Source organism: Trichosurus vulpecula, assembly GCF_011100635.1.
Source record: "Trichosurus vulpecula isolate mTriVul1 chromosome X unlocalized genomic scaffold, mTriVul1.pri SUPER_X_unloc_1, whole genome shotgun sequence".
Lineage (NCBI taxonomy): Eukaryota > Metazoa > Chordata > Mammalia > Diprotodontia > Phalangeridae > Trichosurus > Trichosurus vulpecula.
Window position 1 is genome coordinate 7,677,619 of NW_023494377.1, and position 144,179 is coordinate 7,821,797.

The 144,179-nt window shown below is 38.9% G+C and overlaps 1 long non-coding RNA gene across 1 annotated transcript; it reads right to left on the reverse strand.

The window, feature by feature from the left end:
• Nucleotides 1–10,276: 10,276 nt before the first annotated feature.
• LOC118833060 lies at nt 10,277–76,907 on the reverse strand. Its single transcript, XR_005009277.1, has 4 exons — nt 76,374–76,907; nt 68,153–68,296; nt 24,226–24,375; nt 10,277–11,356 (listed from the first exon to the last, which is right to left on the reverse strand). It is a non-coding gene; the product is annotated as an uncharacterized LOC118833060 (long non-coding RNA).
• Nucleotides 76,908–144,179: the final 67,272 nt, after the last annotated feature.

The following is a 144,179-nucleotide window of genomic DNA, read 5'->3' on the forward strand; positions in this document are numbered from 1 at the left end:
AGTATTTTTTAGCTTGCCAAAAAAATAGATATTACTTTCACTAGACTTTTTAAGCTGTAGTTGTGAATGGACGATTTGTTTTGAAGCATTCCTACAGAAGAATGTCAAGTGAATTGCTGGAAAGGATTGAAATGCTAGACAAAATCTCCCTCCTTCTTGTGTATAAAAGATCCCTAGTACTGACCAATATTTTGGCTTACTTAGAATATAGAAATACAGAAAATAAATCTTTGCCATTTGTGACATTTTCCATTCTAAGGCCCCTACCAGAGCAGATTCTGATTCATGTATCGAGGGAGTTTCCTATAGGGTATAGGGTGTCATATAGGGTATTTTCTAGCCTATTGAAATATTTTGTGTGTTCTAAGGTTTTGCTTTGCTCTGATATCCTCACTCCAAACTGAGACATTCAGAGGTGGGACTTATACCTAGCCAGAAAACTTGCTGTGCTAACTCTCAGCCACTTCCATCAATTGCCCATAATCAGAACTGACAGCCCAGGCATTCACTGTGCTAAGGATATTCTAAGACATGACATTTTTGGTCCTAAAGAAACATCATCCAATGATCAGTAAAGTTGATTTTTAAAAGTTTTTAATGGATTTTTATTACCCTGTACCTAATGACTTACATATAGCATGATCTGGAAAGATTAGTTCTATCTCTTATGATAGTTCAGGAATTGACACCTAGGGTTTTTTGTTATTGTTGTTAAAAATAATTTATATAGATTATCAATAATCATATCAATGGCAGTCTTTATGAAAGAAGGATCTTCAGAGAATTGCATTTGTTATGTGGTGCTTGTATATTATATTGTCTAGGGATTTTTAAGCTTGCCAAAAAATTATCAGTTCTTTCACAAAACACTTTTGGCTATGTGGTGGAAGATGTGTTTTTTTTTTCTTTTTGAGCTTCAGAAGGTTTAATATGAAATAAATTATTGATTTCATTCAGAAATTCTAAATTCTCCTACTTTACCTAGAATTGGAAAATATTCATATATTTAGAGTAATCCTTGAAATTTAAGGCATTTTACATTAGAAGGCCCACTCCACAGCAGACTATGTAGGTTCTAAGAGCCCTCAGAGCTATGGCATGTAGTAAATTTGAGGACACTCCAGTCCAGATATTTTGTGTTTTCTCTTGGATCAGATATCCCTTTTTCTGAAGTCCCTCCTCAATCTCTCATTCTCTTCTCCGAGGCTCCTCCTAGGCTGACATTGTCTGTTCTAAAATCCTATTCCTTCAGACAATTTCCCTCATCAGCCTCTGAACATCTCCCACCTTCTCTGTTCTAGTCCTTCCCCAGATTTGCATTCCTGATTCTACAGCCTCATCCAGCTCAGGATTCTAATTTGTGTATTTCTGTCAAGCTCAGATATTCTAGGTTCCAAGTTGAAGGTCTGTTCAAAAATTCTGGCTTCACAATCCATTCCTGATTGTTCCAAGGTCAGTCTTAGTGCCATGCTGGAAAATTCTTTGTTCTATACTCTAGCCTACCACCAACTTGCCTGTTTTATTGGTACCTGGAAACCCAGACATTCAGTTTTTAAGGACCTTCACAGATATGAGATTCTCATATCTCAAGGAACATCTTCCTAAGATGTCTTTGTTTTTTCTTAGGTTTTTTTGTTTTATTGTTTTATTTTAACAGTGCATTTGATTCTTACCCATATACTGATTTCCAAAAGAAGTCTTCTCTCCTTATACGTCTTAATTCTATCACACCATGTTTTAATGGCCCAAAATACTGAATGTTCATTATCATTAATACTAATATCAATAGCTATCTTTATCAATGAAGGAATTACAGAAGATTGAATTGTTTTTTGTTTACAGGTATTCAGAGTTTGTGGCATCTTTTGTGTGGTCACAAAATAGTATTTTCACTGTACCCTTAAGGCTGCATGGTTAAGGAGATCTCATAAGAACAAGCTGCCTTCTTTTTAAAATGACCTCCAACAGGTCAATATCTGGGCCTACTAAGAATATGTATGAGAATACATCCTTGCCACTTATGAAATATTCCATTTTAAGGCATGTTTGAGAGCTAATGAATTACATTCACAGATACCTCCTAGCAATCAAACATGGTGATTTTCAGGACATGCCAAGATCTGCCCTTTGGAGTCTCAGGGTACTCTCTGCTCTGATATCCCTTCTTCGAAATGCTCTCCTTCCTCCTTCCTTCTCTTTACCATGGCTACACCAGACAATGTGCTAAACCCTCCTGTTTCTGACAATGCCCATTCTCAGCCCCAGAACATCTCCCACTCTCCCCCTTCTAGTCCCTCCCAACAATGGCATTATGGATTCTACAGCTGAATCAAGCTTGGGATTCTGGATTCAAAGTTTTATGAAGCCCACACAGTTTTGGTTCCAGGTGCCCTCCAGATCTCATATTCTGGCTTCAATTTCTTCTCCCCATTGGTACATTCAGAGGCAGGACTTAATTCCTAGCTCAGATGTTCTGGATCTATGCTCTCAACTACTTCCATCATTCCCCCATGAAAGGTATCTGGAAGCCTAGACCTTTAGTGTTCTAGGGACCATGTAAGAAATGACATTTTTGATGCTAAAGCTATATCATGCTAAATTGTGTCAAATTATTATTTTTATTTTTTTTATTATTTAGATTCTTATCATAGTGCACATGGGTCTTATCTATAGGATGATTTGGACATAGAAGTCTTCTCTCTAATAAGCTCTTTACTGAACTCCTAGTTGTTCTGTACAAAATTTCTCAATATTCATTTTTATTAATAGTAATAGAAACAGCAGTCTTTACTAAAGAAAGAAATACATGGAATTGCATTTGCTGTGGTGTGTAGGTATTGTGGTTTTGAGGGGTTTATTTAGCCAGCCAAAAAATCACCAGTAACCTCATCAAATCATTTTGGTAGCATGACTGAAAATAGGAGGTTTTTGGTTTTGTTTGTATGTTTCTCTGTTTTTGTTATACATCACAGATAAAAAATGCTCAATATTCATTTTTATTTATAGTAATAGAAACAGCAGTCTTTACTAAGGAAATACATGGAACTGCATTTGTTTTGGTGTGCTTGTGCTGCGGTTTTGAGGTTTTTTTTTGCTAAAAATTGACAATAATCTCACCAAATATTTTTTGTATTGTGGTTGCCAATAGAAGGTTTTTGTTTTTTAGTGTCTTTGTTTGCTTTATACATCAGTGGTAGCTAATAAAAATTATATTGTAATAAACAAATGAATTCCTAAGAAAAATCTACTTTGTTATTTTTTCAATTAGGTAAAAATGGTCAATATTTGGGCCTGCTCAGTATATATGTAAAAATAAATCTTTGCCATTTGTGAGATTTTCTACTCTAAGGCCTCTTCTCCAGTAGATGGATTTTAAGATTTCTATTTTCTATAAGGATCTTTATTTTTATTTTTTTTAGATAATTATTACAATGCACATTGATCTTACCTATATACAGATTTCCAAAATTTACTCTTGTGTCTTCTATTCCTTTTGATGCTACCCCTTGATGTTTTCACCCAATCATACTCTAATTCATTTTCTTTTTTTTAACATTTTATTTATTTTCCAATTACACATAAGAACAATTTTAACATTTATTTTTTAAAGTTTTGATTTCCAAATTCTCTCCATCCTTTCCTCCCCTCCCCCTTCACTGAGAAGCCAAGCTATTTTATATAGGTTATACTTGCGCTATCATGCGAAACATATTTCCATATTAGTCATTTTGTGAAACAGAACACAGACCCAAACAACAACAACAACAATAACAACAACAACAACAATAGCAACAATAAACATACCAAGAAAACAAAGTTTAAAAAAAAGTATGCCTCGATCAGTATTCATACTTCATCAGTTCTTTCTCTGGAGGTGGATAGCATTTTCCATAATAAGTCCTTTGGAACTGTCTTGGATCATTGTATTGTTGAGAATAGCTAAGTCATTCACAGTTGATCACTGTACAATAGTGCTGTTACTGTGTACACTGTTCTCCTGGTTCTGCTCACTTCATTTTGCATCAGTTCATGTAAGTCTTTCCAGGTTTTTCTGAAAATATCCTGCTAATCATTTTTATAGCACAATAGTATTTCATCACAATCATATACCAGGAATTGTTCAGTCATTCCCCAATTGATGGGCATTCCCTTAATTTCCAATTCTTTGCCACCACAAAAGGAGTTGCCATAAATATTTTTGTACATATTTGTCTCTTTCCCTTTTTTATCTTTTTGGAATATGGACCTAGTAGTAGTATTGATGCGTCAAAGGGTTTGCACAGTTTTATAGCCCTTTGGGCATAGTTCCAAAATTCTCCTTACATTGTTTGGAACAGTTCACAACTCCACCAATTATGCATTAGTATACCAATTTCCCACATTCCCTCCAACATTTGTCATTTTCCTTTCCTGAAATGTTAGCCAATCTGACAGGTGTAAGGTGATATTTGTTTTTATTTTATTTTCTCTAGTCAATAATGAGTTAGAGCACTTTTTCATATGCCTATAGATAGCTTTGATTTCATCTGAAAACTGCCTGTTCATACCCTTTGACTATCAACTGGGGAATGACTGGTACTTTTATAAATTTGATTTGGTTCTCTATATATTTGAGAAATGAAGCCTTTATCAAAAAAAAAAACTTGCTGTACAAATGTTTTCACAATGATTTGTATTTCCCTCCATCCTGTTTTCCCTTCTTTATCCTTTCTCTCTCCTCTAAAGTGTTTTGTTTCTGACTACCCCCTCCTGAAATCTGCCCTACCTTCTACCACCCCCTCCCCTTCCCCTCCCTAGAGGGTAATATAGATTTCTAGACCCAAATGAATATGTATGTTATTCCCTCTTTGAGCCAATTCTGATCAGAGTAAAGTTCAAGGATTGTTAGCCACCCCCTCTCCACCTTCCCCTTGATTGCAATAGCTTTTTCCTGTCTCCATTATATGAGTTTCTTTTTGTTGTTGTTCACTCATTGTTCCAGCCCATCTATTGACTTTGCTTTTGGGATAGAAGGGGCACAGTCCCAAGCTTCAGGTTTTTCTGCCATTGTTTTCAGAGCTAGTTCTGGAGGTCTTTAAGTTTCAGTTCTTCCGAGGTGGTATGATCTAAGGAGATGTGTGGTCACTGCTATCCTGGCCTGTTCTCTAGTCTATGATCTATGATCTCTTTTCCTCCCTAGAAATGTGACCAGGATCCCTGCTCCACTGCAGCCAGTTGCTCTATTGTGCTAATGCCCCTCCTTGCCCTCTGACTTCAACCCAAGAACCACTTATGGGCAAGGCAACAGAGTCCTACCCTCAGTGCCAACAAAAGGTCCCCTGGAATCTACTTCTGACCAGTTGTCAAACCACTTTACTGTCTTTGGGCAGAGAACTTCAGCATGAATGTATTCAGTCACCCCAAGGACTGTGCTGACTTGGGTGACATGGCCTATACTGGATTGAGCTGCACTCTCATCCCAGTGAGACAGACTTCTGGATAATCTTCTAAGTCGTTGCTGGCTAGAAAATTGCCCCCCACCCCACATCCTTTTGTTCTTTTGGCTGCTCTAGAATTCATTTTGAGGCATTATTTTAAAGTTGTTTAGAGGGGTATTTGTGAGAGATGAGGTGAGTCCCTGCCCTCTCTGCATTCATTTTCATTAATAGTGATATCAGTAGCAGTCTTGACCAAATGAGGACCTAGAGGGAATTACATTTGTTTTGGTGTCCAAGGGTTTTCAGTCTGGGGGTGTACTTTTGGCCAAAAGTAAACAATACTGTCACCAGACTCTTTCACCTATGTAGATGAGAATGGGCCATTAGTTTCAAAGCAGCCCTACTGTAGAACATAAATTAAATTAAAGAAAGGACTGACTTCCTAGGCAAAATTTCGCTTCTCATTTTTGAAATTCCCTAGACTTGGTCAATATTTTGGCTCACTTAGAATATATATGAAAATAAATTCTTGCCATTTATGATATTTTTCATACTAAGGCCTTTACCAGAGCAGATTCTGATTCATGGTCTCAGAGAGCTTCCATTTGTCACATAGGGTGATCTGTAGCCCATTCAAAGGTCTGATCTTTTCTATTTTAAGGTTTTTATTTTTGCTCCAAAGTGGGACATTCAGAGGTGAGACTTATGCCTAGCTAGGCAATTTGATATGCTAACTCTCAGCCACCTCTAACATCTACCCTTGAATGGGACCTAACAGCCCAGGCATTCAGTGTACTAAGAAAATTCCAAGACATGACATTTTTGGTTCCAAAGAAATACCATTCTGTGATAAACTATGGTCAACTATAAAATTGATTTTTTTTAAGTTTTTATTAATGTATTTTTATTACACTGCACCTAATGACTAACAGATATCACGATCTGGAAACATTAATTTTGTCTCTTGGAAGGCTTAGGAAATTAATACCTTGGGTTTTTGTGTCCAAAAATAGTGTATATTCATTATCATTAATAATCATATCAATAGCTGTCTTTCTCAAAGAAGTATTCTTGGAATTGCATTTATTTCTTGGTGCTAGTATGTTATCTCATCTAGGGATATTTTAGCTAGCCAAAAATTATCAGTACTTTCACCAAACTTTTTTTGGCTTTGTGGTGGAAGATTTGAAAAAAAATTGAGCTTCATGGGGGTTTAATATAAATAAATTGAAATAAATGATTACTCTCATTCAGAAATTCTAAATTCTCCTCATTTCTTTGTTTACCTGTAACTGGAAAAGATTTTTGCCCACCAGAACATATTTAAAGTACTGTTTTAAATTTGTGACATTTTGCATTTGAAGGCAGATGAGGTAGATTCTCAGTGCCCTCGCAATTATGGAATATGGAAAATTTGAGGACACTCCAGTCCTGACCTTTTCTGTTCTCTCTTGGATCAGATATCCTGTCTTCTAAGTCCTTCCTCAATCTCTCATTCTCTTCTCCATGGCTCCTCCGAGGGCTGACATTGTCTGTTCTAAAATCCTATTTCTTCAAACAATTTCCCTCATCAGCCTCTGGACAGTTCCCACTCTCTCTGTTCTAGTCAGTCCCCAAACTGACATTCCTATTTCTACAGCCTCATCCAGTTCAGGATTCTGGATTCTCTACTTGATGGTAATACATCAAGTTCAGATAGTCTAGATTCTATGTTGACTATTTAAGAATTCTTGCTTCATATTCCATTCCAAATTTTTCTGTTCAGAGGTGGGACTTACTGCCATGCTTAGAAATTCTGCATTCTAAGTTCTAGCCCACCACTAGCTTGCCCCCTTAGATGAAATCTGGAAACCCAGACATTCAGTATTCTAAGGATCTTCACAGATAGGACATTCTGTTATCTAAAGGAACATACTCCTAAGATCTATAAGGATTTTTTTACTAAAATTTATTTTATATTTTTAACTACACACTTGAGACTTATATATATATACTGATTTCTAAACATGAGACTTCTTCACTTATAAGTCTTTATTACATAACAACATGTTTTAATGACCAAAAATACTCAATATTCATTATCACTAATACTACTACCAATAGCTATTTTCATCAATGATGGAAATGCATAGAATTGCATTGGTTTTCATGTAGATTGTTGGGCTTTGGGGCACTTTTTTCCAGTGGCCAAAAAATAGATAGTATTTTCACTATACCCTTAAGGCTATGTGGTTAAGGATGTGAGATTTTTTTCTGTCACCAATGCATACTAAAAAAATTTAACATTTTAATTTATTTTTAACATTCTTTTCTTTTTAAATTTTTAGCTCCAAATTATCTCCCTCCCTCCCAGGCCCCCCCACACCCACTACGGAGACAAGCAAAAATGATATCAATTATACATGTGGAATCACACTAAACATATTTCCACATTAGCCATATTTACATAAAAGCAAGAAAAATAAGGAAAATGACAAAATTATACTTCAATCTGTACTCAGAGTTCATCAATTCTCTCTCTGGACATGGATAGCCTTTTTTATCATGAATCCTTTGGAATTGTCTTGGATTGTTGTATTGATCACAATAGACAAGTCTTTCACAGTTGATCACCATTACAACATTGCTGTTATTATGTTACAATGATCTCCCTGTTTTTTTTTTTATGAAACCACCCCTATCTTCATTTCTTACAGCAAAATAGTACTCCAACACAATCATATGCCACAACTCTGTTCAGCCATTCCCCAATTGATGTGCATCCACTTGATTTCCAATACTTTGCCACCACAAAAAAAGAACTATAAATATTTTTGTACATATCAGTCCTTTTCCATTTTCTTTGATCTCTTTGGGATACAGACCTAGTAGTGGTATTATTGGGTCAAAGGGTATGTACAGTTTTATATTCCTTTGGATCTAGTGCCAAATTGTTCTTCAGAATGGTTCATTACTCCACCAATGGTTCATTAGTGTACCTGTTTTTCCCTCATCCCCTTCAGCATTTGTCATTTCTGATAGGTATGAGGTGGTACCTCAGAGTCTTTTTAGTTTGCATTTTTCTTATCAATAGTGATTTAGAGGATTTTTTCATATGACTAGAGATTTCTATAGAAAACTATAGTTTTCTTCTGAAAACTGCCCATTCATATCCTTTGATCAATTATCAATTGAGGAATGGCTCTTATTTTTATGCATTTGACTCAGCTTTACATTCAGTATATATGTGAGAATGAGGCCTTTATCAGAGAAGCATGATATAAAAATGTTATATTACTTCAATGTCTATGGTACCTTTTAAGCAAAATGTAGTTTCTCTGATTATCTTTTTTAATTAGGTCTATTTTTGCTTTTGCTTTGTCTGAGATCTTGATGGCTAGCCCTGATTTTTTACTTCAGCTGAAGCATAATAGATTCTGCTTCAGCCCTTTATTTTGACAGTGGGGTTTCTGTTTCAAGTGTTTCTTGTATTGTTGGATTCTGGTTTTGATCCATACTGTTATCTGCTTCCAGTTTATGGGTAACCTCATCTCATTCACGTTCAGAGTTATGGTTTGCTGTGTGTTTTCCTCAATCCCATTTTCTTCTGTTTCTTCTCTCCCTTTTTATCTTGTTCCTCCTCAAAAGTCTATTTTGCTGCTAAACAGTGCCTCCCTTAATCTACCCTCCCTTTTATCACCCCCCTTTCTAATATCCCCTTCCCTTCCTATTTCCCTATTGGGTAAGTTGCATTTCCATATACAGTTGAGTGTGTATATATATTCTTCTCTCTTTGAAGAAATTCTGATGAGAGTGAGGTTCAAACATTGCCTGCCACTCCCTCATTTCCCCATCCATTGTAAAAGCTCTTCCTTGTGCAACTCTTTTATTTGAGAAAAATTTCCCCATTTTACCTTTCCCTTCCCCCTTCTCTCAGTGCATCCCTCTTTCTCACCCCTTCATTTTTTTCTTTCTGAAGATCATTCCAACATAATTGACTCACACCCATGCCCTCTGTCTATGTAAACTTTTTAAAAACTGTCTTAATAATGATAAAAGTTCATAGAAGTTACATGTATCATCTTCTTGTATAGGAATGTCAACAGGTTAACTTCGAGTCTGTTATGATTACTTCTTCACGTATACTCTTCGGTTGTTAAACCTCCTTGGGTCTTCTCTTTGAAGGTCAAATTTTCTGCTCAGATCTGGTCTTTTAATCAGGAATCCATTGAAGTCTTCTACGTCATTAAAGGACCATTTTTTCCCCTGAATGATTACACTCAGTACAGCTGGGTAGGTTATTCTTGGCTGGAATCCTAGATCCTTTGCCCTCCGGAAAATTATATTCCAAGCCCTACGCTCCTTTAATGTGGAAGTCACTAAATCTTGTGTGATCCTGACTGTGACTCCACGATATTTGAATTGTTTCTTTCTGGCTGCTAAAAGTATTCTCTCTTTGAGCTGGGTGTTCTGGAATTTGGCTATAATATCCCTAGGAGTTTTGATTTTGGGATCTTTTTCAGGTGGTGATCGGTGGATTTTTTCAATTTCTATTTTACCATCTGGATCTAAGACACCTGGACAGTTTTCCCTGATAATTTCTTGCAACATGACTTCTAGGCTCTTTCTTTGATCGTGACTTTCAGGTAGTCCAATAATTCTTAAATTTTCTCTTCTTGATCTGTTTTCCAGGTCAGTTGTTTTTCTGATCAGATATCTCACATTTTGCTCTATCTTGTCGCTCCTTTGTCTTTGTTTCATTGTTTCTTGATGTCTCACGGAGTCATTAGCTTCTACTTGCACAATCCTGATTTTTAAGGACTTATTTTCTTCAGTGAGATGTTGTACCTCTTTTTCCATTTGGCCAATTTTGCTTTTTAAGAAATTCTTTTCATCAGTGAATTTTCGTACATCCTTTTCCATTATGCCAATTTTGATTTTTAAGGAGTTCTTCTCTTCAGCGGATTTTTGTGCCTCTTTTACCATTTGGCCTAATTTGTTTTTTAAGGTGCTATTTTCTTCAGTATTTTTTTGTGCCTCTCTAACCAAGCTGCTAACTTTCTTTTCATAATTTTCTTGCATAACTCTCATTTCTTTTCCCAATTTTTCCTCTACTACTCTTACCTCCTTTTTTAACTCATCTATAAAATCTTGGTCAGGGTGGGACCAGTTAGCATTTTTCTTTGAGCCTTTCTTTGAAGCAGATTTCATGTTGTAGTCTTCTTCTCCCTTTTTGTCGTGGTCTTCTCTTCCAATCTGAGAATTTCTTATGGTGAAGCTCTTTTTCTGTTTGCTCATTCCCTCACTCTATTTCTTGATTTTCAACTTGTGCTACAGTGGGGAAACACTGTGCCAAGCTTTAGGCTTTTTTGTGCTTCTGTTTCTGTGGGTCTGCAAGTTTTTGGTGCTTTCAAAGTGGTATGAACCTGGGAGAAGTGTAGTCACTGCTCTCCAGGTCTATGCTATGATATTTATCTGGGAAACACCCCTGGTCCCCTATAGCCAAAGAGCTAGCACTATTTGCTTTGGAGCAAGGGCCCTTGCTCCCTTGTAACCAACCACCAGGGCTCCTCACCACCCTGGAATTGTGGCCCAGAACAGAAAATATATAACAGAGTTGCCAATCAGTTCCAGCTATACCCAGCACTAGCAAAGGGTCTTCTGTAATCTCTTTCTGATGAATTGTCCAACCCCCTTACTGTCTTTGGGCAAAGAGGTCCTGAAGCTACTGCTGTGGACACTGCTACTGTCAGCACCTGTGGGCTTCCACCCCAGTGTCACAAACTTCTGCTGACCGCTTAGATTTTCTCAGTCCCGAAAAATGTCTCACCCCAACCTTTTGTTGACTCTGCTGCTCCAAAATTTGATTTGAGGAGTTATTTTAAAGTTGATTGCAGGGGAATGTTGGGAGAGTTCAGTTGGGTGGCTGCCCCTAATCCGCCATCTTGGTTCCGTCCATACTAAAAGGTAAATTGAAATATATGATTGAATTCATAAAAAAATACTACCTTCTTCCTGTTTATAAAATGATCTATAACAGGTCTACATTTGGACCAAGCAAGAATATGTATGAGAATACACCCTTGCCATTTATGAAATATTGCATTTTAAGGCATATTCAAGAGTTAATGAATTACATTCTCAAAGAACTCTTAGTAATCAAACATGGTGATTTTCAGGACATTCCAAGACATGACCTTGGGAGTTCTCAGGACATTTTTGCTCTGATCTCCCCTCTTCTAGTGCTCTCCTTTGTTCTTTGTACCATAGCTAAATCATGTAATGTTCTAAAATCTTCCTGTTTCTCACAATTTACATTCTCAGCCCCTGAACATCTTCCACTATCTCTGATCTAGTCCCTTCCAAGACTGACATTATACATTCTATAGCCAAATTCAGCAAGGATTCTAGATTCAAATTTTCTGCCAAGCCCACACAGTCTTGGTTACAAGTGGCTTCTCTGAATGAATATTCTGGCTTCACTTTAACACTACAAACATTTAGCTAGGACATTCTGTGTCTAAACTCTCAGACACTTTCAACATTCCCCTATAAATAGTACCTAGAAGCCTAGGCCATTAGTGCTGTAGGGAGTATCCAAGAAATGACATTCTAAAGCCACATATGTAAAGTTATTATATTTAGTTTTTTTACTAATTTTACTAATTTTACTAATTTTTACTAATTGTTAATTCAAGATATATGAGTTCTACCAATGTGCTGATTTTGAATATAAATCTTCTCCCTTATAAACTCTCTACACTTGACACTTTTTTCTTTTGTTCAAAATTATTCAATGTTAATTTTCATTCATACTAATAGCAAGAGAAGACTTTACTAAAGAATGAAAGGCATGGAATTACATTGGTTTGGAGAACAGGTTTTGTGGTTTTGAGGGTTTAGTGAGGTTTTTTTGGCTAGTCAAAAAATGTACAATAATCTCATTAAACCCTTTTGGCAATATGGTTGAAGACATGAAGTCTTTGTTTATTGTTGTTCGCATTTCTTATGTATCACTGATGCATGAAATAAATCATATTGGAATAAATGAATTATCTCATACAAAGAAAACCTGCCTTCTTACTTTTAAAATAAATTTAAAATGGCCAATATTCGGACCCACTAAGTGTATATATAAAGATAAATCCTTTTCCTTTGTGATATTTTTCCACTTTATGACCCATTACCCAGCAGATGATTTCTGTTCTCTGAGCCTTCCCACCTATAGCATATATTGTTTTCTAGGACTTTGAAAAATCTGAACTTTCTGCCCTAAGGGCTCTCTTTGGTCCGATAAGCCTTTTTCTGTGAGAACTGCTAACTCTCTCATTTTCATCTCCATGATACCTCCTAGGCCTGATACGTTATATGCTCATATCTTCCTGTTTCTGAAAATGTCCATTCCCAGACCCCATACATCTCTCTATTTCTCTTCTCTAGGCCCTCAAAATTCTGACCTTGCATCTTCTACGGTCTCATCTAGCCGATTATCTTAAATTCTAAATTTCCTTCAAGCTTCTATTTTCTATGTTCCATGAGCCATCTCACGTCTCATAGACTCTCTCAGCTTTTCACTCAAAATCTGGACATTCAAAGGTAGAACTAATGCCTTAGCTTAGAAATTCTGTATTCTAAGCTCCAGGACCCTTTCAACATATATCCTTGGGATATATGATATTCAGTGTTCCAATGGGGTGCTTTTGGATTCAAAGGCCATATGCTACTATGAGCAATGAGGATTTTTCTTTTTATTTGTTATGGGATAATTATTACATTGCATATGCACCTTACCTATATAAAAGTTTCTAAAACTAACCTGTGTCTCTTCTAAGTCCTTAGCATGCTACACCTTCATTTTGTTACCCCAACATACTCTGCATTCATCTTCATTAATAGTAACATCAATAACAATCACGACCAAAGGAGACCCTACATATAGGTGTCCAAATGTTTTCAGTTTGGGTGGGGATGTTTGTTTTGGTTTGCCAAAAAAAACAAAAACCAGGCAGCACTTTCACCATACTTTTAAGCTATGTAGTTATGAATGCACAATTTGTTTCAAAGCATTCCTACTACAGAATATAAAGTAAATTGGAAGAAAGGATTGATCTCCTAGGCAAAATCTCCTTCCTTCTTATTTTTGAAATTCCCTAGACCTGGCCAATATTTTGGCTCACTTAGAAAATATATGAAAATAAGTCCTTGCTGTGTATGTTATTTTCCCTTCTGAGTGAGCAGATTCTGATTTATGTTCTCAGAGAGCTTCCAGCTATCACATTGGGTGTTTGGTTGCCCATTCAAAGGGCTGACCTTTTGTGTTCTAAGGTTTTGCTTTGCTCTCATATCACATTTGGAGGTGGGATTTATGCCCAGCTAGGAAGTTCAGTTTGCTAATTCTCAGCCACTTCCAAGAATTGCCCTCAAAGGAGAAGTGACAGCCCAGGAATTCACAGTGCTAAGGGCATTCCAGGACATTTTTGTTTCTAAAGAAAAGCCATCCTATGAACTATAAAGTTGATTTGTGAAATTTTTAAGTCAATTTTCATTACACTGTACCCTAACGACTTTTAGAAACCATGATCTAGAAACATTATGTTTGTCCCTCATGAGGCTTCAGGAATTAAAAGCTAGGGATTTTTTGGTTCAAAAATACTCCATATTCGTTATCAATAATAATCATATCAATGGCAGTCTTTATCAAAGAAGGATCTTCACAGACTTGCAGTTATTAGGAAGGGCTGGTATATGACCTTGTCTGGGGATAATTTAGCTAGCCAAAAAATTATCAGTACTTTTACCAAACTTTTTGGCTATGTGGTAGAAGATGTGAAATTTTTTTGAGCTTCACAAGGGTGCAACATAAAGTAAATTGAAATAAATGATTGATTTCATCCAGAAATTCTAAATTATCCTCCTTTATTTACCCAGAATTGGAAAATATTTTTGCTTACTAAGAATATTTATTTTAAAAAATTCTTGAAATATAGGACATTTTACATTAGAAGGCATATTCCACAGTAGACTACATAGCTTCTCAGAGCCCTCGGAACTAAGGAATACGGAACACTTGGCATATGGAAAATTTGAGGATACTCCAGTCCTGACCTTTCCTGCCTCCTTTGCTCTAAACACAATCTTCAATCTCTCATCGTCTTCTCCAATGCTCCTCCCAGACCTGACATTGTCTCTTCTAAAATCCCATTTCTTCAGATAGTCTCCCTCATCAGCCTCTGAACATCTCCCACTCTCTGTTCTAGTCCTTTCCCAAACAGACATTCTTGTTTCTATAGCCTCATTCAGCTCAGATGCTAGATGGTATATTTCCATCAAGCCCAGATATTCTAGGTTACAAGTTGAGGTCTGTTCAAGACTTTTGGTTTAACAATCCATTTCCAGTTGTTTTATTCAGAGGTAGGACTTACTTCCATACAAGGAAACTTTGTATTCTAAGCTCTAGCCTGCCACCAACTTGTTCCACTTTAATGGTACCTGGAAGCCCAGACATTCAGTTTTCTAAGGACCTTCGCAGATTTTCACTTCTAAAGGAACACTCTCCAAAAATCTAAAAGGTATGTTTGGTCTTCTTTTGCTTAAGTTTCTTTTATTTATTTATTATATTCTTTTGACAATGTACTTGAGTCTTCGCATATATATATAGTTTTCCAAACACAAGGCTTCTCTTCGTCTAAGTCCTTATTATATAACACCATGTTTTAATGCCCCAAATATTGAATATTCATTATCATTAATACAACTATCAAAAGTTATCTTTATCACTGAGGCAATTGCAGAGGATGGCATTGGTTTTCATGTACAGATATTCGGAGTTTTCAGAGGGCATGGGTGGCCATAAAATAGATAGTATCTTTACTGTACTGTTAGGGCTTTGTGGTCAAGGGTGTCAGAATTTTTTTTCTTTTTTGGATCTCCAACGCATCCTAAAAATTAAATTCAAATTCAGGTTTGATCTCATAAGAACAGTCTACCTTCTTATTGTTTTCTAAATGACCTACAACAGGTCAACATTTGGGCCATATACAAATATATTTTCCATTTAAAAGCCCTCCTCCCTCCTTCCTTCTCTTCAACATGGATATACTTTGCAATGGGCTAATATCCTCCTGTTTCTGAGAGTTTCCATTCTCAGATCCTGAACATCTCCCATTCTCCTTCAAATTTCCCCTCCCTCCCTATACTGACATCATAGATTGTACAGCCAAATCAAGCTCAACATTCTGGATTTTCTGGATTCAAAATTTCCATAAAGGCCACAGAGTCTGGGTTCCAGGTGCCCTCTATGCTCACATATCCTGGATTCACTTTCCACTCCCCATGGGTACATTCAGAGGCAGGAATGAACTCCTAGCTCAGACATTCTCTATCTCTGATCTCAGCCACTTCCAACATTCCCACATGAAAGGTACCTGGAAGCTTAAACCTGTAGTGTTCTAGGGAACATTGGAGATATGAAATTTTTGGATCTAAAGCCATATCGTGACAAATTGGGTCACTATTACTTTTTTGTTAATTGGATTTTATTAAAATGTACAGGGGTCTTAGAGATCTGATGATTTTTAAATAGAATTTGTCTTTCTTACAAGCTCTCTATACTTAAAACCTTGGGGTTTTGTCCAAAATTTCTTGATGTTAATTTTTATTAATATCAATAGAAACAGCAGTCTTTATTACAGAAAGAAATATGTGGAACTTCATTTGTTCAGGTGTGCAGGTATTGTGGTTTTGAGGGTTTTTTGGCTAGCCAAAAAATTGGCAGTAATCTCACCAAACCCTTTGAGTAGTGTGGTTGAAGATATGGGGGTTGGTTTATTTTTTGTGTTTGCTTGGTTTTTTTAGTTTCTTTGGTTTTCTTACACGTCACTGATGCCCAATAAAAATTATATTGGAATAAATAAGTAATCTCCCATGTAAAATCTATCTGTCTCTTGTTTTTATATTAGTTAAAACAGCCAATGATTAAGGACATTTGGTATATACATGAAAATAAATCTTTGCTATATGTGAGATTTTCCCCTATGAGGCCCCTTCCCCAGCAGATGATTTCTGTTCTCTGAACCCCCTACCCCACCTATAACATAACCTGTTTTCTATGACGCTTCAAGATCTGGCCTTCTCTGCCCTGAAGGTTGTCTTTGCTCTTGGTCCCCTCTTCTCTGGACACTGCTACCCTCTCATTTTCATTTCCATGGCAACTCCCAGGCTTGACACTGTGTGTGCTCAAATTCTCCCTGTTTCTGAAAATGACCTGGTACATTTCCCCTCTCTCTTCTTTAGGCCCTCATAATTCTGGTCTTGAAGATTCTACAGTCTCAGCCACCTGATGATCCTGAATTTCAAATTTCCTTCAAGCTTGTACTCCTGATGTGCAATTAACCATCCCCAATCTAATACTCTCTCTTATGATTTTCACTCTCAATCTGGACATTTGGAGACTGAACTTGATCCCTCACTGAGAAATTCTGTATTCTACACTCCAGTAACCCTCCAACATATATCCTTGAAAGGTCCTAGGAAGCTCCAATATTTGGTGTTCCAAGGGGCGACAATGACCTGATAATTGTGATTCTACATGCATACCTTTATATGATCTATGAGGATTTTTCTTTTTAATTTTTATTGGATTATTATTGCAATGCACATGGATCTTACTTATATACAGATTTCCAAAGCTCACCCATGTGTCTTCTAACTGTTACCCTTTGGTTTTTTGGTCCAAACACAGACTGCATTCACTTTTCATTAATAGTAAAATCAATAACAGTCTTGACCAAAGAAGGACCTGAAGGGAATTAGATTAGTTTTGGTGTCAAAATGTTTTGTATTTGTGAGGGTTTTTTTACTTGCCAAAGAATAGACACCACTTTTCTCAGACTCTTTTAGCTGTGTCATTGAGAATGGCAGATGTTTTTAAAAGTGCTGCCACTGGTGTATAAAAATTACATTGGAAAGAAAACATTGATCTCATATGCAAAATTTCCCACCTTGTTTTTGAAATTATCTAGAATTGACCAATATTTTGGCTCAACTAGGATATATATGAAAAGAAATTCTTCCCATTTATGATAGTTTCCATTCCCAGAGCTCCCACAGCTAGCTAGATTTGTCTACTTTCAAGGTTGTGAACTTTTGTGTTCTAAGATTTACTTTGCTTTCATCTTCCTATTCCAAAGTGGGACATTCAGAGGTGGCATTTACTGCCTACTTGTACATTCCCTATCCTAAGTCTTGGTCATCTTCAACATTCCCCTTTCAGTGGTACTTGAAAGTGCAGATCTTCATTTTGCTATGGACCTTCCAAGGCATGACAAAAAATAGTCAGTACCTTCTCCAAACCCTTTTGTCCTGCAGTGATGGAGAATATCTGATTTTTTTTTAAATTTTCTTTAACCTTTACAATGGCATAATATAAATTAAATTGGAATAAATGTCTGATCTCAAACAAAAAAATCTAAATTTTCTTTCTTAATTTACTAAAACTGGCCAATATTTTTTTCCACTAAGAATAAATTTGAAATTAATCCTTGAAATTTTTGACATCTTGCATTCAAAGGCCAATTGCAGTGGAGATGATTTATATTTTCCGAGTCCTCATAGCTATCTCATATGCAAAATTTGAGGGTGCTGCAGTCCCGACCCCTTGTGTTCTCTCTCGGACAATATTTATTGTCGTTTTTCAGTTGTGTCTGACTCTTCGTGATCCTATTTGGGGTTTTCTTGGTAAAGATACTGGAGTTGTTTGCCATTACCTTTTCCAGCTCATTTTACAGATAAGGAAAATGATGGCAAATGGGGTTAAGTGACTTGCCCAGAGTCACAAAACTATTAAGTGTCTGAAGCCAGATTTGAACTCATGAAGTTGAATCTTCCAGACTTCAGGCCTGGCACTTTATCTACTACATTACCTAGCTGCCCCTTGCTCTGATATCTAGTATTCGAAATGCTCCCCTAAATCTCTCATTCTTCCTTCATGGCTACATCCAGGCCTGATAGTCTTTAGGCTAAAATTCCACTGCTTCAGACAGTTTCCCTAATCAGTCTCCAAATATCTCCCACTCTCTCCATTCAAGTCCCTCCCAACAGTGACATTCCTCCTTCTACAGCCTCATCGAGCTCAGGATTCTAGATTAGAAATTTCCTTCAAGCTCAGACATTAATTCAGGCTTCAAACTTCCCTGCAAAATGGAACATTGAGAAGTAGGACTTATGGCCCAACTAGGAAATTCTATATTCTAAGATCTAGACCACCTCCAACTTTCGACCTTGAATGATACCTGGAAGCACAGGTATTCCATGTTCTAAGGACCATCCAAGATGTGACATTGTTGGATCTAAAGAACACTTTCCCAGAATCTGTAAGAGTTTTTTTTGCTTAAGGTTTTTTATTTACTTATTATTACAATGCACATAAGTCTTATTAATACAATGATTTCATAGCTTAAGTCCTGTTCCTTATGAGTCTTTAAAACATAGCACCTTGCTGGGGGTTGTGGAGCTGAGAATACTCTATATTCATTATTATTAATAGAAATATTAATAGCAGTCTTTACCAAACAAATAACTGCATGACATTTCATTTGTTTCATTGTGGTGGTGTTTTGGGGTTTTCAGGTTTTTTTAATTGTCAGTACTTTCATCAAACCCTTATGGCTATGTGGTTGAGATGTCAGATAGTTTTTTAAGCTTCACCACTGTGTAATATAAATTAAATTAGAATAAAGGAATGATATCATGTGAAAAATCTAAATTCTTATTTTTTAATTTACTGCTTGGTATTTTGGATCACTAAATATATATATATATATGAAAACAAATCCTTACAATTAATGATATTTTCTCTTCTTGGGCTACTTCATGAATAGAAGATTTATTTCTCAGAACCCTGACATGTGTCCTCAGAGCTATGGTATATTGGAGTTTTGAGGACCCGCCAGCTTCATCTTCTGGGTTCTCTTGTTGATCTGATATCTCTTATTCTAAATGCTCTCCAAAATCTCTCATTCTCTTCTCTTTGACTACTTCCAGGATTGACATTCTGTGTTCTAAAAAACCACGGCTTCTCACAATGTCCTATATCAGCCCTTAAAATTTCCCACTCTCCATTCTACTCTCTCCCAATAGTTACATTCCTGTTTCTACAGCTTCATCCAGCTCAGGATTCTAGACTAGAAATTTCCACCAATCTCACATATTCTAGGTTCTAAGTCATCCATGTGTTCTAGTATTATGGCTTTACATTTCATTCTTAATTGTGTCATTCAGAGGTGGGACTTACTGCCAAGCTGGGAAATTCTGTATTCTAAGCTCTAGCAGGTTTTAATGGTACTGGGAAGTCCAGACATTCAGTTTTCTAAGAACCTTCACAAATGAGACATTTTCAAATCTAAAGTAACACTCTCCTAAGATCTGTAAGAATTTTTTTGCCTAATTATTTTACTGTTTTATTTTAACAATACATGTGAGTCTTGCACAATATATTGATTTCCAAACAGAAGTCTTCTCCCTTTATAAGTTGTTATGCTACATAACACCATGTTTTAAAAAGCCAAAAATATTCAATATTCTGTAGCAGTCTTTACCAAAGAAGGAACTACATAGAATTGCATTGGTTTTTGCATGCAGATTTTTATGGTTTGGGGGGTTTTATCAGCTGGTGAAAAAAAATAGACAATATTTTCACCATATCCTTTTGGTTGTGTGGTTGAGGATATGGGATTTTTCAAAGAATCACCAATGCATAATAAAAATTAAATTGGAATATGTGATTGATCTCATGTAAAGAATCTGCCTTTTTGGAAAACTATCTAGAGTAGGTAAATATTTTAGCCAACTGAGAATATATATGAGAATACGTTCTTGCTGTTTGTGACATTTTCCATTCTAAGGTACACTGCAGAACAGATGATTTATGTTCTCAGAGCCCTCCCAGCAATCAAACATGGTGGTTTTTAGAACATTCCAAGATCTGATCATTTCAGTTCTTTGCTCTGATACACCTTCTTGTACCTGCTCTCTTTTGTCTCATTCTCCTCTCCATGGCTACTCCAAAGGCTCACATTCTATGTGCTAAAATCCTCCTGCTTCTGAAAATTTCCATCCTAAGCCATTGGGACTCTTTTTCTCCCTTTGTTCTCATCTCTTCCAACACTAACATCAGAGCTTCTACAGCCTCATCTAGTGCAGGATTTTGAATTTGAAATTTTCTTCAAACCCAGACAATCTAGGCTCTAAACACCCTGCCTGATCTAAAATTCTGGTTTTGAAATTCCTGATTTAATATTCTGGCATCACTTTCCATTCCCCACTGGTATATACAGGGACAGGGGGCAAGACTTAACTCCTAGTTAAGAAATTCTGTACCTTAAGCTCTCAGTGTCCTCCAACATTTCCATATGAATGCCACCTAGACATACAGACATCCCATCTTGCAAGGCATAAAATTGTAGGTAGGGGCTAATGTTACACCATTCTATGATGTACAAAGTTTATTTTTTTCATTTTTTATTATTTGAATTACTATTACAATGCATGTGTGTTACCAATATACTGATTTCTTAACGTGAAGGTCTTTGGTAAATAACACCTGGCTTTATTTTTGTCCAAAGGTCCTCCCCATTCATTATCATTAATGGTAATATCAATAACAGTCTTTACCAAAGAAGGGCATTGCATGTGTTTGGGTATGTAGCGATTTGTGGTTTAGGGGGATTTTTTGGATAGCCCAACAAACAAAAACCTTCAGTACTTTTTTGTTGTTCAGGTTTTGTTGTTGAGGTTGTTCTTGGGTTTGTGGTTTTTTTAAGCTTTACCACTGTGTAATTTAAATTAATTTGGAAGAAATGACTGATATCAAATCCCAAAATCTACCTTCTTGTTTTACATTTTAACTAGAATTGTGCAATACTTTTTCCCACTAAAATATACATGAAAACAAATGTTTATCATTTATTGTATTTTCCATTCTAAGGCCCTTCCAGAGCTGGTGATTTACATTCCCATGGCACTCCCAGCCATCACATAGAGTAGTTTTAGGACACTCCAAGTTCTGCCCTTTGTTGTTCTAGGGTTCTCTTTGCTCTCATATCCCTGCCTCAAAGGGCTCTTCTCCCAGGCTACTGCCAGGCCTGATATTCTATGTGCTACGATCTCACAGCTTCTGACCTCCGAATCTCTGCCACTTTCTCAGTTCTAAAGGCCCTGCTAATTCTGATTATGAGGTTCTAAGGCCTCCTCCAGTCAAGAAATTTGGATTTAATATTTCCCTCATGCTCAGACATTCTCAGTTCTAAGTTCTATATTCCTTCCCTAATAAAAAAAAATTCTGACCTTACGTTCAATTCCAAATCAGGACATTAAAAAGAAGGATTTAACTCTGAGCTAGGAAATCCTATATTCTAAGCTCTAGGATCTTCATTATTGCCTCTTGAATGGAACAGAAAGGGCAGACATTCATTATTTCAAGGATTGTTCCAAGAGCTGCCGTCTTGGGTTCTAAGGAGACACTCTAAAGCTATTTTAAAATTTTTATTAATTGGGTAATTATTACAATGCACATGGGACTTTCTCATACTCTGATTCTGAAAAGTCCTCTTTAGATCACCAATTTTTTTTCCATTGGTCCTCTTAGAGAAAGAAGGATGAACAACAAGGAAAACAACAGCCACAAACAGCAACAACAACAACTCTACGTTCATTTATCATTAACATCAAGAACAGTCTTAAGGACTTCTAGGGAACTGGATTGGTTTCAAAGTGCAGGGGTTGGGAGCTGTTGATGGTTCTTTTGGCTAGCCAAAAAATAGACACAGTACTCTCCCAACAACCATTTTCTTAGCGTGTTTAAAGATGTGCAATTTTTTAAACATCACCAATGTGTAACATCAATGTGTAATGTAAATCATTGGAATAATTGATTAATCTCAAACGAAAACTCTACCTCCAGGTAATGGCAAACATTATAGCCTATTAAGAAATGGTGATTTAGGCTCTCAGAATTCTCTCAGCTTTCACAGATGGTGATTTTTAAGACATTCTGAGATCTGACCTCTTGTGTTCTAAGTGGTCTCCTCTTTTTGATATCCCTTCTAAGTGCCCTCCAACTGTACCCTTTTGGCTGTTTGGTTGAGGATGGGAATTTTTTTAAAGCATCACCACTATGTAATATAAATTAAATTGTAATAAATGATTAATATCACACAAACAAATCTTGTTTTTTTTAAATTACCTAGGACTGGTAAACATATTGACAATTAAGAATACATTTGAAAATAAATTGCTATTTTCCATTCTTAAGGACACTTCTGGAGAAATGCATGTGGGCACTATGGATATACTGAGTTTGAAACATGTCTTTTTTTAATTCCTCTTTCTGTAACAAGTTTTTGTTTTGTTTTGCCAGAAAGACTCTAAATTATCATTAAAGGTAATATAAAAATAGCAGTCTTTACCAAAGAAGAAATTAATGGAATTATATTTCTTTCAATAAACTGGTGTTTTGGGGCTTTGGGTTTTTTTTTAACCTAGCCAAAAAATAATCAGTACTTCCATAATACCCTTTGACTGTGATGTTGAGGTTGTGAATTTTTTTTATTTAAAAGCATCACCTCTATGTAACTGGAATAAATGACCAATATCATATGAAAATCTATCTTCGTGGGTTTTTTACAAATTTTAACTAGAATTGGCCAATATTTTGACTCACTTACAAATATATATATGCATGTATATATATATATATATGAAAATAAATCATTATTATTTTTGTCAGTTTCCATTCTGAGGGCTCTTCCAGAGATGATGATTTATATTCCCAGAGCACTCCCTGCCATCACAGAAGGTAGTTTTTAGGGCACTCCAAGTTCTGATCTTTTGTCTTCTAAGGTCTTTCTTTCCTCTGAGCTCTCTTATTCTAAGATCTCTCCTCCCTCTCTCATTCTGTTCTCCATGGCTATTTCCATGCCTGACGTTTTGTGTGCTAAAATCCCATCATTTCTGACCATTTCTAAGCTCAGCCTCTGAATTTTTCTTTCTCCATTCTAAAATCTCTCCTAACTCTGATATTGAGGTTCCAAAGCCTCATCTACACCAGGATTTTGGAATCAACGTTTACGTGAAGCTTAGACACTATTACTTCGAAGTGTCTTCTCAGATCTGATATTCTGTTTCTCTGTCCAAACCAGGTTCTAACATTCAGACTGCAACTTCAGTCCTAATAGGGAAAGTCTGTATTCTATGTTCTCTGAGACCTCCAACATTCTTCCCCCCACCAAATCATCTAGAAGCCCAGGCATATGGTTTCTAAGGACACTTCCAGACTTGGAGCTCTAGCTTTTTAGGCTACAACCTCTTCAGATATAGGATGGTCCTTTTGTTGCTTTAACTTTTTCAATTCTATTGATTTCAATACATTTCCCTTCTGCTTTATCATTACAATGACTTCAAAGCACAAATCATGTTCCTTTTAATTCCGAGGATTTAACATCTACTTTTTTTCATGAAATCAGTTTAATTACTTACCTATTTTGCATATTTATTATTCATTTATTTCTAGCATTTAAAAAAATTGAGTTCCAAATTCTCTCCCTCTCTCAGCCCTCCCTCACCCACTGAGAAAGCAAGCAATATAATATCATTTATACATGTGAAATCTCACAGAACATATTTTCATATTATCTATATCACAGTAAAAAAAAGTTTTAGAAAAGAGAGAAAACTATACCTGCAGTCAGAGTTCATCATGAGTCCTTTGGAATTTCCTTTTAGAAGAATACTCCACAATTGTTATCATTAAGAGTAATATTGATTTTTGCCTTACCTGATGAATGGATTGCGGGGTATTACAAGTTTTTCTTCCCCTTCGTTTCTGTCCTTATTGTTTTCAGGGAAATGAAGTACGATCTTTCACCTTGCAAGATTGCGTGAGTGTTTGAAGACCTGGGTTTTCATTCAAACCATCAATGCTGTGCTGATACAAAATATATTGACATGAATGATTAAACTTCCCTAAAATGCAATGGCTCCTTGTTTCTTAAATTATCTGACTCTTCCCCATACTTTGGCCCACTGAGCACATAACCAAGCAACTTCCTTCTCAGCGACAATATTATGTGTTCCAGAACTGATGATTTACCATCTCCTGGCACCCCCAGCTCAGACGTTCTCTGCCTTCAAGGCCCCTCTGACTTCTGACATTCTGTGTTCTAAGGGCTCTCCTAGTTCTAATGGCCCTTGGTCTCCTACTTCTTCTGTCTTTCCCTGCTCTATGGATCCTACCAGTCCTGACCTTCTCTGCCCCAGGGTCCCACTGGCTCTGGAAATTTCTTTTTCTCAGGCCCTGGACATCACTCACTTGCTGTATTCTAAGGACCTTCCCTATGCTGTTAGGACAGCTTCTAGTGCCTTGTCTTGATTTTAGAAATTTCACACAGCTCAGATAATCCCTGTTCTAAGTGACCTCCTAGTTCTGATATTCTGACTTCTGTGTACATTCCAGGTTCTAACATTCAGAACCTACACTGCCCTATCAGCACTACCATGCTACATTCCAACCCCTCTTCGATCTCCAAACTTCTCCTTTAAAGGAATCCTTGAAGCCTGGGCACTCAATATTCTAAGAAACCTCCCAGTCCTGATATTTTATGGCCCAGGGCCTTACCCTGCTATAATCAGACAGGGTTTTTTCCCCCATTTTTGTAATATATACTTAACCAATACAAAGATTTTAAGAAATGGGGTCCTTTTAAACATAACACCTTATTTTGCCAAAATATACATTATATTTATTATTATATTGAGAAAACCCTTTTGGTTGTATGATTATGGATGTGAGATTTATTTTTAAAGCACCAAAAGCCAACTAAACTATATTAAATTGGAATAAGTTATAAATTTCAGAGAATCTATTTTTGTTTTTTAATTTACCTAAAACTAGCCTGTTTTGGCCCACTAAGAATATGTATTAAAATAAATCTTTACCTTTTATGATAATTTTCATTCTAAAGTCCTTACCAGAGCTGATGATTTATATTGTCAGAACCTTTCCAGTTATCACCTGCAAGGGTTTTTAGGACACTTCAAGTTCTGACTTTTCGTGTTCTAAGAGATCTTTTCTTCCTCACTTTTAAATTTAATCTTACCTCTCTCATTCTCTCAATGGCTCCTCCAAATCCTGTCATTCAGTGTGCTAAAATCCCACTGGTTCACCCAACTTCCATTGTCCACCTCTGAACATTTCCCACTCTCTCTGCTCTATCTCCCCCCACCCCAACTTGGACATTTCACCTTCAAAATCCTCATCCAGATCCCAATTCTGGATTTGAAATTTCCTTCAAGTTCTGACATTCTACGTTCTAAATGCCCACCCTCACCTAATATTCCAGCTTCACTTTCTATTCCAAATTGAGACATTAAGGGGCAGGAACTAACCCAAGTAAGAAATTCTGAATTATAAAGTCTGGGCCTCCTCCAACATCCCCCTTGAAAAACAGTAGGAAATACTACAGAACATTCAACATCCTAAAGTCTATCTCAGCCATGACACATTTTGTTCTAATTCTCCACCCTTGAAGGTTTTCTTTTTTAAGTTCATATGGATATTATAACAATGCACATATTGTTGGCCAATATGGTATATATGGGGAGATTATTTTGACTAGCCAAAAAATCAATAATTCTTTCACCTTACACTTTTGGCTGTGTAGTTGACAACATGAAATTTTTTAAAAAGGATCACAATTGTGTAATATAAAATAAATTGGATGAATGATAGCTCTCATACAAAAAAATCCACCTTCTTTAAATGATCTAGGGCAGGTTAATATTTTGGATGCTAAGAATATATAAGAAAATATACTGTTGTTGTTTATGATATTTTCACCCAGCAAAGGCCTATAAAAAAATCTCAGGACATGGAAGTCTGACTTTTGTGTCCTAAGATCTTTCTCTACTTGGAGGTCCCTTCACCTAAACACTCTCCTAAATCTCTCATTCTTTTCTCCATGGCTACTCCAAAAGGTTCCCATCCTATGCACTAAAATTCTCCTGTTTCCAAGAATTTCCATTATCAGCCCATGAACATCTGCCACTCTCTGCTCTTCTAGTCTGTCTGAATGTTGAGGGTTAGGAGAGATACCAGAGATACAGGAACCCGAAGACTAGAATTCCCAGATTAAGGGTCGAGGCTGTCTCGAATGAATTAATGATCTCAAGCATTCTTTAAATCAAGGTGGCAAAAACTTATTGTTATGCTTTTCAGTGGGCAAGAGTTCTCAGGGAACCTGCAACCTTAGAGGCCTACAGGTAAAGTTTATGTAGGTTATTCTATAGTAAAACTTGTGCCAAATATGTTAATTAGGTGACTCAGGGCGGGATTAGGGAATGGTTAAGGAGTGGTCAGTTCTTAAAGGAACATGCACTTTTGTATCTACTACGCAGGTATCTTACCCAGAGTTCACTGGGAAATAGCCCAAGGTGGGGGGCTACATGGAGGTGTGGTTTTAAGGCTAAAACATCACTAAGTCAACTAACATTCAGGGCTGCCTAGGAAATATCCAAGCCACTCCCATCAATGTCTTGTTAGACAAGATAAACAAAGGGAGTATACCTAAGTAGAAGTCTAGCATGCATATAATAGGTCAATGACTAGTAAATATCTCTATGACCCAGTACACAGCCAGTTCAGCCAGTACACAGTTGGTTCAAACTAATAAGTTCTATAGGTGCAGCTGGCTATTGTATCAGGAAGAGAGATAAATGTTTTGCTAGGCCATGCTGTCTGGTTTTGCTAGAGAGAAACTGCTGGGGCAGTGTTTTGAGGCTAGGGAGAGATATGATTTTGGAACTGGATGTGATTTTGGAACTGGGGTCCAAGCACAGGCACCTAAGGGAGAAATGTGATTTGGAATTGGGATCCAAGCACAGGCACCCAAGCACTGCATCATGAACAATGACATTTCTGTTTCTAAGGCCTCATCCAGCTCCAGATTATAAGTAATCCATTTCCATCAAGCTCAGATATTCTAGGTTCTAACTCAACTACCTGTTCAAAAATTCTTACTTCACATTCCACGCCAAAAGGTTTCAATCAGAGGTAGAACTTACAACAAAGTTGGGAACTGGATTCTAAGCTCTAAACAATCACTCACATGTCCCTTTGGATGGTACCTGGAATCTCAGCCATCCAGTATTCCGGGAACATTCATAGATATGACATTTTCAGATTTAAAGAAAACTCTCTTAAGAAATGGGGGGAGATGGGAGAGGGAGTGAGAGAAAATATTTTGACTGATATTTTTATTGGTTTATTTTTAAGAGCACTTTAATCTTTAATCTATTGATATACCGGTTTGCAAATGTAAGGCTATTTCCCTCCTGTGCAGATTTTTAAAGCATCATGTTTTCATGAACAAAAATAATTAATATTCTTTATCACTAATGCTAATATGAGTGGAGGTCTTTAGCACTGACAGAACTGCACAGAATTCCAAGATTTTCCTGTACATATTTTTTTTGTGGGGGGAGGCTTTCTTGGATTTTCTTTTTGGCTGGCCCAAAAATAAAAGTGTTTTGTGATGTTTTCATTTTAATCAGAAGTGGGAGTTAGAGCAAAGCTGGGGAATTCTGGATTTTAAGCTCTTGCCCAGCACTGAGGTGCCTCCTTGAATGGTACTTGGAAGCCCAGACATTATGTTTGAGGAAACTTCACAGATATAACATTTTCAGATCTAAAGGAACACACTCCTAAGATCAATGTTGGTGAGGATTTTTTTTGCTTAAGTTTATTTTATTAATTTTTAAAAGGCACTTCAGTATTGTCATACTATTGTTTTTGTTCGCACTAATATTAATATAAGTAGCAATTTTCCTCAATGATGGATCTGCATAGAGTTGCATTGGTCTTCTGTAAAGATTTTGGGGATTTTAAAGGGATTTTTATTGGCCAACCAAAAAATAAACTATTTTCATGATACCATTTTGGTTCTGTGGTTAAGAGTGTGAGATTTGGGGATGGGGGGTGGCAGGTTTCGCATCGCCAATACAGATTAAAAGTTAAATTGGAATATATGATGCATCTCATATGAAAAATCTACCTTCTTATTTAAATTAGCTAGAAGAGGTCAATACATGAGCCAATATATGAGAATACATCGATGCCAATTATGGGATTTTAAATTCGAAGGCTCATGTCTGAGGCCATGATTTATTAACTATGAGTAATCATACGTGGTGATTTTTAGTACATTTTAAGATCTGACCTTTGGAGGTGTAAATGATCCTTTGTCTCTGATGTCCCTTTTCTAAGTGGTCTCCTACATCTTTTGTTCTTTTCACCATGACTACCACACAGAGCTCATATTCTATGTGTTAAAATTCTCCTGTTTCTAACAATTTACATTCTCAACCCCTGAATATCTCCAATTCTCCCTCTTCTAGTCTCTTCCAACACTGACATTTCTCTTTCTAAAGCTTCATCCACATCACTATCCTAGATTATAAATTTCCATCAAGCTCAGATATTCTTGGATCTAACTGAACTGTCTGTCCACAAATTGTGGGTTCGCTTTCCACACCAAAATATTTTAATCAGAGGTGGTAGTTAGAAAAAGATGGGAAATTTTGGATTCTAAGTTCTTGCCTACCACTGACTTGCCCTAATGAATGGTACCTGGAAGTTCAGACATTCAGTATTCTACAAATCTTAACAGATTTAACATTTTTCGGAGTTCAACGTACACGATCCTAAGTTTTATATATAGTTCTATTGCCTAAGTTTTTTATTGGTTTATTTTGAAAAGACACTTGAATCTTACTGATATAGTGATTTCCAAATGTACAGTTATTCCCCGCATATGTGCTGATTCTATAGAATCATGTTTTCATGGCCCAAAATACTCAATATTCATTATCACTAATACTAATATGAGTAGGGATCTTTATCACTGGTGGAACTGCAAAGAATTGCATTGGTTTTCCTGCACAAATTTTGGAAGTTTTTAGGGGGATTTCTTGGTTGACCCCAAAATAAATAGTGTTTTCATGACACAACTTGTCTGTGTGACAAAAGATATGAGTCACTTTTTTTATCACCAATGCATATTAAAAGTTAAAGTGGAGCATGTGATTAATAGGAAAAATTGATCTTCTATTTGTAACTTCTTGTTATCTAGAAGTCACTATTTGGGCCTATGAAGAAAATATCTGAGAATACATTGATGATATTTCTGAGATTTTCAATTCAAAGGCACATACCCAAGGCCATGATTTATGAACTCAGAGGCATCATACAGGCTGATTTTGAGGACATTCCAAGATGTGACCTTTGGAGGTATAAGGGCTCTTTTGGCTCTTCTAAGTGTTGCCTTCACTAGGGCTACTCTGAAAGGCTCACATTCTATGTACTAATATCTTCCTGTCTCTAAAAATTTCCATTCTTGGTCCCTGAACATCTCCAACTCTTACTCTTCTAGTCTCTATGACTCTGACATTTTTTGTTTCTAAACCCTCATTCAGATCAGGATTCTAGATTATAAATTTCCATTAAGCTCAGATAGTCTTAGTTCTAATTCCACTACCTGTTCAAGAACTCTTACTTCATATTCCACATTAAAAATTTTCAATCAGAGATAGGACTTTCAACAAAACAGGGAAATTCTGGATTTGAAGCTCTCACCCACCACTGACGTGCCCTTGAATGATACCTGGAACATCAGCCATTCAGTGTTCTTTGGACATTCACAAATATGCCATTTTGATATCTAAAAGAACACCTTCTTAAGATCTATATAGTATTTTGCCTAATTTTTACTGGTTTATTTTGAAAAGGCATTTGAATCTCACTGATGCACAGATTCCCAAATATAATGCTATCCCCTTGTGCATGCCAATTTTATAGCACCATGTTTTCATGGCCAAAAATACTCAAGATTCATTATCATTAATACTAATACAAATAAAGGTTTTTATCAAGGATAAAATTGCAAAGAATTACATTGGTTTTCCTGTATAGATTGTGGGAGTTTTCATGGCTGGCCCAAAAAAAAAAACAGTGTTTTCCTGATGCCATTATGGCTCTGTGGTTAAGGATATGATTTTTATTCTTTTCATTGCCACTGCATATTATAAGTTAAGCTGGAATATTTGATTGATCTCATATAAAAAATCAACCTTCTTTCTGTTGAAATTACCAAGAAGAGGTCAATATTTTGGCCAACTAAGAATAAATATGAGAACTGATGTCACTTATATGATTTTCAATTTTAAGGCCTATACCTAAGGCATCATACATGGTCACACCTTCAGTATATTCCAAGATCTGACCTTTGGTGGTGTAAAGGTTTTTTTGGCTCTGAAATCTCTTCTTACCATTTTGCTATTTCTCCTTTTTTCACCTTGGCTTCTCAGAAAGGCTCACATTCTATGTGATAAAATCCTCCTATTTCTAACAATGTCCTTTCTCAGCCCCTAAACATCTTCAACTCCCCTAATCCCTCCCAACACAGACATTTCTATTTCTAAACCCTCATTCAGATCAGAATTCTAAATTATAAATTTCCATCAAGCTCAGACATTGTAGGTTCTAACACAACTATCTCCTTAAGAATTCTGACTTCGAAAAAAATAAATGAAAAAGAAGTCTGACATCACATTCCATGAAAAAATATTTTAATCAGAAATTCAAGTTAGAAAATGGCTGGAAAATCCTGGATTCTAAGTTTTTGCCCACTATCACCTTGTGCCCTTGAATGGTACCAGAAATCTGAGACATTATGTGTTCTAGCAATCTTCATAGATACAACATTTTCAGAGCTAAAGGAATGCAGTCCTAAGATTTACAGGGTCTTTCGGGGCTTAAGTTTATTTTCATGTTTTATTTTTTAAAAATACTTGAATATTGCTCATATAGTGATTTCCAAATATAAGTGTATTTTTGTTATAAAACCCAATTTTGTAAAAAAATAGTTTTACTCGGGAAAAAATGTTCAATGTTCTTTATCACTAATACTAATGTTAGTAGTGATCTTTCTCAATGATGGAACTATGCAGAATAGTACTGACTTTCCTATAAAGATTTTGTGGGTTTGAATAGGGAATTTTTTGGCTTGCCAAAAAATAAACTATTTGTATGATTCCCTTTTGGCTGTGTGCTTAAGAATATGAGTTTGGGGGGGAGTATTTTCATTGATAATAAATATTAAAAGATAAATTGGAATATATGATGGATCTCATATGAAAAATTGACCGTATTACTGAAATTACTTATAAGAGGTCAATTTTTGGGCCAATTAAGAATATATATGAAAATATACTGATGCCATTTCTCAGGACTTCAGTGCTAAGGCCCATGCCTGAGACCATGATTTATGAACTTAGAGGCATCATACAGGCTGATTTTTAGGACATTCCAAGATGTGACCTTTGGAGGTATAAGGGCTCTTTTGGCTCTGATATCCTATCTTCTAAGTGTTCTCCTCCCTCTCTCATTCCTTTCACCATCACTACTCTTAAAGGCTCACATTCTTTGGTCTAAAATCTTCTTGTTTCTAACAATTCCCATTCTCAACCACTGAACATCTTCCACTCACTCGCTTCTAATCTCTTCCAGCACTGACATTTCTATTTCTACACTCTCATTCAGTTCTGGATCCTAAATTTTAAATTTTCATCAAGCTCAGATATTCTAGTTTCTAACTCAATTACCTGCTCAAGAATTATGACTTCACATTTCACTTTAAAATGTTTCAATCAGAGGTAAACCTTACAACAAAGTTGAGAAATTATGGATTCCAAGCTCTTACCCACAATTGACATGCTCCTGTGCATGGTACCTGGTTTGCCAGCCATTCAGTGTTCCTTCTTCACAAATATGTGGCTTTGAGATCTAAAGGAACGCCCTCTTAAGATCTATGTAATATTTTTTTTGCCTAATCTTTTTTATTGGTTTATTTTGAAAAGGCATTCAAATCTTCCCAATAAACTGATTTCCAGATATAACATTATCCCCTCATATGTTCTGATTATATAGCACTATGTTTTCATGGCCAAAAATACTCAGTATTCATTATCATCAATACCAACATGAATATAGACCCCTTATCAATGACCAAACTGCAAAGAATTGCATTGTAATTCATGGGTATTTTTTTGGCTAGCCCCAAAATAAAGTGTCTTCCTGATACCATTATGGCTCTGTGGTTAAAGATGTGAGTTTTATTTTTTTTCATTGCCAATGCATATTATAAGTTAAATTGGAATATTTGGTTGATCTCATACCAAAAATATTGACCTTTCATCTATTCAAATTACCAAGAAGAGGTCAGTATTTTGGCCAGCTAAGAATATATGTGAGCATACATCAATGTCACTTTTGTGATTTTCAATTCTAATGCCTATACCTTTGGCATCATACATGGTCAGTTTTAATACATTCCAAGATGTGACCTTTGGAGGTGTAAGGGCTCTGATATCCTTTCCTCTAAGTGTTCTCCTACCTTTCCCATTCACTTCACCATGGCTATTCTGAAAGGTTGACATCCTATGCAGTAAAATCCTCATTTTTTCCAAACAATTTCCATTCTCAGCCCCTGAACATCTCCAACTCTCCAGAGAAAGAACTACATGTAAAATTCATTTCAAAATATAAGTCTTGTCCTTTATAGGTTGTCTTTACAAAAGACCAAAAGACTCTATATTAATTATCAATTATAGTAATATCAGTTACAGTTCTAATCAAAGAAGGAATTAGATGGAATTGCATTTTTTCTGGTGTACATGTATTCTAGGTTTGTGCCATTTTTTAGGCCAGCCTTTCACTATATCCTTTTGGCCCTGTGGTTGAGAATGTCAGATTTTTTTTTAAATCACCGCTGGGCTGATACATATTAAAATGGAATAAATTATTAATCTCATATGGAAAATTTACTTTCTTCTTTTTTAAACTAGCATTGGCCAAAATTTTAGGACACTGAGAATATATATGGATATAAATTCTTGTAATTTATGAGATTTCCATTCTAAGCCCCTTCCAGATGATTTCTGTTCTCAGAGCCCTCCCAGCAATCAAATATGGTGGTTTTCAGGACACTTCAAGATCTGACCCTTTGTGTTCTAAGGGATCTCCTCTCTGTTGTAATCTCTTCTTCTAAGTGTTTTCCTACCTGTTTCATTCTTGTCTTCATAGCAAGTCCTAAGCCTGACACCCTGTGTGCTGAAATCCTATAACCTTTGATAAATTTCCGTTCTCTGACTCTAAACATTTCCAACTTTCTCTGTTCTATTTATTCACAATTCTATCATTGCGCCTTCTATAGCCATTTCAGCATTCTAGATTAGAAATTTCCTTCAAGCTCAGACATTCTTGGTTCTAAGTGCCTTCCCCAATCTAGTACTCTGGCTTTGCTTTCCATTACAAATTGGGACATTCAGAGGTGGGACTTACTTTTTAGTTCAGAGAAATTCTGTATTCTAAGCTCTCAAACACCTCCTACTTTCCTCTTTGAATGGTATCTGGCAGCCTAGATATTCAGTGTTTTAAGGACCTTCCAAGACATGTAATTTTTGGATCTAAAGAACTAACACTCCTGTGATCTATAAGTTTTTTTTAATTATTGGATTATTATTCTAATGCCTATGTGTCTTACTGATAAAAAGATTTCAAAACATGTTTCCTCCCTTATAAGTCCTCTATATGTAACAACTTGTTTTATGGCCAAAAATACTCTAGATCCATTATAATTAATAGATTTTATTATATTATATGCAATATATTATATATAATGCATATATATTATTAATACCAATAGAAGACTACCAAAGAAGGAGGTGCATGAAATTGTATTTTTCGTTGTGAAGGGTTTATTTTTTGTTTTTCTGGGGGCTTTTGGCTAGACAAAAAAAAAATTTACAGCCCTTTCATCATACACTTTTGGCTGTATGTTTGAGTAGGTGAGGTTTTTTTAAAGCCTCACTACTGGATTAATATATATTAAATTGGAATGAATTATTAAGATCATTTTAAAAATTCAACTTTCTCCTTGTTTTTTCATTTACCTAGAACTAGCCAATACCTTAGCACACTAAGAATATATGTGAAAAGAAATCCTTGCCATTTCTGACATTTTCCATTCTAAGGCCCCTTCCAGAGTAGATGATGTATGTTATCAGAGGCCTCCTAGCTATGGTATATGGAAGTTTTTAGGACACTCTGGATCTGAACTTTTGTGTTCTAATAGCTCTTGTCACTCTGATATCTCTTCTTCTAAGTGCTCTCCTGACTCTCTCACTCCCTTCTCCATGGGTTCTCCCAGACCTCACATTCTTTGTGCTAAAATCCCACCGCTTCTTACAACGTCCATTCTCAGCCTCTGAATGTCTCCCACTGTCTGTGTTCTAGTCTCTTCTAACACTAACATTCCAGCTCATCCAACATCATCCAGCTCAGGATTCTGGATTCAAGATTTTCTTCAAGTTCATACATTCTATGTTCTAATATCTAATGATCTAATACTCTGGGGCTTCACTTTACATTCCAATTTGGGACATTCAGATGTGAAACATACCTCCTAGCTAGGAAGTTCTATAGATAAGTTCTCAGCCATCACCCACTTTCCCCACTGAATGATACATGGAACTTTTGACATTTAGTGTTCTAAGTACCTTTTAAGACATGACATCTTTGAAGATAAAGAAACACCCTAACGATCTCTAAAGTTAATCTTTAAAATTTTTATTCATTGGATTATTAATACAATGCACATTGGTCTTCCTGATAGTATGATTTCAATTCCTAATATCCATTTGAGTCATGTCTATTATAAGCCCTCAGTACATAGCACTTTTTTATTTTTGTCTAAAAATAGTCTACATTCATTATTAGTAATAGTAACATCAATAGCATTCTTATCAAAAAAGAATTGCATGGAATTGCATTTTTTGGTGTGCAGAGTTTGGGGTTTGGGTCTTTTTTTGACTAGCCCAAAAATATACAGTATTTTCACCCTATCCTTTAGGCTGTGTCATTGAAGATGTGATATTTTTCTTTTAAAGTATCCCCAATGCAAAATATAAATTAAATTGGAATAAATGGTTTATTAACATATGAAAAATCTACCACCTTCTTATTTTCCAATTTACATAGAACTGGCCAATTTTTGCCCATTAAGAATATATATATGAAAATAAATCCTTGTCATTTCTATTTTTTTTCAATTCTAAGGCTGCTTCCAGAGCCAATGTTCTAAAAGCCCTCTAAGATATATACATATATAGAAGCTTTTAGGACATTCCAGGTCTGATCTTTTGTGTTCTAAGAGCAAGTCTTGCTTCAAGATCCCTTCTTTAAATGCTCTCTAAACTCTCTCATTCTCTTCTTTTTCTGCAGGGGGAAGGCAGGGCAATTGGGGTTAAGTGACTTGCCCAAGGTCACCCAGCTAGTAAATGTTTCAAGTGTCTGAGGGCGGATTTGAACTCAGGTACTCCTGACACCAGGGCTGGTGCTCTACTCACTGCACCACCTAGCTGCCCCTTCTCATTCTCTTCTCAATGGCTATTCTGAAACCAAATGTTCTGTGTGCTAAAATCCCAATGCTTCTTACAATTTTGATTATCAGCCTCTGAACACTGCCATCTCTCTGTCTCTCTGTCTCTCTGTCTCTCTCTCTCTCTCTCTCTCTCTCTTTCTCTCTCTCTGTCCCTCCTAGTCCTTCACAGTTTTGACTTTGTAGCTTCTACAGCCTAGTACAGCTCAGAATTCTGGATTTGAAATTTCCTTCAAGCTCAGATGTTCTAGGTTCTAAGTACCTTCCCCATCTGATATTCTGGCTTTGCTTCGTGTTCCAAACTGGGACATTTAGAGGTGGGACTTATAGTTAGGAAATTCTGTATTCTAAGCTCTACTTGAAAGGTACCTGGAAGTACTCCATGGCATTTAATGTTCTAAGAACTACCCCAGGCCTGACATATTTTGTTTGAAGGTCACCTTCTTTGGTCTAGAAGGGTTTCTTTAATTATTTATTTATTTGGATATTTTTTACTCTGCACGTGTATCTTCCCAATATAATGATTTCAAAGCATAAGTTCTGTTCCTTTGAAAGGCTCTGTACAGAACATTTTATTTGATAAAAAGATACTACATTTACTATGATTTATATAGTAATATTAGCAGTCTTTGTTAAAGAAGGAGAAACTGCATTTGTTTTGGTGAACAAGTTTTTGGTTTTCTGAGGTTTTTTGGCTAGCCATTAAATAGACCATTCTTTCACCAGACCCTTTTGGTGGTGTGGTTGAGGATATGAGATGTATTTTGGAATGTATGACCACTGGGCTAACATAAATTAAAATGAAAAAAAAATATCTTAACAAAAAAAATCTACTTTCTTCTTATTTTTTAAATTATCTAGAAATGGCCAATATATTGGCCCACTAAAAATATATATACAAAATTAATCCTAATATATAGGAAAATAATCCTTGCCATTATGATTTTTTCCACAGTCCTAAAATCCAATCCAGAGCTGATGATTTATAATCTCAAAACCCTCCCAGGTATCACATATGGTCATTTTAAGGACACTCCAAGAGCTGACCTTTTATGTTCTAAAGGCTCTCTTTGCTCTGACATCCCTTCTGCTAAGTATTCTCTTAAATCTCTCATTTTCATCTCCATGGCTAACCCCAAGCCTGACATTCTGTATGCTAAAGTCCTACCACTTCTGATAATTTCCATTCTCAGTCTCTGAATATTTCCTACTCTCACTCTCTCTCTTCTAGTTCCTCCCAATACTGACATTCCATGTTTTACAGCCTCATCCAGCTTCAGAGTCTGGATTAGAAGTTTCCTTCTAACTCAGAGATTAATCTAATATTCTGGCTTCACTTTCCACTCCCAATCAGGCCATTTGGAGGTGAGACAACTCCCAAGTTAGTAAATCCTGTATTTTTGACTATTGGCCACTTCTAATTTTCTCCCTTGAATGGTACCTGGAAGCCCAGAAATTAAGTAGTCTAAGGGTCTTCCAAGACATAACATCTTTTTTTGGATCTAAGGAAACATGCTCACATCATGTATAAGGTTTTAGGTTTTTTCCAGGTTTATGATTATTGGATTATTATTACAATGCACATGGGTCTTAGTGTTATACTGATTTTGAAATATAAGTCATGTCCTTTATAAATATTTGGTACATGAAAACATGGATTTTGTCTAAAAATAATCTACATTAGTTATCATTCATAGTAATATCAGTAGCAGTCTTTACAAAAGAAGGAAGTACATGGAATTGCATTTGGTTCAGTGTATAGGTTTTGGGGGTTTTGAGGGTGGGAGTTGACTAGCCAAGAATAGGCAAAACTACCACCATACCTTTTATAATTTTGTAGTCAAAGATGTCAGCTTTTCTTTTTAAAGCATCACCTTTGGGTTAGTATATATTAAATTAGAATAAATTATTAATATCATACAAAAAAAATCTGTTTTCTTCTTTTTTTTAACTAGAACTGGTCAATATTTGAGCCCACTAAGAATATATATGAAAATAAATCCTTGCCCTTTTTGGTATTTTCAACTCTAAGGTGCTATCACATAGGGTAGTTTTGATCACAGACCCAGATCTGACATTTTGTGTTCTGAGTGGTTTCTTTGCTCTGATGTTCCTTCGAAGGGCTCTCCTCCCTCTCTCATTCCCTTCTTCGTAGCTGCTCCTGAGCCTGACATTCAGTGTGCTGAAATCTCACTGCTTCTGACCATTTCCATTCTCAGCTGCTAAATGTCTCCATCTCTCTCTTATCTAATCCCTCCCAACACTGACATTCCAGCTTCTCCTGCCTAATCCAGCTCTGGATTCTGGATTGAAAATTTCTCCAAGCTCAGACAACCTAGGTTCTGCATGCCCTCCCTGCTCAAATATTCTGGGGATTCACTTTCCACTCCAAATTGGGACATTTAGAAATAAAACTTGCCTCCTTGCTAGGAAATTCAGCATTCTAAACTCTCAGTCACCTCCAAAATTTCCACTTCAAAGGTCCTTGGAAGTATTGCATAACAGTCAATGGTCTAAGGACCTTCCCAGCTGTGACATATTTTGTTCAAAGGCTCCACCCAATGAAAGTTTAATTTTTAATTTTGTATTGGTTTGAAAATTATTACAATTCAAATATGTGTTGCTGACATAATAATTTCAAAATATATATTGTATCTCTTTGCAATCCACTGTGTGAAAACCCTTATTCATTTGCCTAAAAGACTGTATTGTTTGTCATTAATAATACCAATAGTGGGCTTTACCAGAGAAAGACCTACATGAAATTGCATTTGTATCAGTGTGAAGGTTTTGGGGTTTTGGAGGTTTTATGGCTTGCCGCAAAATCGACAATACTTTTACCATACCCCGGTGGTTGTATAATTGAGGATGTGACATTTTTAAAAGCTTCATCACTATTTAATATAAATTAAATTGGAATAAATAAATTATCTCATACAAAAAATGACCTTATTTGTTCATTTACCTAGAACTGGCTGATATTTTGGCCAACAAAGAATACAAATGAAAATAAAGTAAATGAAATAAAAATAAAGGAAAATAAAACTATCCTTGCCATTTAGATATTTTCCATTCTGAGGCCCATTCCAGAGCAAATGCTTTATATTCTCAGAGCCCTCCCAGCTATGGCATATGGAAATTTTTTTTGGAAAATCCAATTCTGAACTTCTGTGTCCTAACAGCTCTCCTTGCTCTGATATCATGTCTTCTATGTACTCTCATAACTCTCCCATTTAGGCCTGATATTCTGAGGGCTAAAATCCAATGCCTTGTGATAATTTCCATTCTCAGCCTTGGAACATCTTCCATTCTGTCTTATCTAGTCCCTCACAATTCTAACATTCATGCTTCTACAGCCTCATCCAGATCAGGATTCTGGATTTGAAATTTCCTTCAAGCTCAGAAATTCTAGACCAGGGGTGGGGAACCTGCAGCCTCTAGGCTATATGTGGCCTTCTAGGTCCTCAAGTCAAGCCCTTTGACTGAATCCAAACTTCACAGAACAAATCCCGTTAATAAAAGGTTTTGTTCTGTAAAACTTGGACTCAGACAAAAGGCTTCATTCAAGAACCTAGAAGGCCACATGTGGCCTCAAGGCTGCGGGTTCCCCACTCCTGTAATCTAAGGACTTTCCCAGCTTGGACAAATTTGGTTTGAAGGCTGCACCCTTCTCCCTGTCTAGAAGAACTTTTATTTTTTTTAATTTGGATATTATTAAAATATACATGTGTCTTGCCAGTAAAATAATCTCAAATATAAGTTGTATTTCCTTGAAATCCTCTCTATGGAGTACTTTATTTGCCCCAAAACTCTACAGTGATTATTGTTAATAAAAATGACAATAGCATTTGTTACCAAAGAAGGAACTGTGTGGAATTGCATTTGATTTGATGTGAAAGTTTTTTTTCTTTTTCTGAGTTTTTCTGACTGGCCAAAAAATAGACAGTATTTTCAGTATAACCTTTGGGCTGTGTGATTGAGAATGTGAGATTTTTTTGTTAAGTCTCAACGATGTATAAGATTAATTAAAATAGAAAAAATGATTAATGTCATATGAAAAATCTACTTTATTTTCTCATTTACCTACAACTGGTCAATATTTTTGGGGCCACTAAAATATGTAAGAAAATATATCCATTTAGGAGATTTTCCATTCTGAGACTCCTTCCAGAGCAGATGGTTTCTGTTCTCAGAGCCTTCCCAATTATGGCCTATGAAATTGTTTTGGACAGTTCAGGTCTGACCTTTTGTGTTGTAAGGTCTCTCCTTGCTTTGCTATCCCTTCTTCAAAGGGCTCTTCCCCCTTCTCATTCTCTTCTCCCTGGCTTTTCCCATGCCTGACAATCTGTGGGCTAAAGTCCTCCAGCTTCTGACAATTTCCATTCTCAGCTCCTGAAACATCCCTCACTTTCTCTGTCCTTATCCCTCCCAATACTGACATTCTAGCTCCTACAACCTCATCCTGCTGTGGATTCTGGTTTAGAAATTTCATTCAAGCCCAGTCATTTGAGATATTATGAGCTCTCTCGGCTGTAATACTTTGGCTCCACTTTCCACTGAAAATGGCAACATTCAGTGGACAGATTTGCTTTGGCAACATCCAACTTGCCTCTTTGAAAAGTACCTGGAAGTACTCCATAACAATTAATGTTCTAATGACATTCCTAGTTTTGACATTTGGGGATTTAAGGCTGCTTTCTCCTATGATTTATAAGGTTTTTTCACCTTTTATTTACTAACTTATTATTATTACATTTTTAATTATTACATGTTTAATGATATAGTGATTTTGAAACATAAGTCATGTGTTTTTTAAGTCCTCTCTATGTAACACCTAATTTTCATGGCCAAAACGACTTTATTCATTCTCATGAATAGTAATATCAATGAGTCTTTACAAAAGAATGAATTGCATGGAATTGTGTTTGTTTTAGTGTACAGGGTTTTATTTGTTTTTTTTTTTGGTGGTGGGGGGGAGAGTTAAGATGGCCAAAAAATAAGCAGTATTTTCGCCATAATGCAGTTGAATATGTCAGATTTTCTTAAGTATCAGCACCCTGTAATATAAATTAAACTGGAATAAAGAGTTGATCTCATACCAAAAAAATCCATCTTTCTCTTGTTTTCTGAATTACCTAGAAATGGCCAATATTTGGGCCTACTATAAATATATATCAAAATTAATCCATGCCATTTGTGAATTTTGCATTCTAAGGTGCCTTCCAGAGCAGAAGATTTATATATTCAGAGCCTCCTTGGCTATTGCATATGTTGTTTTTAGTACACTCCAATATCTGACCATTTGTGTTTTCGGGGCTTTGATATTCCTCCTTCTAAATGCTCTGTTTCCTCTCTCCTTCTCTTCTCCATGACTATTCCCAAGCCTGACATTCTACATGTTCAAATCCTACTGCTTGTGACCCTTTCCATTCTTGGCCTCTGAACATCTCTCATGCTATTCCAGTCACTAATCATGCAAAACATATTTCCATATTAGCCATGTTGCAAATAAAGCAAAAAGGGCAAGAAAAATAAAGTGGAAAAAATTATTATTTTTAAGATCTCATCTATTCCAGTTTTCCAAATTGAATGGTACCTGGAAGCCCAGACATTCAGTATTATAAGGATCTTCCAAGGCATGACATTTTGGGGTCCAAGGAAACACCCTTCCATGATATGTATTTTAAGTTTTTATTTGTGGGATTATTATTTCCATAATGTACATGTATCTTACTGATATGATTTCAAATCATAAGTGTTATTCCTCATAAAGCCTCTATGGATCAGCTTGGTTTTGTGGCCAAAAACACTCTTTATTTCTTATTATTAATAGCAGTCTTTACCAAAGAAGAAACTTCATGGAATTGTTTTTGAGTTGGTGTGCAGATTTTCAGGGTTCTTTCTTGGGGGAGGGGGCATTGGCTAAACAAAATACAGTCCTTTCTATAATATCTTTTTGGCCATGTTGTTTAAGATGTGAGATTTCTTTATCAAGCATCTCTAGCAGGATAATATATTAAACTGAAATAAATTATCAGTTATACAAAAATCTGCTTCTTTTAAAAAATTTATTATTATGATTGGCCAACATTTAGAACCACTAATAATATATATGGAAGATTATTGGCCAACATTTAGGACCACTAAGAATATATATGGAAGATGGCAGAGTAGCAGAAGCACTGCAGCCAGGTTCTCCCAACATTCTCCTCCAAACAACTACTAAATAATGCCTCAAAATGAATTCCGGGGTGGCAGAGTCAACAAAATGTCGGGGTGAGACAGTGTTTCACCTGAAGACAACTCAGGAGGTCAAAAGGAAATGTCAGTGACACTGACATATGAGTTGGCCCAGAGTGCATGTGGGGCAATACCAATGGTTGGCCTTGGAGATTTTTGTATGACTGATAATTTATTTCAGTTTAAAGGAAAACTGCCCTAATATTATAGAACCAGAAGGTAAAATGGAAATTGAAAGAATCTACCAATCACCCCCTGAAAGGGATCCCCAAATTAAAACTCCCATTATTATAACCAAACTCCAGAGCTTCCAGGTCAAAGAGAAAAGATTGCAAGCAGCAATAGTCAGGATCACACAAGATTTAACATATGCCACATTAAAGCAGAACAGGTTAGAATATGATATTCCAGAAGGCAAAAGAGCTGGGATTGCCACCAAGAATAACGTACCCAGCACAACCGAGTATAAGCCCTCAGAGAGGAAAATGGACATCTAGTGAATAGAGGACTTTTAGCCATTCCTGATGAAAAGACCAGAGATGAATAGAATATCTGACTTTCAAATATAAGACTCAAGAGAAGCATAAAAAGGTAAATGGGAGAGAAATGCTAAGGGACTAAATAAGATTAAATGGTTTACATTCCTATATGGGAAGATAACATATGTAACTCCTAAGAAGTATATCATGGCTAGGGTCATTAGAAGGAATCTACTAAGATAGAGAGCACTGGTGTGAGTCAATTATGTTGTGGTCATCTAAAAATAATGGAGGGGTGAGAAAGAGGGCTGCCCTGGGAGAAGGGGAAAGGGAGAAGAAGAATGGGGAAAAGTGCCTCACACAAAAGAAGTGTGCAAGGAAGAGATTTTACAGTGGAGGGGGAAATAGAGGGTGGAGGGGAAAATAGAGGGTGGAGGGGAGCTGGCAATGCTTGATCTTCACTCTCCTCTGAACTGATTCAAAGAGAGAAGAATCTATAGACACACTCATTTGGATGTAGAAATCTGTCTTACTGAACAGGGAGGAGGATGGTAGGGGAATATCAGAAAGGGGGATGTGTGATAAGAAGGAGGGCAGATGAAGGAGGACAGTGGTCAGACTTTTGAGGAGGGACAGAGTGAAAAGAGAGAAGGATAAACAGAAGAAAATAGGATATGGGGAAACACGCAGTGAATTATCATAACTGTGAATGTGAATGAGATGAACTCCCTCCTAAGACAGAAATAAATAGCAGAATGGAGTAGAAACCAGAGCCCAACAATATGTTGTTTACAAGAAACACACTTGAAACAGAAAGACATGAACAGAGTTTAAATTAGGGGCTGGAGCAGAATCTATTATGCTTCAGCTGAAATTTAAAAAAAAAAAGAGGCATGATCTCATGCAAAGCCAAAGCAAAAATAGACCTAATTAAAAGTGAATCAGGGAAACCACATTTTGCTAAAAGGTGCCTTAGATGATTAAGTAATATCAGTACTAAACATATAGGCACCATAATGGCATAGCATCTTAATTCTAAAGAAAAAATTAAATGAGTTACAGGAGGAAATAGAAATAGTAAAATTATATTACTGGAGGACCTCAACTTTCCCCTCCCAGAGCTAGGTAAATTAAACCATAAAATAAATAAGAAAGAAGTTAAGGAGATGAGTAGAATTTCAGAAAAGTTAGATAGGATACACTTCTGGAGAAAATTGAATGAGATAAGAAAGAATTATACCTTTTTCTTGGCTGTGCATGTCACCTTCACAAGAAGTGACCATGTTTTAGGTCATAAACATCTCATAAACAGATGCAGAAAAAAAGAAATGCTAAATGAACCCTTTTTAGAGCATAATGCAATAAAAATTATGTTCGATGTAGGCATGTGGAAGCATAGATTAAAAATTATTTGGAAACTAAATAATCTAATCTTAAAGAACGAGTGGATCAAAGAACAAATCATAGAAATGATCTATATTTCATTAAAGAGAATGATAATGAGATGGAATCACAAGTGAATTCTACCAAGCATTTAAGGAACAAATACTTCCAGTACTCTATAAATTATTTGAACCAATAGGTAAAGAAGAAGTGCTACCAAATTCCTTTTAAGACACAAATATGGTGCTGATGCCTCAACCAGGGAGAGCAAAAGTGAAGTAAAATAAATAAAAAGCATAGGCCAATTTCCCTAATGAATATTGATTAAAAACTTCCAAACAAAATATAAGCCAGGAGGTTACAACACTGTATCACAAAGGTGATATATACATATGACCTGGTGGGATTTATACCAGGAATGGAAGGCTAGTTCAATCAGCATAATTGACCATGTCAATAATAAAAACAACATAAATGATATGATTATCTCAAAAGATGCAGAAAAAAGCTTTTAAAAACACTGGAAATCTTAGGAATAAATGGAGCCATTCTTAAATTGCTAAGTAGTATCTATCTAAAACCAAGAACAAACATTATCTGTAATAGGAATAAACTAGAAGCCTTCTCAATAACATCAGAGGTGAAACAACGATGTCCATTATGACTACTATTATTCAATATTTTACTAGAAATGCTAGCTATAGCAGTAAGGCAAGAAAAAGAATTTGAAGAAATTAGAATAGGCAATGAGTAAACAAAACTATCATTCTTTGCAGATGATACAATGGTATACTTAGAGAGCCCTAGAAAAGCAACTAAAAAACTAGTCAAAACAATTAACAACTTTAGCAAAGTTGCATTATATAAAATGGAGCCACATAAATCATCAGCATTTCTATATATTACCAAAAAAGTCCAGCAGAAAGAGATAGAGAAACTCCATTTAAAGTAACTACAGATAATATAAAACACTTATGAGTCTATATGCCAAAACTTACTCAGTGACTATATGAGCACAATTACAAAATATTTTTCACACAAATAAAGACAGATCTAAACAACTGGAGAAATATGATTGCTTATGGGTACATGAAGCCAATATAATAAAAATGACAATTCTACTTAAATTATTTACTTATTTGTATCATATCAGACTAGCAAAGAATTATTTTACAGAGCTAAAAACAATAGGAATAAAATTCATCTAGGAGGTCATGACTATCAAGTGAATCAATGAAAAAAACTGCAAAGGAAGGTAGCCTAGTATTATCAGATTCCAAGTTATATTACAAAGTGGTAATCATCAAAATAATGAGGTCCGGGCCTAAGAAACAGAGTGGCAGATCAGTGGAATAGATTCAGTAAACAATACACAGTACTAAATGACTCTAGTAATCTAGTATTTGATATGCTCAAAGATCCAAGCGTTTTTATTCTTGCCCCAAAAGCTTAGTTCCTTGGGTGTATCAAACACTAGATTACTATAGTCATTTATTACTGTTTACTGTTTTAATTTTTTCAACTACTTTTTTTAGTTAATTCTCTAAGGTTCTCCACCATCATATCATCTGCAAAGAATAATTGTTTTGTTTCCTCACTGCCTGTTCTCCTTCCAATGACTTTTTTTTTACCTTATTGCTATAGCTAAAATTCCTAATACTATATTGAATAATAATGGTCATAATGTACATCCTTGCTTCATCCCTGATCTTATTGGGAAGGATTCTAGTTTATTCGTATTACAGATAATGCTTACTCTTGGTTTTAGATAGATACTACTTAGCATTTTAAGAATGGCTCCATTTTTTCCTAAGATTTCAAGTGTTACTAATAGGAATGAGTGTTGTATTTTGTTAAAAGCTTTTTCTGCATCTTTTGAAATAATCATACCATTTATGTTGTTTTTATTATTGACATGGTCAATTATACTGATAGTTTTCCTAATATTGAACTAGCCCTCCATTCCTGGTATAAATACCACCAGGTCATATGTATATATCACCTTTTTGATACAGTGTTATAATCTCCTGGCTTATGTTTTATTTGGAAGTTTTAAATCAACATTAATTAGGGAAATTGGCCTATAGTTTTTATTTATTTTACTTCACTTTTGCTCTCCCTGGTTGAGGCATCAGCACCATATTTGTGTCTTAAAAGGAATTTGGTAGCACTCCTTCTTTACCTATTGGTTCAAATAATTTATAGAGTACTGGAATTTTTTGTTCATTAAATGTTTGGTAGAATTCACTTGTTATTCCATCTCATTATCATTCTCTTTGATGAAATATAGATCATTTCTATGATTTGTTCTTTGATCCACTCATTCTTTAGGATTAGATTATTTAGTTTCCAAATAATTTTTAATCTATGCTCCCACAGGCCTACGTTGAATGTAATTTTTACTGCATTATGCTCTAAAAAGGTTTCATTTAGCATTTTTTTCTGCATTCTGTTTATGAGATGTTTATGACCTAAAACATGGTCACTTCTTGTGAAGGTGCCATGCACAGCCGAGAAAAAGGTATAATTCTTTCTTTTCTCATTCAGTTTTCTCCAGAAGTGTATCCTATCTAACTTTTCTGAAATTCTACTCATCTCCTTAACTTCTTTCTTATTTATTTTATGGTTTAATTTACCTAGCTCTGGGAGGGGAAAGTTGAGGTCCTCCAGTAATATAATTTTACTATTTCTATTTCCTCCTGTAACTCATTTAATTTTTTCTTTAGAATTAAGATGCTATGGCATTATGGTGCCTATATGTTTAGTACTGATATTACTTAATCGTCTAAGGTACCTTTTAGCAAAATGTGGTTTCCCTGATTCACTTTTAATTAGGTCTATTTTTGCTTTGGCTTTGCATGAGATCATGCCTCTTTTTTTTTTTAAATTTCAGCTGAAGCATAATAGATTCTGCTCCAGCCCCTAATTTAAACTCTGTTCATGTCTTTCTGTTTCAAGTGCGTTTCTTGTAAACAACATATTGTTGGGCTCTGGTTTATGATAACTCACTGTGTGTTTCCCCATATCCTATTTTCTTCTGTTTATCCTTCTCTCTTTTCACTCTGTCCCTCCTCAAAAGTCTGACCACTGTCCTCCTTCATCTGCCCTCCTTCTTATCACACGTCCCCCTTTCTGATATTCCCCTACCATCCTCCTCCCTGTTCAGTAAGACAGATTTCTACATCCAAATGAGTGTGTCTATAGATTCTTCTCTCTTTGAACCAGTTCAGAGGAGAGTGAAGATCAAGCATTGCCAGCTCCCCTCCACCCTCTATTTTCCCCTCCACCCTCTATTTCCCCCTCCACTGTAAAATCTCTTCCTTGCACACTTCTTTTGTGTGAGGCACTTTTCCCCATTCTTCTTCTCCCTTTCCCCTTCTCCCAGGGCAGCCCTCTTTCTCACCCCTCCATTATTTTTAGATGACCACAACATAATTGACTCACACCAGTGCTCTCTATCTTAGTAGATTCCTTCTAATGACCCTAGCCATGATATACTTCTTAGGAGTTACATATGTTATCTTCCCATATAGGAATGTAAACCATTTAATCTTATTTAGTCCCTTAGCATTTCTCTCCCATTTACCTTTTTATGCTTCTCTTGAGTCTTATATTTGAAAGTCAGATATTCTATTCATCTCTGGTCTTTTCATCAGGAATGACTGAAAGTCCTCTATTCACCAAATGTCCATTTTCCTCTCTGAAGGCTTATACTCAGTTGTGCTGGGTAGGTTATTCTTGGTGGCAATCCCAGCTCTTTTGCCTTCTGGAATATCATATTCTAACCTGTTCTGCTTTAATGTGGCATATGTTAAATCTTGTGTGATCCTGACTATTGCTGTATGGTATTTCTTTCTGGCTGCTTGCAATCTTTTCTCTTTGACCTGGAAGCTCTGGAGTTTGGTTATAATAATGGGAGTTTTAATTTGGGGATCCCTTTCAGGGGGTGATTGGTAGATTCTTTCAAATTCTCTTTTACCCTCTGGTTCTATAATATCAGGGCAGTTTTCCTTTATAATTTCTTGCAATGTGATGTCTAAGCTCCTTCTTTTGATCATAGTTTCAGGCAGTCCAATAATTGTTAAATTATCTCTCCTTGATCTATTTTCCAGGTTGCTTGTTTATCTGATGATGATCTTTACATGGGATGGGCAATTGATCCCTTGTATCCCCATGCTCTAGTGCTCTGCAGGACTCCTGCTCCCTTGTGATGGACAGTGCTACTCTGCACTTTTTAACTGTGACCAGGTGTGGACAATGGAGTTATCAAATAGCAGTCTATGCAGTACTAGCACAGGGGTATCCTTCAATCTCTTTCTGACCAGTTGCCCAATTCCGTTATCTTTTCTGGGCCAAGAACTCCTAAAGATGCTGTTGCTGCTATTATCAACAACAGAACCCTCAGCTAGTGTGGATGCTTTCTCTGCTCTTGGCCGGTTCCCACCTAAATTGCCTTGACAAGGAAAAATCTCACCTTGGCCTTTTGTTGATTCAACCATTCCGGAATTCAATTTAAAGTGTTATTTTAAAATTGTTTTGAGGGGAATATTGGTAGAGCTCAGCAGTAGTTTTTCCTGTACTCTACCATCTTGGTTCTTCCCCTCAGAATTTGTCAACTCCTTCAAAATTTTGTGTTCTAAGGGCTCTCCTACCTTTTTAATTCTCTTCTCCATCCTCCAAGGCCTTATATTGTGTTGTAAAATCCCACTGCTCCTGACAATTTCCATTTTCTTCCTCTAAATTTCTAACACTCTCTCTGTTCTAGTTACTGCCAACATTGATACTGCAGATTCTAGAGCCTCATCCAGCTCTGGACTCGGAGTTATAAATTTCCTTCTAGCTTAGACATGTGCGGTTCTAAGTGCCTTCCCTAATCTAATACTCTAGCTTCAATTTCTGCTGGGACATTCAGAGAACAAATTTGCCTCCTAGCTGGGAAATTTTGCATTTTAAGCTCTAGGCCACTGTAAGTACTTGATAATAATCAATGTTCTAAGGACTTTCCCAGCTCTGACATTTTTAGTTCTAGGGCTGCACTCTTTTATAATGTGTAAGTTTGGATTGTTTTTTTTTTTTCTTTTTATCGGCTGGATTATTATTACCATGCAAATGGATCTAACCAATATTCTGATTTCAAAAAATGTCATGTGTATTATAAGTCTTCTTTATATAACATCTTTTTGTGGCCAAAAGTACTCTATATTTATTATCATTGACAAGAATATTAATAAAAGTCTTTGCCAAAGAAGGAAATGCATTTGTATTCATGTGCAAGTTCTTGGGGTTTTGAGGGGATTTTTCATCTGGTGAAAAAAATATAGGACTTTCACAAAACCCTTTTGTCTATTTGGTTTAAGATTTGACTTTTTTAAAGCCTTAGTATTATATGATACAAACTTAAACTGGAATAAATGATTCATCTCAAATTAAAAATCTACATTCTACTTGTTTTTCAAATTATGTAAAACTGGTCAATATAATACATTCCAGGTCTGATTTTTTGTGTTCTAAGAGCTCTCCTTACTCTAATATCCCTTCATCAAAAGGCTATTATTCTAACTTTCATTCTCTTCTCCGTGGCTACCCTTAGGCCTGGCATTCTTTGTGTAAAATCTCACTGCTTCTCACAGTTTCCATTCTCAGCCTCTGAACATGTCCTAGCCTCTCTGATGTAGTCCCCCCCCCCAATGCTGAAACCCCAGCTTCTACAGCCTTACCCAGTTCAGGATTCTGGATTCGAAATTTCCTTCAAGCTCAGACATTCTAGGTTCAAAATGCCCTTCCTGATCTGATATTCTGGATTCACTTTCCATCCTAAACTGAGACATTCAGAGGAGGACCTTAAATCCTAGTAAGGATATTCTGTTTTTTAAGCCCTCTGCCACCTCCAAAATTCCGTTTTTAAAGGTACCTGGAGGTGCCACATAACATTCAATGTTCTAAAGACCTTCCCAGACCTGATATACTTTATTCGAAGGATACACAGTACTGTGGTCTAGAAGGGTTTTTCCCAATTTTTAATTTATTCTGATATTATTAGATTATGTATATTTGATAGTATTACAACACCTAACCGATAAAATTATTTTGAAGTATATGTGGTGTCGCATTGGAATCCTTTATACTGAACACCTGGTTCATTAGCCAAAACACTCTATATTGTTTATCAAAAGTGTAATAAAAATAGTCTCTATGAAAGAAGGACTTGCATGGATTGGCATTTCTTTTGGTATAGAGATCTTTTGTTTTTCTGGAGGGTTTTCATTAGCCATTAAATAGACAGTATGTTCACCAGACTTTTTTGGTGATGTGGTTCTGAATGTTAGATATTTTTAAAAATATCACCACTGGACTAATATAAATTAAACTGGAAAAAGTTGCTCTTATACAAAAAAGGTACTTTCTTCTTGTTTGTAAATTTAATTAGAACTGGCTTATATCTTAGCTCACAAAGAATATATACTAAAATAAAACCTTCCAATGTATGATATTTTTGATTCTGAGATCCCTCCAGAGCTGATGATTTATCTTTTCTGAGACCTCTCAGCAATCATATTTGATGGTTATTGAGGACACTCCTATTTCTATTATGTTGGGTTCTAACAGCTCTCCTCACTCTGATATTCTTTCTTCTATGGGTTCTCTGACCTCTCTTATTCTCTTCTCCATGGCTCCTCCCAAGACTGCCATTCAATTTGCAAAAATTCTATTTTTTCTGATAATTTCCATTCCTAGCCTCTGAACATCTCCAACTCCCTCTGTTCTAATTCCTCCCAAAACTGACATTGCAGCTTCTACCACCTCATCCAGCTCAGGATTCTGGATTCAAAATTTTCTTCAAGTGTAGACATTTTAGGTTCTACATTCCTGCCCCGATATGGTATTCTGGCTTCACTTTCCATTCCAAATTAGGACATTCATAGGCAGGATTTACCCTCAAGCTAGGAAATTCTGTATTCTAAGCTCTGGGTCTCCTCCAAAATTATCCCTTGAAAAGTACCAGGAAGTACTCCATAGTAGTCAATGTTCTAAGGACCTTCCAACACCTAACATATTTTGTTCAAAAGTTACTTCCTGATTTGGTTTGCTTTTTTCCCCAAATTTTCATTTCTTGGGTCAGCTAGGTGGTGCAGTAAGTAGAGCACTGGCTCTGGAATCAGGAGGACCTGAGTTCAAATCTGGCCTCAGACACCTGACACATTTACTAGCTGTGTGACCTTGGGCAAGTCACTTAATTCCAATTGCCCTGCCTTCTCTCCTCCAAAAAGTAAAAAAAAAAGTTATTAAATTTTCATTTCTTTAGATAGTATTACTCCGCACACTGTGTCTTCCCAATATAATTATTTAGAATTCTAAGTCATATCCCTTTGAAATCTTCTGCATGGAACACCTTGTTTATATGTCAAAAAGACTCAATATTAATTATCATTAAGACGAATATCAATAGTAGTCTTTACCAAAGAAGGAATTGCAAAGAATTGCATTTGTTCGGGTGAGCAGGTTTTTGTTTTCTTGGGGTTTTTTTTTTGATGTGGCCAAAAAATAAACAGTACTCTCACATATCCTTTTGGCTGTGTGGTTTAGGAGGTGAGATATTTTTCTAAAGTCTTGTGACCATGTAATATAATTTAAATTGGAATAAATTATTTATCTCATACAAAAAAATCATCCTTATTGTTTTTTAATTTACCTAGAACTGGCTGATGATTTAGACCCACTAAGAATATATGTATATATGAAAAGAAATCTTTGCCATTTATGATATTTTCCATTCTAAGGCCACTTCTAGACCCAATGATTTATGTTATCAGAACTCTCTCAGCTATGGCATATGGAAGTTTTTGTGCCATCGCAGGTCTGAGCTTTTGGGTTCTGAGGGTTCTCTTTGCTCTGACACCCTTTCTTCTAAGGGTTTTCCTACTTCTCATTCTTTTCTCCATGGCTACTCCCAGGACCAATATTCTGCTTCTGACAATTTCCATTCTCAGCCTCTGAACATCTCCTTCTCAGTTCTACTCCCTCCTAAAATTGACACTGTAGATTCTACAGGCTCATCCAGGTCCAGATTCGGGATTAGAAATTTTTTTTTTCAATTTCAGAGAATATAGGTCCTATGTTCCCTGCCCAATCTAGCATTCTTGGCTTCACTTTCCACTCCAAATTGGGACATCCCGAAGTGAGACTTCTCCTAAAGTAGGAAATTCTGTCTTCTCAGGTCTCAGACACCTGCAACTTTCCCTCTTGAATGGTATCTGAAAGGCCAGATATTCAGTGTCATAAGGACCTTTCCAGCTCTGACATTTTTAGGTCTAAGTCTGTACACTCCTCTGATCTGTAAGGATTTTTTTCAGTTTTTAATTTGTTATATTATTATTACAATACACATGTTTCTGATATAATGATTTCCAAATATAAGTATTCTCTATTATCAGTTCTTTCTATGTAAATCCTTGTTTTTTGACCAAAAGTACTCTATATTCATTACCATCAGTAGTACTAGCAATAGTAGTCTTTAGGAAGGAAAGAATTCCATGGAATTGCATTTACCTTGATGTACAGTTTTTTGGAATTGTTTCAGGTTTCTTTGGATAGCCAAAAATAGATGGCATTTGCACTATAACCTTTTGGCTCTGTGGGGAAAGCTGTGAGGGACTTGGGGATTTTTTTTAAGTATCGCCACTGGGATAATATATATTAAATTGGAGCAAATGACTAATGTCATATGAAAAATCTACTTTCTAATTTTTTTAAAAAATTAACTAGAATCGGCTGATATTTTGGCCCGTTGAGAGTATGTGTATATGTATGTATGCATGTATGTATGTCCTAGCCATTTATAAGATTTTCCATTCTAAGGCCCCTTTTGGAGTAGATTATTCATGTTCTCAAACTCCTCCCAGCTATTATAGAGGGTGGTTTTTAGGATCCTTCAAGATCTGACCTTTTGTGTGCTAAGGACTTTCCTCACTCTGATAGCCCTTTTTCTTTCTTTTTTAATTTTATATTTATTTTCCCCCAATTACTTGTAAAAACAATTTTAGCATTCATTTTTGAAAAATTTTGAGGTTCCAAATTTTCTCCCTCCCCCTTCATTGAGAAGGCAAGCAATTTGGTATAAGTTATATATGTGCAGTTATGCAAAACATATTTCCATGTTAGTCATGTTGTGAAAGAAAACACAAACAAAAAAAGAAAAATAAAGAAAGTAAAGAAAAAGTACATTTCAATATGCGTTTAAACTCCACCAGTTCATGCTCTGGAGGTGGATAGCATTTTTTCATTATAAGTCCTTCAGAATTGCCTTGGATCACTGAATCGCTGAGAATAGCTAAGTCACTCATAGTTGATCACCACACAATATTGCTGTTACTGTGTACAATTTTCTATTTCACTATGCATCAGTTCATGTAAGTCTTTCCTGGTTTTTCTGAGAGCATCCTGCTCATCATCAATTCTTGTAGCCCAATAATATTCCATCATAATCATATACAGCAACTTGTTCAGCCATTCCCCAATTGATAGACATCCCCTCAATTTCCAGTTCTTTGCCACCATTAAAAGAGATACTATAAATATTTTTGTACAAATAAATTCTTTTCCTTTTTGTTTTTCTTAATCTCTTTGGGATACAGATCTAGTAGTGGTATTGTTTGGTTAAAGGGCAGGCATGGTATGCCCTTTGGGCATAATTCCAAATTGGATAGCCCTTTTTCTAATGGCTTTCCTAACTCATTGTCTTCTCCAGGGCTACTCCAAAGCCTGACATTCTTTATCTTAAATTCCCACTGTTTCTGACAATTTCCATTCTCTGCCCATGAACTTCTCCAATTCTCTCTATTCTAGTCCCTCCCAACAATGACATTTCTGCTTCTACAACCTCATCCAGTTCAGGATTCTGGATTAGAAATGCATTTCCAGCTAAGATATTCTACGTTTTCCCTTCCATCCCCAACCTAACATTTGGACTTCTTTGGACTTTCTATTCCAAATTAGGACACTCAGTAGAGAGACTTACCTCCTAGCTAGTAAATTTAGTATTCTAGTATTCCCAGTATTCCCCCCTGAAAGGTAACACAAAATACTCCATAGCATTCAAGATTCCAAGGACCTTCCTAGCTCTAACATATTTTGTTCTAGGGCTCCACCTGCTAAAGAGTTTTTTTAATATTTAATTTATTTGATATTATTACAATGCATATGTGTCTTGCCAAGATAATGATTTCGAATTATAAATGGCGCTCCTTTGAAATTTTCAGTATGGAACACCTTGTTCTTTTGTCAAAAAGACCAGTTTTTCAAAAATAAAATAATAACAATCTTTATCAAAGAAGAAACTGCATGGAATTACATTTGTTTTGCTAAGCATGGCTTTTTTTGTTTGGTTGGTTGGTTTTTTACCTCAGGTTTTTAATGCTAGCCAGTGAGCAAACAGAATTTTCACCATAACCTTTTGGTGGTGTGGTTCAGTAGGTCGGATTTTTTAAAAATTATCACCATGTGACTAATATAAATTAAATTAGAACAAATGATTAATCTCATGCCAAAACATTTTAATTAATTAGAACTGGCCAATATTTTGTCCAACAAAGAATATATGATAAAATAAAACCTTCTAATTTGTGTTCTTTTTCATTCTAGAGACCCTGCAGAGCTGACAATTTCTCTTCTCAGAGCCCTCCCAGGACACATATAACATGGTACTGAGGACACTCCTATTTATGATACGCTAAGTTCTCAGGGCTCTCCTTGCTCTGCCAACCCTTCTTCTGAGTGTTCTCTGACCTTTCTCATTCTCTTCCCCATAACTCCTCCCGGTCCTGATATTCTGAGTCCTAAAATCCCACTATTCTCACAATTTCCATTCTAGGCCTCAGAACATCTTGCAGTCTCTCTGATCTAGTCCCTCCCAACACTGACATCCCAGCTTCTACAGCCTCAATCAGCTCTGGATTCTGCATTTGAAATTTCCTTCAAGTTCAGACATTCTAAATTCTATGTACCCTTCCCAATCTAATACTTTGGCTTCACTTTCCACTTAAAAGGGGTACATTCAGAGAAGGGACTTGCCTCTTAGCAAGGAAATTCTGTATGGTAAACATTCTAGGCCACTTTGAACATACCTCCTTGAAAGGTACCTGGAAGCACAGAAATTCAGTGTTCTAAGGACACTACAAGACCTGATACTTTTGCTTCCAAGGCTACACCCTCCTTCTATAAGGTGTTTCATTTTTTGTTGTTAATTGGATTATTATTACAATGCACATGGATCTAACAGATATACCAATTTCAAACCATAAGTCAGGTCCCTTCTAAGTATTTGGAATATTACACATTTTTTGTTCCAAAAGTACTCTAGGTCCGTTATCATTAATAGGAATATCAACAGCATTCTTTACCAAAGAAAAGATAGCAAGGAATTGCATTTGTTTCAAGGCAGGTTTTAGTGGGGGGTTTTGGTTTTTTTATTGGCTAGCCAAAAACTAGACAGTATACTGTCGTATATAATGCCGTACCCTTTTGGCATTGTGGCTGAGGATGTGAGATGTGTTTTGTTTTTTTAAAGAATCATTAACACATCCTACGAATTAAAATGGAATAAGTGATTGATCTCATATGAAAAATCTACATTTTTTTATATTTTATTACCTAGAACTGACCAAAATTTGGAGTAAGAATATATGTGAAAATAAATCCGCCATTTGTGAGATTTTTCATTTAAAGGCCCCTTCCAGAACACAGGATTAATGTGTTCTCAGGGCTCTCCAAGCCATCAAATATGGTGGGTTTTAGGACATTCCACAATCTAACCTTTTGTGTTCTGTGTATTCTCCTTGTTCTGCTAGACTTTCTTCTAAGGACTCTGCTACATCACATTCTTTCCTCCATGGCTACTCCTAGGCCTACCACTCTACGTGGTAAAATCCTCCTGCTTCTGACAATTTCTCTTCTCAGCCCTTGAAAATCTCCCCTTTTCTCTGTTCTAATCTCTCCCAACACTGACATTCCAGCTTCTACAGCCTCATCCAACTCAGGATTCTAGATCAGAAATTTCCTTAAAGCTTATACATCCTAGGTTCTGAGTGGCCTCTGTGATCTTATATTTTGGCTTCACTTTCCAGTCCAGATAGGTACATGCAGAGGCAGGATTTAACTTCTAGCTTGATTAGGGGTAGGGTACCTGTGGCCTTGAGGTTGCAAGTTCTCCACTCTTGAGCTAGGAGATTCTACATCCTAAACTCTCAATGACTTCCAACATTCCACCTCGAATGGTACTTGGAAGCCCAGATATTCAGTGTTCTAAAAGCCTTCCAAGATATGACAGTTTTGGTTCTAAAGCCACATCATCTTATTATCTAGAAAGCTTATTTTTTATTAATTAGATTATTACAAGGCACATAGGCCTTACCAATATACTGATTTCAAACCATAAGTCATTGTCTCTTATGATTCCTTAGGAGGTAACAGCTTGGTTTTTTGTCCAAAAATACTTTACATTCATTATCAATAGCAACTTTTACAAAAGAAAGACCTACAGGGAACCCCATTTGTTTCTGTAGGCAGATTTTTATGGTTCCTTGGGGTTTTTTGGGCTAGACAAAAAATAGACAGTACTCTCACCAAACCCTTTTGGCAGTGTGGATGAAGATGTAAGGGGTTGTTTTTTTTTAAGCATCACAGATGGATAATATAAATTATATTAGAATAAATAAATGACCTCATATGAAAAATCTACCTTCTTGTTTTTCAAATTACCAAGAACAGGCCAATATTTTTGGCAAATAAGAGTATATATTTAAATAAATAGTTGCCATTTATGGTATTTTCCATTATAAGCTCTCTCTAGGGCTTATTTCTGTTCTCAGAGCCCTGCCAGCTATCACATATATGACACTCCAAGTTCTGACCTTTTGTGTTCTAAGAGCTCTTTTTGTTCTGATATCTCTTCTAAATGCTCTACTAATTCTCTCATTCCCTCCTCCTCAGCTGCTCCCTGGCCTGAGATTCTATGGGCCAAAATCCCACTGTTCTGACAATTTCCATTCTCAGCCACTCAACATTTCCCACTCTCTCTGTTCTAGTCCCTCCCAACACTGACATCCCAGATTCTACAAGTTCATCCAGCTCTGGATTCTGGATTCAAAATTTCCTTCTTGCTCAGACATCCTAGGTTCTAAGTACCCTCCCTGTTCTAAAATTCTGACTTTACTTCCCACTTCAAATTGGGACATTTAGAGGCAGGCCTTCCTGCCTCACTAGGAAGTTCTAGATTCTAAGCTCTGAACCACCTCCAACCTTTCACCTTGAATGATACCTGGAAGGTGAGATTCATTCTTCTAAAGACCTTCCAAAGTATGACATTCTAGGATCCAAAGAAATACCTTATGAACAATAAGATTTTTTTCTTTAAGTTTTTTTTTATTATTATGACCTTTCTAGGTGGAACACTTTTTGTGCTAAGGTAACATCCTCCTATGATTTATAAGGGTTTTTTCCCACTTTTTATTGATTGTATCATTATTACAATGCACCTAGGTCTTACTGATACAGTGATTTCAAAATATAAGCTGTGTTCACTATAAATGCTCTTTATGTAAGACCTTCTTTTGTAGACAAAACGACTCTATATTGATTATCTTCATAGTAAAATCAATGGCAGTCTCTACCAAAAAAGGAAATACATGGAATTACATTTGTTTCAATGTCCTTGTGTTTTGAATTTGTTTTTTTTTTTTTAGCTAGCCAAAAGGTAGTCAATACTTTTATCATACAAAGATGTTTTTTTTTTAATCTTCACAACTGTTTGATATAAATTAAACCGGAATAAATGACTGATTTCATTAAAAAAATCTACCTTCTCGTTTTTTTTTTTAAATTTACCTAAAAGTAGCCAATATTATGGCTCACTAAGAATATATATGAGCATTTCAATCTTTGCCATTTATGATATTTTCTACCCTAAGGTCTCTTAGAGACTTGATTTATGTTCTCGGTGCTCTCCAAGCAATGACATATGAAAGCTTTTAGGATATTCCAGGACTTACCTTTTGTGTTCTAGGCGCTGTCATCCCTCTGAAATCCATTCTTCCAAGTTCTCTCTTAACTCTCTCATTCCCTTCTCCATGGCTACTGCCAAGCTGGACATCCTGGGTGCTAAAAATCCCACTGCTTCTGACAAATTTCTATTCTCACCCCAAGAACATCTCCCTGACATTCTAGCTCCTACAACTTCATCCAGATCAGGATTCTGGATTCAAAATTTCCTTCAAGCTCAGATATTCTAGGTTCTACGTGGATTCCTTAATCTAATATTTCGGCTTCACTTTCCAATCCAAATTGGGACTTGCAAAGGGGGACTCATCTCTTTACTGGGAAATTGTGTATTCTGAGCTATCAGCCACCTCCAACTTTGAATGGTACCAGGAAGACCAGACATCCAGTGTTTCAAGGATCTTCCCAGCTCTGACACTTTTGGTCCTAAGACCACAACCCTGCTGTGATCTACAGTGAGGGGTTTCTTTCAGGGTTTTTTTTTTGAAATTTTTAGCATTATTATTACAATGCATATGAAATTACTGATATAATGTTTTCAAATTACTGATATCATTATTTCAAAACATAAGTCTTCTCTCTTCTAAGTCCTTAGTACCTAACACCTTATTTTTGTGGCCAAAAATGTCTACATTCAATATCATGAATAATCATATCACTATCAGTCTTTATCAAAGAAGGAAATACATGGAATTGAATTTGTTTTGATGTACATAAATTTGGGGTTTTATGGGGTTTTGGGGTAACCAAGAAATAGTATTTTCACCATACCCTTGTGGCTTTGGGGTTGAGAATATGAGAATTCTTTTTTAAAAAAAACTATCACCACTGGGCTATGAATTCAAACAAATTATTAATGTTATACAAAAAACCTACCTACTACTTGTTTTTTAAATTATCTAGAACTAGCCAATATTTGGGCCCACTAAGAATATATACACATAGAAATCCTCATCATTTGTGAGGTTTTCCACTCAGAAACCTTTTCAAGAGAACATGATTTATATTCTCAGACTGCTCCCAGCTATCACATATGGTGGTTTTCGGGACATTTCAAAATCTGACCTTTTATGTTCTCGAGGCTTTCCTAGCTCTGATATTCATTCTCCTAAGTGCTCTCCTAATTGTCATACTATTTTCTTCTTGGTGACTCCCAGTCCTGACATTCTGGATGCAAAAATCCCACTGTTTCTGACAATTTCCATTCCCCATCTTTTTCAGTCTGTCCCAACCCTACCATTCCAGCTTCTATAACCTTATCCAGTTTAGGATTCTTCATTCAAAATCCTTTTCATCTCAGACATTCTAGGTTCTAAGTGCTCTCTTCTGGGATTTAGTATTCTGGCTTCATGTTCCACTCCAAATTAGGACATTCTGAAGCTAGATTTCTCCTAAGGTAGGAAATTCTGTCTTCTCAGCTATTGACTACCTCCAACTTTCTCCCTTAAATGGTATGTGGAAGGCCAAACAGACAGTGTTTTAAGGACCTTCCAAGACATGACATTTTTGGAGATAAACACCCTGCTAGGATCAATAAAGTTTCAACACTATATAATATAAATTGAATTGGAATAAATGACTGATCTCATATGAAAAATCTATCTTCTTATTGTTTTTTAACTTACTGAGAACTGGCCAATATTTTGGCCTTCTAAAAACATATATGAAAAGAAATCCTTGCCATTTATTTGGCCACTCCTGGTCTGACCTTTTGTTTCCTCTCCCTGATTTGATATTCCTTGTTCTAAATACTTTCCTAAATCTCCCATTCTCTTCTCCATAGCTAATCCAAGGCCTGACATTCTTTATGCTAAAAACCAACTCTTTCTGTCAATCTTCATCCTCAGACTCTGAACATCTCCCCCTCTCTCTGTTCTAGTTCTCCCAACGCTGACATTCCAGCTTCTACAGCCTGATCCAGCTCAAGAGTCTGAATTCGAAATTGCCTTCAAGCTGAGATATTCTAGGTTCTAGGTGCCCTCACTGATCTAATATTCTTGTTTCTCTTTCCACTCCAAATTAGGAGAATCAATGGAAAGATTTTTATTCTCTCTAGGAAATTCTATATTCTAAGATCTCAGTCACTTCCAACTTTGCCCCTTGAATGGTAACTGGAAGCCCAGACATTCAGTGTTCTGAGATCTTTCCAAAGCATAACGTTTTTTATTCTAAAGAAACAGTGTCCTGTAATCTAAAAGGTTTTTATTTTGTATCTTTAAAGCATTATCATTACAATGTACATTATTATTGCAATTATAAATCTTATTAATATAATGATTTTGAAACATAAATTGTATCCCTTATCAATCCTTAGGATATAACACCTAGGATTGGGGCCAAAAACACTTTATATTCATTATCATTATTCAATATACATTATCATTAATAGTAATATAAATAGCAGTATTTACCAAAGAAGGAACTATATGAAATCGTGTTTGTTTTGGTGTGCTGGTGTATTAGGTTTTTGGGGGATTTTTGAGCTAGCCAAAAAATAGTCAGTACTTTCACCAAACCCTTTTGGTTGTGTGGTCAAGCATGTGGGATCATTTTTTTAATGCTTTACCAGCATGTGGTATGAATTAAATTAAATGATTAAGTCTCCTACAGAAAAGCTAAATACTCCTTTTTTAAATTAACCTAGAACTGGCAAATATTTTTGCCCAGTAAGAATATATTTTAAATTAATCCTTGAAATTGATGACATTTTGCATTTGAAGGCCTATTCTGCAGCAAATCAGTTATGTTCTCAGAGCCATCACATCTATGGTATATGGAAGTTTTGAGGACACTCCAGGTCGGACATTTTGTGTTCCCTCCTAATCCATCGTTCTAAATGCTCTCCTACATCTCTCATTCTCTTCCTCATGGCTCCTCCCAGGCCTGGCATTCTCTGTACCAAAATCTTATTGTTCTGACAATTTCCATTGTCAGCCTCTGAACATCTCCCCCTCTCTCTGTTCTAGTCTCCCCCCAACACTGACATTCCAGCTTCTATAGCCTCATCTAGCCCTGGATTCTGGATTAGAAATTTCCTTCAAGCTCTGAAGTTCTGGTTTCACTTACCACTCTATATTGAAACATTTAAAGGTGGGACTTAATTGCCTAGCCAAGTCCCCCCACTTAACGTTAACAGGAAGCCCAGACATTCATTGTTCTAAGGACCTTCCAAGAAGTGACACTTTGGGATCAAAAGAAATGACCTATTGCGATCTATAGGAGGCATATATGTATGTATGTATGTATATATATATATGTATATATATAAGGTTTTTTAAAAATTGGAATATTATGACCTTCCCAACTTAGAACTTTGGGTTCAAAGACTGTACCCTCCTACGATTTATAAGGGTTTTTTTCTGATTTTTATTGATTGGATTTTCATTACAGTATACATAGGGCTTAGGGACATAATGATTTTGAAACATAAGTCAAGTCCCTTTTAATTCTTTTTAATTATTCTTCACCATGTTTTGTGGCCAAAAAGACTCTATATTCATTATCATTAATAGTAATATCAATATCGGTCTTTACCAAAGTAGGAAGTACATGGAATTATATTTCTGTGTGCTGGTGTTTGGGGTTCAGGGCCAGGGTGGGTAGCCAAAAAAAGTCAGTGATGTGAGATTTTTTAAAGCATCACCACTGGGCTAATCTATAATAAATTACAATAAATTATTGATTTCATAGGAAAAGTCAACTTTCTTGTTTTTGTTAAATTAACTCAAACTGGCTGATTTGTTTTGGCCACTACGAGTATATATTTAAATAAGTCATTGCCATTAATGGTATTTTCCATTATAACTTCCTTCCGGGGCTGACTATTTATGTACTTGGAACCCCATCCCCTGCTATCTATCACATGTGGTATTTTTTCAGATACCCTAAGTTCTGATCTTTTTTGGCCCAAGGTTTCTCTTTGCTCTAGTACCCCTTCTGCTAAGGGCTCTCCTCCCTCTCTCATTTTCTCCTCCATGGCTACTCCCAGGCCAGCCTTCAATGTGCTAAAATCCCACTTCTGCTAATTTCCATTCTCAGGTCCTGAACTTCTCCCACTTTCTTCCTTCCAAAGTCCCTCCTAACTATGACATTGCAGCTTCAATGTTCTCCTTCATTTCAGGATTCTGGGTTTGCTATTTCCCTCATGCTCAGACATTCTCAGTTCTAAGTGTCCTCCCAGATTTGATATTGTGGCTTCTCTGTCCAACCCAAGTTCTCACATTCAGAGCCACATCTTCCATCCTTGCTTGGAAAGTTTGTATTCTATATTCCCTAATACCTCCAATATTCTTCCTCGAAAATCATCTGGAAGGCCAGACATGCTAGATTCTAAGGCCATTTCCAAGCTTGGAGTTCTACTTTCTCAGGCCACAACTTTCTAGGACCTAAAAAAGCCCTTTTTATTTCTTTAACTTTTTCAATTCTATTGATTCCAGTAACTTTCCTCTAATCATTACAATGACTCCAAAGCACAAATTGTGTTCTTGTTAATTCTAATCACTTAAGACTTAATTTTTGTCCAAAAATACTCCACAATCACTATCAGTTAGAGTGACATCAATACCTGTCTTACCTGATGAAGGAACTGCAAACTGCTACACCTATTTCCTTTCCTTTTTTTCTTACTGTTTTCAGGTTAATGGCACTTTGCAAGATTGTGTGGGTATTTGAAGACCTCAATTTTTATTCAAAGCATCAATTCTGTATAGAAAATATACTGACTTGAATGATTAAACTCATCCCCAAAATACAATGGCTTCTTGTTTTGTTTTTTTTAATTATCTGGCTCTGCCCCATACTTTGGCCCACTGAGCACCTAACCAAGCAACCTCCTTCTCAGTAACAATATTTTGCATTCCAGAGCTAACGATTTATAAATTATAAGTACTATGAATATAACACCTTATTTTTCTCCAAAAGTGTATTATACTACTTATGATTATTATGAAAATCAAGAGCAGTCTTTATTAATGAAAAATACATGAATTGTATTGTTTTCATGTGCCTTTGGAGTTTTATTGAAACTCAAAAAAATGAAGAGCACTTTCACTGTACTCTTTTGGCTGTATGGTTGAGGATATGAGATTATTTTTAAAGCATTAATGGTGGGCTCAGCTATATTAAATTGGAAAAATATTGATCTTATAAGAAAGATCTACCTTTTCATTTTTAAAAAATTAACTGTAACTGGCCAATGTTTTAGCCCACTAAGAATATATATGAAAATAAATCCTTGCTATATATATTTTCCATTCTAAGGAAAGGAAATCCTCAGCCAGAGCTGAGAATTTATGTTGCCAGACCCTTTTTAGCTATCACCTGATATAGTTTTTAGGACACTCCAATTCTCTATTTCCCTTCTTAGCCCCTGAATATCTCCTTCTCTCTCTGACCCAGTCCCTCCCAGCACTGACATTCCAAGTAATAAAGCCTCATCCAGCTCAGGATTCTGGATTCAATATTTCCTTCAAGTTCACACATTCTAGACTCTACCTTCCCTCCCTGATATAAAATTCTGGATTCATTTTCCAATTGAAATTGAGACATTTAGAGGAGACTTATCACCTAGGTAGGAAATTCTGTACTCTTAAATAAAATTATTTTGAAACAGAAGTCTTATCCCTTATAAGATAATACCTCTTTTGCTATGGTTGAAAATACTTAATATTCATCATTATTAATAGTAATATTGATCACAATCTTTAACCAAAAAGGAACTACATGAAATGCATTTGTCTTGGTATGCAAGTGTTTTTGGTTTGGGGATTTCTTTTTTTGGCAAGCCAAAAAAAAGGCATTACTTACACCATACCTTTCTGGTTAGCCTTTTTTAAGTGTCACTACTGGGCTAACTTATATTAAATTGGACTTATTAATGTCCTACAAAAATATAATTTGCTCTTGTTTTTTACATTAACTAGAATTGGTCTATATTTTGGCCCACTAAGAATATGTGTATGTGTGTATGTGCCTATATAAATTCTTGCCATTTATGAGATTTTCCATTCTAAGACTTCTTCCAGAGTTCATGATTCATGGTCTCAGAGTACTCCCAGATATTACACGGGGAGATATTTTTTAGCACATTCCAAGATTTGACCTTTTGTGTCAATAAGGATTTTCTTCCCTCTAATATCCTTGTTTCTAAATCCTCCTCTTCCTTCTCTCTGTCTCTGTCTCTGTCTCTGTCTCTGTCTCTCTCTCTCTCTCTCTCTCTCTCTCTCTCTCTGTCTCCCCCTCTCTCCATGACAATCCCCAAACATAACATTCTGTGTGCTACAATCCTACTAATTCAGAAAATTGCCATTCTCAGCCCCTGAACATTTCCCACTTTCTCTGCTCTGATCCCTACCAAAAATGAAATTCTAGCTCCTACAACCTCATTCAGATCAAGATCCTGGAGTCTAAATTTCCTTCAAGCTCAAGATATTCTAAGTCCTGAATGCCTTCCCAGATCTGACATTCTAGCTTCACTTTCCAGTCCAAAGTGGGACATTCAGAGGCAAGATTTAATCCCTCATTAGGAAATTCTGTATTTTAAGCTCTAAGTAACTCCCAACTTTCACAGTGAATCATACCTGGAAACCTAGAAATTCAGTGTTCTAAGAACCTTCCAAGATATGACACTTTTGGTTCTAAAACCACATATGATGTACAAAGTTTATATTTTCATTTTTTATTAATTGTGTTATTATTACAATGTACATAGGTCTTACTGATAAGCTGATTTCAAAACATAAGTCTTTTCTTGTCCAAAAATACTCTATATTCATTATCTTTAATAATAATATCAATATCTATTGGCCAAAGAAGGAACTGTAGGGATGGCATTTGTTTTGGTGTGCAGGTTTGGAGGGTTTAGGGGAGTTTTTTGGCCAGCCAAAAAAATAGACAGCCTCTTCTCCATGACTACTCCAACACTTGACATCCTGTGTGCTAAAATCCTCTTGCTTCTGACAATTTCCATTATCAGTGCAATAACATCTCCCTTCTTTTGTTCTAGCCCTCTAAACATTTACATTCCAGCTTCTACAGACTTATTCAGTCAAGGTTCCTGGGTTTGAAATTCCCTTCATTCTCAGACGTTCTAGGTTCTTTTTTTTGTTCTAGGTTCTAACTGCCTTTCCTGATCTAATATTCTGTCTTCTCTTTCCACTCAAAACTGGAACATCTAGAGGAGGGACTTAGTGCCTTGGCAAGAAATTCTGTGTTCTAAGTTCTCAGTCACCTCCAACTTTGCCCTTTGAATGATACCTGGAAAGTCTGACATTCAGTATTATAAGGACCTTACAAGATACTAAGGCCCTCTTGTGATCTATGAGGGTTTTATTATTATTATTACTACTATTAGTACAATGCACATGTGTCTTACTGATATGATGCTTTGGAAACATCAGTATTCTTTTTACAAGCCCTTTGTACATAACACCTTGTTTGGTGGCCAAAATTACTAGATATTCATTATTATTTATAATAATATCAATAGCCATCTTCACCAAAGAAGGAAATACAGGGAGCTGCATCTGTTTTGCTGTGCAGGTGTTTTAGGCTTTTCATGTGTCTTACTGATATGATGCTTTGGAAACATCAGTATTCTTTTTACAAGCCCTTTGTACATAACACCTTGTTTGGTGGCCAAAATTACTAGATATTCATTATTATTTATAATAATATCAATAGCCATCTTCACCAAAGAAGGAAATACAGGGAGCTGCATCTGTTTTGCTGTGCAGGTGTTTTAGGCTTTTCAAGGTCATTTTTGGCAACCTACAAAATGGACAGTACTTTCACCATACACTGTTTAATTGAAGATGTGAGCTTTCCTTTTAAAGTATCACCATGGAGCTAATACATATTAAATTGGAATAAATGAATGATCTCACATGAAAAATTTAATTTCTTCTTGGGTTCTTTTCAATTACTTAGAAATGGTCAATATTTGAACCCACTAAGAATATATATGAAAAGCAATCCTTGCCATTTATGAGATTTTCCATTCTGAGCCCTCTTCCAGAGCTGATGATTTTTGTTCATAGAGTCCTCCTGACTATCACATATGGTGGTTTTAGGACTCCAGGATTTGACATTTTGTGTTCTAAGGGCTCTTGTCTCTCTGATATCTCTTGTTCTAAGCACTCTCCTACCTCTCTCATTTTCTTCTCCCAAGACATCTCCCAAGGCTGAATTCTTCTATGCTAAAATCCTCCTGCTTCTGCCAATTCCCATTCTCAGCCCCTGAACATCTCCCACTCTTATGAATTGCCTGCCAACACTAATATTCTACTACAACCTCATCTAATTTTAGTAATATTCTGACTTCACTTCACACTCTATATTTGAACAGTCAAAGGCAGGATTAACCTCCTAGCTAGGAAATTCTGTATTCTAAGCTCTCAGCCACCTCCAATTTTCTCTTTGAATGGTACATGGAAGCCCAGACATTCTATGTTCTAAGGACCTTCCAAGATAAGACATTTTGGGATCTAAAGGAACACCCTCCTTTCATTTACGAGGGTTTTTAAAAGGTTTTTTTATTGGATTATTATTCATAAGCTCTCAGCTACCTCCAACTTTCCCCCTTGATACCTGGAAGGCCAGACATTCACCATGCTATGGGCCTTCATAGATAAGACATTTTTGGTTCTAAAGCCATTAAGCTTTTCCCCCAATTTTTGTTTCATTGGATTTTTATTACAATTCTCATGTGTCTTACTGATATAATGATTCACCCCCAAAAGTTCTCCCTTATATGTTCTCTTTATGTAGCAACTTTTCATAGCCAAAAATATGCTAGATTCATTATTATTAATAGTAACATCAAAAGCAGTCTTCACCAAAGAAGGAACTACATGGAATTGCTTTTGTTTTGGTGTGCAGATGTTTGAAGTTTTTTTCAGGAATTTTTGGCTAGTCAAAAAATAGAGAGTACTTTCACCATTTCTGAGGTAAATTATATTAAATTGAAATAAGTGATCTTATCCCAAAAATAAGTTTTCTTCTTATTTTAAAATTAACTAGAACTGGCCAATATTTTGGCCCATTAAGAATACATATAAATAAAAATCCTTAACATTTATCATATTTTCCATTTTAAGGCCCTTTCTAGAGTAAATGGCTTAATTTTTCAAAGCTCTCCTTGCTATGGCATATGGAGGCTTTTTGGACATTACAAATCTGATCTTTTGTATCTTAAGGGCTCTTCTCTTCTGATATCTCTTCTTCCAAGTGCCCCCCCAACTCTCTCACTCTCTTCTCCCTGGCTGCTCCCCAATCTAGTTTGTAGGCCATGCGAATCCTGTCCTTTTGTGTTCTAAGGGCTCTGTCTGCTCTTAAATCTTTTTAAGTACTCTCTGACTTTCTCATTGTTTTCTCCATGGCTACTCCCAATTCTGACATTCTGTTTCCTGAAATCCCATTGTTCTGACAATTTCCATTCTCGGCCTCTGAATATCTCCCAGTCTCTCTGATCTAGTCCCTCCCAACACTGACATTCCAGCTTCTACAGCCTCATCCAGCTCTGGATTCTGAATTTGAAATTTCCTTCAAGCTCTGACATTCTCAGTTCCAAGTGTCTTCCCAGATTAAATATTCTGCTTTTCTGTCCAATCCAAGTTCTGACAGTCAGAGCCATGACTTCCATTCTAGCTCGGGAAGTCCATTTTCTATGTTCTCTGATACCTCCAAAATTCTTCCCCCCAAATCATCATTAAGGCCAGATATTCGGGGTTCTAAGGACACTTCCAAATCTGGAGTTCTAGTTTCTCAGGCCACAACTTCCTAAGACCTAAAAGGGCCCTTTTATTCCTTTGACTTTTTCATTTCTGTTGAATTCAGTAAATTTCCCTTCTGCCTTATCATTATAATGACTACAGAGTACACAACCTGTTCCTTTTATTTCCTAGGAGTTAACACCTACCCTTTACCCCAAATACTCCACAATCATTATCATTAAGAGCATAATCAATACCAATGCCAGTCTTACCAGAAGGAGGAACTGTAAGCTATTAAAAGCTTCTGTTTTCTGGGTTTTTTCCTTATGGAATATCAATACCTGTCTTACCTGATGAAGGGACAGCAGTTGCTACAAGATTTTATTTTCTTACTTTTTTTTCTTTTTGTTTTCAGGCAAATGAGATACTGTCCTGGCACCTTCCGCGATGGTCAGGTTGTTTGAAGACCTGGGATTTCACTCAAAGCGTCACCTCTGTGTTGATATAAAATACATTGATATGAATAATTAAACTCTTCCTAAAATACAATGGCTTCTTGTTTTTTTTTTAATTATCTGGTTCCTCCCCATACTTTGGCCCACTGAGCACATAACCAAGCAATCTCCCTCCCAGCGAAAAATGTTCTGTGTTTCAGAACTGAAGATCTACCATCTCATGGCACCCCCAACTCTGACATTCTCTTCTTTTAGGCCACTCTGATCTCTGGCACTGTGTGTTCTAAAGGCTTTCTAATATTCTGGCTTCTATTTCCCCTCAAAAAATGGGAATATTCAGAGGCAAAATTTACCTCTTAACTGGGAAACTCTGTATTCTAAGCTCTCAGCCACCTCCAATTTTCCCCCTTGAATGGTACATAGAAGTCCAGTCATTCAGTATTGTAAGGACCTTCCAAAATACCACATTTTGGGTTCTAAAGAAACATGTTCCTATGTTCCTATGTTTTCCCCAGTTTTAGGTTTACTGGATTATTATTGCAAAACAAATGTGTTTTGCTGATTGAATAGTTTCAAAATGCAAGGCTTTTCCCTTATAAGTTCTTTGTATGTAACATCTTTTTTGAGGCCAAAAATATGGCATATTCATTAACATTAACAGTAATATCAATGACTGTCTTTAAAAAAGAAGGAACTGCATTAGTGGTTTGGTTTGGAGGAGTGGCAATAGAGTAAATTGATTAGACAAAAAATAGACAATACTTTCACCATACCCTTTTCAGCTGGGTGATTAAGAATGTGAGATTTTTTTAATACCACTGGGCTAATATATATTAAATTGGAATAAGTTATTGATCTCATATGAAAAATCTCTTTTCTTCTTGCTTTTTAAATTAATTAGAAGTTGTCAATATCTTAGCCCACTAAAATATATATGAAAACAAATCCTTTCCATTTATGATGATTTCCATTCTAAGGCCCCTTCCAGAGCATATGATTTTTGTTCTCAGAGCCCTCCCAGCTACAGCATATGGAAGTTTTGAGGATGCTCTAGGTCTCACCTTTGGTGTTATCCCTTGTTCATAATGCTTAAATTTAACAAATCCACATAGAAACAAAACATTTTGCAAGTGACCAGGAGAAAGCCCTTCAAATACAAAGGAAAAAAATTCAAATAACACAAGACTATTCACTAGAAAGTACAGGAGGGAACAGAGTGATGTGTTTCAAACAGCAACACAATTTAAGATACTACCCAAGGTAGCATCGCCCTACAAATAAGTGCATAACCATCAAAGAAAGAAGACAAGAATTCAGTAATAAAGAGGTGATTGAAGCATTCTTAGAAAGAAAAGCAGACCTGAAGAGAATGAATGCTTCACAAATATGCCAGATAACAGAAATACAAGAAAGGTACAGTAATACAGCAACAATAAATGACAACAACAACAAAGCAACAGAGAGATCATTAAGACTTCTTTCTTGATGTACCCAACGAGACAGGAATGAAAGCAAAAATCAAATTAAGGTGATGGTAGAGAAACAGGCCTAAAACATCATGGACTGAACCTTACACCTATACCTGTCCACTGACAGGTGGATCAATGGTATTTTGTAGAACTAGGCTACAAAATGAGAGTGCATAGAAAGAACTCTGAAGACAATATGCGATACACCCTAATCAAATCGAGGGTTAAAAATGAAGGGAAAGTCACTCCTATAGTTTCCCAGGAAGAAAATATTCTACAGGAAAATGAGATAGGAGGCAAAGGGTTAGATTGCAAAGAGTGGAAGGAAAGAGGGACAAATGTCATCTCAGTGGTGGAAGGGGGTTTCACTGATGAATGCTGCTATGAGTGAAAAAAATATTCTATAAAAGAGATTGGGACCTTAGAATGGGTGTTATCAGCAGAGATTTGGTGCTTAAAGAGAAAGGGAAACAGAGCTCCTGGGGACAACTGAAAAACCTAGAAGAGGGACAAGGCATGGACCTAGGGAAAAAATTTTGAGAAAAATGGTGGGGAGGAATAACCAAGGGGAAGGCAAAAGTCAATTATAAACTGTATAATTAGGGACATAGGAAGAATCTTATCATGGGGCAATATGTTCCTTATAACTTTGAGGAATTGGTACTTTGCTGTACAGGTGAGGCACAAGAGAAAAAAAGAGGGTTGAGAGCAAGGTTCACAAGGTAATAACAGAAGAAAGAAGAAAACATAAGTAACTCAACATTTCTAGTCCATGAGGAATACAGAGAATAAAAAAGAATGAAATAAGTATAAGGGCCATGAACCAAAGTAGAAAAGTCTAGAATAGACAGAAAGGGAAGATTAAACAAAGAAATGAGTGAGGGAAAGAAATCTGTTCTAGGAAAAAAAACACATAGAAAACCAAATTTAAAAAAGAATGAATGAGATAAACTGAAAGGGAAAAAGGGAGTAAAGAAAGAAACAGCCAGATAAGAAAAAGGAATTAAGAAGCAAAACTCCAAAGAGAAAAGGGTAGATAAAAAGGGGGCGGGGGGATAAGGGGATGGAGCGGGGTCAAGGGTGAGAGGTAGCGAGCCATTGGGAATAGGGCCACCTTAAAAAATTAAGCTAAAATAATTTAAGAGATATAATACTACATTCACAGGGGGATAAAAAATCAGAACTTAAAAAGAAAAGTCAATAGTAGACCCAAATGGAGGGGGAAAAAACCCTAAATCTCAAAACTTTAAATGTGGATTAAACAATCCAATAAAACAAACAAGTGACAGATTGGACAAGAAAACCAAACCCTGCAGTCTCTGCTTACAAGAAACACATTCAAAAGACAAACATATACACAGAATTAAAAACAAGAGGTGGGAAAAATTTTATTATTCATCAAATGAATCCCCAAAAAAGCAGGAATTGCAATCATTCTATCAAAGCTATATACATATATACATACACATATGTATATATGCATACATACAGATATATGTATTCAAAACAAAAAAGACATCAACAAGGAAAATACATTATACTGAAAGGAACCAGAGGAAACAAGCCAATGTTAATATTGAACGTATGTGCTCCAAATGCCTTAGAATCCAAATTCATAAAGAAAACAACTGAGCTACAAGTATAGAGAGGAAAAAACACAATAGTAATAAAAGAATGCAATGTCTTTCTCGGTTTTGGATAAGTCTAACAAAAAGAGAAATAAAAGGGAAAATATAAAAATAAAATGCGGGAGAAATAAAAGCTGAAAGACTTGTGGCATCTTCTAATCTGTATGTATTTCTCAGCACTACGTGGAATTTTTATTAAAATTGACCATGTATTAGGGCACAAAGACACTGCAAACAAATGTTAAAAGGCAGAAATAGTAAATATGTCCTTTACATGGTTGGTTCAGGGACCACAAACAGACCCAAATGGAGATTTGGCATAGAAATACTAAATATTAAGTGCATCAAAAATAAATCATAAAAACAATTAGGTGAAAGAAAATTATAATGATAAACCATATACTCAAATTTATAGGATATAGCCAAAAAAAGGACTCAGGAGAAAAATCACTTCTCTACAAATATCCATTGACAAAACATAAAAAGAGAGGATTAATGAACTGAATACGAATTTTAAAAAATTAGAAAGCCAACAAATAAATAAACCTAAAATATGCACAAAGGAGATATTAAAATTTAGAAGAGAAATAGGTAGACTGGAAAAAATTGATCAGAAATTATAAATAAAACTAAAAACTCATTCTTTGAAAAGACTAAAATAATTGATAAACCTTTAGCTAATGTGATTTTTAAAAGGGCAGAAATTCAAAACAATAAAATTGCAATTGATCAAGGTGAAATCACAACAAAACGAGAAGAAAAGGAATAATCAGAATTTATTATGCATAGTTACGTGCTGACAAAATTGAAAACTGAAAAAGAAATACAATTCTTTCAAAAATATAAAACACTCAACTGACAGAAAGCCAGATAGAGAAAATAAATATCGAATTCCCAAAAAATAAGCACAGCTAGCTATGATGGTACTAACAAAGGAAAAAAAAAAACCTCCTGGTCCAGATGGATTCACAGGAGAATTAAATTAGATTTAAAAAAAAACAATTAGTACTCATACTAATCAAATTATTCTCAAAAATTGAGAAAGTCCTCTACCAGAATCCTTTTATGAGACAAATGTAGACCTAATATCTAACCCAGGAAAGGACAAAGAACAGAATGAAAACTACAGATAAATATCATTAATATCAATTCAAAAGTTTTCGACAAAATTCTGTGGATCAAACGATTTGTCCAAGAAACCATACATTATGACCAAGGTAGATTTCCACCATGGATGCATAAATGCTTCAACATTAGGAATACAACCACATGATTATCTCAGAAAACAGCCTTTAAGAAAGTATAACACTGTTTTAAGCCAAAAACTCGATAAAGTACAGGCATCTTTCTAAACCAAAGGCCAGCATCACATGTAATCATTGCAACTTTTTCCAATAAATACAGGCGTAAAGCAAGAACGCTCACTCTCACCACTGTAGTTTGATATAGTTCTGGAAATGTTCACAAAAGCAATAACACAAGAGGAAGGAATTAAAAGCATAGAGCTAGGTAAATGGGATAAAACTATCCCTATTTGCTGATGATATATTAGGAAAATCCTAGGGAATCAGCAAAGATTCGAATTGACATGGTCGCTTCAGCAAGGCTGCAGGCTTACAAAATAAACCCTCAAAAATCAACTGCATTTCGATAGAATGGTAACAAAATCCAAGTAACAATGGAAAGAGAAATCCCATTCCAAATGACTACAACATGCAGAAAGTATCCCAAAGCACACAAAAGATTTCTATAAATTGAATTACAAAATGATCCTTAAAGAAACAAACAACTTAAAAATCTGGAAGAATACTGAATCATTAAACCCATATGGTATATGGGTTAAAAAAAATAAAGGGCGGGGAACCTGGGGCCTTGAGGCCACATGTGGCCTCTAGGTCCTCAAATGCAGCCCTTTGACTGAATCCAAACTTCACAGAAAAAATCCACTTAATGAAGGCCACGTGTGGCCCTCTAGGCCTTCAAGTGCGGCCCTTTAACTGAATCCGAACTTCACAGAACAAATCCCCTTAATAAAAGGATTTGTTCTGTCAAACTTGGACTCAATCAAAAGGCCGAACCCAAGGGCCTAGAAGGCCACCTGTGGCCTCAAGGCTGCAGGTTCCCCACCCCTGCTAGGCCTCATCTTGCTCGACCTCCGACAGTGGTGGTGATTGTCGTCATCCTGATTGTTTCCCACTTATTTATTTATATTTATCACATTGCATATATGTTACAATGATTTAAAAGCACAAATGGTATCCCTTTTAAATCCTGATTATTTAACCACTTACTTTCTTTCAAAAATTCTCAATATTCATGATCATTAAGAGGAGTAACCACTGCCTTCTAACCCAATGAAGGCACAGAGTGGAATCCCATTTTTTGACTTTCCTTGTGGTTGTTGTGGTTGTTTTGGTTGTTGTCAGCCAAATAAGACACTGTACCTTTCTTTGCCTTTCCCCTTTGGCTGAATGGTTCAGGATCTGAGTTTTATTTCAGAGCATCACCACTGTGCTGATAGAAATCATATTGAAATAAATGTTATATCTCATACCAAAAATACTCTTTGTGATTTTTTTTAATTTATCTGTCCCTCCCCCTACCCGGGACCACTGACTCAGTACATCAACAAAATTCCTTCCATGCTATGATAGTTTGTGTTCTCAGGACCCTCCCTTCTCTGATGATCTATGACATAGATCAATACATGTGGCCCTCTAGTTCCTCAACTGTGGCCCTTTGTGTGAATCCAAACTTCTCAGAAGAAATCCCCTTAATAAAAAGATTTCTGCTGTAAAATTTGGACTCAGTCGAAAGGCTGAGGACCTAGAGGGCCACATGTGGCCTTGAGGCCACAGGTTCCCTGACCCTGAATTCTATGTTCTAGAAGCCCCCTCTACATCTGACATTCTTCTTTCTATTGCTATTTCCAAGCCTGACATTTTATGATCTAAGGTCCCACTGGCTGCATGGGAAGGGAAGAGAAAAGAATAAGCATTTATATAGTACTACTATGTGCCAAGTACTGTGTTGTTTTTTTCCCCACAAATACTATCTCATTGAATCCTCACAGCAACCCTATGAGGTACCTCTGTACTGTTATTTTCCCCATTTTACAGTTGGGGAAACTGAGGCAAATAGTGGTTAAGTGACTTGCCCAGGGTTGCACAGCTAGGAAGTGTCTGAGGCCAGATTGGAAGTCATATCTTATTGACCCCAGAACCAGCAATCCATCTATCTACTTGCCACCTACCTGCGAATATTCTGGGTTCTCAGACTCTGACCATCTCACTCCATCTGTGTTCTGAGACCCCTCCCACCTGTGAAATCTCCTGTTTTGGGCCTTATCCAGCTCAGGAATTCTTGATTCTAAGATGACTCCTAACTCAGATTTTTTGTATTTTAAGGTCCCACTGGTTCTGATCATTTGTGTTCTCAGGCTCTAAATATCTCTCACTTTATGTGTCCTAAGGTTCCTCCCAACTCTATTATTCCTAATTTTAGGGCCCCATCCAATTCAGGCATTCTTGTTTCTAAATTTCCTCCAAGCTCAGACATTCTACATTCTAAGTACTTTCCCAGGTTAAATAGTCTAACTTTTATATCCACTCACAGTTCAGGCACAGAGAGCCTCTGACTGCCCCTTCAAATCTCAAATTCTCCATTTTATGCTTTCTACCAGCTGCAAAATTCTCCCTTGATAGGTACATTCAAGCCCAGACACTGTATGTTCTAAGGTCCTTCACGGCCCTGTAATTCTATATGCTAAGGCCATAGCTTTCTGTGATATTCCAGATTCCCTTTTTTTCCTTTTCATTTTTTTTTAACCTTATTACATTGCAAATGTGACTTACCAATCCAAGAATTTTAAAGCAAAAAAAAAGGCATCCTTTTAAATAGTGTAAATATTTAACACCTCATTTGTTTCTATAAACACTCCCTGTTTGTTATGACAAATTATAAAAACATCGATAGCAGCCATCAATTAGGCAGTGCAAGGAATTACTTTTTCTGTTAGGTTTTTTTGAACCAGATACACAAAGTATTTTCCCTTTTTTATTTTGGCTGTCTGTTTTGGGATCTTAGTTTTAATTCAGAGAATCACCATTATATTGATATAAACCGTATTGAGATATACCTTGCATCTCATACCATATACTTCATTATTGCTTTTTAAATTTACTTTTCCCCATACCTTGGACATCTGATCATATTAAACACACGCATTAAACACACACACACACACACACACACACACACTCCTTCCAAGACATGATATTCAATTGTATGTATTTTCAGACCCTTCCCAGGCCCGACAATTCATCTATGTTCTGAGAGCCTTTTCTCTCAGAGCCACTCCTACTTCAGGCATTGTATGATCTAAGGGCTTTCTGAATTATCAGAATCCTTTGTTCTACATGCCAGTTCTGACATTCTCTTCTCTGTGCTTTCTCCCAGGCCTAATGTTCTGTGTGCTAAGGTCCCAAAGAATCAAACAATCAGACAAGAATCATCCTCAATCCATCTCCCACTTTGGGGGTCCCTCAGGTCCCTCTCACCTCTGATATTCCAAGTCCCTGGGCCCCAGCCAGCCCAGGCACTCTTGGTTCCCATTTTCCTCTAACCTCAGCCATCCTGTGTTCTCTATGCCCTCCCATGTCTGATAATCCGTTTTCTCGAATTCTGACATTCGGTGTCCAGACTGCCATCCTAGCGCAGAAATTCTCCATTCTCAACTCTATCAAGGCTCCACTTGAAAATCATCTCACATACCAGACATCCTATGAATAGACCTGTTCCAGTCCTGATACTCTATTCTTCTAAGGCCCCACCTGCCCTTTTTTCCCAAGGTTTTTTTTTTCCTTTTCATTATTCATTTTTATTTTATTGCACATGTGTCTTAGCATTAGAATGATTTAAAAACAGTTTTTTTTTTCAATCCACCCTCCTTAACACCTTTTTTCCCCCAATCTACACGCCCCATTCAACATCGATAGCATTAACATCAACAAGCCTTACCTGCTCCGGGCTGTACAATATTTCTATGACACTAATGCGCCTTGGACTCCGCCTCCACCTCCGCCTTCGACTCTAACCCTAAATGCCTCTGACTCTATTTTCTCCTTTGCTCTCTGGCTGGGTGGCTCGGGGGCTACCCTTTCATGGAGAGCATCACCTTTGTGCTGATCTAAATATATGGTTGTCTATAAATGCAGGAATATATTTTGTCACTGATCACTAATTAACCTGTCCTTCCCAATACTTTAGCCTACTGAGCACATAGAAAAAAGAAAAAGAAAGAAAAAAAGAAAGAAACCAGCACCCTTTCGGAGGTGTAGCAGAGGCTGACTTCCTAGGCGCAGCTTCTCTCTCCCACCCACCCACAATCAGAGGATGCTCTACCTCAAAGAAGACAAAGCTGACTCTGGTCTCTGATTGGCTCCCGTCTCGTCTCGCCTTCCCAGACACAGCTCCCCCCTCTCCTCCCTTTCTCCCTCCTTTTGCAGGCAGCACTGGCTAGGCTGAGGACAGCGCTGCCTCTGGGACCTGATTGGCCTCGGATTCTCTAATGCACTTATTCCCCCCCACCCATCCAAACCTTCTCAGCCAACATGGGATAGGCTGAGAGCAAAACTACTTCTGGGGTCTGATTGGGTGCAGCCTCCCTGGCTCAGCTTCCACACTCCACCCCTTCCACCAATCTTGGTACCTAGGCCAAAGCTGTCCCTGGCAACTGATTGCCTCCTCCTCCTCCCCCTCCCCCATTCTCTATGCAGGCTCCTGGTTACCTAGGAGCTTGAAAATTCCCAGCCCCCTGGCCTCTTAAGTCCCCTGTGCCAGGAAAGTTATTGTGCCTTGCTGACCAGACCAGACTGGTTTCCATGAGGGTGGAGGAGAGGCGGGGATAGGGGAGGGGGGAAAGAAGGAAGCTAAATGCTCCTGGGGCCTTGTTGCATGTCCCTCCTGCATTCTGTCTGTTCAATATTCACAGAGCAGGCAATTAATAAATGATGATTGATTGATTGATTGGCTTCCGAGGACCTCAATGCCCAACCAGAGCTAACTGTTGCATGTCCAGATCATTGTGTGTACTTGAGTTACAGAGAGCAGAGAGGGAAGAGGAGCACTATGGGTGCAGTATCTGTTCAGTATCAGGCCCTTTCAAGGTCCTGTTCAAAAACAAAGAGTGGACAGCTACCAACTTCTAGGCATGTTACTGTGGGTAAGGCCAAATGGAAACCCTTAGAGTTACATAAGCCATCCCATGTAGTTAACTCCATACAATATCAAGTCACCAGGAGGGTAAAAAATATTTTTTTCTCTGTGTTTTTGTCCTTCGTTCTCGAAGAGGACCATGGCATCAGGGAAATGATGACATGACTTGTAGTTGACTTTGATTTGAGTGAGGGACGCCATGCAAGGTCACCAGCCTTACTTTCTCCTCCAGAGCCATTTGGGTCCAGTGACCAGATATTCACCAGGATGACTGGAGATGACTCAGGATGCAGTGGGAGACCTTGGCCCTTTGAGACTAAGGCCTTTCAGGTTCTAGATTCCTTTCTTATTTTTTCTTTCTTTTTTCATTCAAGTGTGGCCCAGAAGAGACTGTCGCCCTTGAAGATATAAAGCCCGCTGTCCACAAGTCTTCCCCTTGGGCACTTATAACTGGGGAGGTCTCTTTCCATAAAGACCAGACTTAGTGGAGCTTTTGGCAGGCACAAAGATGTGACCAGAATAAGTGACTAGTGGGTATCTGGAGCTCCAATTATCTCAGAGCAGCCACTCACTATATTCCTTTTGAAAAGCACTTGCTTGCCTCTGACACAGAGTCATATAATCAGACTGAGGCCTCCAGTCCAAACCTTGGAAGCCTGCCTCCTCCACTGGTCCAATGTGTCCCTGCCTATAAGGACCTAGCTCTTAAAGAATATCATTTTGTCTGGCTGATCTGGCTCCCTCTACTCTAAGAGAGACATACACAATTGGACTTATTAATTGGACTTATTAATCCAGTAACAAGGGAAACCCTAAGGAATGTGGGTCCTGTCAAGTCTTCCCAGTGGACCGAGCTCCAAGCTGTTATGACTGGCAAAGAGAAGAGCCTTGAGGAATGGGGCAGAGAAGAACTTCATCTAATTCCTAGGAGGTGGCCATGGTCTGGGGCCTTGAGAACACAGGACCAGACACTGAAAGGGTCTTCCCTTTGAGGTCAGCACCAATAGAGAAATTTTGGCAATACTTTCCACCTCATATGATAGTGGGGGCATGTTAGTATCCATCAGAGATACTGTGTGCTAAGTGATCAGGTTAGAGCTGGTACAAGAACAGCAGAAATTGAGGAGTGGAGTGAGTCTAGTGCCAACTGGGACATTGGGGTGGTGATGCCATTCTGTGCTGGGCACATGATCATATGAGTCTCCCTAAGGACAAGACCTTTCAGCCCGTGTTCCTTATACCAGTTGGAGCATCTGGTATTTTGCTTTCTAATTGCATAGAAGAGGTGGAACTGTCACTATCCCTTCCACATTACAAGGGTTAGGGGTACAGTGCCTCCAGATCTGGAAAATCAGTGTAAAATGTTTTGGCCCTCCATACCAGAGAAGAAGTCTGAATTTTTTCCTTTTTCTTTTATGGGGTGTTTATAGTACTTTATTGTAAAATTCGGGTTGATATTATACAATGCTATACATATATTTTATGCATTTCTAAGTTTCTAAACTTTTTCTACATCATCTGTTGGCTTTCACATGTCATCTGCAGCTTCCACAAACCTCCCCAAAAGTTCCCATTTATGCCAATCCACAATACATCAAAACCGCAATGGAGAAAATCCCAATGTGAAAGGGATAACTGTATATACCTATGATGGGCTTGTATTGACATGGAAAAGAGGGATTCTTTAGTTGATGTACTGGTAATTCTGAGTAACTGGATGTCAGTGAGGAAAAGTTCTTATTTGACCCTTGTGGAAGAAGGGGGCAACCCTTCCACAAAGACCTCTAAGGAGGCAAAGATTCTGCATCATTCCAGTGATGTAGATATCGGGTAGAGGAAAGGTTTTGAAAATGAGGCAAGGGAATATTGAATGGGTTACTGTACAAGGAGAGATTCAGTATCAACTTAGATCCCAGGACAGCACTCGAAAAGCTTGTGATCTCTTGGCTACTTTACTCCTGATGGCCCTGATATTTTATGAATTGTTGACTGGGACAAAAATGCCTATTCTGTGGCCCTGGTATTCTGAGAGGTGCCCGATCATCATCACCACGTTGCATTAAGACTCACTATGAATTGTAGAGATTTAGAATCATGGAATTTAGAGGGGGGCAGATCCAAGATGGCGGCTGCAAAGCATGAGCTCCCCGCCAAGTCCCTCCAAAAACCTATAAAAAATGGCTCTGAACAAATCCTAGAACTGCAGAACCCACAAAAGAGCAGAGGGAAGCAGGGCTCCAGCCCAGGACAGCCTGGATGGCCTCTGGGTGAGGTCTATCCCGCACGGAGCTGGGAACAGAGTGGAGCAGAGTGGAGCAGAGCCCAGCATGAGCGGCGCAGACCAACCAGACCAGGAGCCAGGTGGAGTGTGCCCTAGCACCCTGAATCAGTGAGCTACAGCAGTTATGAGTCTTCTCAACCCACAAACACCAAAGACAACAGAGAAGGTTATTGGGAAAAGCTGCGGGAGTGGAAGGAGTTCTCGATTTGGATACCACCCCAGGGGGCAGCGGAGATGGGGCAGCTACAGAAGTACAGCTGCAGTTGCTTCGGGCCCCAGGCCCACCTGGTGGGAGGAATTAAGTGGTGGATCAGATCAGGAGTGCACAGCCTGCTGAAGATCTAAGCCCAGTCCGGGTTGGGGGTTCTTGGGAAAGGAGGAGTGCTGGTGTGGCAGAGCTGGCGCATCCCCCCCAAACGTGGAACATAGAACTCTTTAGTCTACAAGCAGTCATACCCCACTGAAAAACTCAAGGGTCAAGTTAGTTGGTTGGGAATATGGCGAGGCAGCGAAAATGCACCCAGATTCAGTCTCAGACTCTGGAATCCTTCTTTGGTGACAAAGAAGACCAAAACAAACAGCCAGAAGAAGTCAACAAAGTCATAGAGCCTACAACAAAAGCCTCCAAGAAAAACATGAACTGGTCTCAGGCCATGGAAGAGCTCAAAAAGGATTTGGAAAAGCAAGTTAGAGAAGTAGAGGAAAAATTGGGAAGAGAAATGAGAAGGATGCAAGAAAACCATGAAAAACAAGTCAATGACTTGCTAAAGGAGACCCAAAAAAATACTGAAAAATACACTGAAGAAAACAACACCTTAAAAAACAGACTAACTCAAATGGCAAAAGAGCTCCAAAAAGCCAATGAGGAGAAGAATGCCTTGAAAGGCAGAATTAGCCAAATGGAAAAGGAGGTCCAAAATACCACTGAAGAAAATACTACTTTAAAAATTAGATTGGAGCAAGTGGAAGCTAGTGACTTTATGAGAAATCAGGATATTATAAAACAGAAGCAAAGGAATGAAAAAATGGAAGACAATGTGAAATATCTCATTGGAAAAACCACTGACCTAGAAAATAGATCCAGGAGAGATAATTTAAAAATTATTGGACTACCTTAAAGTCATGATCAAAAAAAGAGCCTAGATATCATCTTTCAAGAAATTATCAAGGAGAACTGCCCTGATATTCTAGAGCCACAGGGCAAAATAGAAATTGAAAGAGATTTGGAATCATCCACCACATGGACCACACAAGGAAACTTGAGACTTGGTCCTTCCAAATTGGGGAAAGAAAGGCCTAAGGACTTCTGAATTTTGTCTTATTCCACATTTTTGTTCTGTTTTTTTTGTTTGTTCACTTTCCCACTCTTCCCCTTAGTACTACCTATGCCAGAAAGACTGTCCCATAAAAGCTCTGTAAGAATTTAACCAGGATTTCCTTTAATCAGCTTCTTTCTTCACACCCAAAACATGGTAGATTTTACCCAAAAGAACAAAGAACTGCACCCAGAACCTGATTGGCCACAGGTTCCTTGATGAATCTTCATTCCTTATCCCAAGGGTGGGGAACCTGCGGTCTCAAGGCCACATATGTCCCTTTAGGTCCTCAAGTATGACCCTTTGACTGAAGCCAAATTTCAGAGAACAAATCTCCCTAATCAAAGGATTTGTTCTGTAAAACTTGGACTCAGTCAAAAAGCCATATCCAAGGACCTAGAAGGCCACATGTGGCCTCAAGGCTGAAGGTTCTCCACCCTTGACTTATCTCTATCCCCCAAACCCCAGCCAGCATGGGAAGACCTAGAAGAAAGCCACCTCTGGGATTTGATTGACCCTGGCTTCCTTAAAGCAGCTTCCTGATCATCCAAGGGCATACAATGCCTGAGATACATGGAATCTGGTCCCCTCAGACTTGGTGGATTTCTGAAGCCAACCCTAGTTAGTCAATAAACATAAGTTAAGCACCTACTATATGCTAGATGTTGTGTTAAGCACTGGGGATACAAAAGAAGAATAAAGACAGAGTCTCAGGGAGCTCACAATCTAATGGAGAACAAAACAAACAATCTATATACAGGATAAATAGGAAATGATGACCGGAGGAAAGGCATAAGAATTAGAGCTGAGAAAGGCTTGCAGTGGAAGACAGAATTTTAGTTGTGACTTGAAGGAAGCCAGGAAAGTCAGTGGGCAGAGATGAGGAAGGAGGACATTCTAGACATTGGGGTCAGCCAGAAAAACTGCTCAGAGCCAAGAGATGAAGTGTATTATTCATGGAACAACAAGGAGACCAGTGTCACTGGGTCAAAGAGTACATGGTGGGTGAGTACAAGGTGTACGAAGTACAAAGAGTAAAAGGTGTAAAAAGGAAGGAGGGGGCCAGGTTATAACAGGCTTTGATGCCAGACAGCAGAGGATTTCGTATTAGGTCCCGGAGGCCATCCGGAGTCACTGGAGTTTATCGAGGGGTGCGTGCGTGTGTGTGTGTGTGTGTGTGTGTGTGTGTGTCTGTGACATGATTGGACCTGTGTGGGTTGGATAATTGTGAAGACTTCACAGGGTATGTCTAATGGAGAGGTTTTGGGATTTGGCCTTGTAATTTTGGGAAGGCATGCCCTTCCCCCTCTCTCTCAGATGTTAGAAGAAAATGAACTTCCTGTGAGCTATTTGTTCTCTGATCCAGGAAAGGTCCTCCTAGACTTTCAGACGCCACCCTGGCAGTTGAGTTCTGATAGGGAAAAACCTGAACGAACCGGATCAATCTTGGTCCTCTGTGTAGTTTTCCCACCTAGATTGTAAGCCCACCCCCCCCAAGCCAATGGTGAGAAGGGATAGAGGTGGGTGGGAATCTTTTTCATTAAGACTATAAATTAAGGCAGGTTCCCTTTTACCTCACCTCCTCCCTTATGGAGGTGTGCCCGAGTCTTGCAAGGTTTGTAGAATAAATTTACTTTGTTTCTCTTAAAGATGTCTCTCCTATTATTTAAAAATTCTGTCCCATACAGACCAACATTTTAGGAAAATCACTTTAGTGGCTCAATGGGAGGTGGACTAGAGTGGGGAGACACTTAAGGTAAGCAGACCCATCAACAGCCATTGCAATGGCTCAAGTGTGAGGTGATGAGGGCCTTCACCACAGTGGTGGCAGTGTCAGAGAAAAAGGGGTTGGATTTGAAAGATGCTTCCAAGGTGAAATCAACAAACCTTGCCAACAGTTTGGATATGGAGCATTAGAAGGAATGAGGACTCCAGGATGATTTCCAGGCTGTGAGCCTGAAGACTGGAAGGATGGCGTTGCCATCTATACTAATAGGAAAGGTATAAGGGGAGAAAGATAATGAGTTCCTTTATTGGGGAAGATGGCAGAATGAAATGAGAAGCACCAGGTTCTCTGAAATTCTCCCACAAACATAATAAAATATTGCCTCAAAGAGAACTTCCAGTGTCAGAAATGATTAAAAGTTAGGGTAAAGCATTTGTCCTCCTAAAAGGGGCCTTCAGGGGCAGCAAGCTGGCCTGATTCAAGTGTAAACACCTCCAGGCCAAGTCTTCTGAATCAACAAACCACAAGTCTTGGGGGCAGGCGACCTCCTTGGCAGCAGAAACTTTTATCTTGTTGACAATATTGAGGTTAGAAAGCTGAGAAGGGGAAGATTGAAGGACTCTCTGCTGTCACAGGACACCAGGAACAAGTGTTCTAACCAGGGCTGCAGCTGTGGGTGAGAAGGAGTGAGTACCTACCTGCTGAGCGTGGTAGCCAAGGGATGGAGACCCTGCTGGCTGTGGGCAATCCTAGGAGAGTGGAATCCCTGGTTTTGGTTATGGTTACAGGGCAGAGGGGTGAGCTGAAGTTACTAGCAGGGAGCCAGACTGGTTTCAGTGACTGCATGGCTGGGGTTCCTAGCTGTGGCTCAGGGATAGAGAGGAGTGCCTGAAGTTGGGCTCCCAGACCCAGTGCTATATAAAACCTAAAGCCTGAGGCATCATCCCCCATACCTGGGGACTAGAACTTGACTATAATAATAAGACACTTAAAAAGACAATAACAAGAATAACAATGAGTAAGCAAAGGAGAAAGAACCAGACTATAGATAGCTACTCTGGGGACAGAGAAGATATGGGTTCATACTCCAAAGAAGATAGTGAAGCTAAAAAAAACACTCCTGCTTTAAAGAAAAATGCCAAATATTCACAAGCCCAAAAAGATTTCTTGGAAAAGCTTAAAAGGGACTTTAAACATCAAATGAGAGAGGTTGAGGAAAAATTAGGGAAAAAAAGAAGAGCAGTCCAAGAAAATCAAGAAAATTATGGAAAGAAAGTCAACCATTTAGAAAAAAGAGATACAAAAACTTAAGGAAGAAAAGAATACCTTAAAAATTAGAATTGGGAGGGGGCAGAGCCAAGATGGCAGCTGGAAAGCAGGGACTTGCATGAGCTCCCTGCCAGGTCCCTCCAAAAACCTATAAAAAATGACTCTGAACAAATTCTAGAACTGCAGAACGCACAAAATAGCAGAGGGAAGCAGGGATCCAGCCCAGGACAGCCTGGATGGTCACTGGATGAGGTATATCATGCACGGAGCAGAGGGGAGTGGAACCCAGCATGGGTGGCAGGCAGGACCAACCAGACCAGAAGCCAGGCAGAACAGGCCCTAGCGCCCTGAATCAGTGAGCTGTGGCAGTCACCAGACTTCTCAACCCACAAACACCAAAGACATAGAAGGTTAGTGGGAAAAGCTGCAGGGGACAGAGTGAAAAGAGTTCAAGGTTCAGCCACCACCCCAGGGCAGTGGGGGGTGGTGCAGCTACAGAATTACAGCTGCAGTTGCTTCGGGCCCCAGGCCCACCTGGTGGGAGGAATTAAGTGGCAGATCAGAGCAGGAGTGCAGACCCTGCTTAAGATTTGCATCAGGTCCATGTTGGAGGATCTTGGGGAAGAAGGAGTGCTGGTGTGGCAGAGCTGGCTGTATAGAAATAGCTGTGAAATCAACAGCACGTCTCCTCAAGGTTGGAACAAAGTACTCTTTACTCTACAAGCAGTCATACCCCGCTGAAAAACTCAAGGGTCAAGTAAGCAGGCTGGGAATATGGCCAGGCAGTAAAAATGTACCCAGATTCAGTCTCAGACTTTGGAATCTTTCTTTGATGACAAAGAAGACCAAAACAAACAGCCAGAAGAAGTCAACAGAGTCAAAGAACCTACATCAAAAGTCTCCAGGAAAAACATGAACTGGTCTCAGGCCATGGAAGAGCTCAAAAAGGATTTGGAAAAGCAAGTTAGAGAAGTAGAGGAAAAATTGGGAAGAGAAATGAGAAGGATGGGAGAAAACCATGAAAAACAAGTCAATGACTTGCTAAAGGAGACCCAAAAAAATACTGAAAAATACACTGAAGAAAACAACACCTTAAAAAACAGACTAACTCAAATGGCAAAAGAGCTCCAAAAAGCCAATGAGGAGAAGAATGCCTTGAAAGGCAGAATTAGCCAAATGGAAAACGAGGTCCAAAAGACCACTGAAGAAAATATTACCTTAAAAATGAGATTGGAGCTGAATAGAAAATTTGACTTTCAAACACAAGAATCAAGAGAAGCATGAAAAGGTAATCAAGAAAAAGAACAAGAAAAAGAAATTGCAAGGGACTTACTAAAGTTGAGCTGTTTTGTTTACATTCCTACATGGAAAGATGACGTGTCTGATTAATGAGACCTTAGTATTAGGGTAGCTGAAGGGAATATGCATATATGTATATGTTTATGTATATATATATATATATATATATATATATATATATATGTATATATAAGTGAATGTGTATGTATGTATATATGTATGTGTATATATATATATAAAGAGAGAGAGAGCAGACACAGGGTGAGTTCAAGATGAAGGAAAGATATCTAAAAGAAATAAAATCAAATTAAGGGATGAGAGAGGAATATATTGAGAGAGGGAGATAGGGAGAGATAGAATGGGGTGGATTATCTCCCATAAAGGTGGCAAGAGGAAGCAGTTCTGTGGGAGGAGGGGAGAGGGCAGGTGAGGAGGGAATGAGTGAATCTTGCTCTCATCAAATTTTGCCTGAAGATGGAATACCATACATACTCAATTGGGTATCTTACCCCACAGGAAAGAAGAGGTAAGAAGATAAAAAAGGAGGGGAGGATGATGGAGGGGAGGGCAGATGAGGGTGGAGGTAATCAAAAACAAACACTTTGGAAAGGGGACAGGGTCCAGGGAGAAAATTCAATAAAGGGGGATGGGTTGGGAAGGAACAAAATATAGTTAGTCTTTCACAACATGAGTATTGTGGAATGGTTATACATAATGATACATATGTGGCCTATGTTGAATTACTTGACTTCTTAGGGAGGGTGGGTGGGAAGGGAAGAGGGGAGAGAAGTTGGAACTCAAAGTTTTAAAAACAGATGTTCAAAAACAACAGAAAAAAAGTTTTTGCATGCAACTAGAAAATAAGATACACAGGAAATGGGGGGGTAGAAATTTATCTTGCCCTACAAGAGAAGAAGGGAAAAGGGGATGGGAGGGGAGGGCTGACTGGGGAACGGGGCAGCCAGAATACATGCCATCTTGGACTGGGGGGGAGGGTAGAAATGGGGAGAAAATTCATAATTCAAACTCTTGTGAAAATCAGTGCTGAAAACTAAATATATTAAATAAATTAAATAAAATTTAAAAAAAGAAAAAAAAGAAAAAAAATTAGAATTGGGCAAGGGAAAGTCAATGATGTTATAAGATGCCAAGAAATAATAAAACAAAATCAAAAGAATTAAAAATAAAATAGAATGTGAAACATCTTATCAGTAAAACAACTAATCTGGAGGAGGAGAGAGGAGAGACAATATAAGAATTGTTGGACTACCTAAAAATTATGATTTAAAAAATCTAGATAAAATATTACAAGAAATTATTAAGGAAAATTGCCCTAAAGTACTAGAACAAGAGAGTAAAATTGAATTAGGAAAAATCCATCATCATCATGTGAAAGAGATCCTAAGATGAAAACTTAGAGTAATATTACAGCTAGGTTTCAAAGCTCCCAAGTCAAGGAGAAAATATTACAAGCAACAAGAAAAAAAAGAATTAAAATACTGTGGAGCCACAATCAGAATAACACAAGAGTTTGTAGCTTCTATTTTAAAAGATCAGAGGGTTAACGTGGAACATTATATTTGGAAGAGCAAATAACTTGTGATTTGTTGTGGTTGTGACCAAAAATAACTTATCCAGCAAAGCTGAGTATAATCCTAAACAAACAAACAAAAGGACATTTAACAAACTGAAAGACTTTCATGTATTTGTGACAAAAAGACCAGAACTCAATGGAAAATCTGACATACAAGATCAAGAAGAAACATGAGGTAAACATTAAAGAACAATAAGTGACTCAATAGGTTTAAGTGGTTACTTCTAATATGGGCAAATGTTATCTGTACTCCCAAAATTGTTATCATCACTTGAGTACTTTGAAAGACCCATTGAGGAAAGAAGGGGGATGTCCTGGAGGTTTACAGCTATCAAGATTTTGATTGAATGGTAGCTATGAACCACAGGAACCTCAAAGGAGAAGAGGTTAGTGAGTGATGGAGGTAGAAGGAGAACCTGGAAGTAGCAATGAGGAACAAGGAGTATTCTAATTCTCCTGCTAAAGTGCATAAATGAAGGTGCAGAAAGTACTGGAAAAGGGACGTTTGTTGCCTGTGGAACAGGAATTCCAGAGGGCACAGTGAAGGGGAGAGTGGTGTTTGGTTGGACTTTGGGGTGGGAGGATTGAGGAATATGGCAATGAGGAATCAGAAGGTGGGAAATGGGAAATGGGGTTTGGACGATGACCTACAGGGGTTAAAAATTGCTGAAGTATATAGGATATGACCAGATTTGAAAATGTTCATCATTCAGTGAAAGGTATTACTCCTCTTCCCAGAGGATTCTGGAGATCAGGCTGGAGACAAGTGCAACATGAGATAGAAGGCACGTGGTCAGATGAAAGACCTTATTTTACTACTCCTCCCTCCAAAGATTGGAGAAAAGGCAAGAAAACAAGACAGCAGGAGATAGAAGTCCCTCTCGCTACCAAATTTCCTCTTCTTCCCTCAATGGACATGTACAGCAGGAGATAAAAGGCCTGAGGTCAGGGGGAAGGTTGCTCTTCTTTGAACTGAGGTTCTCCACATCCCATTTGGGAGATTGGGCTGTCAATCGAAGGTGGAAGTTGCCTTGTGTTGGCCCAGATGGAAGTCATCAACAGGCCCCTTGCTGGCTTCCCTCAGGGGACAGACTCAGCAGAGATGGAAAGCACAATAGTCAGAGGAAGATCTTGTGTAGGCAGAAAGAACATCTTAGTCCTCCTATGTTACCCTGCCCTGATGAGCAGATGAATTTCCATATGAAGATGAGGGAGGTCATGTCTAGGGAAGTCAATTGCCACTGTATCTTTGTTGCATTTTCTTGCAGCGTTAGGGTAAAATAAACCACATGTTGAATGTTCAATGCCTTCCAAGTGCCTAATTTCATCACAATATCAAACCTTTAGAGTGAGATGGCATTAGAATGGCTTTTTTTTACATTATACTTCCAAACACTCTGTCCTCCTTAAATAAAAAGATTCTTCCCAGCTGGGATTTCGTGTTCTGAGGGTCTCCCAGCTCTAATATTCTGTTGTTTTAAGACTACTAGTTCTGACATTCTGTGGTCTATGGGCTCTCTCCTATCTCTTACCTTCCTTGTCCTAATTGCCTCCCAGCATGTGCAGTCTCTTCTCTATGGCTACTTCCAGTCCTCTTGTATTCTAAGGTCCCACTAGCTCTAACAATTTATGTCCTCAGATTCTGACCATCTCCCACTTTCTGTGCTATAAGGTCCCTCCCACTTCTGATATTGCAAGTTATAGGGCCCCATCCACCTCAGGCACTCTTGATTCTGAGTTCCATTTGAGCTCACACATTCTGTGTTCTAAGTGCCCTCTCAACACATGCCTGGTGAGTGAGGTAGCAGAGGGGTGGCTGTGGACACTTGCAGGGGAGCAGAGTCCTTGTTTTTGGTTCCAGGGCAGAGAAGACAGCTATAATCTGCAGCCACCAGAGGGATCACAGAGAGCAAGAGTATTTGTGGGACAGTGTGGCTGGGGGCTCTAGATGTGATTTAGGTGTGGAGGAGTGCCTAAAGCTGGGCCCCAGGACAAAGCTCAGAAAATAACAGTAAGAAAGACCTGAGGCCAGGGACATCATTCCCCACACCTTGGGACCAGAATGTGATTATAATAATAGCTGCTAAAAACAAAATAAAAATGAGTAAGCAAAGGAGAAAGAACCCAACCACAGATAGCTACTGTGGGGATAAAGAAAATCTGGGTTCATATTCAGAGGAAGATGGCAGAGCTAAAAAAAAAAAGGCCCACTCTTTTTTCAGTAAAAAATGTCAAATAGTCCCAATCCCAAAAAAAAGGTTCTTGGCAGAAGTTTAAAATGACTTTAAAAATCAAATAGGAAATATAGAGGACAAACTAGAAAAAAAGTAAGAGCAATTCAAGAAAATCAAGAAAATTATGAAAAGAAGATCAACCAACTGGAAATAGAGAATCAAAAACTTAAGGAAGAAAATAATTCCTTAAAAACTGGAATTGGGCAAGGGGAAGCTAATGATGTTATAAAATATTAAGAAATAATAAAACAAAATCAAAAGAAGTAAAAAAATAGAAGAGAATATGAAACATCTCATCAGAAAAAAACAACTGATGTGGAAAACAGATTGAGGCAAGATGATATAAGAATAGTTGGACTACCTGAAAATTACAATCAAAAAAAGAATCTTGATACAATGTTACAAGAAATTATCAAGGAAAATTACCCTGGAGTTCTAGAACAAGAAGACAAAGTAGAAATAGAAAAAAATACACTGATCACCCCCTAAAAGAAATCTCAGGAGGAAAACTTACAGGAATAGCATAGCTAAATTTCAAAGCTCCGAGGTTAAGAAGAAAATATTGCAAGCAACAAGAAAAAAACAATTTAAATATTGTAGAGTTGCAATAAAGATCACATAAGACCTAGCAGATACTACATTGAAGGACCATAGGTCTTTCGTAGAGCAAAAGAGCTAGGGGTACAACCAAGGGGAATTTACCCAACAAATTTAAGTATAATCCTGAATGAAAAAAATGGATCTTTAATGAATTCAAAGACTTTCAGGTATTTGTGATAGAAACAGCAGAACTTAATGGAAAATCTGATATATGAAATCCAGGAGAAATATAAGGTAAACATTAAAGACCAATTATAAAGGACTCAATAAGGTCAAATTGTTTACTTCTTATATGGGAAAATGTTGTCAGTCCTCTTTTGACTGTCATCATTATTTGAGTAGTTTGAAAGAAAGGCTTTGGCTGAGTTGTGTATGATGGGGTGATTCTAAAAAAATAAAACTGTGTAGAGAGAAATAAAAAGGAGTAATTATCTCATACAAATTAGGCATGTAAGAAAGAATTGACACAGAAGAAGCAAGTGGGGCTGGGTAGAGCTAGAACCTGACTCTCATCAGGAATGGGGTAAAGAGGGAACAACCTATATATATATATCTAGAAGGGTATAAAAGTCTTCTAAGTTTAGAAAGAAATAAGAAGGTGAGAGGATAGGGTGGGGGGAGAGGATAAGGAAGGGATCTTTGGAGAGGTGTGTAGGTTAAGGAAGAGGAGGGTAAGGTAGTGTGAGTAGAAGTAAAGCCGAGGAATGAGGAGGCATAGGGTAAATAGGGTGAGAAGGATAGGAAGGAAAAATAGGAAGGAGTAAAATATGCAACAAGTAATCATAGCTTAGAATGTGAATGGGAAGAATTTACCCATAAAATGGAAATGGAGAGCAGATTAAAAATCTGAATTCAACAATGTGTTGCTTTTAGGAAACACTATAAAATGAGAGATGCACACAAAGATAAAAGGATGGAATAAAGTCTATCATGTAAAAAAAATCAGGGATAGTAATCATGATCTCAGACAAAGTTAAAGCTAAAATAGATTCAATTAAAAGAGAGAAATAGGGAAACTACACTATGTGTGACTGATATTACTCAATATTGTTTTAGACCATTTAAAATAACTAGTTCAGGGGTGGGGAGCCTGTGGCCTCAAGGCCATATGTGGCCCTCTAGGTCCTGAAGTGCAGCCCTTTAACTGAATCCAAACTTCACAGGGCTGCACCCAGGTATAAAATACCTGAGAGTATACCTGCCAAAACAGACACAGGAACTACATGGACATAAACATAAAACACTTTTCATACAAATAAAGTCAGATTTAAATAACTGGAATAATATTTATCGTTCATGGGTAGGTAAAGCCAATATAATAAAAATGACAATTTTACCTATTTATTCAATGCCAACCCAATTAAATTATTAAAAAATGATTTTACAGAGTTAGGAAAAATAATCACAAAGTTCATTTGGAAGAACAAAAAGTCAGGAATTTCAAAGAAACTAGGGAAAAGGATGTAAAGGAAGGAGATTCAACAGTATAAGACCTTAAACTATATTATAAGGCAAGAGCATTACTGAAGTATAAAATGGACAATTTCAATTATTTTAAATTTAAAATTTCTTACATAAATAAAACCAATGTAGCCAAGAATAGAAATAATGCAGAAAATTGAGGGGAAAAGTTTCATAGATAATCTCTCAGATAGAATGTGATTGTGTTGGAATAGTGTTGTGGTGTAGGAAATGATGAGATGGTTGATTTAGGAAAACATGGAAAGACTTGGACCTATGAAGGAAGATGCTATGTGCCTCCAGAGAAAGAGATGACGAGTAGAAATATGCAGAGTGCAGTTTTACATATATGTGTATGAGCATATATGTGTATATATGTATATGTTTATAGATATCTATATCTAGACAGATAGATAGATAGATAGATATGTGTGTATCTGCATTTAATTGTTGCTTTCTTTAGGGCAGGAAGAGGGAGGCAGAAAATAAAATAAAATAAAAAGTTCACAGCGGAAAATGAAAGAAAACCTAGACAGAAGCAAAGAACAGCTGGGTAGTTTTGAAAATAATGTGTAGTAACTTATTATACAGGTTTTCTAGAAATGGAAATTTATTGCTTATATTGAATCCTCTCATGTTTTACTGTGTATATGAAAATGTTCTCTTTTTCTTTTCTCATTTTGTATTTAAGTGTAAAATGAATAAAAATTTTACAAAAAAAGAAAAAGAAATCCTATGTACTTAGCACACATGGCTTAAAAAATACTACCCGTTCATTGCCATTAACAGGAATGTCAATAGTAGTCTTACATAATCAAGGCTGTCTGTGGAGTTACCTTTTTTGTCTTTCTTTTTAATCTTTTTGTTTTGTTTTGTTTTTAGCTATATAAGGCACTGTTGTGTTTTTTTTTTTACCTCTTCTCTTTGGCAATGTGGTTCAAGACCTAAGTTTTAATTGAGAACATCACCACTGGGCTGCTAGACATATTGAAATAATATATATCATATTATAAATATATGTTGGTATTTTTAAAAATTTACCTGTCCCTCCCAATACTCTGTGGTCAACTAGGTGTCACAGTGGATAGAGGGCTGGTCTTGGAATCAGGAAGACTCATCTTCCTGAATTCAAATCTGGTCTCAGACACTTCCTATCTGTATGACCCTGGGCAAGTTGCTTTGGCCCTGTTTGCCTCAGTTTCTTTATCTGTAAAATGAGCTGGAAAAGGAAATGGCAAACCAATTCAATATCTTTGCCAAGAAATCCCTAAATGGGGTCACAAAGAGTCTGAAATGACTGAACAACAACAAAATTGACTTATCATCCCACTTATATTAGAGGCTTTTCCAAACTTTTGCATCCCTCCTCAAACCTTCCCTAACTTTCCCTCCCCTTCCTTTTATCTGAAAACCTTACCTCATATTTCATTGAAATCATTTGCCAAATCCACATCCAGAGAAAGAACTATGGAGTCAGGATGCAGAGAGAAGCAGACTATTTTCTTTTTTGTTTTGTTTTGTTTTTCTTTCTCATACACGCTCATACACATATATGTAAAACCGCACTCTGCATATTTCTACTCGTCATCTCTTTCTCTGGAGGTACATAGCATCTTCCTTCATAGGTCCAAGTCTTTCCATGTTTCCCTAAATCAACCATCTCATCATTTCCTACACCACAACACTATTCCAACACAATCACATCCTATCTGAGATTGTCTATGAAAGTTTTCCCCCTCATTCGTTATAATTCTTCTATGCAACATGACTAATGTAAAATGTGTTTAATAGGAACATACATGTAGAGGCAATATCAGATTGCACGCTGTCTTGGGGAGGGAGGGGGAGAAAATCTAGAACTTATGGAAGTGAATGTTGAAAATTAAAATTAATAAATTAATTATTTAAAAAGAAATAATTTGCCAAGAGCTTCCCCATCTCCTCTCCTCAACTCACAAGTCCCACATGCTTTCTGCCACTATCTAGTCCTTGTCTCACGTGATGAGGTGGCCCCTCTCCTAGTGATTCCATTCCATCCTGCATTCTCTGTAATCCCCACTCTCTCACTTATATCCAACCTCTCCCTATCTACTGGCTGCTTCCCTAGTACTGATAAACATGCCCAGATCTCCCCATCCTCAAAAAGCCCTTCACTTGATCCAGCCACACTATGTATGATCTTCTATCTCTTCTCCAGTTTGAGACAAAACTCCTTGAGAAGCCCAACTGTAATCGCTGCCTCAGTTTTCTTTCTTCTCCTTAACTCTCTGCGAACTGGCTCCTGACCTTATCATTCAATCTAAACTGCATTTTCCAAAGCTGCTAAGGATCTCTGAATTGCCAAATCCAATGGCTTTTTCCTAATCCTCACCCTTCTGGACCTCTCTGTAGGCTTTGGTAAAGTCAATCCCTTTCTCCTCCTTCATGTTCTCTTCTATTTTTTTTCTGACACTCCTCTCTCCTGGTTCTCCTCCTACTAATCTGAACACTCCTCAATTGCTTTTGCTGGATCTTCACCCAGGTCATACTCACTAATGTTGGGTGTCCCCCAAAGACTCTGCCCCAGGCTCTCTTCTCCCTCTTTAACTACTGTACTGGATGACTCAGCTCCCATGGATTCAATTACCATCTCTATGCTGATGAGCTCTAACCACTCTGCTGACCTCCAGTCTAGCATCTCCAACTGCCTTTTGGACATCTCAACTGGATGCCCTGTAGACATCTTAAACTCAAAATGGCCAAAACTGAGGTCATAATCTTTCCCCAAAAATCCCTCCCCACCTCCAAACTTCCCTAATGCTGTTGAGAGTACCACCATCCTTTCATTCAACCTAGGCATCATCCTTGACTCCTCACTTTCTCTTGCCCTCCTCCCATAGTTGATATGTAGTCAAAACCTATTGATTTTTACCTTTGTAACATCTCTCCAATATGCTCCCTTCTCTCCTGTGACACCACTCTAGTACAGGCCCTTATCACCTCACACTTGGAGTATTGCAGTAGCTGCCATTGGGTCTGCTTGCCACAAAGCCCTCCCCACCACTGCAATAGCTGCTGGTGGGTCTGCCTGCCACAAGGTTCTCCCGACTCCAGTCCATCTTCCACTCAGCTGCCAAAGGGATCTTCCTAAAAGTGCAGGTCTGACCATATCACCCAACAACCACTGCTACTGTTAAACCTGAAAATTTGGTTGAAGGAAACAACAGAGCTAGGTGATAGAAAAATCCATGTTGTTTATTATTTTCCCTTAAAGCATAGCGGAGCTAGCTTACTTGTACGTACAAGGAGTCAGAGTATAAACTCTGGCTGCCTGAACAAAGCAATGAGAAAACTTATATACGTTATTTTAGCAGAGCTAGCAAGCCTGTATGACCTCATTTTTATGACCCCCATGTATGTTTAACCATGATACAAGAAGAGGATTTTCCTTAATGGAATAGATTGTAAATACAACAAATTAGATAGTTGACAGAGTGTCAATTGGAATTACTACCCCAGGATCTCTGTGTTTAATTGGCCATTAACATTCCACAACATAGTATATGCCCATAAAATATTAAGATAAGGAAAAGTCATATAATTCAAGATAGTGTCTGGGGTCAAGGTTTTCACCCTTAATGGCCATGGACAGAGCAAGAAATGCTCCATCTGGATTTGTTGATACAAGATAGAGATATCTCTGAGCTTACTCAGAGAACAAAGAGACTGTTAGGATCAGGCTTTTCTTCTGGTTAAGTAGTTCAGGCCCTGAGTCTTATTGAAATTACAAAAATGATATAAAATAGTATAATATTTTCCACATTTCCTCCTTTTGGTCAAAGGTAAGCTGAAAGCTTCACCTGAAGACCAATTAAGGTATGGAAAAACCTCTATCTTCCTCAGGGGTAAAGTTGTAAAAAAAATCCTTATCTAGGTGGATTCAGGTTTTTTTTTTCTCTTTCTGTGTTTGGATATCCCCAGAGATGCACAGTAATTATAAACTACTTGTAAACAAGCAGGGGGAGCAAGTTGCAAGGGGTATCAGTAGGGAGCATAATGGGGAAACTGGAACACCTAAGTAAAATAAGCTAAAGACACCAAAGGTACAAGTAAACAGTCTTGGGAATGCAACGGACTCAGAAAGGGAAAGAGCAGTTCTTCGTTCAGGTTCTGGTCCGGGCTCTTGGGAAGGTTGCCTGCGTCTGATGCTGTCCCCTTCAGGCTCCTTGAAACCGGAGGGCAAGGTGTCCTATGGGCTCAGATGTCCACTTGGGATCAGGCAATCATCAGATGTGATAGAAGGATCAAGGAATCCATATCCACAAGTTGGCAGCTATAGAAGTAGTCAGATCTGACAGGAGCTCTCAGAACACATGTAATTTGATAATTGAGAGAAAAACAGCACAACATAGGTCCCAGCCACTCAGGGCTAAGTTCAAACAGTACAAATACAAAGTAGCTTTAAATCCCAGTGACATATTTCCAATGTCCATTTAAAGCAAAAAAAATTTTTTTTCAGATGCCTGATTGTAGTTATCTGGTTCCTAGATAGTAAAAGAGAGTTCTGCTTCTCTGGTTCAGATCTAGAAATCCTCAGACAATTCTAACTTAATATAACTTAATCACTTAAATTTGGCTCTCCTTTTAACTTCAGAGTACTTCAGTTCATATTATCATCTACTGTTTCTAACCTTACCTAAATTTTGTACCTGGTATAAGAGTCCTTTAAAATATAAAGGTCCAACCATAAATTGAATTCATCTTCCTTTTTTTCTTGTACAAAAATCCACATTTAAGATCTTACTACCTAAACACACTTATTAGCTTGAATTTCCATGACTGATAAATTTTAGAGCCGATCATACACATCTGTATATAATTCTTAGAGGAATCAATTTGGTCCTATTGCCTTTTCCTCTCAAAATTTGCTATCCTATTTAATTAGACATTTATCACATTACATCTTTGCCTTATTACTTTGTCTAATCATTTCCTCCTTTTGGAGGATGTTATCTCTATATCCTTCTGATCTTTATTTGGTCATGAACATAGGTTAAAATTGTAAGCTATTCATTCCTGTATCCTATTATAATAACTCAGAGATATTCCAATATCCATCTATTACCTAATAGATTTAACATTGTGCTTACAAAACTTCCTGATAATATAAGTCTGCTATGAAAGAAATGAGGGACTATGTCATATATCTTAACAGAAGGAAAGAACTTCCTTAGCTCTGTTTGATTCCAGGCATGAGTCATATCTGATAGCCAATCTTACAGTCACCAGGTGCTGAAAGCAGGGCTTAGGAGTAACCAGGTGGGGACTTTCCTTTTCAGAAAGGAAATAGCACAATTGGGAAATAGAGTCAGGAAGATCCTACCTAGGTTGTGTCCAAGGTCGTCTTCAAGACTTTCTCCCAGGCATAGATATCCACCTTTAAGAATTCTCAGTCTGTAATGCCTGCCATTCCACTACTGGCTTCATGTGACCTATACCTGTAATCAGAGCTAAAAACAATATTTAATTGTAGTCCCATAAAATCTTAAATAGCAAATAAATATCCTTCAGATAGGACTGTCCCAAATTTCATTGAGCTAATAATTAACCAATCAGGCTACATAACATTTCTGTCTTCTAAAATACTTTCTCACACTCTCAACTTAACTTAAACCATTTGAAACTAGTATTCCTTTGGGACAGGAGAGGCTTAGCTAACTTCCGTTTGTCCCTAAACTTTCTCATCTGCCTTTCGTATCCCCTCAAGCTTTTATTTACCTTTCCAATTTGTTTCAAACCTATTACTCAGTGTCCCTTTACATTTCAACCATAAGACCAAACAACTCATAAGTTAGTACTTTTACTGACATAACTGTGTATACTGGAATCCCATTCCAGTTTGTTTAAACAAACAAAAGAGGTTAATGACTGACCTCACAAGTTGATGGATTTGTCCCTGTTAATTCCTTCTGGAGGAAAAAAGGAACACTTCAGGAATTGAGTCTTATACACATTGTTAAGCTCTAACTCTCGCTTAAAATCACAAAAACATTTTCCAAAATACTTCTAGAATTGTTTACCTAAACTGAAGATGTCTATGATTTAGTCGCAGTAATTAATTACACTATTTGTGTCAATACCCAATTGCTCTTATATCACTTCACAACATCTAAGAACTCTATTTCACATAAATACAGTATAACGTTAAAATCCCAGTCTTAGTCCACGGGATAATGATTCAACCCTACATCATAAAACTTCTCTTCCCTTTCTAATTATTCTCATTAACACTTTAGAAACCATATTATCTTTCATTTGACTATACAAGAGTACCAATATAACCAGTCATTTGATTATAACAACAAGATTTTACATATTTGCATTTATCCAATTTCCCATTTTTTCAAAAAAACAACTTCTTTCACAACGGTAACAGATTCTGGCAGATAACTTCCCTGTTGTCACTACCTGCTTATTTCTGATTAAAGAGATCTGCCACATCATCTCCCCCTGAGGATGGGTTCTTTCCCATCAGATGGCAAGCTTCACTAATAAGAACTGTATCCTTAAGACCCACATCCTCCCCCAATCTTATCCTAAAAACGCATCACTTTTGATGACTTTAAAAAGCCAGGCTGTTTTAGGCTTCTGACCCCTACTGTTCTTTCTTTCAGTAAAAACTCAAATCCCAGTAATTGTTGCCCCTCCCCTTTCCTTCCCTTCTGACAGGTGGGCTAAGGTGAATCTTCTTATCTAAACTAAGGGCGGGGAGGAGTAAGGAATTCAGACTGTCATTTCCAACCTCCTTACTCAAAAAAGAACCTTGAATAAGACATTGAATGGGCGCTTCTATAGATAAGCATTAATTCTAACAATTCTAATTAGGTTCTCACCCAGAAACTCCGAGAACTCACAATAGGTTTGAACTGAAACCAATTGGCTTACAGGTGGAAATTCAGCGGGCCTTCCAAAATTACACAAAAAGATTTTACAGAACATTTTTCAAAAGTATTTTCCTTAAAGCAAATTAACCCTTAAATACTGGAATTCATTAACTAAGTTGGTACCAAATGTCCTCATTCTCAAATATTGCCCAGAATTCCTAGATATTACAAGTTCCTTAGTCAAAAAGTGTTGTAATGTGGAGGACACTTAGTTTCTATAATTACATACCCAATTAATTAGCCTTATCACAATAACAAAGTTTACCAGGACTTTAAAAAGCTTTTTCCATAAGAATTCCTCTACATAGAAAACCACACAAGATTGATAAGAATTCATGAGTAGATGGTTTCAAAAGTTCTTGTTCCAGTTAATAACCTCAATTTCTTAATTAACTACGATTCTTAATCTAACAACATCCAGATTATAAGAGAAATTATTCTCTAACAGCACAGGTAATGCGATGTTAACAAATTTGTATATAATAACTAACTTAGAAATAAGTATACCACAAGCAATTATCATGTATCTAAGACTTGAAACAGATTCCAATTAATTACCAATCTAGTGATCATAACTGAGTTGGATAAGCAAATCAAATCTGATTCCTAACCACTGGTGGTAACATTTTAATTTCTAAGGCCCAACGGTCTTAGCATTGTAAAAGATTACCACATTTTTCAATATTGCTGATACATCTGTTTGTCAAATTACACAATTTAGAAATGTAACAGCGCCCTAAACATAATTATGCATTTTAAAACTTGAAACAACCCATTTATCAGTTAGGTGAACACATTCCTAAATCTCCTTGCACAGAGAATCTTTTATCTCATCATTTGAAACTATAACTTTAAATCACCAGATATATTCTCATAATAGAAAATTTTTCACACAGAAAGTCTGTTCTCATGGTTAAATATCAGTATTATTAATTATTTACTTGTTATAACCACATATAACAGTTCCAAATTTTATCACATCCCTTTGAAAACCCAATTCACATATATCAAAATCAAATTAAAATTGCTATAATATCATTTCTTACCACACAATGGTCTTCTCAAATTCCACAATCTAAGAGAATTTTTGGGAACACAATGCAAGTTTAGAAATACAGAAACAATAATTTTCAGATGGCATCTATTGCATTTCCAGATACAATATATAGAAATTATTCAGCTTATTACTTTTGGTATTTAAAAACCACTTCAAAAGTTAACAATTACATTAAATCAGAGAGAGATAATAATAATGTTGTATCTAACACATACATTTCCAGACTTCAACCAATTTTGTGGGAGTTCTTTTTGGAAGCTGGGAAGAGAGACAACTTACCCCACCTTGTCAAGGCCAAAATTCCAGGAAAAATTAATCCTATAGCGCCCAAAAGCGTTGGCAAGGTTGGGCTGCATTGTCCTGTTTCCATCATTTCCATCTGAAAGTCACGGCACCATAACTGTTAAACCTGAAAATTTGGTTGAAGGAAACAACAGAGCTAGGTGATAGAAAAATCCATGTTGTTTATTATTTTCCCTTAAAGCATAGTGGAGCTAGCTTACTTGTACGTACAAGGAGTCAGAGTATAAACTCTGGCTGCCTGGACAAAGCAATGAGAAAACTTATATATGTTATTTTAGCAGAGCTAGCAAGCCTGTATGACCTCATTTTTATGACCCCCCATGTATGTTTAACCATGATACAAGAAGAGGATTTTCCTTAATGGAATAGATTGTAAATATAACAAATTAGATAGTTGACAAAGTGTCAATTGGAATTACTACCCCAGGATCTCTGTGTTTAATTGGCCATTAACATTCCACAACATAGTATATGCCCATAAAATATTAAGATAAGGAAAAGTCACATAATTCAAGATAGTGTCTGGGGTCAAGGTTTTCACCCTTAATGGCCATGGACAGAGCAAGGAATGCTCCATCTGGATTTGTTGATACAAGACAGAGATATCTCTGAGCTTACTCAGAGAACAAAGAGACTGTTAGGATCAGGCTTTTCTTCTGGTTAAGTAGTTCAGGCCCTGAGTCTTATTGAAATTACAAAAATGATATAAAATAGTATAATATTTTCCACACTACCACCAGCACTCAATAAACTCTAGTGGGTCCCCTCCAAGATTACATGTAAAATCCATGTTCAGTATTCAAATCCTTTCATACCTTTCATCCTCTTTCCAGTTTTCTTATATCTTATGCTTCCCCACATGCTCTGCAAAAAACAGCACTGTTCCTTGAACAAGACACTCCATGTCCCAACACCAGGCATTTTCCCTGACCATCCACCATGCCTAGATTTTTCTCCCTCTTCATCTCTGCCTCCCTCTTGACTTCCCTGGCTTCCTTCAAGTTCCAGATTGAATCCTACCTTCTATAGAAAGCCCTTTCTAATTCCTCTTAACTCTAGAAGCAAACAAACATAGTAGTAGATTTTTTGACAAACCCCAGTAACCAAAGAAAGGATCCACAATCTGACAAAATACTGCTGAGACATGGGACAGTAGTCAGGGAGAGATTAGATTTAAACCAACATCTCACACCATCTACCAAGATGAGCTCCAAATGGATATATGATTTAATAAAAAAAATCATAAATGAATTAGTAGAGCAAAGAAGAAATTATCTTTCCCCTGTGAATATGGGAAACATGGCTAAACAAGCAATAAAGAATATGACATAAGATAGAGTGGATAATTTTAGTTAAATTTTTTTAAATTTTTGCAGAAACAATTTATTGTAGTTAAAATTAGAAGGGAAAGAAGTAACTTGGGGGAGGGGGAAATCTTTGCATCAAGTTTCTCTTAGAAAAGTCTCATATCCAAGATACATAAGGAACTGACTGAAATTTATAAGATTAAGAACCATTCCCCAATAGATAGATGGTCAAAGGACATTAAGCACAAAGTTTTCAAAGGAAGAAATCCAAGTTATCAATAACTACATGAAAAATTGCTCTAAATCATTAATAATTAGAGAAATACATGTTAAAGTTTTCATTTCATACCTGTGGATTGGTAAAGATGACAGAGGAAAGTGATTAAATGTTAGAGGAACTGTAGGAAAACAAGCACACTAATGCACTATGAATGGAGCTGTCCAGTCATTTTGGAGAGTAATTTGGAACTATGGCCAGAAAACTATCAAACTTAAGACATACCCTTTGCTCCAGCTATACTACTACTTAGCCTATGCTCCCAAAGAAATCACCAAAAGAAGAAGAGAATCTCTATGTATAAAAATAGTTATAGACGTTCTTTTTGTGGTAGATAAAAATTAGAAACTCAGTTTCATCCTATTGAGAAATGGCTGAACAGATTGTGGTATATGAACGTAGTGGAATATTATGATGCCATAAAAATTAGGAAATGGAAAGAAATGAGCAAAACTAGGAGAACATTCTGCACAATGATAATGTTATTAGAAATTAAAAACAACTTTGAAAGACTTTAGAACTCTGTTTAACACAATGACAAACCAACCACAAATCTAAAAGATTGACTAGGAAACACAACACTAATCTCCTGCCACAGAGGTGATGAACTTAGAAAGCAGAAAGATATATCCATTTTTGAACAAGCCCAATGTGGGAATTTGTTTTGTGGGCTATATCTTTATTTTTTTTAATTTGCAGGGGTGAGGAACCTACAGCCACATATGACCTTCTAGATCCTTGGGTGTGGCTTTTTGAATGAGTCCAAGTTTTACAGAAAAAAATCCTTTTTATCAAAAGGATTTGTTCTTTGAAGTTTGGATTCAGTCAAAGGGCCACCCTTGATCTCCTAGGGCTGATTTGTTTTGTGAAGTTTGGTCAAAGGGATTTGCTCAAAGGGTTGTGCTTGAGGACCTAGAGGGCCACATGTGGCCTTGAGGCCACAGGTTCCCCACCCCTGGAGTGGTTGTGGGCAGGGGGAGACAAATTAATAAAAGTAAAAACACTAAGTAGCCAAAAAATAATTATGAGTAGTAGTGTCATCAAAGACATCGCAAGTTGAGAAGTTTTGAACCTAAAAACAAATTTTCCCAAAACATTAATATTATTGTGGTTATTTTTATAAAGAGTTGGCACAGTATATAGAGTGCAGGATTTGGAGTCAGAAGGATATATATTCAAATCCTGCCTCAAACAGTCTCTACATGTGTAATCCTGGGCAAGTCACTTAACCTCCCCCTGCCTCAGTTTCTTCGTCTCTAAATAAAGATAATAACAGCACCTACTTCCTGGGGTTGGTGTAAAAGTCAAATGAATTAACATGCAAAGTGCTTTGCAAACCGTAACAATTGCAATACAAATATCTATGCAGAGAGCAATTTGGAACTATGGCCAAAGGGCTATAAAAATGTGCATACCCTTTGACCCAGCAATACCACTTCTAGGGCTGTATCCCAAAGAGATCACACAAGTGGGAAAAGGATCCATATGTACAAATATATTTATAGCAGCTCTTTTGTAGTATCAAAGAATTGGAAATCAAGGGGATGCCCATCAATTGGGGAATGGCTGAACAATTTGTGGTATATGAAGGTAATGGAATACTATTGTGCGATAAAAATGGGGATGATACGGACTTCATAATAACATGGAAAAACCTGTATGATATAATGCTGAGTGAGTGGAGCAGAGCCAGGAGAACATTATACACAATCACAGATGTATGGATTCTGTGATGACTAACCCTGATAGACTTTGCGCTTCTCAGCAATACAAGGTGCAAAGACAACTCCAAAGGACTCATGATGGAGAGAGCTATCTATATCCAGAGAAAGAACTATGAAGTATGAATGCAAATTGAGGCACACTTTATGCTCTCCTTTTTTTCTCTTTTATTTTCATTTTGTTTCTTCTTTCTTCTGATTCATTCCATTGGTCATAATTCTTCTTTACAACTTGACTATTGTGTAAATAAGTTCAATGTGAAGTTATATGTAGAAGATATATCAGATTCCATGCTGTCTTGGCGAGGGAGAGGGGCATGGGGGGGGGAAGAAGATCTGGAACTCAAAATTATGTGGAACTGAGTGTTGTAAACTAAAAATAAAAAATCTTAATTATAAAAAAAAATCTTTGCATGTTACATTTTTATTTTATGTTTAAGACTTGTTTGTATGTAAATAAAATTGTATAGTAATAACTTTTAAAATTCTAATGAAAAATTTTAAAATAAGAGGGTTGGACTTCTGAGCTTCCAAAGTCCCTTTCGGTTCTGGATGTAAAATTCTATGGGTGACCTTGGACAAGTCACTTTACCTCCTTAGGCCTATTTCCTCCCTTGTAATATGAAGGTGTTGAACTAGATGGCCTCATGGCAAATCTGGATAGCATACTAAAAAGCTTTATCTTGCTAATAACCTGATAATGTTGAAAAAGATATCACTTTGTAGACAAAGGTCCATATAGTCAAAACTATGGTTTTTCCAGTGGCCATAGGAGTTAGGACTGCAAGGAAAGCTGAGCACTGCAGAATCCACACTCTGAAATCATGGTGCTGGAGAAGCCTTTTGAGAGTCCCTTATACAGCAAGGAGATAAAATGAGTCAATACTTAAAGAAATTAATTCAGGCTCTCCTCTCGGCGGTCGAACATTGTAGCAGAAGTTTAAATACTTCGGCCACATAATGAGAAGATGGGAGTCATTGGAAAAGACCCTGATGTTTGGAAAGATTGAAGGCAAAAGGAAAAAGGGGACGGCAGAGGAGGAGATGGATAGATCACGGTGTCATGGAAACAATGAACATGAACTTGGAGAGACTTCAGGAGATAGTGGAGGCTAGAAGGGTCTGGTGTGCTATGGTTTATGGTGTCATGAAGAGTTGGACAGGACTACACAACTGAACAACAACAACAACAAAAACTCTGGGTAAACACCTAGTCTGTGTCCTGGGCTCTGTTTTCTCTCTCCATACTCTTCTTTGGTGACCTCATCAACTCCCACGGGTTCAATTATCATCTCTATGAAGATGACTGCCAGATCTAGATGGGCCGCCCAGACAGATTCTCTCTCTCTCTCTCTCTCTCTCTCTCTCTCTCTCTCTCTCTCTCTCTCTCTCTCTCTCTCTCTCTCTCTCCTGAGTTCCTGACCCATATTATCAACTACCTGTTGGAAATTTCCAAATTCAAAACGTCCAACACAAAACTCATTATTCCCTCCTGGCCCTCCAAACCTACTCCTGTTCCAAACTTGCCTATTTCTGTAGAGGGCACATCTTTTTAGGCTCTAGAATTTGCAGCCTCAGTGTCATCCTCTCCTCTTCATTCTCACTTCCCCCACATATTGACTCAGTTGCCAGATCCTGTTGATTCTATCTCAGCCTCTCCCGCACCCCTCCCCTGCTCTCTACATAAAACATGGCCACCCCCCTAGTTTAGTCCCTCCTCCTCATCTCTCACCTGTACTACATAAGAACTCCTTAATTGGTTTCCCTGCCTCCTTCCCCAACTGCAATCCAACTTCCATCAGCTAAGGAATAGATTCTGGCTGTCACCACCCCCCCCAAAAATAAAACCACACACACTCAATAAACTCCATGGGCTATGTTTGATCACTAATAAAAACTTCCTATTGCTGCAGGGATGTAGATGTGTGTTGGGGCTGGGGGGGAGGGGTTGTAGTTCTTCCTGTTTCCAACCTGCACTATTGATTCCCAGTTTTGGCTAAGCAGTGACCCTTGGAATAGTTGCAGAGCCCCTGAGGATAGTGATTATGGCTCATTTGGTTATGGAAATCAAAAGGTAGCCTCCTCTGCTACTACTGAGGATAATTAGGCATCCAGATGACTGGCTGCAAGTACCTATTTTCTTTGCCTGAGTCCCATTTAGCTATAGCTCATTTCCCAGTTCAGACTAGGAGATGGCCCCAAGGCTCCTCCCAATGGGGATGCTAATTAAAAAGGCAAAGGCCAATGGGAGCTTGGATTTTCATAATTACAGCTGACTTGTCCACAGGCCCATACTGTCACAAATCTCTACTAAGCCACAGATTCCTAAGCCAGCCTTCTGTCCACTACCTCAGTATGCCTCCCCCAACCCCAACACCCCCCAATAGAAGGCCCAGAAAGAGAAGAGTCTTTTTCAAAAGCATGGAGCTAGAAAGCTTCCTGGGACCCTCCTTTTCTGACTCCCCACCCGCTGTTCCTAGCACCACACCCTGAAGCCTGTCTTGCATGTGGGCTTGTGGGTGGGGGAGGGAAGAAAGGGAGAGGAGCAGGAAGGGGACCCTTTTTTGAGTTGGGAGGGAGCTCTCCCTCTGTGAATGCTCATGCAGTTTCCTAAGAGCTGGGAACAGCCCAGAGCTACCACAGTGGCAGGTACTGGGCCTGCCATATCCTCTCCTGCCTCCCCCCATGGCCTGACTCTGCCACCCTTGAGGGTCCTGTGGCCACTGCCCCCTGACACACACAACTAGCCCTGGGGACCCACTCCCCTCCTGGGATCAGTGGCAAGAGGGACAAAGGAGATGTGTGCCGGCCACACTGGCAGCTGCCACCTCTCTGGCCCTTAGCATGACATGCCTATGGTAAACTCAGCTACAGCCCTCCCCAGGCCCTAGCCTTGTCTGCCTCCATTCCCACTGTGCCTTCTGGACCTTTCCTCTATTGGGGTATAGCAGAAACATCACAGGCTGTCAGAGTTAGAGACGCAGAAGCTAGAATCCCAGCTCTGCCATGTACCAGTTGTGGGGCCTTTGGGCCATCACCTCTGCTCCAGCTTAGCTTTCTCTCTGTAAAAGAAATGATAGTAATTGCTAGCAGGCATTTAGATGGTGCTATGAGGTTTGCAAAGTGCCTCATAAGCATTATCTCTGATCCTGACAACCACTTTCGTAGGTAAGTGCCATCATCATTCTCATTTGTCTTGCCCATGGTCACACAGCTGTTAAGTGTTGGAGCCTGGATTTGAACTCAGGTCTTCCTGATTCCAGGTCCAGCAGTCTATCTACTATGGCACCTAGCTACTCCTGCCCAGATTTACAGAGCTACCTGTTTCAGGGGGCCCACACATGTGTATGTATGATCCACCACATCTCTAGGGCCCAGGCCTGAGAATACTTCCCACCTACCCCAAACCACCTAGAAATGGCCAGTGAGAGGGAGCAGAGGAGGGCTGGGGGCAGCAAAGAGCTGAGCCCTCATAGTGAAGGAGAAAGAAACCCACTCACCCCCGCAATGCTATTGCTGTGGCAGGGCAATTGGTAGGAAGAAAAGAAAGAGTATATGTTTTTATCATTGTTGTGATTATCACTTGGCACTCAGTCTGGCGCTAGTGCCAGATTTTGTTGTGTGGCCAGGTTTTGGCTTCAGCGTATACTCACTTTGGGGTTCATTCAGTCCAGGGCTGGATTCAGGCATGAGTCTGGAATGGATTTGGGCTCAGTCTGGGGCTTAGTCAGGGCCAACTGGGGCACAGATTAGGTTTTACTTTGTGGTCAGTATTCAATGGCAATTTGTAGCCAGAATTAGGCATAATCAGGAGCTGCGTTTACCATTCTGTCTGCTTAGGGTTGAGCTCAGTCCATGGTTAGAATTAAGGTTCATTGCTCTGCTCTTTCTTGATTCCAGTTAGGACTCAGTCTGGGTCCAGGTTTGTGGCTCAGTTTGGCTGGGCTTGGGGTCAGGACTCACTTGGGGCAGTGACTTGGCCTGAGGCTGGGGCCTGGATCTAGGCTCAGCCCGGAGTTCAGATTGCATTGTGGTTTATGTTCTGGGCTTGGGCGTTGGACTACATTCAAAATCAGAGCTCTATTGAGGCTGTAGTAGATTAGGGTTAGCATTTTAAAAATCAAGTAAAAATAGCAGAGGAAAGGTTAGGAAAAGAAATATAAGTAATACAAGAAAATTATGAAAAGAGAATTAACAGCTTAGTAAAAGAGGCACCAAAAATACTGAAGAAAATAACTTCTAAAAAATCAGAATTCATACAGAAGTCTTCTAAATTCAGAGAGAAACAAAACACTAAGGGTATAGAGAGGGGGGAGAGGATAAGGGAGAGATCTCTAGAGGGGAGGGTGATGGAATAGGTTATCAGGGGGGTATAGAATGGTGTTTAGATCAATAGGAATGGGAGGCTAAGGGAGGGATCATTGGAGAGGGGCTAGGTTAAGTAATAGGATGGCAAGGTAGCAGGTGGAAGTAAAGTAGAGGAGTCAGGAGGGATAGGAAGTAAGAGATACACACAAACATAAAATCAAAGATCAGAGGTAGAATTTGTTAGGGAAAATATATGTCTATATATGTATGTATGTATATATGTATATATGTAGGTATGTGTGTATAGGTATCTGTGTATCTATTTCTATATATAAATATATCTTCACTTAATTATAGCCTTCTTGTCAGGGGAGGGGGGAAGGAAGGGAAAAGAACAAGGTAAAAAGTACATAGCAGAGAACAAAAGAAAACTAACAAGGAAACAAAAGATGGACAACTCTCAACACAATGTGTCGTACTTATTGTATAAGCTTCCTTGAAATGGAAATTTATTGCTTTATATTTTGAATCTTTTGAATTCTGATATGCACATGACATGCTTTTTTCTTTTCTTATTATGTATTTAAATTTCAATATTTAAGTTTACAATGTTTATTTTTCTTTTCTTATTGTATATTTAAGTTTCAGTAATAAAAAAATCAGAATTGACCAAATAGTAAAAGAGGTACAAGCCCACCCCTACTCCCCAATCAGTGCCTTGCTATGGTGGAGGAACTTGTATAACTCAATGAAACAACGAGCTATGCCATGAAGGTTAGCCAAGACAGATGTGTCAGAGTGCAGCCTTCTAACAAAAGGTGATCCACTAGAGAAGCAAATGGCAAACCACTCCAGGATTTTTGCCAAGGAATCCCCATGGACAGTGCTAAAATGATAAAAGAGATGACAGAAGATGAGCCCCTCGGGTTGGAAGGTGGCCAATACGACAGAAGAATAGAGGACAACCACAAGTAGTCCAAGTACTAATGAAGCACCTAAGCCAAAGCCAAAAGGAAATTTAGCTGCAGATGTGTCTAGTAGCAAAAAGAAAGTCCAATGTTATAAATATCAGTATTGCATAGGAACCTGGCATATAAGATCAATGAACCAAGGTAAACTGAATGTGGTCAAACAAAAGATAGGAAGATTGAACATTGACATCTTGGGTGTCAGTCAGAATTACCAGGAGAGCAGGCTGGCTTCTGAAGAGGCAGAAGAACTAGAGACCGAATTGCTAACATTTGCTGGATTATGGAAAAAGCAAGGGAGTTCCAGAAAAATATCTTCTTCTGCTTCATTGACTGCACTAAAGTCTTCCACTGTGTGGACCACAACAAAATGTGGCAAGTCCCCAAAGAGATGAGAGGACCAGATCAGTAATGATGGGATTAATTATGATCTAGAAACAAATATTTTTCAAATCAAAATATCTAGCACTGATCACTCTCTTGAACTGCATTACCATATCACACCTGCCTGTTCACATCATCTCCTGGACAGCCCATAAGTATATGAAATTCATCATGGTGCAAAAGGAGTTCATCATCTTTCCTCCTAAACTTCCATCTTCCTCCAGACTCTCCTATTTTTCTCAAGGTACTATCATTCTCTAAATCAGAAGTTTCAAACATATGGTCCATTGGTTGAAGGTGACCCACATTTCTGAGAAGTCAGAACCAGATTAAAAAGTAATTGGGAAATATCTTGATAAATAAATAAAATATGATTGAACATAATATCACATTTAAAAACAAAGGTCATCTGCAACCCACAGGGGTCCTTAAGTATGGTTTAGCGGCCCTGGTTTTTACTTGAGTTTGACACCATTGCTCCCAGTCATCAAGTTTCATAACTTAAGAATAATACTCAACTCTTTCCTCTCTCATGTGCCCCACATTTAATCATTTACTAAATCTTATCACTTCTATCTTCAAGTCAAGTCAAGCAGTGCATATTAAATGTCCAGTATGTGCCAAATACTGGGCTAAGCATTGCGGGTATCAAGAAAGGCAAAATTGCTCTCAAGGAGTTCACCGTTAAATGAGGGAGAAAATCGGCAAATAATTTTGTATAAATGAGGTATTGCCAGGATGAGTCGGGAAGCAGGGTGGAAGGGGACTCTAAGAGGGAAGGCACTTAGATTTAAGAGGACTGGGAAGGTGGGACTTGACTGAGAATTGAAAGAATCCAGGTAAGCTAGGAAGTGGAGATGAGAAGAGACTTCCAGGTATGGGGCAGCAGCCAATGAAGATGCTTAGATTCAGGAGGTGGATTGTCTTCTTCAAGGAAAAGCAAATAGGACAGTATAACTGTCTTGTAGAGTATATTGAGGCCCAATGGGATTGGGATAAGGAAGGAGTAAAGTGAATAAAATAATAGAAACATACAAAGGAGTCAGGTTATGAAGGACTTTAAAAAGCAGACAAAGGATTTTCTATTTGATCCTGGAGGTAAGTGGGAGCCATTAGAGTTGGTTGAATAGGTAAGTGATATTGTCAGACTTGTACTTTAGGAAGATCCCTTTGGCAGCTGAGTGGAGTATGGATTATAGTGGAGAAGGGCTTGTGGTAGGGAAACCAACAAGCAGGCTATTGCAACAGTGTAGATGTCAGGTGATGAGGACCCACACTGGTGATGGCACTGGCAGATGAGATTGGCTGGGGGAAGAGAGTGAAGAGTTGAGGATGATACCTAAATTTGTAATCTGGGTAACTGGGAGAGGAGGGCTGTACCCTTGACATTAATAGGGAAGTTAGGAAGGGGGAAGGTTTGGAGAGAAAGATAATGACTTCACTTTTGGACACGTTGTTTTTAAGATGTCTTTGAGACATCCAGTTTGAAATGTGCTCATATCAGTAGACATGAAATATAAATGAAATAAATACAAGGATATTTTTTGTAGGGAGCGGCACTAACTAGCAGCTGGGGGTGTCAAGAAAGGCTTTTTGTAAGAGGTGGTGCTTGAGCTGACCCTTAAAAGAAGCTCAGGACCCAACAAGGTAGAAGTAAAGAGGGGGTACCTTTCAAACATAGAGGAAAGCCAAGGCAGAGGCATGCTGATGGGGAATTGAATATTCTATTGTCTTGAGTGAGGAATAGTAACTAGGCCAATTTGGATGTACCAAAGAGGATACAAATGTACCTTAAGTCTGGAAAGATGGTCTGGAGCCAGATAGCAAAGAATTGTAAATGCCAAATGAATAGTTCATATTTTATCCTAAAGGGAAGAGGAAACCATTGGAGTTTCTTGGACAGAGAAGTCACATGGTGAAACATATGTTTTAGGAATATAATTTTAACAACTTTGTGGAGGATGGGCTGGAGAGGGGGATGATTTGAGCAGGGAAACCAATTAGAAGACTATAGCAAAAATCCAGGCTAGAATTGTGGATAGCCTGAACTAAGACAGTGGTCATGTGACTGGAGAAAAGAGGATGGATGCGATTTTGTGGAGGCAGAATTGACAAGACTTAGTAAGTAGGGATTCCAGAAGGACTCTGAGATTATGAACCTGGGTGACTAGAAGCTGCCCTTTACAGAAATAGAAGGAGCTTGGAGGAAGGGTGTGTTTCAGAGGCTGAGGAGGGATAATGAGGTCTATTTTGGACATGTTAGATTTGAGATACCTACAGGACATGCCATTAGAAATAACCAATTGGTAGTTAGTTGTGTGGGACCAGAGCCCAGGAGAGAGAATCATGCTAGATATATGGTTCTAGAAATCATCCTCTGGGAGATACTTGAACATATGAGAACTGATGAGGACAACAAAATAGAGATTGTAGAGAGAGGGAAAAGAAGAGGGCCCGGGACACACTCTTGGAGTGACACAGAGATGTTAGCAAAGGAGACTGAGAAGTAACCAGGCAGGTAGGAGGAGAACCAAGAGACAGAAATGTCAGGAAAACTCAGAAAACAAAGTTTCTGGGAGGAAACAGTAGTTAACAATGTCAAATATTGTAGAGAGATCAATAAAGAGGAGTACAGAGAATAGTCCATTAGACGTGGCAATAAGAGAATATTGGCAACTTTGGAAAACGCAGTTCCAGCTGAATAATTAGGTCAGAAGACACTGTAAGCTGAGAAGTGAGAGAGAAGAAGAAGAGAGGAAGCAATAAATAGAGACAAGTTGTTTTCTAAGAGTTTGGCCAGGGAATTGCCAGCAACCAAGCATATTCACAGAGCTTGTCTCAGCTAATTGCAAGTTGCATGCATATAAGACTTGAGACATTCCAGATATTCAGATATTGAGATACTGAGCTCCTGCAAGGATGGAGAGAGTAACCAGGGCAGATTGTTGTGGAACAGATTGTCAAAATTTTTGCGGAATGGCAAGATGGCAGACTAGAGGCAACCCAGATGAATTTTCTCAACATTCCCCTCCAAACAACTTTAAAATAACTCCTCAAATCAAATTTTGGAGTAGCAGAGCTGACAAAAGGTCAAGTGTGACTCTTTCCAGCCTAAGAAAACTTAGGAGATTGGCAGGAGAAGTTTATGGGGGCGGAAGCCTGGTAGAAGGAGAAGTTTGGGCTGGAAGCCTGTTTTGAGCCCACAGCAGTGGGAACAGCAGCCACAGCAGTGGCAGGTTCAGGAGCTCTCAGACCAGGGACAGCAAGGGGGTTGGACAACTGGTCAGAAAGGGATTACAGGAGATCCTTTGCTTGCGCTAGGTGCAGCTGGTGCTAACTGGCAACTCTATTGCCCATAAGCTGTTCTAAGTTGCAGTTCCAGGGCAGAGAGGAGCACTGGTGGTCAGTCACAATAGAACAGGGTCCCTGCTTACAATTCCAGGGCCAAGAGGAGCACTAGCACTTGCAGTTGCAGGAGAACAAGGGACTTGGTCAAAGTTCTAAAGATTTCTAGGGCTTGTGGGTTCAGGGAACTAACTGGGTAAAGACCAAGAGAGCAGTGACTACACCTCTACCAGGATCACACTACCTTGGAAGCACAGAAAACTTATAAATCCACCAGGACTAGCTCTAAAAACAGCAGCACAAAAAAGCCTAAAATTTGGGACAGTGCCTCTCTACCCCAAGGTGGGAAAAGTCCAACTTTAACATAAAGTTCCAAGTCAAGAAATATACTGATTCAGGTATAGAAAAGTGTTTAGATTAATGGGAATGGGAGGATAAGGGAGGGATCCTTGGGAGGATAAGGGAAGGGTCTTTAGAGGGGCAGGTGAGGGAATAGATCAAAGAGGGATTAAGAAGGCTGTTTAGATTAATGGAAATGAGAAGATAAGGAAGGGATCCTTGGTAGGGGCAGGGGGAGGGCAGGTTAAGTAATAGGAGGGCAAGGTAGCTGGTAGAAGCAAAGTAGAAGAGGCTGGAGGAATAGGAAATAAGACATATGCATAAATATAAACAAAGATCAGGAGTAGGATTTTATACGGAAACCATATGTCTATGTATGTATATATGTATGTGTGAGTATATATGTGTATGTTTATGTATAGATCTATATTTATAATATAAATACATCTGCACTTGATTGTAGCCTTCTGGGAAGGGGAGGAAGGAGAGGGGAAGGAACAAATTAAAAAGTGCACAGTAGAGAATAAAAGAAAACTTACAAGAAAGCAAAGAAAATATGGACAGCTCTCAATACAATGTGTAGTATTTATTATATAAACTTTCTTGAGATGGAAATCTATTGCTATACATTTTGAATCCTCTTACATTCTGCTGTGCACATGACATGATTTTTTTCTTATTTTGTATTTAAGTTGCAATATTTAAGTTTATAATATGTTTCTTTTTTCTTATTGTGTATTTAAGGCTTAGTGTCTGTCTAAAACAAAATAAAAAGAAAAGAAATAGGCTGGGAAAATGAGCAAACAACAACAACATAAAAGAATTTGACCATAAAAAGCTACTATGGTGACAGGGAAGACCAAGACATAATGAACTAAGAAGAAGACAGGATTGTGAAGACAGATACAAACAAAGGCTCAAGTAAAAATGCTAATTGGACTCAAGCCCAACAAGAATTCCTGGAAGAGTTAAAGAAAGATATAAGAATGGTAAAGGAAAAATTGGGAAAAGAAATGAGAATGATACAAGAAAATTATAAAAAGAGAATTAACAGTTTGGTAAAAGAGGCACAAAAAATGCTAAAGAAAATAATACCTTAAAAATAGAGTGGCCTAATGGTAAAAAGAGGAACAAAAATTCACTGAACAAAAAAACTCTTTTTTTAAAAAAAATTGGCCAAATGGAAAAAGAAGTACAAAATCTCACAGAAGAAAATAATTAAAATTAGAATTGGTGAAATGGAAGCTAATGACTCCATGGCACATTAAGAAACAATAACAACAAAGTGAAAAATGACAAAGTAGAAGAAAATGTGAAATGACTTGTTGGAAAACCAACTGACCTGGAAAATAGATCACGGAAAGATAATTTAAAAATTACTGGACTACCTGAAAGCCATGATCAAAAGAAAAGCCTAGACATCATATTTCAAGAAATTTTCAAAGAAAACTGCCTTGATATCATAGATCCAGAGGTGAAAATAGAAGTTGTAAGAATCCACCAATCACCTCCTGAAAGAGATGCCAAAATAAAAACTCCCTAGAATATTATAGTCACATTCCAGAGCTCCCAGGTCAAAAAGAAAATATTTCAAGCAGCCAGAAAGAAACAATTTAAATATTTTAGAGCCACAGTCAGAATCACATAAGATTTGGCAATTTCTACCTTAAAGGAGTGGAGAGCTTAGAATATGATATTACAGAAGGAAAAGTATCTAGGATTACAACCAAGAATAACCTACCCAGCAGAAGTGAGTATAATCCTTCAGGGGGAAAAATGGTCATTTGATGAAATAGAGGAATCTTAAGTAGTCCTTATGAAAAGACCAGAGCTGAATAGAAATTCTGACATTCAAACACAAGACTCGAGAAAAGCATAAAAAGGCAAACCATAAAGTTAAACTATTTACATTCCTATATGGGATGACAATATATATAACTCTTAAGAACTTGATCATTATTATGGCAGTTAAAAGGCGGTTACATAGAGAGCACAGATGTGAATTGATTATGTTAGAATGATTTCCAAAATAACTAAAAGGGTGAGAAAGAGGGATGTACTGGAAGGAGGGGGAAAGGAGAGGTAGAAGGGAGAAAAATTTATCACATAAAAGAGGTTCACAAAGGATAGCTTTTACAGTACAGGGGGAAATGAGGGGTGGCGAGCGAGGCTTGAACCTCACTCATTGGAACTGGTTCAAAGAAGGAAAAATGTATGTGTGTGTATATATGTGTGTATGCATGTATGTATACATACATGCATACACACACATACACACACATACACATTTAGTTGTGTATAGAAATGTAACTTACCCAATGGGGAAATAGGAGAAGGGGATAAGAGAAAGGGGTTGGGGGTGGGGGATGATAAAAGGGAGGACAGTTTAAGGAAGCAGAATAAACTTTTGAGGAGGGATAGGATAAAAAGAGCCCAAGAAGAAGAAACAGAAGAAAATGGGATGGAGGGAAAAACATAGTTAGCAATTATAACTATGAAGGTGAATGGGATAAGCTCACCAATAAAATGGAAGCAGATAGCAGAATGGATTAGAAACCAGAATCCAACGATGTCGTTTATAAGAGCCATGCTTGAAACAGAAAGACACACATACGCACACAGCTAAAATAAAGGGCTGGAGTAGAATCTAATATGCTTCAGCTAAAGTAAAAAAAAGTAGGGCTAGCAATCATGATCTCAGACAAAGCAAAAGCAAAACCAGACCTATTTAAATAGGATAATCACAAAAACTACATTTGCTAAAGGGTAGCATAGACAATGAAGTAATATAAAAAATTTTACAGCAAGTTTCTCTGATAAAGGCTTCATTTCCCAAATATATGCTGAGTATAGAACTGAATCAAGTTTATAAAAATAAAATCCATTCCCCCAATTGATAAATGGTTAAAGGATATAAACAGATAGTTTTCAGAAGAAGAAATCAAAGCTATCTAGAGTCATAGGAAAAATGCTCTAAATTACTATTAATTAGAGAAAGGCAAATCAAACAACTCCAAGGAACTACCTCATAGCTATCAGAAATGACAAATGCTGCAGGGGATAAGGGAAAAGTTGGTCCACTAATGAATTGTTGGTGAAGTAGTGAACTGATCTAAACATTCTGGAGAACAATCTGGAACCATACCCGAAGGGCTATATAAATAAAACCTTTGACCCAGCAAAATCACTACTATGTCTGTATATCAAAAAGATCAAAAAAAAAGGAAAAAGACCTATATATACAAAAATATTTATTTATAGTAGCTCTCTTTGTGGAGGCAATGAATTAGAAATTGAGGTGATGCTCATCAATCGGGAAATGGCTGAACAAGATGATTGTGATGGAGCACTATTGTGTTGTGGGAAATGATGAGGGAAGTGGTTTCAGAAAAACATGGCAAGACCTATATAAACTAATGTAAAGTGAAGTGAGAAGAACCAAGAAATCGTTGTGCACAGTAACAGAAATGTAGTGATGATTAACTGTGAAAGACTTGGCTATTCTGATCAATACAATGATCCAAGACAATTCCAAAGGACTCGATGAAAAAATGCTATCCACTTCTAGAGAGAGAATGGAGGAACTCTGAGTGCAAATTGAAGTATAATTTTCTCACTTTCTTTATTTTTGAAGTATGGCTAATATGGAAATATGATTTGCATGATTTCATATGTATAATTGATAACATCTTCTTTGCCTTCTCAGTGGGTGGAGGAAGGGTAAGACGAAAGGAGAGAATATGGAACTCAAAATTTTGAAAGAATGTTAAAATAAATAAATAATGATTTTTTAAAAATATCTATGGGGCATGAACACAAATTATATAAAACCAAATGCCATTCCCTAGTAGATAAGAGGTCAAAGGGTATGAACAAACCATTCTCAAAAAATGAATTGCAACTATAACAGGTGACAAGTACTCTTTGTTATGCAAACTAGTAACAACCATAAGAAAGAATGCTCCAAATCACACACACATATAGTCACACATTACATATCTCCCTGTCTGCCCCTCCTCCCACCACAACTATGTCCCTAGGCAGTCAGCTAAACCTCCCCAAAGACACAAAGCTGAGAGTGATGCTTAGGCCTATAATAGACTCTCCAGGCTTCCACGGTTGGCTAAGGACTAGACAAGTGGTTGATGAGGGGGCCAGTTGCTAAGATACGGATTCCATTGAGAGGATATTGTCCTTTCTGTCTCTAGTCAGATGTGGAAGGAAATTTCTCTTTCTCGGCTGTCCAGTTGATCAAATTTGAATTTTTAAATAATATTTTTCAAAAGAAGCGTAAAAACAATGTGTGAACTCCTTGACCATCTTCCCCACAAATCCCCTGGATTCCTCTACAGACACAACTGGTTAGTTTCTCTTCTTATCCTCCTTGTGTTTTTCTGAGGCTGATTTTTTTTCTATAAATCAGGGGTTTATTTACCATACTTTAAACCAACACCCTCCTCCCCCGAACAAATACACATAGGCATATATATGAGAAGACCCAAGGAAAGCCAGAGGGCAAAGAAAACATTTTCCAACAAAGGCATTCTTGCAGGAGCTCCAAATATTCTCTGTTAGCCCAGAACAGAGGCAATTACTTAAAAGGGTCTGGGGCATCTCACCTGTAACCTAAGCCATCAGTGGTTCATTCAAACCTCAACAGTTTTTAAAAACCTTGCTTGTTGGCCAAATCCATCCTTTCCTTCCCCACTCAGGGCTGGCTTCTGCCTTCTATCTGACTGCTCTAAACCCTAAGGAACACATTCTAACTAGATCTGAGAATGTTCAATATCCTCACCCCCACCCCACTTCAGGAGACTCCTTAGGAGTTGGAGTTGATAGAACTGGCCTATCCTGACTGATCTTTTCCCTCAGGTCCCTCATGGTCAGCATGGTGGGATGGAGTCTACTGACTGCCAGTCGCAGCTAAGAGAGGGAAATCATGACGAAGAAAAGGAACAGGGATGGAGGCAAAATGCACAGCTGGATGGAGGGTTGACCCAGGCAGAGGAGACCAGAAGCTCTGGTCTCTTTCTGTAAGACAGAAGCACATAAAGTTGGTCAACAAACATGTATTAACATTATGCCTATTATATGCCAGACCCTGACCAAAAGAGTAGGCATTGTGCAAAGCCTGGACATACAAAGTGCCTATCCCAAGTCTGGAGAACAGACTAAGACATACAGATGGACAGATTAATGGACTCACATACAAACAGACTCACACACCTGCAGGTGCTCCTACCTTGGAGAAAGGTCTATGGACGGGGGCAGCCTGGGATTCCGGTGTTAGATCCAGGAGGGATGATGGTCAAGGTCAGTCTGAAAAAAAAAGATTCCAATTGGGATCTTGGTTCTGGGGAGAAAAGCCAAGATTAAATCTTTCAGGATCTCTGTATGTAGAGAAGGTGAGGCTGGGGTGGCTTGGCACTCAGAGCCTGAATTCAAGAATTTAGATGGCTTCAAATAAGTCTGGGAGGTGACACCTTTTGGGATCTCAATCCTGGGAAGAATGGCCAATGTCAGTCTAAGATGGGACGCCTTTTGGGATCTCAGTCTAGGGGAAAATGGTCAAAGTGAGTCTAGGAAGGAAATTCTTTCATGATCTCAGTGGAGAAGGCTGGGTGAGGGCAGCCTGTGACTCAGGGCTCACAAAAGCCAACAGCCAACCTCAATCTGGGAAGAGACACTTTGGGAGATCTTGGTCAGGGAAGATGGAGATGGGCTTGGGTGCTGCCTAGGATTCAGGGTCTGGATCTCCTATGTCCAGGAAAGAAGGCAAAGACACAGAGTAACTCACTGACTGTTGGTGCTCAGTGTAGAAAAGAATCTGCAAAGGCAAAGCCTTTCCTTTGTACCACTGGGAAATGGTTAGGCCCAGCTTGGTGCCCTCTGAACTCAGGGTCTTGATTCACCAAGTTGATAACCCAGGTCAGCCTCTGGGAGATATTTTTCAGGATCTTGGTCAAGGAATAATGTTGGGCCAGAGCTTAAACTGGTGATATCTCTGCTGTTGGTGAGAGTAGAGACAAAGTAAGTCTGAGAGGAGAGGTCGTTTGAGAGATAGGTTGGGGGAGGAGGCGCTTTGCCCCCAGTGAACAGTCTAAGAGGAGGTGCCTCAGTCTTAAGGGAATGGCCAGGACAGGTTTGGGAAAAGAGGGCTTTTATAAACTCTATGTAGGGCCTCAGAGTTGCCACTGATCCACCCTGAGGCCATTCTAAGATCATTCTTTTTTTAATTAGATTTTTATTTTAAGTTTACAACATTTAGTTTTACATGTTCTTAAGTTTCAAATTTTCTTCCCTTCCCTCCCCTCCCCCCTCCCCCCCAAGACAGCATGCAGTCCAATATAGATTCTACATAAACCTTCACATTAAACTTATTTACACAATAGTTGAGTTGCAAAGAAGAATTATGACCAATGGAATAAATCATAAGAAAGAAGAAACAAAACCATAAAAAGAGGGGAAAAAAGAGAGCAAATAGTTTGCCTCGGTCTGCATTCAGACTCCAGAGTTCTTTCTCTGGATGTAGCCAGTCTCTCCATTATGAGTCCTTTGGAGCTGTCTTTGAGCCTTGTATTGCTGAGGCAACCCAAGTCCATCAAAGTTAGTCATCTAAGATCATTCTAATATCATTCTAAGAACAGACAGTGTTTTGGAGATGCCTTGGAAACGCCAGGAGATGGAAAGCAGGAGGTGGGGCAGGGCAGGGGCAGGACTGGTATAAGAACCTAGGTCCCAGGCTAGCCTGCCAGGGGCTGCCTCAAGGGAATTAGGGGTGCGGCAAAGACAGAGGGGCACGCCTGGGCAGGGGCCCAAACTAGGCCTTCACTGGAAGGGCCAAAGGCTAAGGTGAGAGGCTTGCTCCTGGGGACGTCTTGTGCTCACTGGCCAGCCAAGGGCCAGCCCTCTGAGGGGGGACAATGAGGTCTCATTTGGAGATCTTTCTTGTTTCCTGTGTCTGTCCCTCTCTGCCAGCCCCATAAGTCATCCTGGGTCTGTGACGTTCCTCTTTCCTTAGTCATGCCAAGGGATTGAGGAGAGCAGGACAGGGAGCAGAGAACAAAGGGCTTATTTTGCCAACAGGGCCACATTTTTGTCTTTGCAACAATGCCTTATATGGTCCTTGGTGGAGCCTCACCCAAGATGCTGAGGGACGATTCTCATCATTCACAAGCGGAGTACAGCAGTGTTCGTTCCAACTATTCCGGTGAGACCTTTGAGTCCTTCACAGAGGAGGATGTAGAAGAAGAATGTCAGCTGACTGAGGGGAAGCCCTCTGGCTCCTTGGTCTCTTCTGAAGAATGCCAGACCGTGTCCAATGCCTCTGGGAGCTATCCTGTGAGCAAGAAGCTGATGCTAAGCTTAAAAGATAGAGGTACAGACTTCCCATTGGGAAGGAGCGGGAAAGGGCTATTTGTCAGTCCATCAACTGGCAAACATTTGTTAAGTACCCCCTAAGCCAGGCATCATACTAAGTAAGTTGTTGGTCATAAGCTCAGGGTTACACTCCCACCCACTCACTACCTTTGCCCATTTTTTCCTAGAGTAATGAGGGCCAGCCCTACTGCCATTGACAGGTTCAGTGTGGGCATCTACAACATGTAGAACTGAATGGAAGCAACCCCTTCACCCAGTCCCCCCAAAGGAAGTGCTAATGATGTCTAGCTCACTGGTTCCTAGGAGGCCACAGGCCAAGCAGAGATTAAAGGTCCACCCCAGGGTACATTGCTGAAGAGGGCCAGGCTATTCCACAGAAAATGCAGTGGTGGGTAATGAAGGCCACTGGAAGTCGCAATGAATTACTTCAGCAGACTCCTCATGGTGTATATTTGTTGGGGGCGGGAACGGGAGATGTTGGGGGCGGGAACACTTAGAGCTAGCTTGCTGCCATATTAGGAGATAAAGTAGGACTCAGCCTGTGATTGGACGATAGAGCTCGCATAGGGAGGGGTAAAGCTATAAGAGCACTCGCTTCGGGGAAGTGCGGCGTTCCGGGATGTAGTCGCGACGGAATAAAGAGCTCCCTGATTACCTCAGGTGTTCTGTCTGGTTCATCCTCCGCCAGGGTCGCGGAGGCCGGTGGCGCCCCGAAGACTCATCATGCTGCGACTTGGTGAGTGAGAGGACGGGCTAGCAGTGGGGGGACAGTAGCGCGAGTGCTGGAGATAGAGCACTCCGCATATATTGAACTTCCTCCTCACCTCCTGCTGCCACACAGCCCAACCTCTCCTGCTGGTCCTTCACACTTCTACTCATTCCCCTTACTATCCCAGTGTCAATCCCTTCCTGACACTGATCCTGTCTGTGAATTGTAAGTGCATTGGGGACCTAGGATTGAAAGTTAAAAGGGACTTCAGAGTTGTTTCCAACCCTGGATTGACCGATGAGTAAGCTGAAGCCCACATAAGTGAAGTGACTTGTGAAAGGTCACATGAGTAATTTTGAGAAGAGCTGGATTTGAACCCAAAAACTTTGGTATGAACTCCGGTCCTCTTTCCCTGACACCACGCTCTCTCCTTCTAGTTGTTGTGTGCTCAGAAACACAGGCTACATTAAATATTTCTGTACAGTGAATGTTATTACAAAACCATCTGCTCCAGGAAAATGATGAAATGCATTCCAAGGCCAGATAGCACTGATTTGGGATAATTTTCTATCTGGGATAATCCATTGCCACAGGCTATGGTTTCCATTAGCCCTGGTCATTGGGATCTGTCTGCCAGGATAATTCTTCAGAATCTCTTGTGACAGTGGGGAGAAAGAAATGATAAGGCATAGCCTGATAATGGACTTCAACTAAATTCGGGGTTACTTGAGCAAAGCAGCTAACTATTTCTCCATATCTTTAGGAAGCAGACAAAGAGGAAATGGGTTCATACGCAATTGGGGAAAGAAAGTGTTTGCCTGCAAGGGCTCTGATCCCTAAAGTAGGCTAATGGCAAGATTCTGGGCCTTTCGTTCATCAGCCTTTTGGGCAGGCAGACTTAGGTGCACTCTCCAGCCTAGAGGCAGAGGTTGGGAGGAGAGAACATTTATTTTAAAATAATGGTGGTTTTTTTCCTTTGCCACCATCCCAGTGACCCCTCCCCATCTTCAATAGTACCTTCCCTGGTAATGGAGAAGTTTGGTTCAGCCAAAGAAACCAACGCATGGGCCATTTCTTTCCATTTCTTTTTTACCCTTTTGTTCTAGAATATCAGGGCAATTTTCCTTGGTAATTTCTTGAAAGATGATGTTTAGGCTCTTTTTTTGATCATGGTTTTCAGGTAGTTCAATAATTTTTAAATTCTCTCTCCTAGATCTATTCTCCAGGTCAGTGGTTTTTTTCCAATAAGATGTTTCACATTGTCTTCTATTTTTTCATTCTTTGGGTTTTGTGATTTCTTGATTTCTCAGAGAGTCATTAGCTTCCGTTTGCTCTATTCTAATTTTTAAGGAATTATTTTCTTCAGCGGTCTTTTGGACCTCCTTTTCCATTTGGCCACGTCTGCTTTTTATGGCATTCTTCTCCTCATTGGCTTTTTGGAGCTCTTTTGCCACTTGGGTTAGTCTATTTTAAAGGCGTTATTTTCTTCAGCATTTTTTGGGTCTCTGTTAGCAAGTTGTTGACTTGTTTTTCATGATTTTCTTGTATCACTTTCACTTCTCTTCCCAATTTTTCCTCCACTTCTCTTACTTGATTTTCCAAAGCCTTTTTGAGCTCTTCCATGGCCTGAGATCATTTCATATTTTTCTTGGAGGCTTTGGATATAGGAGCCTTGACCTTGTTGTATTCCTCTGGTTGCATGTCTTGATCTTCCTCGTCAGTAAGTGTGTAAGAAAAAAATCTTTTCACCAGGACAGTAACCTTCTATAGTCTTATTCTTTTCCCATTTGCTCATTTTCCCAGCCAATTATTTGACTTATGAGCTCTTTGTTAAGGGGAGGGTGTACTGCCCCAAGTTTCAGGGGGTGCAGCTGTTTTCAGAAGTATCTCTAGGGACCTATAAATTTTCAGTTCCTCCAGAGTGGTATGATCAAAATCAAGGGGTTTGGGTTGAGTGGTGCTCAACACCCCAAAGTACCGACAGGCCGGGTCCTGCCGAAAGAATTCTACTCAAGCCTTCTCAGCCAAGGGAAAAGACAAAGTTTATTAGGGATTCACCATAATGGGTTGTCTTAAGAAATCCCACCCTTTGTGATGCCTGTTTTCACAAGTGGGCCATATTCAATCTACTGAACTAGATTGAATCTGAGCACCTTCATGGAGGCAAGATGGAGATTATATACACAAAGATTGTGGGAGGGATTGAGGGGTGGTCTGGGGTGACTAGAGGAGGGGTTTGGGGAGGGACTTGAGGAAGAATCTAAGGAGGAGTTTGATGGGACTGAGATGAGGTCAGATTCCAGGGTGGGAAATAGCTGAAGGCTACATGGAGATGACAGACAATACAGGGCTAGGGTAACAGAGCTAGGGTGTAGATATTTTGATCAGGATTAAGGGTGGGAAGCAGCTGGACAATAGAGGGCTAGGCTAGGCAGAGACTTCGGCCCAATGATAATGCAAGGCCCATGGCCTTAGGGGAAGGCCAGATCCAGTTGGAAGACTCAAGGAGAGTTCAAGGGGGCTCCCAGAGACGGAACTCCAGGTTCAAGGGGGTTCCCAGAGACTGTGCCCTCATCAAAAAGAGAGGTTTTTATTCCTTTTCTGGCCTGTGCTCTGGTCCCTGAGTAACCACAAGCACTCTTTTCTGCCCTGGAACTGCAAGGAGGGCTCCCTCTTTGTAGCAGTCACCAGCTCTGCCATGTCAGTACTCTTCATTACCCCAGGACCGCCACCCATGACTGCAACCAAGATCAGCTGCTCAGCTCTCCCACCATCTGTAGTCCAAGAGCTTCAGAAGCAGCTTGTGCCATGGCAGTGGCTGCCGCTGCCCTGGGGCTGGGGTCGTGGCCAGACCCTGCTCCTCTCTTACCCAGATGAGAGAGCTTTCCCACTGACCTTTGAAGTTGTCTTTGGCGTTTGTGGATTGAGAAGACTGGAAAGCACTGCAGTTACCAATGATTCAGTGCCCTGAGGCCTGCTCCAGTCCCGTCTATGCCAGTGCAGCCCATGCTGGGCCGTGCTCTAGTCTGAGCATAGTGGGATAGACCCTACCTGTTGGCCTTCCAGATTGTCTTGGGCTGGAAATCTGCTTCACTCTGTCATGTTGTGGCTTCTGCTGCTCTGGAATTTGTTTGGAGCCAATTTTATAGGTATTTTGAGAGGTTTGGGGGGACAGCGTAATCAGGTCTCTGCTTCTACTCAACTATCTTGGCTCTGCCCCCACATTGACTATTTCTAACAACATGTTTGTCTTTCCAGGCCCCTGGTTTTTTCTCCCCCCTCCTGAGGGGTGAAAGCCTGCTTCTTTCTCAGTCCAAGTAGTTGACCTCTGTAATAGTAATTAAGGTGGGACATTTTGCTTTTCTTCTCTTAAGTGCCTTTAATGATTCTGACCTTTGTTTGAATGGGGCAGATAAAGTGGGATATTTTTGTCTTGGAGTATTTCTCAGCACTGAGGCAATTGGGAGTCATTGATTTGTATATGATGTGATTCTGGGGATGGAGAACTTTCCCAGACCCAGCCTGGGTGAGGTCAGAGCCCTCAGGACTTCAAACTAGATATAATTGAGGAGAGCTTGGCATTTGATTTTTGGAGCACACTCATGGAAGAAGTCTTGAGACTCTGGGCAAACTGCAAACTGCCGCTCAGCTTTGCAACCCAGATGTTGGTACTAGTAACTATGTATTGTGATTTGAATAGGACAAGGTCTGTTTGTCAATGTTTGTAATTTCTGTTTGTATTTGCCTTGAAGTTCAGGGGGCTGATCTTTTCCCCTTGAACTATGAATGATATTTATATGTTTGATTAAACCAAGATTGTTAACCCCTTAAAGTTACTTTCCTTGGTAAAGCAGATCAAAGAACCTGTGTTGGAAGCTTTCTGGGTGCTGGTTGTTGGTGGATCTTACACCCCCATAGCAGCTGCTAGCAAGAGTGTTGGAACAACCTCCTTTAGCATGTTCCAAGTCAGAGATTCTATTAGGGGTGGAGGGGATGCTCCTCCTCCCATTGTAGCCAAGGAGGAAGCCCTCCTAAATAGTGTTGACTCTGTTCTTTTTTTATTATGCACCAAATAAGGGGTTGAAGTGTTGTTTGGTGCCTGTGATCTAGTGCATTTATTTGGTCTCACCACTGGGTAGGGTGTTCTCAAGATGTCAAGAGTAACCTCAGAGTAGATAGTGTGCTACATGGGGTCACCTTAGGGAGGTAGGGCAGAACCCCAACCCCCCAAATGTCTCTTCTTTAGTCTGTTATACTCTTTCAAATTCGGTTGTTAGAGATTCCTACAAAGGGCCTTGAAGGAAGGCACAAACAAAAAAGCATTTATCAGGTGCTTACCATGGGTATTGCATTGTAGAAAGTGCACGTAGAAAAGCAGACCAGTCTCTGCTCTCCAGGAGCTCCCACTCCAATGGGAGGAGGTGGCCCAGAGCAGACTGGTCAGGTTTTGAGCACATTGAAAGGCACTTTGGTCATTAGGTTGCAGAGGTAGGCTTGTGGTGCTGTAGCCTTCTTCGGTTTCATCAAACTAATGATAATACCTTATGGGTTTCTGATTTTGTACCTTTGGATGGCCTCAAAGATTTTGGGGGCAAGAACTTTCTTTGTGAGGTCGTCGATAGGGAGCTCTATAACAGTCAGCTAGCATTTCACTGCTCTAATTCAGATGAACCATTGAACTGTAATAAATGGGAGGAGGAGTTTTGTTTCCACAGAACTAAAGGTGTGCTTCCCTGCCCTTCCCCACCCCAGCTTTAGCAGAGACCAGGCCTCAAGGTCGGTCAGGTGGGAGGTCAGAGGCTTCTAAGCATGTGCATGCTTTTTGAGAAGGCAGTCTGGGGAATTAGAGAGGCCAAAACCACTTGAACCAGTTCAAGCTTATCTAGGGTCTGGTCTTGGTCAAGAATCCAGGCCTAATTTGCATATGTTAAAGAGGGAAAGTAGGGGAAGTAAAAGATTATAGTTTAATCCTAAACTAAGACAAGGAAAATCTAATTGACTTCACTTTTGCTTCTGTATCCTTATTATCCTATTTATATAAACTATATAACCTAGGAAAACTATGTAAAAAACAAAGATTGTAAACTAACCATGACTCTAGCAGGAGTGGAGGGAATGGTTACCCCTGCTCCTGCAGCTGTATCAGTGTGAGTGTTCCCGTGAGCACTACACCCACTCTCCCGGGGAGCGTAATAAAATGTCTTCCTCTGCCCACTCTGGTCCTGAGTTCTTTGGGTGTGAATGGGCAAATCACATGGGTTTTCCTAAGGTCAAGTGAAGGGAAGCAACAGGCAGCGGAAGCTCACCAGGCTTACTCCTGAATCTTGTCTTGGGGTGTCCTGTGATCCCCACTGTGGTGTTAAGAGGGCTACCACTCTGGATTCCCTTGGGGAACTCTGTGGTCTGCACGGCCTTCTTAAGGGGACATCACATGAGACTTCTGGCCCTGTCTTGGGAGCCTTGTGATCTTACTGCCACCCTAAGGGGCCATCACTTGGGTCTTCCTTAGGGTCTGACCCCTAGGAGGCCCTGTGATCCCCACAGATTAAGGGATGGCTACCACTTGGTCTTCCTCTGGGAGTCCTGTGGTCTGTACAGCCTTCCCTAGGGATTATCACAGGGTTCTTCTTCAGGACTTTGGCCCTGCCTAGGAAGTCCAGTGATCCCCAAAACCATGTTTCTCACAGAACCCACTAGACTTTAGTGCTCTAGAAGAGAAATTGAGTCGAAAGTGGATCCAGCTCCTCAAGGGCAAAGAAGGTCACACTGGACAGCCCCAGGACTAAATGTGCATCTTTGGCAACCTCCAGACATTGTTGCTTTCTCTTCCTTCTGTCACCAAAGAGAACATGTCTCATCCCTCTTCTTCCTCATTACTGTCTTTTACAGACTTGAAATCAACCATCGCTGCCCCACCCCCCCTGCCCCAAGTGTTCCCTTCTCCAGACCAAACAGATCCCTATATGGTCCTTCACCATCCTGGTTGCCCTCCTCTGGTCACTCAGCAGCTTATCAGCAACCTCCCTAGACTATGGTGCCAATAAATGAAGTCAGGGCCCCAGACTAATCCAGGGTGGAGCATGGAAGGTCTCATCTCTTTTAATTCAGTCCAAAGTCACATTAGCCTTTTAGACTGCCATAACAGACTCCTGGCTTGTCTTGAGCTTGTGGTCCACTAATCTTGGTCAGACTGCTTCTTAACCATGCCTCTCTGCCCCTCCCCCCACCTATTATATTTATAAAGGTGGTTTTGGGGGAACCCAACTGAAGAGGGTTGGGGTTGAGGGGTGCTTGACACCCCAAAGTACCGACACACCGGGTCCTGCCGAAAGAATTCGACTCAAGCTTTCTCAGCCAAAGGAAAAGACAAAGTTTATTAAGAGTTAGCCAAACAGGCCGGCCCCAAGAGATCCCACCCCTTGTGACGCCTGTAACGAAAGTGGGCCAGATCAATATGAGCTAGATTGGATCTGACCACCTTCATGGAGGCAAGATGGAGATTATATATACAATGATTGTGGGTGTTCTGGAGTGACCAGAGGAGGGGTCTAGGGAGGGACTTGAGGAGTCTAAGGAGGAGCTTGAAGGGACTGGGATGAGGTCAGACTCCAGGGTGGGAAATAGCTGAAGGCTACATGGAAATGACAGACAATAGAGGGCTAGGGTAACAGAGCTAGGGTATAGATATTTTGATCAGGATTAAGGGTGGGAACAGCTGGACAATAGAGGGCTAGGCAAGGTAGACATTTGGGCCTAATGGTTATAATCTCAGGCCAAGGCCAGATCAAGTGGGAAGATTCAAGGAGAGTTCAAGGGTTCAAGGGGTTCCCAGAGACTGTGCCCTCATCATTCCCCCCTCAAACAAATGGGACCCAAATTCTTTTGGGGTCAGGGACGAAGGTCTCAGCTTCTGAAATTGCTTCCTGCTGGCAAGGGCCATAGAGTTTGTCCCCGCCTGGATGGGTCCTGGTCTGAGCAGTCATCTGGAAGATGATGGCTTGGACCCTGGAGGAGATAAACTTGGCAAAGAGGTTAAGCAAACAAGCAGCAAACAGGCAGCATAGGAGTATAGAGAAAAGACAATTTCCCCAGAGGGAATTAAAGATGACTGTTTCATACCTAGCTCCCCTAACCACTTGTTCTGTGTACCACACTGCTCCGGGGTTCATGAGTATGTAGCACATCCAAATTAGGTCGGGGGTATCTAAGAGCAAGGTTTGATGTTTGGGGAGCCTGTGGTTAGCCAGGCACTGGTGGCCCTCTGCTTCCAGGGTGCTCTGGCAAGTCAGAGCTTCTAGGGGCTGGTCTTCTAGAGGCTTAGAAGCTTCCTCAATTGGAATGGCTGTAGCAGCCAGAGAATCTAATTGTTTTGGAAAACAGGGGTCAGATCCTAAGGACTGGATTAGGATTCCCAAAGCCTGTCCTCTCCTTCCATCAACATACTGAGTGAAAGGTTTTTGTAAATTAGGTAAAGCTAATGCTGGAGTGGTGGTCACTTTAGTTTTCAAAACCTCAAAAACTTTAGCCTGGTAGGGGCCCCACTCTAGAGGGAGCGAGTCAGGGCCTTGAGTGGAGTCACAAAGAGGTTTAGCAATGAGACCAAAATTAGGGATCCAGAATCTACAAAATCTAGTCATGCCTAGAAAAGTTTGGAGTTGCTTAATGGGCAGTATTGTCCTCTTCTTTTCCGAGGTTAAGGATTGAAAGGTAGGCATTAGTTCGTGGCGCGGATACGTTACAGATTGGCATGCTATCTGGACTTTGTTCAAGGAGGCCCTATAGCCTCGAGTACCCAAGAAGTTCAGGGTTTCTGGGGCCACAGCCAAAGAAGCCTTCCAGGTGGGGCTACAAATAAGAATATCATCCACATACTGAATTAAGCTACTGTCAGTTAATTTCAGGTCCCTTAAATCTTTTCCCAAAGCCTGGCCAAATAAATGAGGGCTATCTCGAAACCCTTGGGGCAAAACTGTACATATTAGCTGACATGAACTTGATTCCCCTAGAAGTATCCATTCAAAGACAAAAATAAATTGTGAGTCTGTGTGCAAAGGTATACAGAAAAAGGCATCTTTGAAGTCCAGGGTGGAAAACCATTGGGTACCCCAATATGGGTTGTGCCAATGCATAGGAATAACAGCTTCATTAAGAGCCCTGAGATCTAGAACCATTCGGTACTCTCCATTAGGCTTCCTTATGGGAAGGATTGAAATGTTGCAAGGAGATTGACAAGGGACAAGGATTTTATGCCTAAGGGATCTTTCAATTAATGGTTGCAGTCCCTCCAAGGCCTTGGGCTTAATTGGATATTGACAGCGATTGGGGAACACATTAGACTCTCTGAGGCGACTAAGGACAGGGGTGGCCTGAGCAGCTTTCCCAGGAATTCCCTGATCCCAAACAACTGGCTTGACTGTCTCCCACACTTCTGGGGGAGGTCTGGTGAGCAGAGGGAAAAGGGAACTGTGAGGTTTAACTAGAGAAAATTGGCTCCCCAATTTCACCATCAGGTCCCTTCCCAACAAGGGGGGAGGGCCAGAGGAGAGTGTAAGGAAGGAGTGTTCAAACAACAGATCCTTGATGCCCAAGACCTGACGGGTTGAGGGGCGCATAAGGCCAGAGCAATTAGCTAAAACAAGAGAACATAGCCGTGATAAAGTGGATAACCTTACCTTCAGCCTCAATTTCACCCAGGGCTTGGTGAGAGAGGTGGAGAAAGTGGGAGCACTGCCAAGCGCCAGGCTTTCCCCTCCTTCTGAGTCTTCAGAAGACTGGAGGAGGCTCTACCACTTTTCCAACCTTGGGGATAATCCTTCCTCCAATGTCCCTCCTGGTTACATGCTGGACATGGTCCTGGAGGCCTGGATCCTGGAGGCTTCCTCCAGGGGGCCGCCCTAGAGGGGCACTCCTTGGACCAGTGACCCTCCTTGTGGCATCGAAAGCAGGTTTTCCCATAGCCCACACTGCCGGGCTTCCTCCAAGGAGGCCCCCTGGAAGGGCACTCCTTGGGTCTTTTCCTGGTCATGGCAGCAGCCAAGAATAGAGCACGTTCTCTGTCTCTAGCCCTTTTCCTGCGTTTCCTTTCCTCTGCTGCAACGAGGTCTCTATTGTTGAAAACTCCAAAGGCCGTCTCCAGCAATTGGACCTGAGGTGTTTGGGGTCCCATTGCCAATTTCTGCAGTTTCCTCCTAATATCTGGGGCAGACTGATTAATGAAATACATGCTAAGGATTGCTGCCCCTTCAACAGAATCAGGATCTGAATTTGTATACTTCTTAATAGCTTCTACTAGCCGGGCTTGGAAAAAGGCAGGGTTTTCCTTTTCTCCCTGAGTAACTTCCCTAATTTTTTGAAAATTTATTTGCTTTTGAAATGTAGTTCTTAGGCCTTCTAACAGGCAAATTACCATATGGTCTCTCTTTTCTCTATCCTCACTCTTTTGATAACTCCATGCTGGGTCACTAGTGGGAACAGCAGCTGTTCCTGGGGGGTATTTTATGGGGTTATCGCTAGCCAAATGATCCCCAAATTCTTGGGCTTGTTCCCAGATCTTCCTCTTCTCCTCAGTGGTACAACAGATAGAGAAGAGGATGTGCAATTCACCCCAAGAAAGCTCAAATTGTAGGGATAGATCCCTAAAACCCTCAGTAAACTTAGTGGGGTCTTCTGAGTATCTCCCCAGGTTCTCCTTAACCTAAACGATCTCTGAAATGGAGAATGGAATGTGTACCCTGATTGTCCCCATAGAGGAGGCAGGCACTTCCCTCAGGGGAAAAAGCCTTGAAGGAGCTGTGGAGACTGAGGCTTGGGGAGGGATATAGGAAGTCCCACTTCTTGTGAGGTAGGGACTGGGCAGTGCTGGCTGAACTAGATTGGACTGCAAGGCCAGGGGATCAGGCTGACAAGGGAGAAAATCAGTTGATACCTGAGAAGGGGTAGAGGTCATAGGGGAAGATACCCCAGAGACCCAAGTGGGTGCTACCTCAGAGAGAGGAGCTAGGGGAGGAGATATTGCCAAGGGGGCAGGGCCCGAGGCTGGAACCTGAGTAGGGATTGCCTTGGGGGTAGGGCCCATGGTGATAGATATTGTAGGGCCTACAGTAGAGGCAGGCCATGAGGCCAAAACCTGAGTAAGGGTCCCTTCAGGGAAAGGCGCCACAGAGGGAGGCATCTCAACAAGACCCTTGGCTGGGACCTGAGCAGGGGTCGCCAAGGGGGGAGGGGCCGAAGCCCTGGGGGCCATAAGAAAGGGGTCGTCCAAAATGTCCTGTTCACCCCCATTGCCCTTTTGTGGGGCAGTTTTAGCTACAAGCATCTTACAGTCCTTTCTGATGACAGGGTTCCAAGAGAGCTCCATGAAGGCCATCATGTAGGCAAGTTCCATCCACTTTCCTTCTTTGCGACAGTATAATTCTAACTGCAAAAGAGTATTACATTTTAAAGTCCCCAAAATAGGCCATACTTCATGGCCTTCTAAGTGATACTGAGGCCAAACAGTATTGCAAAGCCGCACCAGCTTTTTCTTTAAAGTTCTGTAGAGAAGCTAGATTTTTCCCAATTTTGCAAAAGACAACCTAGAGGTGAACTTGCAAGAATTGAAAAGGTTTGACCCCTTTCAGGCGTTTGGGCTGGAAATTCCTTCCTCCTTAGTAAAAGAGAAGTTAGGAGTAAGTGTAGAGAGACAAACAAAATAAATCAAGACAAAAAAACCCACGAGAACATACCTGCTGGAGTTTCCCAAATCCCTAGTGCAAAGAGAATTGAAATAACCTGGCATATGCTTCTGGATGGGGCATCTGTCCATGTCCTCCATGCTTCAGAAGCCATGCCTAGGTCCATGGCCTCCAATATAGCCACTGGACCGAGAACCACCTGAGAGCATCAGGCTAAGTACAACAAGATAGCCTCCTAGCTGTCTGTCCTACTGGGACCTGCTGAGGTCAGGCCCGAAAAGCACCTCCAAAATGCTTGGAGGGCGAGGCAGGGGGGATTGGGAGAGGGGGAGGCTTACCTTCAAGTCCTTGGCTGGAAAGGAACTTGAGATTAGCAGTGCTTCCCGGTCAGGGAACCATCTGAAGAGGGTTGGGGTTGAGGGGTGCTTGACACCCCAAAGTACCGACACACCGGGTCCTGCCGAAAGAATTCGACTCAAGCTTTCTCAGCCAAAGGAAAAGACAAAGTTTATTAAGAGTTAGCCAAATAGGCCGGCCCCAAGAGATCCCACCCCTTGTGACACCTGTAACGAAAGTGGGCCAGATCAATATGAGCTAGATTGGATCTGACCACCTTCATGGAGGCAAGATGGAGATTATATACACAATGATTGTGGGTGTTCTGGAGTGACCAGAGGAGGGGTCTAGGGAGGGACTTGAGGAGTCTAAGGAGGAGCTTGAAGGGACTGGGATGAGGTCAGACTCCAGGGTGGGAAATAGCTGAAGGCTACATGGAAATGACAGACAATAGAGGGCTAGGGTAACAGAGCCAGGGTATAGATATTTTGATCAGGATTAAGGGTGGGAACAGCTGGACAATAGAGGGCTAGGCAAGGTAGACATTTGGGCCTAATGGTTATATCCTCAGGCCAAGGCCGGATCAAGTGGGAAGATTCAAGGAGAGTTCAAGGGTTCAAGGGGTTCCCAGAGACTGTGCCCTCATCGCAACTACCATACTCTGTCCTTATCCCTTAGCAATGTCACCATCTTCTTAGATAGCCCAGTGTTCTAGGTTGTCGGAATTGGATCTAGACCCTGTCACAGAGGCTGCTAGCTGTTTCTCCTGACTATGTACCATCTGCATGGTGGATGGCCCTACCTGCTCGGTTAGTCCTGGGCAAAAGTTTTAATGACACAGGACCAAATATAGATTCCCCAGGGCAGACCACTGGAGACCTCCTTCCAGGTAGATGTGGAAGCATTAATGGATCGACTCTGAACTCGTCCATTTCTCCCCTTCTGACTCCATTTCACTGGACTCCATCCTAGCCTGATTCTCCCATCTTTTCCTCAAGAAAAACATGAGAGTCTTTGTCATATTCATTGCTGAAGTCCAATTTAATTATACCTGTAGCATTTCTCAGATCTACCCTGTCACAAAAGAAGAATGAGATTATAGTAGCATGTATGACCCTTCCTTGATGAAACTCTTCAGTTACCAGACTCACTGAGGAGATTGGGGTTGGCCAAGACATGGTTGCTACCTTCAGGGAATTTCAGTTCTTGGTGGGGGGTGGCAAGGAGGGGTATGGTATGTTCTTTACACAGCAGTGCTACTCTATTGACACCCAAGTCCTGGGTTCGAATAGCACTGGATTTGGAGACTGAGGACTGAGGACCAGTTTTCAGGAGCACTGTGATGAAGTATAAAGAGGCCTGGTGCTGGAGCCCAGGAGATCTGGGTTCCAGTCCTGTCTCAAACACATAATTAAGCTGTGGAAAGGGAACTCAGATGCAAGTTTTAGTTAGTTTTTTTCTGTACCCTAGGCTCTAGTCTGTGGCCCAGGGAGACTTGTATTTGTCCACTTGGAGGCAATCTTATTACCATCAAAGCCCCCACCCTTACATCCCCCTACTGCCCCCAGTAATGTACTTGACCTTGTGCTTGCATTTTGTATCAGCTTGACTCATGATTAAGTCTCCCTGGTTGAGCAAGGAATATGATTGGTGAGAGTATGGAAAACACCGTGGTGCCTTGTTTTCTCCATCTGTTTTGTTCTGGGTAAATGGAAGGTATAAACATTCCTGCTGTGCATGACAAAACCAGATAACTAAGGTTGAAATTGATAGCTTTGCTCTCTTCAGTTTTCAACAGAATGAGGGCCCTTGCTCCCAGCAAAGGAAATCTCAGGTCCCAGTAATTATCTTTCCTGACTCCCATCTCTCTGACCTTAGGTGATGCCAAGTAGATGCTCATTAGAAGGCATCACTTGTTCTGTACACATGAAATGGGTGCCACCAACCCCACCTCCAACATGGCTGGAAACAAGAGTTCATTTATCAGAAAAAAAGCATTGTTTGCTAGGTGAATATTTAAAACAGTAAAAATTTGGATTTGGAAACACAAGATAGATCCTATGACAATGAAGGTGTGCCCAGATATTGCAGCGTAAAATTGAAGGAAGAGGCCAGAAGTAGTGTACATTTCCTCTTTGTGGACACACCCTGACATTTTCGAGCTGGAAGGGACCTGGGAAATCATCTGTTCCAACCCTGTTGTTCTACAGAGGAGGAAACAGCCCTGAGAAGTTCAGTGATTACCTTATAGTCAGGTAGAAAGTGAATTTAAAGCATAGAGCTGGGAGTTGCACTGGATGAAGCAAGGGATTTGAAGTCAGGAAGATTTGAATTCAGATGTTCTCTAAGATACAAGCTGTGTGACCCTGAGCAAGATACTTGGTCACTCCTTGTGCCTCAGTTTCTTCATCTGTAAAATAAGGATGATAATAGCACTTATTTATCAGGGGTGTTGTGAGGATCAAATGACTTAATATATGTAAAAGCACTTTGTGAACCTTAAAGCACTGTGTAAATTCTAGCTGTCATCATCAGCATCATTATTGTCATCATAACTTAAAAAACCAGACATAACAGCAGTTAAGGGTCTTATATACAATCCTCTTTGTTCTTTTTTATATATCATTTTGTCAATTATTGTGTTTTGTGTATTATTTTGTCATATTATTTGTGTATTTCATTTGTCGATTATTACATTCAAAAGAAAAAGAAAGAATTTAATACACAAAAAGTCTACACTTTTTTACCAGGCAAATCCATGACTAAGAATATACCAGAAAAAAAATCAAAGACAAAAAAAAGATCCCTTTATACCAAAATATTCCCAGGAGAACTCTTTGTGGTAGCAAAGAACTGGAAACAAAGGGAGTGTCCACTGAATACTAAGGAATAAGTAAGTAGAAATTAGTGAATAGAAACAGTTCTAAAGGGAATGAATTCAAGCTTTCAGTAGTAATTTGAAAAAAATGCTCCAAATCGCTAAAACTTAGATAAATGCAAATTGAAACAATGAGGTTTAACCTCACACCCATCAGATAGGCAAAGGTAGCAAAAAGGATGGAATAAAAATTGCTGGAAGGGCTTCAGGAAAATAAGCCACAACTAATGGTTACCGGGGTGGCAATTTGGTCCAGCCATTCTGGAAAGCAATTTGGAACTAGGTTCCAAAAGTCTGAGGCCAGATTTGAACTCAGATCTTCCTGACTGCAGGCCTAGTGCTCTATCCACTGAGCCACCTAGCTGCTCTTTTCTAACTTTACCACCCCCCCAACCTCATTAAAGAAAATAGAAAAACAAAACCCAAATAACAAACATGTTGACTATACATATTTGTTATTTGGGTTTTGTTTTTCTAAATTAACCATGTCCAAATGGTCTATGTCTGGCTCATTCTGCACTTTGGGTCCATCACTTCTCTGCCAGGAGGTGAGTACATACTTCATTATCTGTCCTCTGGGATCCTGGCTTGTTTTTGTGTCATATCGATTTGACCTCTTGTCCTTAAAAGTTGTTTTTGGTTACAATTTTGTTAATGAATAAATTGGTCTCTGTGTTCACTGCACTTCACTTTGTGTGATTTCATATAGGTCTTCCCAGGCTTCTCTGAATCTGTCTCTTCCATCATTTCTTTGTGGCAAATAGGAAGACCTGAGTTCAAATTTGGCCTCAGACAATTACTAGCCGTGTGACCCTTGGAAAGTCACTTAACACTGTTTGCCTCAGTTTCCTCATCTGTAAAATGAGCTAGAGAAGGAAATGGCAAACTGCTCCATTATCTTTGCCAAGAAAACTTCAAACTGAAAAATACCAAATGAACGTATCCATAGCATTCAAAATTTCTCCACTTCCTGTAACCTATGGTTTCACATATGGATGGTGCAGTATCTGAGGATGGTTTTTGAACTCACAGAGATGAGTCTTCCTGACTCTAGGCCTAGCACTCCAATTCATTGCACCAACTCGGCAATATACTTTCCAGGGATGTCCATATAGATGATGAGGTTGATGCCCTCACTGCCAGAGCTAGATCAGTATTTGGGAGACTCCAAAGGAAAGTGTGGGAGAGAAGAGGTATTAGGCTGCCTACCAAACTGAAGGTCTACAGAGCTGCTGTGCTGACCTCATTGTTGTATTCCTGTGAAACCAGCGCCATGCCAGGAAAGTGAATCACTTCCATTTGAATTGTCTTAGGAAGATTCTGAAGATCACCTGGCAGGATAAGGTACCAGACACTGAAATCCTTTCTCAAGCTGAACTGCCAAGCATTCAAACTCTAATGCAGAGAGCGCAACTCCCATGAGCTGGCCATGTTGCTTGAATGCAAAACTTACACTTGCCTATAAACTATAAGACAGTAACAAGGAAAGGCAGCCCCAGCATGGTGGAGTGAGCTTGGAGTCACAGATAAAGGAATCAATTTCCTACGTGCCAAGGACTGGGCTGAGATACAAACACAGAAGGAAACCAGTCCCTACCTCCAAGAAACTTACATCTTGATAAGGGTAGAAGACACACATGGGGTTGAGGGGTTGTTGTTTTGGAGAGTTACAGGAATGATGAATGGAGTGAGAGATGAGTAGATTAGTACATCCTTCCCAGAAGTAATGGCAGTATTGATTTGATTATGGTTCCAGAAATGGAAAGGCATGGAGGGGCAAGGTGCATGGGAGAAAATGGCTAAGACAACCTGGGCATGGAGATCGACAGAGATAATATTTATAAAGGCCTTTGTGCAGTACCTGAGGCTTAGTAGGCACTTGATAAATACGCATTCCCCTTTCTCTCATGGACTCTGGCACAAGTGGCAAGGTGGCTGTGGAAATGCATGGGGAGATCTCTGTTGAAATCCTGGCTCTGGCACTAGCTTTGCAACTGGAATTAACTAAGCAGCCTTGCATCTCTGAGTCTCAGTTTCCTTACCTATAAAATCAGAATAGGGTTATTACGAGGAAAGCACTATGAAAACTTGAATGTGCTAGAGAAATACAGATAACCATTATTAGACAGCCTAGTGTTTGGAATAGAGTATCAATGCATGGAGCTTCACACCCAGTGTTCACATCTTTTTCTTTTTTTTTTTTGGACTGGGTCTCTTTATTTCACCCAGGCTGAAGTATAGCCACCACTCGTGGGCCCAATCCCACTGTTGATCAACAAGGGAGTTTTGACATGCTCCATTTCTGACTTGGGCTGGGGTTTTCCGGCTTAGAGAGCCTGGTGACCTCAATCTCTTAAGGGCCTTACCACATTGGTAGACTTGGTGCAAACACCTTTATCTGCTTAACTTGCAGTAGCTCAGAGCTTCTAAGGAGAGGATCCACTCCCCCAAGAGTGTGGATGACAGGCATATATCACCATGCCCAGGTGAACACCCCTTTTGGAAGTATGTGTACATAGGGTCTGCTAGAGATTGAGAAACTTGAAAATTGTCAGTTGGCAGCGTCACTGTACAGGCCTGTGTCTTTTAGCCCTAAGTGCTAGGAGACAGGGGTTCTGTGGGCTGGGCAGGCAGAGGGTGAAAGTAGTTGCTGCTGTCCACGGTGTCAGAGTTTCCTGTGCTGCTCTGGCCTCTGTGGGGAAGAGCTGAGGTCAGGGGAAGGCTTCTGTGCACCAGTGGTATCAAACTCCAATAGAAAGTAAAGCCAGTAACCCATACATGAGGAACCTGGCAGGCTGCATATTGACTTAGAGCTGTGTTCTATCATCTTGTTAAATATTTTGTAAAACATTCTGATTCTGTAGTTTCTCAGGCTGACAGCTCTGCTCCACACTGGATGCTGATGTATGAATGACAAGGTAATCAAAAGCAAGTGCCTGATACTGACAAGGGGACAGGTGACAAAAATTAGCCAAGGGGTCCTGTAATTAGGTGCTGCTGCCAATGACCAAACCAAGCAGCAGAGATAGTGAGCTGCAGGTTTTACAGGTGCAAGCTCACCTGTAGGAAAATTGGGAGAGTTCAGAGCATCAGCTCCAACGACATCATGTTGAATGTGAATATGTAAGCAACACAGAAAAATAGAAATTGACTGAAAGCAGGAGGGGAGAACAAGGGTATGTGCAAAAGCAGAAGATTGGGACCCTTATCAGGTGGTCAGAAGAGGAGCTGTGGTTTGTTTGTCCACCTGGATTGTGTGGCTGGGGGACCAGGCCTTCTTCTCTTCTTATCCTAGGGGCAGCAAAAAGTTGGCTCCAGAGCTTCCTTCCCATCACAGTCTGGGTCTTATCACAGTGTCCACAAGAGACCTGAGCCACGGAAGCAGCGTGGTTTAGTATAGGTCAGTGCGTGCTGGAAAGAGATCTAGGTTAGGGGTTGGTGAAGTAACAGAAGGGCCCATGGTGTTGGTCATGGGTTCCCATTTCTTGCCTTACTGCTGAGTGTGTGTGTGTGTGTGTGTGTGTGTGTGTGTGTGTGTTGGAGTGGAGAAGGAGGGTGATGCTAAGGGGGAGGTTTGTCTCTCCAGATTTATGACTTGTTTTACTCCAGAGCCCACACATGAGATCAGCATGCACCACGGGGAAAGAAGCAATGATGACAGCTGTGCTCTCTGATCCTGTCAAGCACCTTCTGCTCATTTGAGACATGATGTGGGATTGTAGATAGGGCACTGGGATTACAGTCAAAAAGACCTAGGTTCAGATCCTGCCTCTGACTCTCAGTAACTGTGTTCAAGTCATTAATCTCTCTGTGCCTCATTTTCCCTCTCTGTAAGATGAAGGGGTAAAGGTGATGGCCTCTAAGGTCCCTTACAATTCTAATCCCAGGATGCTCAGATCTGAACTGTACCAGCTGAGCTTGGAGTCAGGAGTATTCGGGTTCAAATCCTGCCTCTGCCATATCCTGGCTATGTGACCCTGGTCAAGTTATTTGACCTCTCAGTGGATCCAGGCATAAGATCTTAAGACTGTGAGTTGTAAAAGAATTGATAACCTGTTTTTTCTTTGCTGTAGGTTCCATATCTTTATGAAATCATAAGCCCAGACAAAGCAAGTCAAAGCAAAAATGTGATGCATTAGGTATGTCTGTGTGTAATTCCTTTATACATATCCTGTTGTCTCCCACTTGTACACTTGGCTGGCCAGGGCAGAGAGGGGAAGAAGCCCACCTCTCCCATTGGCCTGCGTAACATCACCCGAGCCTGCTCAAGAGCTAGCATGCAGGTTGGCAGCTCAGGATTGGAGGCCCCATGAAGCCTGATGAGTCACCATAGCAACCAGTGATTTTGGAGTGAGCTGATGCTTACGTCTTCCCCTAGTGAGACCAATGATCAAGGAGAGGGCTTACAAACTTTAAAGGGACCTTGGCTTAAAATATTGGTTGGACAAGTCTATCATTGCTTTGTCCAGAGTCCTGCAGGGCACTCTGTGGTTTGTGGGACTTGGTTACATGGGCATCCTTCCCCTATTATCTTTGCAGTCATTAGAATGAGTATCTCAAATAGCTGATTTCCTCACAGCTTGAAAGGACCCAGTCTCCTGGGCTGATACACAAGAACATCCAGGTAGTAAGCAACAGGGCTGACACTTGAACCCAGGGCCTAAGTCTCCCAAAACAGTGCTCTTTTCAGAGTTCAACTCAATTCACTAGATGTCTCCTAAAATACCAGAGAAATAGGCCTGCTCATGGCCAGAAGCCGACCCTGGCCTTTCCAAGGCTATACTAGTATTTATTAAACAGCTGCACCTGGAAAGGGGGAGGTTCATGGAGCCTGACGAATTGCAAAGACTGACTCTTAGAATGATTGGTGGACTGCCTGTGTATATTATTTTAGGAATAGTCTCACTGACTTTGGGGAGGCTTAGCTCAGGTTTGTTGGGCAGCTATGTGACTTGGAAGACCTGGGTTCGAATCCAACCTGGGATACTTCCTAGCTCTGTGACCATGGGCAAGTCACTTAATCCTATTTGCCTCCATTTCCTCATCTGTAAAATGAGCTGGAGAAGGAAATGGCAAACCACTCCAGTATCTCTACCCAGAAAACCCCCAAAGGGGTCACGAAGTCAGACATGACTGAAACAACTGAATAACAACAGAACTTAGGCTTGTGGCAGATGACGAATCTGGGGGCCCTGGCAATTACCAAAGACTCTCTTGTTAGTTATTAGAAAGGGGGGAAGGGAACAAGCAGATATTAAGGGCCAGCAGGTTCAGGCACTATGTCAAGTACTTTACAAATACTATCTCATTTGATCCTATCAACAACCCTTGGATGTAGGTGCTATTATTATACACATTTTACAGGTGAGGAAACTGAGGCAGTCAGAGGTTAAGTGACTTGCCCAGAGTCACACTGATAGTAAAACATCAAGGCTGGATTTAAACTAAGAGGTTCCCAACTCCAGGTCCATCACAGAAGAGAATGTACAATCTGGAATCTCTCCCCCCACATCCCCGCCGCCATGGGCGTGTGGTAGGGGAAGAGAAACCTTGGTGTAACAAGTACCCACTCTGTGACTCACTGTCCCACCTAGCTCCCTTGAGGGCCATCATATTAATAGCCCAATAGGCTCAAAATGTGCCAATTATTGTCATAGGAAGCTACATAGCATTCTGAGGGGAAGAAAGGACAAGCAGCTGACTATTGGCCCATTTTCCAGTGGTGAACAATTCTGGGACTTGCACATGATTTCCTACTAATTCTTCACATTGAGCACTTTAGATAGACATCACCTACATATCTATTAAGTATGCATAATGGTTGGCTGCTCATGAAACCCCTTATTTTACAGGTGAAGAAACCGAGGTCTAAAGATGGGAAAGGCTTTGCCCAAGGTCTCACAGGTAGTGAGAGAACCAGGTAGTGAGAGTAGTTATGGTCAGGGGGTGTATTGGTATTTAAGATGGGACTTTTTTACTGTTTTCCTTTTTGGAGCATTGAAGTAATCAAGTGCCTTTGATGAGTCTGGCCTTTGTTTCTTTGATTATATCTGGGAGTCTTTGATGACCTGCTTAAGAAACAAGAAAGCCTAATTCACATAGGTTTGAGTCGCGTGGTTGTGACACCTGAAGAAGCATCACATGGTTTTGTGTCTCATGCTTGTGATGCCCTTTGACCCTGAACAGGGTATATAAACTCAGAGGTTAGCATTTTGTTTGAGGCTCTCACTCACTGGAAGAGTGTTGTTGTGTGATTTGACCAGACGAGACTCTGGGTAGCCACCAGAGCCCCCTGGGTTTGAAGAAACTTAGATATTGGTGCTTCTCTGGTAACTACGTATTGCTAAGGATAGAGTGGTTTGTGTTGTTTGCTCTGTTTATATTGTCTCTGTAATTTCTGTTTGTATTTGCTCTGAAGTTCAGGGTGCTGGCTCTTCTCTCTGAACTAAGTGAATGATATATGTATGTTTGATTAAAGTGAGATTGTTAACCCCTTAAAGTTGCTTTCCTTAGAAGAGCAGATCAAAGAATCTTTGTTAGCAGGCCTTCTGTGTGCTGGTGTTGGTCTTTCACCCCCACAACAGCTGCTAGCAACATTGTTGTTTTGGGGGGCTTGCCCCATCTCTTTACTTAGCACCACCATGCTATCTCCTGCATGAAGCCTTCCCTGATACCTCCAACAAGAAAGTTCCCCTCCCCCCCCATCCCTCAGGTGTCACTGACTTCTTCTAAATGCTTAATCATGTCCTCACTTCTATAATCATTCTTTGTTTATGTAGTTTTCATGGGGCCGTGTTTGGTCTCCATTCTTACATAGTTTTTAGTCATTGAATGGGTGTTGCCTACTGCATCCGAAGTGGGCCATCACTAGTCATCTTGACTAATTTCTTGCCACTGGAATTCAATGACTCTGGAGGAGAGAGTGAAGCTGAGGACTCTGCACAGCCCTGCCTCACTTAAATCCAATTCACCGGAAAGTCAAGGTGTCACCCTCAGGATGGCATTGGTCCTCTTTGAAAAGGAAGCATGGACAACAACAATAGTAACAGTTTTGGTGGCTTTAGAGCTGGAAAGGATTTCGAATATAGCAAATGGAATAACAGAGTGAATGGAATAAGGTACATTGTGATGTAGAGACCTCACCCTATGTTTAACCATGCAGCCGTCTAACTTCCCAGTGGTTCCATTTTCCATTGACTTTTTCAACATGGGCTTAAGAAATACTGATCTTGGATATTCATTGGATCCTGTTTTCATCCCTTTGATTTCATTTTTATTTTTATTTTGCAGAAGAGGAAATTGAGGCCCAGAAGAGGGAGGTTACTTAGCCAAGTTCCCATAAATTAGTAAGGAGTAGAGTTAGTATTATAAGCCAGGTTGGACTCTCCAAGAGTATTTCTTCATATTTGGGTTGTTGCTGAATTTAAAGGAGGTCTTTGGTGTAGTGCCCCAGGAACAGTGGTGTTATGAGGCTCTGATGAGATCATAGATGTCAAGCACTTTGCAAACCTTCAAACATTGTAGAGACACCAGCTGTTATTATCATTATTTTCATTTTTATTATTATTATTTAGCCTCCATTCTGGTGATGACTTTATTCCCTGAGCCTTCCACTGCAATCCTACTGAAGTCAAGCACTATTCATAGAACAGAACGGGGGCGGGGTGCTGGTAAATGTTTAACAACCAGCTTTCCTCGGGGAATTGCATGCATGTACTTTTAAGTTAAATCTGCATTATTAACACTTCCTAGAGCCTACAAACTCAACAAAACCATAAGTCAAGCTCTGATTCAGAGCTGACTGCTGATTGCCAACTGTAAATGCTCACACTGAAAATTTAACAATCAGCCTAGAGCTGACTCCTGCACATCTCTGTGCAGGGAATGTTTAATGCTTTTTATCAATGATGGTAGGTGTAAGTGACTTGCTGATGTGTGAGCAAGGACATGGAACCATGCACGTACATGCATGCCAGCTCCAAGATTCTGAGTCAGGCCCTTTGGAAGGACTAGATAGGACATATAAGATTTAGGAGAAATTTAAGGTAAACATTAAAGATCAATTATAAGGGACTCAATAGGGTCCAATTGTTTACTTAGTATATGTGAAAATATTATCAGTACTTTTATGACTCATCATTACTTTTGGTAGTTGGAAGGAAAGGCTTGGGCTGAGCTGTGTATGATGGGGTGATTCTAAAAAATACTATGGAGGTAGAAATAAAAAAGAGTAATTATCTCATACAAATGAGGCATGTAAGAAAGAACTGACACAGAAGAAGCAAGTGCGCAGGGGCATGGCGGGGAGGTAGTGCTAGAACCTTACTCTTAACTGGGAGGGGTTTAAAGAGGGAACAACATATGTATCTTGAAGGATACAAAAGTCTTCTACATTCAGAAAGAAATAAGAGGCAAGGGGATGAGAATAATGGAGGGACGCTAAGAGTGTGGGTAGGTTAAGGACTAGGAGGGCAAAGTAGCAGGTGGAAGTAAAGCAAAGGAGTGAGGAACGATAGGGTAAATAGGGTGAGAAGGATAGTGAGGAAAAATAGAAAGGAGGAAAATACACAACAAGTAATTATAGCTTGGAATGTAAATGGGAAGAATTTACCCATAAAATGGAAATGGAAACAGATTTAAAAAATTTAATTCAACAATATGTTGCTTTCAGGAAACACAATTACAATGAGAGACACACACAAACATAAAATAAAGTGCTGGAGTAGAATTTCTTATGCAAAAAAGCAGGGGTGATAATCATGATCTCAGACAAACTTAAAGCTAAAATAGATTTAATAATATTCAGTATTGTTTTAGATGATTTAAAATAACTAGACAGTATAAAATACCTGCCAAAACAGACATAGGAACTACATGAACATAAACATAAAACACTGTTTGTATAAAGTCATATTTAAATAATTGGAGTAGTATTTATTGTTCATGGGTAGGTAAGGCCAATATAATAAAAAGTGACAATTTTACCTAACTCATCTATTTGTTCAATGTCATGCCAATGAAATTACTAAAAAAATACATTACTGAGTTGGAAAAAATAGTAATAAAGCTCATTTGAAAGAACAGAAGATCAGGAATTTCAAAGAAACCAGGGGAAAAAGATGTATAGGAAGGAGATTCAGCAGTATAAGACCTTAAACTGTATTATAAGGCAAGAGCATCATTGAAGTATAAAATGGATAATTTCAATTATTTTAAATTTTAAAATTTCTTGTATAAATGAAATATTGTAGTCAAGAATAGAAGAATGCAGAAGATTGAAAAGAAACTTTAATAGGCAAATTCTCAGATAGGAAATGATTGTGTTGGAATATTGCTGTGGTGTAGGAAATGATGAGCTGGTTGATTTAGAAAAAACATGCAAAGACTTGGACCAATGAAGGACAATGCTATCCACCTAGAGAGAAAGAGATTACAAGTGGAAATCTGCATAGTATGGTTTTACATACATGTGTATGAGTGTATATGTGTATGTATGTGTAAGTTTGTAGATTTCTATGTATATGTGCATGTATATACATATGTATGGTTGTGTGTATGTTTAACTGTAGCCTTCTTTAGTGTGGGGAAGGGGAGGAAGAAAGGGAAAAAAGTAAAAAGTGCCTTGTAGAGAATAAAGAAAACCTAGAAGGGAGCAAAAAAACCTAAACCTGGGTAGTTTTCAAAACAATGTGTAATATTTATTATATAGGTTTTCTTGAACTGGAAATTTATTGTTTCATATTGAATCCTCTCTTATGCTCTTCTGTGTAGGAAAAAAATGTTCTTTTTTTCTTTCCTCATTTTCTATTTAGGTTTGAAATAAATACAAATTTACAAAAAAATAGGGAAAAAAAGGAATCTGGTGGAATAAACAAGTCAGTAGAAATTAGAATACAAACATGCATTTCCAAAGGAAGGAAT